Here is a 144,179-nt window from a genome sequence, read left to right as displayed (position 1 = left end):
ATACGATAGTGATTGTGGACACGACAAGTGCTTAGTACAGTCCTGTGTAAACAGTAGGCGCTCAATAAATGTGATTGAATGAATGATTTGGACAGCATCTTTGGGGATTAAGTGTGGGAGGCACGGTTGTTCAATATTTGTATAGCACTGTTGAACAATCAGTACAATTGGGCCAAATATATAAAGTCTCTGCCCTAAGGAGTTTGCAGTCTAAAGTCATCTTAGTGTTGTGGTTTTTTTCAACTAAATAAACAGTACACATAAATACATCACTATGTAATAATTTCAGTTTGGTCAGGACTTGTAACAGACTTCCACTGCCAAATGACAGCGAGAACGGCAACAAAGTGACCTGCAGAAATCAGGGCAGGGGTTGATCTAGTGAAGGTAGGTTGGTTGGGTTAAGGGGGAGATGGGTGGGGAGCCTAAGAAGCAGATTCAACAACCGCAAAAGTCACTGCGGCCGTGAAGGCATCGGGGAGGCAGAGCGCAATCTCTGCCCGCCGACGGGATGGGCTGGATCACCGGGCGGTCACTCACTGCTATTATTTCAGCTGGACGTGTCATCTTCACATGTGAAAGGCAGCTCCACGGGGCGGGATGGGAAATTCGGATTTGCTATTATCCCCTGCTCCGGTCTGCATCTTTTTCTGGTGGGACGTGGGGGTCTCTGGGCTCGTTGGCAATGCCCATCGACCCAAAAGGAGTCAAAAATTCAGGACGACACCGTTCTTCTCCAGTAACGAGACATTTCAACGCTGTGAAGTGTTCTCATCTGCCAGGAAACAGCCCTGGGGACGGGGAGGAGGGGAGGATCCAACCCCAGGCTTCGCAAGTGGACGTGATAAGATGGGACCGCGGAATCTCATCCGCTTACCCGGAGGTGCATATGGAGGGTCCGGTCACTGACTCAGCCGAGCTCTGCTCGGTTCAACCTTCCGGTGCGTCGAGGCTAAATAGAATAGACTTTGGCCATTTAGAAAGTAGGCGAGATTGGTGGGGGAGAGGGATCTAACAGCCTTCTTTCTCCTGCACTGGTATCTGAACATTCCCTGCTTGATCAATCAATCAATCCTATCTACTGAGCACTTTCTGTGAGCAGAGCACTGTATTAAGCACTTGGGAGAGTACAATATACCAGAGTTGGTAGGAACGCTCCCTGCCCGCAACGAACTTACAACCTAGAGGAGAAGACGGACACGATATATATAAGTGAATAAATTACAGATACCTACATAAGTACTGTGAGGCACCAGTGATTGTATGTTTTACAAATCTGGGTCAGTCAAGATACGGCTACCGGAAAAAGCATCAGATTCTGCTCCGTGGAAGCAAAGCATGCCACAGATAAAAATAGGCCGACGAGTAAATTGCCATTTGAGGAGGTCGGAAACGGAGTTGCTTTCGGTGCTGGATTTGTTGACGGGTGAAATGTAGGAAGGACACAGCACCTTTCTTCAGGAGAGGGGGAACTTAGTGGAGAGAGGCAGGAGGGACTACTACAGTGCACTCCTCCATTTACCACAGGCGCTCAATAAGTACCATTGAGCAAAACATTAAGGAATCTGACCTGCTACATTCCAAGAGGAAACGACGGAAGAAAAAAGGCCGGGGGCACGAAGAGACCTCTGAAGACTTTCATTATTATTCGATGGTTTCTAAGCTAGGGTGGGCTGACAAGTCGCAACTTGCTAGACATGGACTTTATATCAATTAGGGTACTAAAGGTATGTCGAGAATTTTAAGTTGTTGTCGGACATGACTCGGGGAACACCCGCCGTACAATGCGTTTAACTCTCGACTGACTCCATCTATTTTTCCAAACGCTGTACTTACAAAGAGAGTAAGCGAACGAAAGGAATAAGCTCTGAGTTACAGCTGCGGAGTAGATTATGGAGTCAAGTAAGTTTGGTGAGGATTTACAGCTGATCGGATCAGTATTTATAGCTGAAATCTTTCCAGAATCAAACTACTCTTGAGAAATATTATTTTAAGCCTCAAGGATATGCTCGGCAAACATCGTGGTTAATGATCTTTATCAATCTAAACAAATTCCAAGATATTCGATAATTAAATGAACCTCTCGGAATATTTTGACAGGGCCAGTTTTAGTTCCAATCAATTTTTTTTAATAGTATTTGTTAAGCGCTCACTCTGTGCTAAGCACCGCAGTAAGCTTGGGATCTGCCAGAACACGTTTCATCGTGAGAGAATTAGGAAAGCTTTTCTGACAATGTGAGCCCATCTGCGGTGTCAGAAGAAAAATCCTGAGCCCCTGCAAACGGCATTGGTGGGAATGGGTGAGTCCTCCAGGGCACGTTTTCTCTAACCTGAAGTTTTGGCAAAATGAATCCTTGAGAATAATAATAGTGGTATTTGTTAAGCAGTTACTATGTTCCAGACACTGTACTAAGAGCTGGGGTGGATACAAGAAAATCAGGTTGGACACAGACCCTGTCCCATGTAGGATTCGCAGTCTCAGCCCCTATTTTAAAGATGAGGTAACTGAGGCCCAGAGAAATGAAGTGACTTGCCCAAGGTCACACAGCAGACAAGTGGCAGATGGAACTACTAGTCACCTCCTCTGCTCCCAAGGTCACCCTGGGGGAAGGGCACGTCCTGGAGCCGAACCGAGGGGACACCCCATCCTGTGCCCCTCCGCCCAGGGCAACTGGCTCATCTGTCTCCCTCTACCCACTTCCCCTCCTCTGGTTTCAGCACGTCTCAGAGGTCCCAGGGGGTAGTGTAGGGCGCTAGGGGCCCCCACCGGGCGTTCCCGCACCCACTGAGGCAGAAGGGAAGGGGAGCTGCAGGTTTGCCAGCCCTGCCCTTCACAATGCCTTAATTGTTCGTGTCGGGCCAACTGGAATCGGGTACCGGTTGCCCCAGTCCTCAGCTGGGAAACTGAGGCGCACCTTGAAAAACTTCCGCGGGATCCCACGACCGACGGCGGAGAGCAAAAACGGAGAGCCGGATGGATCACTCCCGCACCTCTGTTTAACACCTCCGGGCCTCACTCCCCCTCTGTTGAACGTGGACTTTGGCTAAGTTCCTCGGACCAACTGTTTGGGACCTGAAAAATGGTGAATTAAGGAGGCATTACCTCACTGAGGAAGGTCTCATCCAGAGGTCCCCTGGGTGTACCTCTATCGTACACTGCTCTGAGATTACAGTGGTCAAGTTCAGCAGGTCAGCCTAGACCAGGCTTTATGGATCAGGCTTGACTTCGTTAAGGGGGGGTCACCGGGTCTGAAGGGCTGACAAGAGAAATCCTCTTAAGGAGATCAAAATCTAAATCTCATCTCTATTTTCATTCCTTCAATAGTATTTATCAAGTTCCTACCGTGTGCCCTTTTTCAGGGACACAAGATGCCTCATCTTGCAATTTCTTCCTTTTAACCCCGTCCTATTCCTTCTTTCAAACCATGGGGGTTCAGATATTTGGAGTCACAGAGCAACAGCGTAATATAAGAAATAGCATAGTGGTTCAGAATGCAGGACTCAGGCAGGAGGCGCCTGAAACTCTGTCCTCTAGCCACAGTACTCCGTCCTCCTTATTTATCATTATCATTTTTTATGGTATTTGTTAAGTGCTTACTATGTGCCAGTCGCTGTACTAAGCACTGGGGTAGATCCAAGCAAATCGGATTGGATACGGTCCGCGTCCCACACGGGGCTCGCGGTCTTAACCTCATTTTACAGATGAGGGAACCGAGGCCCAGAGAAGTCAAGTGACTTGCCCATGGTCACACATTAGACAGGTGGCCGAGTCGGGATTAGAACCCAGGTCCTCTGACTCCCAGACCCCGGCTCCTTCCACTAGGCCCGGCCGCCTCTCCGTCCGGGGAATAGTCCTCCGGTGGTTCCTACCAATTACCGTGGTAATTTGAATACTTGCCTATCGCAAGCTCATCTGAAATGATAAAAAAGAAACATAAATAAAGTGAAGAGTAAACGGCTCCGTAGCGGGGGTTTTGCATCTTTAAAATAATCGGCAGAACATCTAGTTTCACGCTGTTGCTTAACAAACAACACGATTCTCGGATGGAAATTTACTCCCCAGGTGTCAGCTGCCTGAACGGCTGCCTGCTCCACTACTCTCCAACTATTTCAAGCATGTTGTCAAGGGGATGTCAGAAGCGGCCAGTGGCCCCCTGCCCAGCCGAATTGCTCTGCCCAAGCAGCGTGGCCTCATGGAAAGAACCGGAGCCTGGGACTCAGGCAGACCTGGGTTCGAATTCCGGCGCCGCCACCTGTCTGCTGTGCGACTTCGGGCAAGTCACTTCACTTCTCTGGGCCTCGGCTACCTCTTCTGTGAAGAGAGGATTAAGATTCTGAGCCCCAAGTGGGGCGGGGACTGTGTCCAACTGGATTAGCTTCTGTCTTCCCCAGCGCTTGGCAGAGGGTCGGGGACATGGTAAGCGCGTAATAAATACCATTTAAAATAGTTTTTTAAAAAGGGCATCACAGCGTGCCGTGGCTCTCTGCAGGAAGAGGAGTCACAAGTGGAGGCAGGGAACACATACATTTCACATTTTCTCCCCCCGTTTCATTCCACATAGTAGTGGCTCAGTGGAAAGAACACGGGCTTACGAGTCAGAGGTCATGGGTTCTAATCCCGGCTCCGCCACCTGTCAGCTGTGTGACTTTGGACAAGCCACTTAACTTCTCGGTCCCTCAGTTCCCTCATCTGTAAAATGGGGATTAAGACTGTGAGTCTCACGTGGGGCAACCTGGTTACCCTGTATCTACCCCAGCTCTTAGAACAGTGCTAGACACATAGTAAGCGCTTGACAAATACCAACATTATTAGTAGTAGTAGTAGCACTAGTAGCATTAATTGATTGCCCACTGAATGGAACATTTCCATTATGCTATGCCTTTGAAAGGACAACACGAAGAAATAATAATAATGATGATGATGTTGGTATTATTACTATTAACTAACAAATGATTAGTTGATTTAGTCCAGTGCCTGGCACGTAGTAAGCTCTTAACAAATACCATTAAAGAAACAACTAACAGTTACCGAATCCTCATTTTGCAGATGAGGAAACTGAAGCACCGAAAAGTGAAGTGACTTACCCAAGGCCGCTTAGCAGATACGTGGTGGAGCTGGGATTAGAACCCAGGTCCTCTGACTGTCAGGCCCACGCTCTTTCAACTAGGCCAAGCTCCTTCTCTGAAGCTAAAACAAGTTAATTCGTGCACGGATGGTGCATTTCAGAGTGAGATTCACAGCATATAAGTAGTCCAAATGATAAATGGCAGTACGCTTCACCACGACTATGAATAGCCAAGCATTTCTTTTCTCCTCATTCAGGGCCATGGACTCTGTGGAAGCTTAAACCCTTGGCGATGAGGACGCTAAAGACGGCAAAGTTGTGGCGATTTAAAATTGAAGTGAACCTTGGTAAGGGGCTAACATAGGATAATTACAATTGAGTTTGCTTGGCACAATTGTATATTCCAAGCGCTAGTACAGTGCTCTGCACATAGTAAGTGCTCAATAAGTACTACTGAATGAATGAATTCATATTGGTCTCTTGGACTTTTCCCTACAGTATAAATGTTATGAAACAATAAAATCCTTTGAAATGACTGAACGTAAGTACTCTGGTTCTCCACGTTTCTCCTCCAAAAGTTGAAGCCTATCTGCATCAGAGAGAAACTGTGAGAACTAATGAGAAAACAGATGCTCAGCGTCACGGAAAGAAGTAGAGAGCACATAATAAGTGGTTTAATAAGTCCAATTATCATCATTTCATTTCTAGAAGACTCACAAAGCAAATTAGCTGTTATAACCTCCAGGTCGCACTCACTCTCCTAGTTTCACCTGGAATTCCATTCTAACTGACTCTCTCCTGAGACTATGTGTTCTGCTCTGTTGTTAGAATTTTCCTCCTTCCTCAAATCCCATCTCCCCTCCACCTCAGCTTCCTTTAAAGCTCTCTAAAAGCCAACCCCCTCTCAGGAAGCATTTCCTGATTAATGCCCCCACCTTGAACATCCTGCCAGCCTTTCCGCTCAATACTCACCCACATTGTTTATTGGTTTATCTGCTTGCATTTATTATTTACATCTTCTGTCAGGCTTTCCATATATATATATTATTATACCATATAGTTAAAAGACTATGACAGAAGATAGAAGTAAGAAAACCACAAGTGGATAGATAATCTCACCCCATATATGTATTATTCATTTAGGTCTGCTTGCCTTCCCCAGTAGATTGTAAGCTACTCGGGAGCTGGGATCGCATCTTATATTTCTGTTGGTCATCCCAGTCCCTGAGGGAAGCAGCGTGGCATAATAACTAGAGCCTGGGCCTGGGAGTCAGAAGGTCATGGGTTCTAATCCCTGGCTCTGCCACTTGTCTGCTGTGTGGCATTGAGCAAGTCATTTTACTTCCCTGTGCCTCAGTTACTTCGTTTACAAAATGGGGATTAATACCGTGAGCCCCACGTGTTCCAAACAATTTGCTTGTGTCTACCCCAGTGCTTAGTGCAGTGCCTGGCACATAGTAAGCACTTAATACCATAATTATTATGCTCCACAGAGGACTTACACAATACAAACAGAGTTGGTAGACACGTTCCCGGACCACAGTGAGCTTACAGTCTAGAGGATAACACAATCAATCGTTCAGTTGTGTTTACTGAGAGTCTCCTTAGAGTGCAGAGCCCTTGGGAGAGTACAAAAGAGAGAAAAGACAAGATCTTTGCCCTCGGGGAGCTTAGTTTTCCTGAATATTCTCCAACAAAACACAAAGGGATTTGATATTAATACTCTAGCCTGCAATTCAGATTGGTAGAGCTGAAGAAATATTACTTTGGGGAAACAGGGAACTTTGTGCATCCACTTGCATATTGAATTGGGCAAAACCATCATCCCTATTTACAGCTTCAGCCTGCTTCCCCACTTTCCTCCCTCCCTGGCCAGCCTTCCTGGATTCCTACAAGGCCATCCAAGGTGAGTGGAATAGGGCAATAAGGCTGGAGGGAGAAATGCAGCCTGCCAATCTAGGTATCACATCAAACCACGGGCCCTGGGAGCCAGAGAACCTTGGTTCTAATTCCGGCTCCACCGCCTGCCTGCTGTGTGACCTGTGGGCAAGTCTCTTCACTTCTCCGTGCCCATTTCCTCAATCTCAGAATGGGAATTGGATACCTGTCCTCCCTCCTACATAAACCGAGAGCCCCATATGAGACCGTGTCCAACCTGATTAACCTGTATCTACTCCAGGGCTTAGAAGAGTGTTTGCCACACAGCAAGCGCTTAACAAATACCATAAAAAAGTAAACCAGAGGAAGGATTAAAGGAACCCAGCTTCCCAACATTGGGCCACTCCAAATGACACAATCGCTGCACGTTTGTACAAAGCGGAGCTAAAATCCCACAACCCTCCTAAAATCCCACTTCCTCCAACAGGTTCATCCCCATTAATTCCTACCTCCCAAGTCACAGCAATCCGGCAACCTCCTCTAATTCTTATGCCTTTGTTATTTTCTCCATCCTTGTGTAAAGGTGTACGATCCTACGTGCCACCAATTTTTCACGCTGACTTCTCTGCTTAATATGTTTCTCCTGTTAGAGTGGAAGCTCCTCTGTCTGTTACGCTTTCCCAAGTGCCTAGGACAGTTCCACTTCAACCAACAGGCCCTCGATGAATACCAATTTCTACGTGAATTAAAACTACAGCTTTCTGCCGAAAGGGTTTCTTTTAAAAATGGGCTGATCCTTCACAGGGAAGACAGTGTTTTGGTCATCCCGAGCTCCCGTGCTGAAAATCAAAATTGTAAGTGCTCTGGAAGATTAACGAAGACGGTGATCTTTTCCACTGAACCACCACTCGTCTGGCTATTGCTTTACTTAAAATGGCAAAAATCCCATAGAACAACATTGTGGAGCAAGCAAAGGTGGGCTGGATGGGAATGTGACAGAGGTTGGGACAGGATAGAAGAGGTTCCAGTCTAGGAAATGGTAAGTAGTCACTTGGGTAAGTGGTGAGAAAATGAAAAGAAAAAGGCTCAGAATTCTATGGGAGACCCCAACCCCTCTCACCCCCTAGGTGAGTGCTCGGTTACTGTCTCGAGACGGCAAGAGAGTCAAAACCTGTATCTCCAACACAGAAGCAATGAGCTGACTTATCAGCTGTTTATCTGGCCCTACCCACATCATCGCACTTCAGACCAAAGACGTCATTTTACGAGGGGAATCTCAGGTCCCAGGCTCTCTCCCCTCCCTTCATCTTGGAAGGAGAAAGCTCCCTTTCAGCCTGTATCCAGACAAGTTTAACTGGCAAGATTAACTTCCAAGCACATAATGCGGTCAAGCAGAAGATCAATAACTACCATGGATGGATTTTTAGATTTAGAGATGTGAATGCTTCGAACTTGGGTTATCTGTGGAGAGGGCAGTCGTCAATTCAGTGGGTATTTACTGAGAGCTTACTGTGTGCGGAGCATTGCACTAAAAGCTTGGGGAGAGTACAACAGAAGAGAGTTGATAGACATGCTCCCTGCCCACAAAGAGCTTACAGTCTAGATGCTCTTCCCCACCAAAAAAAGGCATCAGGTAGTGATTTCTTGGCAAGACTTCCCCATTATCCTTCAAAAGAAGGAAAAGGGTATGGCTTGCAGATTTTTTAGGAAGTGGTAGCCACAGACTTTAATCGCTGTTGAACAAAGGTCTAACAATTTGAATGCCCTGCAAACAGAAACGAGCCATTTCCAATGACAGGTACAAATTAAACCAGAGGGCAACTACATACAGTTGGAATGCTCAAACTCTTGGTAAAAACTGTAAGAACCTGAACAGTCTATTGTCTTTTTCTTGAATAACATCAGAGTCATGATTTGTGGTATCCTTATTAAAGTAATTACGTTTTGGCAAGATCTCTTCTCAGAAGTTACTCTGCATGAGTGAAATGAAAACAACAATAATATATATATATATATATATGAGTTATGGCTTATTCCAGTTCTGAAGGATGTGGTTTATTTCATGGGGGCACTCAAACATCTGAACATTATGTATGGTCTTAATTAACTTTTTTCTTCATAACAACATTTACAATTTTACGACGACGCTACTTCGTACTATAAGATTTACACTGCAAAGGCAATCTTTTTGGGCCCAGCGTGGAATGGATTGAAGGTGTCATGTCAATCTTTTCAGCCCCTCCCACGTGAGAGGATAGGATTTCACACCAGCAGCATCTTCAGGCACTGAGGATACGCCAAGATACAAACCCAGGAACGGTTCTCGACAATGTGGCTGGATTACGGGATTCGTTTCCCCATGGATCTGCACGAAATTAGTCCAGGGAATATTCCCCGGGTCGGGCCCAGAGGAAGACATGATTTTCCCACAAGAGGCCCCAATATCCCACATTTTCTAGAGCGGTCTCTTCTTTCCGTGGATTGTTCATGTCCCAATGTATCCTCATTACCTTAGAGCTTGTCGTGGTCAGGGATCATGTCATCTATTCTACTCTCCCAAGCGCTCAGTACGGTGGTCTGGCTATTTCCGTGCGCTCAATAAATTCCACTGAATAACTACTGTCACCTGGGCATCCGAGCATCGGCTCCTGGCACCAGAGGCAGCAAGGTCTAACGCAGAGGGCTGCTGAAAGGTTGAAAAGCCTCTGGCCCAACCCAGCTCAACCCAATCAGAGCCATTTTCAGGGACTGTGACCACCAGGCTGGGCCTGGGCCCAGTCAGGCTCGGTTGGCAGAGGACCCAGGTCTCATTTCAAAGAATGTATTGCCAAAACAGAGCCCCAGCAGCCCACAGGAACATCTGTGCATTGAGTAATTGCCCTGCGTCCCTGGGGCTGGATCTTAGCCACCCTCAGATGCCCTTGGGATTCTGGCACCCTGGTTTTTCCTTTGAAAACTGTGGTCTGACAGGAAGAACACCCAACTGGGAGGCAGAAGACCTGGGTTTTAACCCCGGCTCTGTCACTTGCTTACTCTGAAATCGCGGGCAGGGCACGTAACTGCTCTGGGCCTCACCCCCCTCTGTAAAACGGGGATGGAATATTTCCCTCATCTGTATTTCCCTCATCTATGTGAACCAGGGACTTGTCTGACCTCAGTATTTCTGCATCTCCTGCGGTGCTCAGCAGATAAGAATGATCGTATTTATTAAGTGCCCAGTGCCGTCGTTATTATTCTGCACATAATGATCAAGAAAGTGTTTGTTGTGGATCTTGAAGGAGAGTGAAGGAATGTGAAACGTGGATGCTCAAGCTACCAGTCCACAGATATCTTCCTCTTGGGTAGTCCCAACAGGAATGCCATCCCATAACTAGGAAAGCCAACTCTGGCACCCACCGCTTCCGATGCCCGGCCCACAGTGTGACGTGACGACATCATATGGAACTTTCTGTGGAAACCCACAGAACCTAGAGAGTTTCTTCTGGGAGAATCACTCCTCCTCTCTCGGACCATTCATTTATTCCTTCAATCCTATTTATTGAGCGTTTACTGTGTGCAGAGCACTGTACTGAGCACTTGGGAAGGGTGCGATATAACAATAAATGGAAACATTTCCCGCTCACAGAGCATATTGTGCTCTCTTCCCAGGATGGGTCCTGAGAACACGGGCACAACTTCCGAGCCGGCCGTGGAGCTCTGTGGTAGGAGCTGAGGCCAAGGGATGCCAAATGTTTACATTAAAGATCCCGGGCACTGAAGTGAGAAGCAGCGTGGCTCAGTGGCAAGAGCACGGGCTTGGGAGTCAGAGGTCATGAGTTTGAATCCCAGCTCTGCCACTTGTCAGCTGTGTGACTGTGGGCAAGTCACTTCACTTCTCTGTGCCTCAGTTACCTCATCTGTCAAATGGGGATTAACTGTGAGCCTCACATGGGACAACCTGATTACCCTGTATCTACCCCAGCGCTTAGAACAGTGCTTTGCACACAGTAAGCGCTTAACAAATACCAACATTATTATTATTACCAGGTTAGGGGCTGACCGGCTGAAAACGGGGCTGCCTGGTACAAAACCAGTTGAATGGCCATTCTACTTGCAAGTAGCGGCAGAGACGAGGTGCCAGCTGATTAGACAGTTGTCCAGCTGATAAGAGGGGTGTGCGCTGATCCTCTCAGGGCCAAAGAGCTTGAAAAAAAGATCGGCCCTCAGGGGAAAGCACTATTTTAGCGAAGAATAAAGTGATCTTATTTTCCACCCACATTTTGGCTCTCCTCCTACCTTACACTTAAGACTATTGTTCCTTTAAATGGCAGTTTTCTGGCCCAGAAAAGCAATATTCCATCAAGTATTGGAAAGACTCTGGAAGCTAAAGTTAACTAAATAATGAACTGCTAGTCAGGGGCAAAAATGTGCCGTGAGATAGATGAGATGCCTTCATCAATAAATCTGATCGAATGATTTAAAAGTTCACATCAGCCAAGTTCGGAGGTGGAGACAGTCGACGTTCCCTGGCTATATAATATTCTAGTTGCTTCTGACTCGGTAATTTGGCAGTTCCAGCTCTTTTGACAACCAGCAAATGAGGAAAGGAACAAAAGAAAAATGGGACGAGGATTCTATTTACTCCATTATAGTCTCCCAAGCGCTTACTAGATATAGCCCGCACCCAAATAAATTACCATTGATGGCACTTGAATTTGGGTTTCTTAAAAATCTTTTCTTGAATGCAAAGAAAACAATTAAGTAACCTGAGTTTGAAGTGAAATGTCCTTTAATTTCCATATTTTCCTGAGGTATTGAAGTCACCCATTTGAAGCTATTAGGTAAATACAAACTGGCGGTAGGATTTCCCCTCCCTCCTCCCCATTTTTTTAAGTGCATTATTTATTCAAGCAATTAGAAGTACTTCAAAGACACCAACATGGCTTGTTAAGTAAATATATAATTAGGCACTTTGCACTTTGCAAAAGAATGTAACATTTATATAGTCTGGGAGGGGACATGATAATTAGAATATTGAATAAAATTGAAATGAACCATTTAAAAGGGGGAAAAAAGTGGAACATCTATGGAACATTCTAAATCTGCGGCACTTCACAGCTTCATAGATTTGAAATTATAAATGAATCCGTCCTGGATTAAAAGATGTTTTAATCTTTCCCTCAACTCATCTGCTAAATCCTGGTCATAGTCCTGTATCTTTCATTCATTCATTCATTCATTCATTCAATCAATCGTATTTATTGAGCGCTTACTGTGTGCAGAGCACTGGACTAGGCATTTGGAAAGTACAATTCAGCAACAGATAGAGACAATCCTTACCCAACAATGGACTCAGAGTCTATCCAATACAGCCATCAAAAACTTGAAGCAGAGTTGCTCTCCTTAAGAAGCAGCGTGGCTTAGTGGAAAGAGCATGGACTTGGGAGTCAGAGGACGTGGATTCTAATCCCGCCTCCTCCACTTGTCTGCTGTGTGACCTTGGGCAAGACACTTAACTTCTCTGTGCCTCAGTTATCTCATCTGGAAAATGGAGATTAAGACTATGAAGCCCCAATGGGACCACATGATAACCTTCTATCTACCCAGCGCTTAGAATAGTGCTTGGTACATAGTAAGCACTTAACAAATACCATCATTATTATTATTACCCTAGTATTTTACAATTAGCCCCACCAGTTCCTGAGATTCCATAAGCATTTCTAAATTTAAACCCCAAATTTGAAATTGAACTTGGGGTTCATATTAACCATCAAATACATTCAAAGAATGCTTTACTATTTTTATTAATATTATTAATTAATAATAGTATTTGGTTAGCACTTATTGTGGGTTAAGCACTGTTCTAAGCACCGGGTAGATACAAAGTAATCATGTTGGATGCAGTCCCTTTCCTTATGAGGCCCACAGTCTAAGTAATGAGGTAGAACAGTATTGAATCCCCATTTTACAGTTGAGAAAACCAAACACTGAGACATTCATTGACTTGCCTAAGGTCACACAGCAGGCAAGTGACAGAGGCAGGATTAGAACCCAGGTCCTCTGACTCCCAATCCCATGCTCTTTCCACTAGGCAACATTCTTTCTCAATCTATATAAGGGCTATTTATGCAGTATTCAGTAATTTTTCAAAACCTAATTATTTTCTTTCTCTCCTCGCACACCGCGTCCCACAGTTGAGCACCTTATTCCAAGTTTCAGTCAAGCGAAAATGGACTGGCCAAAGCAGTGAATGTTTCACACGCACAAACTTCGAGCTGCAACCTAAGTGAGGCGCGAAACACAGCAAAGTTAATGGCAGGCCATGAAAGTACTAAATAATATGTCTTTTTTATTGAAAACACAAACCCTCCTGTTATTGGGCTATTTTTTTCCACAGATCTAAGATGGTAATTAGTACTTTGAAGTTTTATGGCCTCCTCAGGAAAATCAATGTTTTTTTGTTATTTTATAGTAGGGAAAAGAGTGTGTGTGTGTATGTAACACAAACATTCACATTATATACACAACTTCCATAGGCAGAAATTCCCCTACGAGGCTGACTCAGTGACCTCTCAGTTCAAAGAAGGAACTTATTTGCAAGCTTCGAAAACCTCCACCACGCAAGCGTGCTAGACTTCAATGAAATGAATGCCGAGGAAGGGAGTCCCGGCTCTGACATCTCAAGGAGGATGGAAAAATATCAATTAAAAAAACAAAAACCTCAGTGAATCTGACTCCAGACATTCGCCTCGGGAAGCGAGGCCTCACATCCTCGCTATGTCATCAAGCAGAAATGATTCCAATGTTGTCATCGGGAGCTGCTCGGGACCCGGGCCCTCGAGGTGCAGAACGCCCGGTGAACGTGTCAGTGGGTTCTGGGCTCACGTACGGTGTTAAAGGACTAGAAGAACAGGTGTGGGGCAGATCCAGGTTAAGTTGCATCAGTGGCTGTGATGCAAATCATTCCCGCCGGTTTCCTTTGTTTCCAAGCGTGGTGTTGATTCACAATTTAAAGATGACCACAGGAAATACTTGGGAAACCCATGGTTTTCGGGCCTATATCATGCCCTCTAAAGCCACCGCTAAAGTGTTCACAGATTCGCGGATTTGAACCGTGCCAAATCAAGTTCCTGGGAATGACTGATATCTTCACAGCGAACACATACCTGAGGAAACTGCTTAATTGCCGAATTTCTTGCAGACGGAGATAAACGAAACACTTCGGAATGTGTCCTGACTGCTCACGGATACCGAGCCATTGAGCCAGAGCGAGGGTGTTGAGACACCTTCTCCTCTCGCCGGCTGTTTAAAGGGCTTCTCTGCGCTCCAACTTAAAATGTCCTCAGACACAGGGTCAAAGCAAAGTGGGTTTTACCAGGTCCATTTTTGGAAATCCGTTGCAATTACAGAAGAATGAGAATTTTATGTTTTGGAAAAAAAAATCGATCTTCTATTGTGATTTTAACTTCTTGCCTTTGGAACCAAAGTTTGAATTCTTGAAAGAGGGAGAGAGGGGAAGGCAAACTTAAGAATGGGTTTCTCCACAGGGTTCACTATTTTTACCAGTGAAGACTATTCTTCATAACCATCAAAGAGAAGCAAGTAGTCTAGTGGAAAGTTCATATACCTGGGAGTCAGAGGACTCGGGTTTTAATCTCAGCTCTGCCACTTGCCTGCTGTGTGACCTTGGGCAAGTCACTTGACTTTGCTGTGCCTCAGTTCCCTCATCTGTAAAATAGGGATTTAATACCTGTTTTCCCTCCTACTTAGGCTGTGAGCCCCAAGTGGGACCTGATGATTGTCTACTCCAGTGACAGTGCTTGGCACATAGTAAGTTCTTAACAAATACCCCCACTTTACCTCTCGGTGCCTCAGTTACCTCATTTGTCAAATGGAGATTAAATTCTACTCCCTATTTAGAATGGGATCCCTGTTTGGGAGACAGGGACAGTGTCCATCCTGATTATCCTCTAATCCAGTGCTTAGTATTGCACTTAATAAGTACCAAAAAAAAAAAATTATTCTGAGTAAGCAACCAAGAAGTCCATGGAGCAGCTGATTACTAACTTTTAATAGTAGATGTGGTCAAAACAGTAGCTTGTTTTACAGAGGAGCTGATTTTAGATGCACCAGCTTATTTAATGAAGAATATTAAACAACTCTTTTCAGCTGTAGCCTGAACTAGCTACCTACTTATTTCCAGGAGCTCCTGGAGGTTTCGATTTTAATCTACAAAACCACCTATGGCTTCATCCTGACAAATTTAAGACTCCCACCTCACCCCGAGAGTCCTTGGGAGGAATTAAATAGCAGTGTTTCGGGTGGGGCTGTGGAGTTTCTGTTAATGCCTGCCTCCCCTTCAAGACTGTAAGCTTGTTATGGGCAGGGAACGTGTCTGTTCATTCTGCTGCACTATACTCTACCAAATGCTTAGTACAGTGCTCTTCACATAGCACTCAATAAACAATTGTATTTAATTATGGCTTGTGTTAAACACTCACTATGTAAGCACTTACTCCAATGCTTTGCACATAGTAAGCATTCAATAAATAAAATTGACTGAATGTCAGGCACTGTTCTAAGCACTGGGGTAGATACAAGATGACCAGGTTGGACACAGACCCTTTTCCCAAATACGGCTCACAGCCTTAGTCCTCATTTTACAGATGAGGGAACCGAGACCCGGAGAGTAATGATAATAATAATAATGATGATGACATTTGTTAAGCGCTTACTATGTGCCAAGCACTGGAGAGAAGTGAAGTGACTTCCCCAAGGTCACACAGCCGTCAAGTCGCTGAGCCGGGATTAGAACAATGAATACCGCGGACTGACCGCTGATAGAGAGCCCTTGCTTCTAGAAATCCCCTAGCCTTTATTTTGACAGGGTTTACATCTGCTGGCCTTCATTAGCATCGGGGTCTTAGGGAACTGCTTTATCTTAAATGAAGAGTTCAAAAGGTTAAGTTTTGAGGGGGTGTGTGACAGATGCTACCATCCAATCTTTGGTGGTGGGTGCCTCTTTGAGAAGTTTAAACACCACCTCCCCCCTGACCTCTAACATATTCACTAATGTGATTTCCCCTGTGGCTTTCTTAACCCCAGACACTGACATCAGCAGGGCAGCCAGCTAACGGGGGGGATTTTTGCTCGATCCTTGTGGGGAGGGACGTGTCTACCCACTCTGTTGTATTGTCCTCTCCATAGGGCTCGGTACAGCGCTCTGCATAGAGTAAGCGCACAATACAGTCCACTGGCCGATTGGACGGTCTGTTTTTGCCCCCCGATGCCAAGTTCGGTTTTAGAGAAGACTCAGCCTTGTATTCCTCTTCAGCTAGTCTTTTTCCTCAAGCTGGAACCCGCCTCCAAAATCTCACTTGTCAAGCAGTTGTTCCTTGGGCTTGGACAGGCGTGGGCAGGCAAACCTCCGTTTGACCTGTGGTCTGGGAATGTATTCCTCTTCCCACTCTGTCCAGAGCCATTCAGTGCCTTCCATAGAATGCCCCCTCTCCCTCTCCAAATTGACTCCGACATTATTATTATTATTAACTTCTCTGTGCCTCAGTTACCTCATCTGTTAAATGGGGATTAACTGTGAGCCCCACATGGGAAAACCTAATTATTGTGTATCTACTCCAGTGCTTACAGCAGTGCTTGGCACATAGTAAACGCTTAATTAATACCATCATCATCATCATTATTATTACTATTACTCCCAAAAGCATCCAAGGTCCCTTGTAGGGAGGTTTGGGGGACAACCTTGGGGATAGGAATACAGGGATAGTTTCCCCATCTGGAAAATGGGGATAAAAAGTATCTGTTTTCCTTCCTCCTTAGACTGTGAGCCCCGTGTGATCCAGGGATTATGTCCGACTTACCTTGTACTCACCCCAGTGCTTAGAATGATGTTTGGCACTTAGTAAACACTTAACAATGATCACAATTAATTTTTTCCTTTAGGCACTTAAATGCTGGCTGATTTGTAAATGGAAAGCTTTTTTTAATGGTATTTGCTAAGCCTTTACTATGTGCCGGGCGCTGTACTAAACACTAGGGTAGACACAAGCCAATCAGGTTGGACCCAATCCATTTTCCACATGGGGCTGACAGTCTTAATGCCCATTTTTCAGATGAGAGAACTGAGGCACAAAGAAGTGAATCGCGATCATTGTGGGGAAGGACGTGTCTACCCACTCTGTTGTACTGTCCTCTCCCTAGGGCTCGGTACAGCGCTCTGCATATAGTAAGCACACGTTACAGTCCACTGGCTGATGCCAGTGGACATGCCCAAGTTCATGCAGTGGACAAGTGGCCGAGCCGGGAATAGAAACCCAGATCTGGCCTCTATCCACTAGGCCATGAAGCTTCTTCTGTAATTCAAAAACAAAAAGTACCCCTTGGGGTTGGGGGATCACTGCTCCTACCTTCCCCGCAATCTCCGGCAGAACAGTGAGCTCTCCAGTTTTCACTATGTCCCGGTGAATGACTGGAGCCCGTTCTTTGCTCTGAAAAAGGAGGACAACTAGACCATGTCACAGACCGGAGATGGAGCTTTCTGGCCGCCCATTTTCTCCAGGCTCGGACTTAGAACACTGCACTCAAATGACCTCTTTAACAAGAGTAGCCTCGATGAGCTCTGATTGCAAAAAAGCAACCAGCTCAATCAACCTCCCTCTAGACTGTAAGCCGGTCCCCCGTCTAGACTGCAAGCTTATTGCGGGCAAGTAACGTGTCTACCAACTACCTTGTATTCTCCCAAACACTCCGTACAGGCCTCTGCCCACAATAAACACTCAATAACTAGAATTGATTGCTTTTTACATTTTCACATCCGGTGATTCCTTAAAAGCAAGACCTAATTTACACCCTCAATAGGTCATCACAAAAATAAATACGATCTATTGATCCAAAGTATAAATTTAACCACCCAGCTTGAACTGGAAGCGCAAATACTTATTTATATTCTCTAAATATATTAAATTACCTCATTTAAATATTCCAGGTGGGTTATAATTCTAAACAACATAGGTCGTTCCTATTTCAGTTTCATTTTTCATTATACACGAGTCGCACACATCCCAACACGGATCTGAAGTAGAGCTTTTATTAAGGGTGAAATTCACGGTGGCCTTGCCTGTTCATAAATTTCACTAGCCGAAGAGTTCAACCAAATCCTTTACCACAAAGATTTGCAGGGTCTGATGCAGGACAGGAATTCTAAGTATGCATCAGAGAATTAAATGGTGTTAATTTCTGGTCAGACCAAAACATCAGCTCTACTCTACATACCCTCATCCTCCCAGAAGAAGAAGAAATTAGCCACAGAGCGAAGGGGAAGGTTTTTTCCCAGAATTACGGTCAAAATAGTTCATTGGCGAGACTGGTCTTGGCTATTCAAAAGTCAACGATCTTCAGTCCATCAAACATTATACTGCCAGAGTAACTGAGTACAGGAAGTCGTGTGGCCTAGGGGACAGAGCACGGGCCTGGGAGTCAGAAAGACCTGAGTTCTAATCCCAGTTCTTCCACCTGTCTGCTGGGTGACATTGAGTAAGTCACTTCACTTCTCTCTGCCTTGGTTGCCTTATCTGTAAAATGGGTATTAAGACTGTGAGCCCCATGTGGGACATGGACTGTGTCCAACCTGATAACTTGGTATCTACCCCAGCGCTTAGAACAGTGCCAGGTACACAGTAAATGCTTAACGAATACCATAAAAAAAAACACCATAAGAAATAAGAACCAATCAGAAGGCAGGAAAAAAAAGAACAAGATATGCTACAAATCCCCATCCACCCTTCCTTCCCAACTCCCGAACCTTATGTTTAAGGGAACGAGAGCGCATCTGGCCACTTTTCTACAGCTCGTAATCGCCTCTGTGGGAACCGTCTACTTGAAAGCATCTGATCGGAACTACTGAAACAGCGTTTAAAAAAAGAAAAAACAAAAAAAGAGGTTAACCTGGGAGCTCCTTACTCCAAACGGAATGATCCTACCTGGAAAAATGGAAGGTCTTTTCTTCGGGCGCCTCAGGTGAACAGGTTCCAGGTTCTTAATGCTTCTTTGAAGTCTCCCTCGAATGTCATTTCCCTGAAGCAGCTCCGGAGGCAGGCTGCTCCGTCTTGATGATTTATAATCACTCTCAGGGGAGCTCAGTTTGTCCTTCGTCCTGGAATACAAATCGCTGTCGTCAAGGGCCATCGCGCGTCACATCTGTGGACTCCCAACGGGTACAGTCCAAGGTGGTAGAAGCCACAGCAGCGCTCTGATGTCCTCATACTTTACCCTGCACTTGTTTGGGAAGTTGAGCAAGTTAAGAGGCGTGGGCTTAACAGGTGTAGAATTACTAAGTAGCCCCTCCTTGCAACAGTTAATAGCACCGAGGAGGAGATACTCAAAAATCATTAGGTTACCAGAACTTTCCTGGCAGTGGGGCATTTTAACACGCCTGAAAAGGTTGTATGAAGCTACAGTGGCTGTCTGTGGTGTTTGCTATTTCTCAGCCTCACGGTGCTGTATTCCACTAGAGGTAATCTCGAGATTTCAAAGCAAATGCTTTTTTTTTTCCCCTTTTCACCTCCCAAGGAACTTTGGTCCATTTCTGAATGACTCCTTAGCACTTCCTATTTGGTTTGGTGCCCGAAGAAGTTTATGTATAAATACTTACATGTAAATGTGAATAATCAAAAGCTCACTCCCTTACTTCAAACCTCTACTTAATGTCCCCCAGAAACCCACATCAAAGTCCAGAGGAATAAGAATGGCGAAAACCAGGATGAGTTTATAATTATCAGCGAGCAATCTTGGTGTCTAAATATGTCAAGCAGCAGGGACAACACACAACATTACTCTCCTTCCTACTTCCTGATTTTCCAACATGAACTGGATTCATGTAAAACAATCAGATTAGGAGTCTAACGAGCAAGTTTTAACCCTGGAAAGCGCTGGTTGCTTTCATCCTTCAAGGAACTGTCAACTTACAATGAGACACTCTCTTCCAGGGAGCACTGATGGAAGAGGTTAAGATTCTCTGAGAAGCAGAGCTTTTTTATTTTAAAATTTCCCATGGAACATCTTTTCATGCTCTTTCCCGTGGTATTTTCCCTTCTTGCCGGCTCTGTTCTCCACCTCTTCTTTTTCCCTATTCACATGCAGTCTTACTGGGCTCCTTTTGCCAGCACCACATCGACTTAATATTCCATTTCTATCCCTTCCTTCCCCCATTACCAGTGTTTATTAGCTCCCAGGTTTTGCCTAGTGGAGTGTCAGCACTCCAGACGCCCAGCAGGCCTCTCTTCCTTACCCCTTAAGTCAGCAATTAGAGGCCAAAGCTGGAACAGCTGTGCAAAGACGTGTCTTATGACTAAAGAGGGCAGTTTCTTGTATATATACACACATACAAACACACACACACACACACCCTGCTATGATAAGTATTTCACTTCTCCCACCTGCCTGCCTTCTTTTTCCCCAGACATTGCCTTACACAAAAGCACAAATACAGTGGCGTTTATCGGACCGTAACAGAAAATGGAGTTGCAAAGGTGTTTGCAGTTACGACTTATTATCTGGCAATTCAAAGGGGCCGTTGCAGAGTATTGTACTGCGTTCTGCTGCTGCTTGAGCTTCCTGGATATAAGCGGGTTTTACATGCAGATGATCCTCTCAAGGTTTTGGGGTTTTTTTTAATGATATTTGTTAAGCACTTACCATGGGCCACACACTGTACTAAGACCTGGGGTAGGTACAAACTAATTAGGTTGGACACAGTCCCTGTCCCACATGGGGCTCACAAACAAACCAATCAAATTGGACACAGTCCCAGGGCACACAGTCCTAATCCCATTTTACAGAGGTGGGAACTGAGGCAAAGAGAAGTGGAGTGACTTGCCCAAGGTCACACAGCAGACAAGTGCCGGGGCCGGGATTAGAACCCAAGTCCTCGGACTCCCAGTACCATGCCCCATCCACTAGGTCACACTGCTTCCTAAATTGCATTTCGTTCTCCAGGTAAGAACAACTGAAACCAAAATGTATTGCTTTCCCATCCCTACCACAACTTTAGCCAACTGGATTCTCAAAGTATTGCACTTTCTTAGCATAATGTAACCGTTTACTCCTTGTCAGATTTATCCAGATAGGTTTTAGGGTGAAATAACGATTGGAAGTCACCCCAGTTTTGACATTTAGCTCGTTCCTTTGTGGGTAGCCAGGGACATACCTCTCTTCCTCCCAAAGAAATAGGAAGATGGTTCACAGTCTTGGTTCACGTGACTTGCGTGTACCTTAAGGAAGTGTGGCTGAAAAAGCCACACTCCTCTAATAATCATACTAATAATTATGGTATTTGTTAAGCGCTTACTATGTGCCAAGCACCGTTCGAAGCACTGGGGTAGATAGGGAGTAATGAGGTTGTCCCATATGGGGGCTCACACTTTCAATCCCCATTTTACAGATGAGGTAACTGAGGCACAGAGAAGTTAAGTGACTTGCCCAAGGTCACACAGCAGACGAGCAGCGGAGCCAAGATTGGAACCCACGTCCTCTGACTCCCAAGCCCGTGAACTTTCCACTAAGCCACGCTGCTTCTCTAGGCGGTAAGCTCGTTGTGGACAGGGACTGTGGCTATTTATTGTTATATTCTACTCTCCCAAGTGCTTTGTACAGTGCTCTGCCCACTGTAAGTGCTCCAAGAAATATGAATGAATGAATGAAAGCACTGGGCAGAGTCGGCAAGCTTGAGTGCAAGTCTCTCCTCTGACTGGCTGCGTGACCTTTGACAAGTCACTTAACCTGTTTGACCTCAGTTTCCTCAACTGTGAAACAGGGATAATAATAACTACCCCATCCCAACTCCTAACAACACTGTGAGGCTAAACTAGATAGTGCACGGGAAGCACAATGAACCCCTTTGAAGAAAGGTATTATTATAATGCACTCCGTATACCCACATATGCCTAGCGAACACATATAATTTTGCCTTTGTTTAGAAGAGGTAGAATAGAAGAACATAGTGAAACACACATATATCTAGTCAGCCTACAGCACTTACTGAGTGCCCTGCCTGCAGAATGCTGTGGTTTCTGTGGGGAGATAAAAGGGAAGAAAATAGTCCCCGCTTTAGATGATTTGACGGTACGATCGGGGAGGCGTAGACTAAGCAAAATGCAAAAGGGCGGTAATACCGGAGAAATATATTCACATCAATAACCGAATCAGTACCAAGAGGTTTATTAAGTTAGGTAATTACTGTGTGCAGAGCATTAAGCTAAGTACCTGAAAAACAAATAAGTCAGAGACATGATTCCCACCCTCAAGGAACTGAACAACCTGATGTGGAAGATAGGGGATATAAATTGATGAATGTACCATAGTCAGTGAGGAAAATGGAGATCAATAAAAGACATGACTGAATAAATAAGGAGAGAATATATAAATATAATTCTCAGGCTTCTGTCCCTTTGCTCCCATCATTTCCCTGCTTATAACTCCCTTCTTCATATCTTCCAGACGAAAGCTCTCTTCCCCATCTTCAAAGCGCTTCTAAAACTCTCAAAAATGCTTTTTTTGAATAAAGCTCCACTGTTCCAAGCTACATCAACCCAACACCTAACTTTAGTTGTTTTGTATTTTCCCACAGCATTTAAGAATTTCAAGCCCTCTTAGCAATTATGCACCTATCCTAGCCTCAGCAATGGCAATATATATATTGATATTCCGACCGAGGGCATAATCTGAATGTACTCGTGACTCTACTGGATTGTCATATCCTTGAGGGCAGGCATTGTGTCTTTTGCTTCTGATGTGCCAATCATTGGCATTTACTGAGCACTTACTGCGTGCAGAGCACTGTACTAAGAACTTGGGAAAGTGAACTTCGACAGATCGGTGGAATGATCGCGGACCAAAAGGATCTTGCAGTCTGCAGGAGGACATAGGCATTAAAAATAGATGAGGGATGGGAAAATAGAATATACGAATACTTGTATGTGTTGTGGGGCTGGGGTGAGTATCAAAATGGTTAAGGGGTACAAATGCAGAGTTGACGTAGAGGGGAGGGTGGATAATGGAAATAAAAGGCTTAGTCTGGGAAGGCCTCTCGGAGGAGATGGGATTTTAGTAGGGGAAAGTGGTGAACAGGTGGAGGGAGGGAGTTCCAGGGCCAGATCTGAGGGAGAAGGTGGGCAAGCAAGATAGATGAGATCGAGGGACAGCGAGGCTGGTGTTAGAAGAGGGGATTGTGTGGGTTGGGTTGTAGTTGTGGAAGATAAGTGAGGCTAGATAGGAGGGAGAGAGCTGAACGGGTGCCTTTAAGCCGAAGGAAAGGAGTTTCTATTTGATACAGAAGTGGATGGGCAATCACTGGATGTGTCTGAAAAGAGGGGTGACATGCACAGAATGTTTTTTCAGAGCAATGAAGCGAGAAGGCTGATGCAATAGGCAAGGTGGCAAATGAGTGCTTGGATCAGCATGGCAGCAGTTTGGACTGGGGGTGCTGTGTACACAGTAGGTGTTCAACAAATACCATTAACTGACAGATCTATCCTGCACTTAAAGCCTTCTACTATCATTCCTCATCTTCACTGCTCTTTATCTTTCACCTCTGCCCTGCTTCCCACCTCCAAAAATAGCTCACTGCCAACTCAAATCTGGGGAAGAAGAAACTGAAGCCTGATAAAAGGATAGGCCCTCCATTTGGGGGAAAGTAGTTCCCATGATAGCCCAGTTAGGGTTGCTCTGTGAATTTGGCCAGCTTTAAAGAAAGATTATAATATCATAATATTATTATTAATAATAATGGTGATACTTGTTAAGGGCCAAGCACTGTTCTAAGCGCTGGAGTAGATGCAAGACAATGAGGTCAGACACACTCCTTCTTCTATATGGGGCTCACAGATTAAGTAGGAGGGAGTAGGATTCAATCCTCATTTGTAAAATGAGGAAATTGAGGCACAGAGTAGTCTAGTGACTTACCCGAGGTCACATAGCAGACAAGTAGCAGCCTCAGGACCAGAGCCCAGGTCCTCTGACTCCCAGGCCTGTGCCCTTTCCATTAGACCATGCTGCTTTTACTCTGCAAGTAAGCTGCTGTCTGAAAGGCCTGACTCGCTGTAAACAGTAGAGCATCCATCCCTAGCAATAATCAGACAACGTCTGCGGGGTCTACCAGGATTAGCCACACTGATTTCAGGGTCTCACCTTGACCACAAAATATTCCTCTTTGTGCTCCTCCCCTTTGGACTTCTCCAGGTTTATTTTCCTCAGTGCCGTCCCCCGAACCCTCAAGCTGACACAAAGACAGATTTGGTTATGCAACTTGGTCAGCTCTCCCCTCCACACTAGAGGCTTGCAGCTTTATAAATCAAATCAATAAATTTGGAGGAACTCTATGGAAGTCAGAAGGCACAGATTACGGTCATAAAAAAAGAGTCTACCTGACGATGGATGCCAGGACCTCACATTTTTTATCAAATTCACTTCCGGCTGACTTTGGTACAGTGAAAAATGGCTATACTCTATGAAAAAAATATATTTAACATCTCTCTGAATTCTAATATGTAAAATGGGAACCTCCTTCGCTTTCCTTGCCAAAGTCTTAGCAAATTAATTAATGATTAAACTAATCTGATTAGTACCAAAAATAAGACAATTACATGTTTAAAAGCTATAAAGATTATGCAGAGATCCGTCTTACTATAATAGGGGCTTTTATGTATTTCTTATTGCAAATCTTGCATTAGTGGCTAAAACCTTATTCTAAGACTCAAGAAATATGACACTGATATATTGCCTATGTCTACCCAGCACAAAATTAAGTGGTTGATCAACACATGAAACTGACCAATGCACTAAACTGTCCCCTCGTGGCTTAAAATCATCAACGCTCTCCCTCTGCATGCCTAATTTATTAACCCAGAATTATCCCAGACACTCAGATAATCCCTCTCAGCAAAGGCTATCCCATATAATTAGATATACTAAGTGCTAAATTCATACATATGAAGTTATTACTATCAGTGGTAAAGCAAAAACTCTCGATTAACCTTAGCCTCTCTTCTACCCAAAAACTGAAGACACTAGGCAGTCTAAATCCACTCATGTCCCCCTAGACTGTAAACTCATTGTGGGCAGGGAATGTGTCTGATATATTGTCATATTATATTCGCCCAAGCACTTAGTACAGTGCTCTGCACACAGTAAGTGCTCAATAAACAAAACAAATTAATTGATCGCCATCCTGTAGCTGTCAAAAGTTCATTTGCCTGTCAATTCAAAGTCAGAATTTACTATAAGAACTATTGTTTTTTTGGCAGAGGTGAGTGCTTCTTGGCTTATTGTTTTGCCTAAGCTCGTGTGGGCAGGGAATGCGTCTATCAACTCTGTTATATTGTACTCTCCCAAGTGCTTAGCATAGTACTATGCACCCAGTAAGCACTCAATAAATAGCATGGAATACATTGTTCTTAACTGTCTGTCTACTGATGCAATTGTCTTGAATTTCAACTACCTTTAATACCCTATTAACACTGAAGAAAGAAAAGTGTGTATGACAGAGAGTGTGTGTTTTTCCTTGGAATATTTTCCCAGGGCCTGTTAACTTGTAGGCAGTTTAAAGGGGGAGGGGGGGGGCGTTGACACCTTTATTTTTCCAAACTGCTGACAGTGCCCGTTGTAAATGTTTTGACTATTCACCCTTGGCTCATTCCTGAACACATACTTTCTGTTGTTCACACCAAATGCCCTAGACGTCAGTGGATTTCTGCCCAAAGAAAATCCTCCTGAAGAAAATCGGATCCCATTGTCTATGACTAGCCATTAAGAGTGGGGAGGTCCAGATATTTCCACTAATAAAGGAGAGAGTAGGCAGCTGCCTCTGGCCCAGCAGAGCAAATTCCAAGATAACCCTGTTTCAGCCACTGTCTGCATTCCAATTAGTCCCTCCCGAAATGAGCGATAGCTGTGAGCTGGTGTGTTCTGCCCGGACTGGGCTGCGAACTTGGCTATGTCGACTATGAACTTGGCTACGAACCCCTTAAGCACTTTGATACCTCAGCCCAACAATACTTCTGTAAATATTCTTATACTCTAACATTTCCTCTGCCTCTAATCTATTCTTATTGTCTCTCTTCCCGTCTAGACTGTGGATAAGGATCGTGTCTATCAACTCTGTTGTTGCATACTTTTCCAAGAGCCTAGTACAGTGATCTGCACGCAGTAAGTGCTCAATAGATACTACTGATTAATACCACTTCATATTGCCTTTTTAAAATACCCTTTCAGAGCTAATGTGCTTCCCTTTTTCTTCTTAACATGACAGTCTCCAAAAAGTCAACCGAGGGAGACTTTAAATTCTTTAGGTTCAGCCTAGAGTGGGATGAACGATTCTCCGATGAAGTGTACCTCAGGAAACGCCAGGCACACCTGCTTACCTGTCAGACTAATGAAAAGGATAATTGGTGGGGAACACAATTGGACTTTGGAGGGATGCAGGTGTATACAAAGTGCCCTCAAAGATGGACAGAGATAAAGTCCTTCACCATTTCCACAACCAACTCGTTTCCGGCAGGGAACGTGACAGCTAATTCTGTTGTATTGTGCTCTCCCAAGTGCTTAGTACAGTGCTCTGCACATAGTAAGTGCTCAATAAAGATCACTGATTGATCAGCAGAAGCATCCAAAACGAGGCCAGGCACACTAGCCTTAGTCCGGCCTTTGGGGCCGGGCAAAAGTTCTGCTTTCGCCCAGTGCGGGGACAAGAATTTGGTGAGTTGGCAGAAGCAATGGGCCAAGCAGAAGCTGTGGGGAGGATTGATTTACAGTTGCGGGTGAATGTAGCAATCACTAATCGGGCTTCTTAATCCCAATCCTGAACTGTGGCTTGAGCAAAGATTCAGTTGGACAATCCCCTGCCTTCTGCATGGCCATGGTTAATGAAAAGCCTGGAGAGATGGATCTGGATCACCCTCATCGACTGTCATCTCATCCCTCCAACGGCCCCAAACATTCGCCCTTCAAATTCCTTTTTATGTCAGATCAAGAACTCTGCATCTCTGAGTGTTGCAGATTGATGCCTCATGTCAGTATTTGATGTAGTATTTAACACCTTTTTATTCTGTCTTTTTAAGCAGGGGAAGACAGATCTTCCTTAAAGTTGGATGAAAAGAGTATAAAAGAATGTCCTTTGTTCAATCAGAGGGAAAGTAACAAATACCTCTGGGTCTCTGTTTCCTCCGTCTCCTCCCTCAAACACAGTCTCTCACGCTTTTAAAGTGGATTGTTGCATCTCGATTTTTTTCTGTTTCTAATAAGTGTACATAGAATGACTTGTATTAACAAGGCTTCATTTTTTTTTTCTTTTGGCTGGGCAGCAAAAAACAAGCTGAGCAATATAGCGTGTATGTTTCGGAGGGATAACTCAGGTTGATTGTGCTGTGCATGGGGAATTACTGGTGTGGAATCCTGGTGTCTGATTTATTTGGAATTAGAAAATATTGGAATTGTTTAGCATAATGACACATAGTCTTCTGAGCCAAACCACTGCTGCAGACCTCATTTTCCCTTAGAGCATAAAGAACAGGCCAAAGAGGAAGGAAAATATGTTTAACATTTTGCAGTATCAATCAATAGGATTTGGTGAGCTCTGACTGGGTGCAGAACATTGTGCTAAGCATTTAGGAAGGTACGATAATGTTAGTAGACATAATACCTGCCTGAAGAGCTTACAATCCCTGATAACCTTTTTAAAGGCTAAATGATGGGGAGGTTTGATTATCAATCATATTTGTTGAGGGCTTACTGTACGCAGAGCACTAGACTAAGCATTGGGGAGAGAACCATATAACAAAGTTGACAGATACGTTCCCTGTCCTCAACGAGCTGACAGTCTAGAGGGGGAGGCGGCCAATACTCTAAATAAATTATGGGTACGTACACAGGGCTGAGGGAGGGGTGAATAAAGGGTGAAAATCCAACTGCGAGGGTGACGTAGAAAGGAGTGGATGAAAAGGAAATGAGAGCTTAGTCAGGGCAGGCCCCTTGAAGGAGACGTGCTTTAAACACCTTATAATGGTTTAAATCAGCAGAGAGGCAAATGCGCCCAAGAACCACTGTCATTCGGAGAAGGGAAACTGATGGCCATGGGACGACAAAGGGTAGGGCAAATGGCTGGACCTTGCAGGATTCCTTGCCTTTGCTCGAACCATATTCTGAAACCTAAAACACCAGAGGAGAGGGTCAACACTAATTTTTGAAGCAAGTTCCAAGTTTAATATAGAACCAGGACTCACTGAAACTGCCAAAACCACCGGGTTCACACCAAACTCTGGTGGAGGGGGTGTGGGGCTTGACAAAGGTGACAAGGATATTTTTAGAAATACTGAACTTTTTACTCTGGTGTGAAACCATGGGGTGGGGGAAACACAGAATAGAAGGAATGTATGCTTGAGTCTGTGTGTTTCAGTAAAGCGTGCAAGGTTGTAATTTGCTGTTTCATCCAAGAAAACTGTATTTCCTTGTAGTTTATCTCCCCGCATCCCCCATTCTGGGTCTGGAGACTGGCCGAGCTTGAAATGAAGCTCAGATGTCTTCAGGGTTGCTCCAGTGCCATGGTAATGCTTAAAACATAATCCATCCCTAGGTTGTCCCCTTTTTCCTGAAAAGTAGAAGTCTTGAGGTAACTGTAAGAATGCTCAAATTCAGGTGGAAAGACGGGAATAATTGCACGAGGACATGTCCTTCTATCTCATCTTCACTATCTCCCAATTATTTCCAGTATACCAGCCAGTCTCCTGCTCTTCTGTGTCCTGAACACTTAAAGACAGACTAACTAAACACTTGAGCCTAGCCGGCCATACCATTTCTCAGGTCTCTTTGTTCCTTTATCGGGTCTAAATATAAAACTGCCTTTCCTCCTTGGTATAAGGCAAGAAAAAATGAACTCTCTTGTTGCACTTTCCACATTCTTCCTGCCTTTGTGAAAACTGCTGTTTAGGCTTAGACCACCACCTTCTGTCAAGTGTTTGGTGATAACATTGTCATGAGCGGGCCCAAACTAAAACAGATTGCACTCAATTTGAATACCAGATTTTTTTTCTAGTGGTTTACCCATGGCGTGGGCCACTTATCTCACCTTGGAAACACAATTCCATTTCTACAATCTCGAACCCTGTAAGGGCTTGGATGAACAGGCACGACAAAGCAGCACACGGCTGTCAGAAGTCCATTACAAAAGTGGAGAAATGCCGCACGCTACTTCAAGATGACGGGAATCCCGCCCTCATGAACTCCAATCCTACGCCACTATCAGAAGGAAATAGCTGAGTTTTGACAGCAAAGTTGAAAGACGCTATCAGAGCCAGACGCCGGCTGTAAAATATTCCTCTTGGCTGGCAAAAAAAGCAAAAAACCAATGCTTCCGCACACCAACCTCGGCTTACCTCTAACGGAGGCTTGCACTCCAAATCGTCTACCTACACAATGATGGGAATTTCTTTCAACAAAAAATCAATCGATCGATGGAATCCGTTGAGCGTTTACTATGTGCAGGTTGGACTATAACCAATCTGATTACGTTGTAGCTACCTAGTGCTTAATACAGTGCCTGGCCCATAATAAGCGCTTAACACCACACACAAAAAAGTAGGGTTTCCAAAGATTAGGAGAGCCACATCCAGCATTTTCCTGCCTACTGCTTTCCTCTTCCTTCCTCCCCACTCCATCGGGCAGAAAACCTGCTAAAAACATGTCTTTATTTAGCAAAACACTAGGCCTGTTTGAGTACTACCAGATGTACTAAAAGGAACCCACCCTACCAGAACTCAAATAAAATACCCAAAATAGCAAGGAGCACACACAAGAAAGCATTGGATGCTATTAAAGCTGCTGAAATTAGAGCCCCTGGCAGCTCTTTATAAGAAAATTGAAGGATTTATAGCAGAACGCATCAGCCCCCAATTTTGGAAAGAACCAGCAACTCGCTCGGGAGTACCCAGTCGGTGAAGAACTCTCACATCCAGATTCTGATGTGTTCTTATCAATGGCCAATGGGATTTACTGAGCGCTTACTACGTGTGGAGGATTGAACTAAGCCCCTGGAAGAATACGACAAAACTAGAGGACACATTCCCTGCCCATAATGAGCTTACAGTCTAGAGGCCCTATTATTGTGACCAAGGTCTCCTCAGTTTTTTTTTTATGGTATTTGTTAAGCACTTATGTGCCAGGCACTGTACTAAGCGCTGGGGGGAATACAAGCTAATTAGGGTGAACACAGTCCATGTGCCACATGGGGCTCACAGTCTCAATCCTCATTTTAAAGATGAGGAAACTGAGGCACAGAGTGCTATGTGACTTTCCCAAGGTCACACAGCGGGCAAGTGGCAGAGCCGGAATTAGAACCCATGTCCTCATTCCCAGACCTGTGCTCTATCCACTAGACCACCCTGCTTTTGGAAAAACAGACTACTGTTCTTCCTCTTCTCCCCATGTTTAGCATCAGTCCTCTGCTTTGTTCTGTTTATCAAGAGCAGAAATTCCAACAGAGAAATGCAGGGTGAAGAGAGTAGTTAATATTCAATATTAAAATCAATCGTCAACAGTATTTACTGATGATTACTATGTGCAGAGAACTTCAGAGAGTACAATATAACAGAATTGGTAGATGCTTTCCCTGGCCACAAGGAGCTAAATGCTTAGGAGAGTGTAATCGATGTAAAATTCACAACTATCACCAATGACTGATTCTATAAAAGATAGGACCCTGGGGCTTACCTGGAGAGGTGAATCACATTCTCGGCTCCACCTGGAGTCTTCTGATTTCCTGTATCACTTAATCTCTCTGTGATTCAACATCTGGAAAACGGGGATAAGCTCCTAACCTTTGATAATCATAATCAGCGTGGCTCAGTGGAAAGAGCCCGGGCTTTGGAGTCAGAGGTCATGAGTTCAAATCCCGGCTCTGCCACTTGCCAGCTGTGTGACTGTGGGCAAGTCGCTTCACTTCTCTATGCCTCAGTTACCTCATCTGTAAAATGGGGATGAAGTCTGTGAGCCCCACGTGGGACAACCTGATTCCCCTGTGTCTACCCCAGCGCTTAGAACAGTGCTCTGCACATAGTAAGCGCTTAACAAGTACCATCGTTATTATAATCTCGGATTACATCAGACGGTTACCTATTATCATTACACATATGGGGAAACAAGGGCAGAGATTTAACCAAAGTCACAGGTGGAGTCAGCAGCCGCAGAGGCAGGAAACATGCAAAATATTTAGTATTATTTTATTAATAATACTAATAATAGTGGTATTTGCCAGGCACTGTACAAAGCAATGGGGTGGGTACAAGGAAATTGGGTTCCATTTGAGATATGTATTTTACATATTCATAATTTATCTATATTAATGTCTATCTCCCCCTCTGGACTGTGAGCTCGTTGTGGGCAGGGAATGTGTCTGCTGTATTGTTATATCATATTTTCCCAAGTGCTTAGCACAGTGCTCTGCACACGGCAAGCACTCGATAAACACGACTGACTGACTAAAATGGGAACCTCCAGAACAAGTTCCTCGCTGACCCGTGCCAGACTTGTGCATCCAGGTCAAAGTAAAAAGGAAGGTCCTTTAGTTTATATTCTTCTACTTATGCACTTACTCATCTCTAAACACTTAACTACAGTGTATTTCTCTCAAATAATTTTCTGCTACTACTATTAACATATCCATTTTTCCATCCTCCTCTTATTTCAATGAAAAATGTTGTGTCTGCCTCACCTGTTAGACTGTAAAAGCTCCTCAGGAGTACAGATCATGTCTCCTAGCCCTTTAATCCTCTCTCATATGGTTACTACACTGCTCTACACATAGAAGGTGCTCAAAAGATAGGTGCTCAACAGATACTATTGATTAACTAACTGATTCTTCTGTTTTCCCCCATGAGTGAATTACTGGATTTTTTTCAAGCACTGTGACTTGGTTTAGTTAATTAAACTTCTTCACCCAGTCACCTTCCAACTACCTCAATTTATTATTCTGAAATCATAGGCTTACCCTTCCTGACAACTATAAATCCCTGGCCACTCCATCCCAACCATCCCCCACTGAAAACTTTACAATCCACGAATTTTTGGAGATGAGGTAATCCTCAGGTTGCAGATGCCAGGCAGGGAGTTCTGAACAGATGCTACATTAAGAAGTAAAAGGAATTGTGAAGAGGCTATAGAAAAACTGTCTGGCAATTGCAGATTAGACAAATTAAAGCTCATTTTGTGGTTTACATAGTTAATCCTGTTTCCCTATACTCTTTCAATAGCCTATGTGTTAATTGGATGGCAGAGGCAGATAGAAAGCCCAGGATGTGGCCAAATGTGATTGGAATGCTAATTAGAAATAGATGAGAAGCCTGAAAATGGGGATTCAGTGAGGATTCAGAAAACTCCCTCCATTTAGGACTGAAAAACTATTTGCTGTGATTTGTTCAAACTCCATCTTCTTCATCTACATGCCTTGGGCTCTCTGCCACCCCTTCCCATCCACATCACTTTCCACTGCTCTTCAGACCCATCTTCTTGTCCCCTTCCTCAGTCTTAAGCCTGCCCATTAGCCCCCTGGAATTCTGGCTTCCAATAACATGTTTTTCTCACTGGGAAACATACTCTGGTCCCCAAAATTAGGGTCAATTGCCAATATGTGCATGCCAGAGACCCAGTAGGTCCCACAGGGTGAGAGGAGAAAAGGTATGAATGCTGGTATATGGTCAAAATGGGGTATTCCCCACCTAGACCTTGGGCTAGTTGGGGAGTTTTGGGTCCCAAATTGGGGCAGGTCTGGTTGGGGGGGCAGAAAACCATCTTCATTCCGGCACGTCAACTCTGGAAGCAATTCTGCACATAGTAAGCACTCAATAAATAATGCTGATTGATTGATTTTGTGAAAAACATAATGCATTTTTCACTTGCTGTGAGTCTCTGCTCCGTATAGTGAAAGTACATGAATTTGAAATGTTATTTCAGTATGGCGCTCTGATTCAAGAACAAGATTGCTGTGAACACCTTTAACAGCATCTATGGAAGCGTTTCTTTGCTGATGCACTACATAAAAACATCCGCAATTAACCAAGCAATTAAGAACAGTCACTGCTCCAAAAAAAGATCATTTATAGATATGTTTAACAGAAAGATATTATTTATTCAATTTATTGACCAATTAAATGACTCATAATTCTTTTGAAATCTAATTTCTATAGACACAACGGATGGGGTCAATCTGAAACTGATTCTGCTATACCACCTCTCTTAAAATGTACATTTCTTCAATGAAGTATACTATTGTCACATTGTCAAGTTTGAAGCAGTAATGCCTAATAGAAAGAGTATGGGTCTGGGAGTAGAGGACCTGGGTTCTAATCCCAGGTCCGTCACGTATTGCTGTGTGACATAGGTCAAGTCACAACTTCTCTGTGCCTCAACGGCAAAACGGGGATTCAATCCTTGTTCTCCCTCCTATTTAGAATGTGAAACCCACGTGAGACCTGATTGTCTTGTACCTGTCCCAGTGCTTAGCTCGGTATTTTGCACATAATGAGCACTTATATGCCGCAATTATCGTGATTATTATTCTAAATGAAGATTAAAACACAATGGGATCTAGTGCTAATGTACAATTACAATCCTACTGTGCACATATCTGAAACTACAATTCATTTATTCAATTGTAATTTCAGCAGACCACCAATATATTTTAGCCTGACAGTCTTGCACAAATTCAAATCCAAGATATATGAACTTTAGAAAAAGAGCAGGAGGGTCCTTTAAGAAAGGGTTCCCTCACGTTGGAACTGCTCCAGGGAAGCAGTGTGGCTCAGTGGAAAGAGCCCGGGCTTGGGAGTCAGAGGTCATGGGTTCGAATCCTGACTCTGCCACTTGTCAGCAGCTGGGTGACTGTGGGCAAGTCACTTCCCTTCTCTGTGCCTCAGTTCCCTCATCTGTAAAATGGGGATCAAGACTGTGAGCCTCACGTGGGACAATCTGATTACCCAGTGTCTACCCCAGCGCTTAGAACAGTGCTCTGCACATAGTAAGTGCTTAACAAATGCCAACATTATTATTATTATTATTTAGAATGAAATAGAAAATGAGCTTGAGAAGTCATAAAATACAACCTTGAACCCCAAATGGCAGGATTTTTGCAAGCCTGAAGGGACGTTCTCTTTTATGGCAGGACACAAGGATGATCTGGAGAGTAAATCTGCAAAGGAGAAAGGAGATCCCGCAATCTCACATCACTCTAGCACCCTCTTGTGCCCTGTTTTTAGTGTGTTGCTTTTATTTTGTTGTGATGTCTCTGCTTATTCCTAGAGCCCTCTGCCCAACTGAACTTGAAACCATAAATGCATCTGCAGGAAAATTTATCTCTAAAGAAACCCAAGTACTACACCCAGTTTAAAGACGCAAGTAATCTAACTGCATTTCAATGCTGTGGTCTCATCCTTACCACCTAACTCTGGACTCAGAGCTGGCCCAAGCCTTGAGTCTTGCAGCAAAATTCATTCATCCATTCAATCGTATTTATTGGGCATTTACTGTGTGCAGAGCACTGCCTGAGAGAGTACGATATAACACTAAACAGACACAATCCAGGGACTGTCCACAATGAGCTTGCCGTGTAAAGGGCAAAATGATTTACTCAGACTTATGAAGGAGTTGCCTTCATGCTTAGTCTACACCTATTTTTCCAGGAAATTGTCCACAGAAATCAACCACCCAAAGCAGAACGAGGACATAAAATGGAATAAGAATCCTTCCGCATCCTTTACAATTGCATTAGGAAAAGAATGCTTCACAACAACAAAAAGTTTAGGTAGAATCGGTCTTTTAAGTTTTTTGAGAAGCCAAAAAAGCAATTGCCTGTTTTTCAATCTGCTTCAAGTGGTAACTGGTAGCTTCTTAAATTTTTTACCTTAAACATCAGGAACATTACAATATTAGGATTTTAATGGGCAGCTCACATTTACTGGAGGAGTTCCGGAAATAAAACTCTGAAAGGAGATGACATATTCGTGGTTTTCAGATAAGTATACGCAGATAGATAAAGAAATTTAAGATAAAGGGTGGGTCAGGAGAGAAATCCTTATTCTTATTCAGAGATCTTTATGGCTAGTGACAAAAAATCACACTGCCTTGGAAAAAGCCGGGCCTTTTCCTTTTTTCCATTCTTGATATTGGGATTCTAAATAACAAGCTTTGGAAGTTGTTTTCTCTAGGATTTAGCTGTCAGCACAGTTTCTGGCTATGGCTGCCTTGGCCTTTTCTTTCTTGCATTCAGCCCCTGACAGTATATGCGACATCATTCATCTGCTTAGCAACCGGGAGGGTGGGGTTCCAATCAGAGGAAAAAACTAACCCAGGAACATTCTGGCAGTTGTGAAATGAAAAAGGAAGTCTCGAATTGGTTGAAAGGCATACTGGATCACCATAAGGGAAGTTGTCCTCCTCAGAGTCAGTGATAAAAATGCTACTTTGCATCAAGAACTACTTTTTTTTTTAAATGGTATTAGTCAAGTGCTTACTATGCGCCAGACACTGTACTACATGCTGAAGTAGGTAATAATAATAATAATAATGTTGGTATTTGTTAAGTGCTATGTGCAGAGCACCGTTCTAAGTGCTGGGGTAGATACAGGGTAATCAGGTTTTCCCACATGGGGCTTACAGTCTTAATCCCCATTTTACAGATGAAGTAATTGGGGCACAGAGAAGTGAAGTGACTTGCCCACCGTCACACAGCTGACACAAGCTTATCAGATTGGACACAGTCCATGTCCCACATGGAGCTCACAGTCGTAAACCCCATTTTACAGAGAAGGTAACGGAGGCATGAGAAGTTAAGTGACTTGCCCAAGGTCCCACAGCAGACAAGTGGCAGAGCAGGGAGTAGAATCCGGGTCCTTCTGACTCCCAGGCCCATACTCTATCCACTAGGCCACACTACTTCTGTGTGGCCTTCTACTTCTGGAGGGAAATCTGTAGGAGGGTTTAGAGTTTCCTTTCAATAAAAATTTATCAGATACAGGTCTGAACTTGCTGGAGAGATGAGATAGCATAGACACAGCCCTAATGGTAAAAAAAAAATGCTCATATTCTAAAGTTGGTTCCATCTCCCATTTCCTCCAGAACCAAAAGTCCTTTCTTAGTAATATTCTATGGAACCCCTAGCACACACAGAGTACTTGAGCTTGGAATCGTGCAAAATAATTTGTAGACATTACCTCTGCCCTCAAGGAGCTTACAGTCTAGTCAGGGAGGCAAACATTAAATTAATTACAGATAGAAGGAAGAAAGAAAAAAGAATATATATGAGTTAGTGTTAAGCAATAGGATGTGAAATGCGTACAAAAACCAAAAGGAAGGTTGTGAGTAGTTAAGTGCTTAGGTTTGTAGGTTGTGAATCCCCAGAAGGACAGGATCCGCATAATTCCCACCTGTGTATTCTCTCCCAGTGCTCAGTATAGGGCTCTGCACACTGTGAGCGCTTAATAAATACTATTAGAGCTATCATCACAGGGAATATAAAAACAGGAGATGAGAAATTCATCGGGGGAGCAAAAAACGATCCAGATCAAAGACAGAGCCCTTCTCCGCAAGGAGTTTGTAATCTAAAAGTGGAGACGGAGTAAATTAACAAGAGGAGGAGAGGAAGAACCCAGCGATGGTTGGGTGACTACGTAAGTTCTTTATTAGAAGAGTATGTAAACTGAAAAATACTCTAAACTGGGAAATACTGAAAAAGTTCAACTTCCCTGAAATGTTTATCCATACTCTAACACTCTTCCATGACGATATGGTTGGCCATATTATAATCGGAGAGGCCTGGTGAGATGATTTTCCTGTCATCAGTCTCATAAAACAAGGCTGTGTCCTAGACCCCGTCCTGTCCAAGTTATTCTGCAACACAATACTCAAGGAAGCAACAAGAGATTTGGAAACTCCTCTCAGCATTTGACCATAATCCTCTAGGGAGTTTTTAAAAACTCAAAATAATAATAATGATAATGGTGTTTGTTAAGTGCTTCCTTTGTATCGAGCACTGTTCTAAGTGCTGGAGTAGATATGAGCTAGTCAAGTTGGACGCAGTCCTTGTCCCTCATGCGGCACACAGGCTTAATCTCCATATTACAGATGAGATAACTGAGGCCCAGAAAAGTTAAGTAGTGACTTGCCCAAGGTCACCCAGCAGACAAGCGGAGGACTGAATCACTCAGGCAGGAGCAGCTATTATTAACTGACGACTGTGCTTGGGAAACACGGATCACCCAGGTCACGTCACTGGGGTCAGTAGCAGCACCTCAGCATCCACACTGGCAAAGGTTAGTAGGAAAAACAGAATCAATGGGAAACTGAAGCCTCTTGACCATCACCCTGAGGAGTCCATCGGTACAGATGAACAGAGCTGATTTTGTCTTTGCCAGCATTTAAGAGGGGTCAGAGGTGACATCCTTTGAATGCTGTTGGACCTTCTAGATCTTCTTTCCGAGGAAATGGAGATCTGAAACGGGACTGGCAACTGAGGGTTATTTCGCCTAATATGGAGCCTTGGAAATGAAACATTCATTTGCTCAGAGAAAAACTGAAGAGTCTAGGCTTTTGAAGAGCTGAAGTGGTGCTGCCTTACAAAGAAATTACCCACAGAAAAAGGAGCACCATGGCGTAGTGGATAGAGCACCGGCCTGGATGTCAGAAGGTCGTGGGTTCTAATCCTGCTCCACCCCGCTTCTGCTGTATGACCTTGGCAAGCCATTCATTCATTCATTCATTCAATAGTATTTATTGAGCGCTTACTATGTGCAGAGCGCTGTACTAAGCGCTTGGAATGAACAAGTCGGCAACAGATAGAGACAGTCCCTGCCGTTTGACGGGCTTACAGTCTAATCGGGGGAGACAGACAGACGAGAACAATGGCAATAAACAGAGTCAAGGGGAAGAACATCTCGTAAAAACAATAGCAACTAAAGCCACTTCACTTCTCCGTGCATCAGTCACCTCATCTGTAAAATGGGGATTGAGACACTGAGCCCCACACAGCACAGGGGCTGTGTCCAACCCAGCACTTAACTATAGTACCTGGCACATAGTAAGTGCTTAGTAAATACCACAAAAAAGATCCAGAACTCCACTAAATTGAAAGGGACAATGATTTTGTTTTCTCTTAATACATCTTTTTACAGATTTTTTTTTTCATAAAATACAAATCTGTCTTAGTATGGCACTATTAACTATTGAGTGAGTTCATAGCCCTGGCTGTAAGTAAACCATGTTTTGGTTGGTTTTTTTCGACAGCTGCATGTTCTACTCTTTGGTGTGGCTTTCTTGAACTACCATACAAAGCCGCTCAAAGTCCGTGAAGATAATGAGCTCTGACACAACAAAAGAGCAATAAGTTAGGTTTATAAATACAGTATAGAATTTCTTCAAGCTGATTTCACCCAAAAGCTACAGGCAGTGCCGGTTGAGTCTTTAACGCGTCTTTGTTATTGCTCTCAATATCGCCTTCTTTAACCACCACAGAAAACCATTGTCATCATCATACTCTTAGTCGTGGGGATCATATCACTTGAGGATTAGGGCAAAACACACAGAACTGTTATTCTAAACAGACACTAAGGCAGTTTACCAGTGTCTGAAAAGCACCAGCAGAAAACGTCAGTTTCAAAACTTTCCAAACACCACCATCAGCAATTCCATAGATCAAGTACATATCCCCTTTTCCTTCTACCTATCTGCAATTTGCTTTAGTGCCTGACTCCCCCAATTGACCTTAAGTTCCTTGGATGCTCAAAACAGGGCTTCTGCACAGAGTAGGTAATCAATAAGGGTGATTAGGAGATTCTCGGAATTCAGTGCCATTGTTCTTCCTGTTCTTAACACTAAGTAGTCTGCCTTCTGGCATTTATATTTCAAATACAAAGGTTCTCTACTCTTTCGTAGACTGATTTAACATTTACTGCTACACAGACGAGCTGTGTGCCAATATCAAAATGTGAAATTCCCCCAAACCTTTCACCCCTCGCATCCTCCCGAGATAATCACCTGTCCCCACACTTTCAGCCATGGTTTGTAGCTCCAACATCTACCTCTCCAGCCCTTGTTTCCTCTCATTACGGGGTAGACGACACCTTCGAAATATTCGATGAGAGCGAGGTGAACAACTCGGGAGAACCCTGATTCCTGGAGGCCAGAGACCCAAAATCAAAAGCGCTTCCGGTTTCAAAGGTGGCTGCTTTGCTGTCAAGGAGTGGAGTGAATCCCTGGAAGCTGTTTTCAACATCCCAGAGTCTTGGGAGATGGGAGGAGTCCTTCTTTTAATGGTTTAATGGCTCTTCCTCCGCTCCTCTCTCAAAATTGGAAAGGGCAAAGGGGAAGGCCCAGAGGGATTGTGTACAAACAGAGAACGAAAAGCACAGAAGGAGAAAAGTAAACGTTGGCTCGCTAGTCACCTTAGTGAAAACTCCCACAAGACACGGACCATGACGTTATTTATTTTTTTGTGGTGATGTTGTCTGGGTTAAAAAAAGCAACAACACTTTTGCTCTATGATTTGCTGTCTCTCTGTTGACTGCTTTAGAATGAAATCTCCCCGAGATCAAAAACTGTATCTTCCTATGACTTAAAAACGAACGGCACAAGTGTACACTTAATGAATCCCATTTGGATTTGATATCGTCTACCCGGAACCTAGCAAGTTGCAGGCACTCGGTCATCACCAGCAAACAACATAGTTGAAAATAAATGCTCTATTTAAGTGATAATCCTGTGAAAATAAAGGGCGCCAATTTTGGAAACCTTAACATAGTACTGCGTGCTGAAAAATGAACTCAACTATACTAATGTAGAAACACATTCACTGTCCATACCTGTGCAAGACTGAGGCACATCCATCTTCTCAACTCAGGTATTTCAGGTCTGGATTGTTTACCTAACACACTATAAGACCCTGGGGGAAGGATTGTGTCCTTTCCTGAGCCTTTAGAGTAGTTGGCAGGGACTGTCTAAGCAGAGGGCAAACAAGTAGCAGAAAAAACCCTGGGCGACACAATCGTACTTTCCTGGAATCACAAAACGGGAGGAACCAAAATAGCTGGACTCGGATTTCATGTTTGCAGTCTGCCGCATTTTCTATTTAAATTATTAAAACACTGAATTGATACTTGAGCCCCTCAATGAAGTTGCGAAGACTTCTATGTCACAGGTCCGCTCTCTCTTATCGGATTCTTACTATTCAGTTTCTTCCACTTAATTTTCCCAGGCTGATTAGCATCATTCTTTTTCTATTCATGAATCTGAGGCTTGAAGTCTAAAATTATCCTTTTCTTTAAAGAGCCCGGCCCAGAGAAATGTCTTCTGTGGTTTTTAGCTGACACAAACCCCTTGGGTCTCCTCAGTTAGCCAATCTTGAAGGCTGCTTTATGTTTGAGGGTGGAGTCCCTATTTTGAGGGTGGAAAAAAAATCGGCCTCTCCTCTCATGGCTATTTAATGCTGCATTAGGTATTCCCTTTCTCCGGGTGCCAGAGCAGCGGTCTGAGATCCCACCCTATCCGAGGCAGCCAGTCTCCAGGGAACGTGACATTTAGAGACTCCATATGTGGGCATGGATTCTTGGCCACTGATGACAAACCCAACCCCCTCCGCCCTCTTCTTCTTTTCAACAGCATCTCCAGAAGTCTAAACAAGCAGTGTGGCCCAGTGGAAATGATAATAATAATAATAATAATGGTATTTGTTAAGTGCTTACTACGTGCCAGGCACTATCCTAAGCACTGGGGTAGATACAAGGTAATTGGGTTGGACACAGTTCCAGGGCTCACAGACTTAATCCCCATTTTACAGATGAGGCAACTGAGGCCCACATGACTTGCCCAAGGTAACACAGCTGACAAGTGGCAGAGCCAAGATTAGAACCCAGGACATTCTGATTCCTAGGTCTGTACTCTATCCACTAGGTCACGATGCTTCTCCAGAAGGAGTCAGAGGAAAGAGAAAGGTGAGGAGAGTTTTGCAATGTATTTCCCCTCAAACCTCGCTCACTGCCTCCCCTTGTCTGCAAATCTCTCTTCTGCTACACTTCACCTCGTGCTTTTTTGCTTTATTTTTATATTTGTTAAGTGCTTACTTTGGGCCAGGCACTGTATTAACAGCTGGGGTAAATTCAAGCTAATCACATTGGACGAAGTCCATGTCCCACATGGGGCTTTCAATCTTAATCCCCCTTTTGCTCTTCCCATATTAGTCTCCTACCTACACCTCGCTCTCTACTCCCCTACCTCTAACCCACTGCTTTTGCCTTTTCCCCTGCAAAGAATCCCACCCCCTGCCTCCTAAAGCTGCCAAACCTCATCCCCCCATACCTTCAAAACCTTCCACAAAAATACCTTTTCCAAGTGAATTCCCAGTTTAGTCTTTCATCTTCCTGGTCATCACATCCCATCCACAACACTTTGCATCTAACGGTTTAACTTCTTATTTCCATGTTTATCATCCGCAACACTGAAATTTGGCCACTGAATGCTTTGTGATGCATATCTGCCTGTGTCTACCATTAAAGTGTAAGCTCCTTGCAGGAAGAGATCTGGTCTTTTACATGTTTTCAGGGGCTCTACGTAGAGTCAATACTTGATTACTGATGATAAAATTACTGATGATACTAATGATAAATTTATCTCAAACATTTTTGAACTCAGTGCTTGCAGAACAAGTCCCATTCCTTCCAAAGCAGGAGACAATGTAATGCATTTAGTGGATTCTTACTGTGAAATTTCTTAATTGTATAGCTTCTATAAATGTCCTGACATGTTATTTCACTTCAGTCTTGCCTTATTGTGGCCCGTTTTTTTCTAGTCCCTCCTGAACTAAAATAGTCCCCCGAGTCTTAGTATTTAGTGAGCCGTCTTATACATTATGCATGAGCATCACTAGACACATTCTAACTACAGAACATGACTTGCTAATTATGGTTTTTGTAATCCGTCTTTGTTAGAATGTTGCACACCTTATTGGAAATCATCAAATATCTATTGTCATGGCCACAAAATGGAAGCTGCTCTGTCTACATTGGCAGGAGAGACTAAAATGTGGTATATTTATTACTTCCATACTTCATATAGTGCACCAATATGATGTGCCTATGCTTATTAAGCCTATTAGCATTTCAATTGCAATCTTTTTTTTTTGACAAGCTGGATGGTCTTTCTCCAAGAAGCAATATAGAGCTCTTTCAGGGAGACTTGTCTACTCTGAGATTTCTGATTAACAATACTGTTTGATAAAGCCATCTTGCTTTTGTTAACTTGACAACACCCAAAAAAAGGTTCGATCTGAATAGAGCAGTTTAATTCCACACAATTCTCCTGTGAGCCTAGACTCTAACAAAATCTATGAGAGGCCTTGTTTCCCACATGTGAACATCAAAAGCCCATCATGTAAAAGATTACACGTTCAATATTTCCCCTCTACCTTTAATCCAAAACTACTATAATCTGAAAATATAATTTTTAAATGAATCTGAAAGGAACGAAAAACAAACACACTTTGCCTCGTTTTCCCTTGCTCTGCAAACATGAGATGAAAAGTTCTTAAATCAACTTACGCCAAATCTCTGGTTGCCCATACCCCCTTCAGTCAAAGCCAAGTAGCTAATACCCAACCAAACTGTGAATTCATAATTGACACACAAAGACAGAAAGCAATTCCCAGATGCTAACTTCCCACCACCGAAAGAAAGTTTTGCTTAATTAAAACCCGTCCATTGTAAACGGTGGGGCATTTAAAGTTGGCAGTAGTTTATCATTTTCTCAGATGAAGACAAAGAACTGTAGTGTTGCCATAGTGAAACCTGTATGATAAAATAACAGAATTAGGTGAGTGAATAATTGATTCAGTCATTAAGTCGTATTTATGAGTGCTTACTGTGTGCAAAGCCTGCACTGAGAGCTTGGAAAGTGCAATTCGGCAATAAAGAGAGACAATCCCTGCCCACACCGGGCTTACAGTCTAGAAGAGGGGAGACGGATATCAAAACAAATAACTTCCTGTGATTAGAAAACTCACTGACAGGCTGTTCTTTGTGATATTCCTACAGCTACTCTAAAGTCTCATGCCTCTAAGAAAATGAACAAATTCCAAGTATAAGAGTGCATGCTGTCATTTAATAGGTATTAGTATGTTAGAATATACTCAGTGCAGAGAACTGCCGTGTACTCAACGACTAAGACAGCTAGCCCTTAAACTCCTTAAGGGTAAGAATACTATTCACATTCATTTCAATAGTATTTCTTGAGCACTTACTAAGTGCAGGGACAGTACAATACAACAATAAAAATAGATGCATTCCCTGCCCTCAACCAGCTTACAGTCTTGTTGACATCAATGCAACACTGAAACTGAAAGAAACAGGCCATCTAAGATTTAGTAGGTCCGAGACACCCTACTTGTTCTTTCAGATCCAAGATGGCGTGTACATCAAATGCCAGGCTTTCCCAGCCTCCGATAGAGGATCTGAATGCAGACTACCTCAAAAAAGCACTTCCCAAACACTAGAAGGAGGAAAGAAACTTGCAACCTTTCCTCCAACATCTTCCTCTATTTGTGTTCCTTTTGAACTTGAGTCTACTTTATTGATATGCATCTAAATTAATCAATCAATCAATAAATGCCAAACCCTTATTTGTCCTCTAAGGACACACAATCCAGAAGGTGTGGATAGGCACACCAAATGGAGTTTCCAAACTCCCTTAATTTTAGTTTTACAGAGACAAAGAGTCTGGGTTGGGGTTTTTTTCCCTGGCTTCTGTAGGGTGAATCCAATAGCTTCCCGCAAAAGTTTATTTCCTGAGAGGCTACCCCTCTCCGACGGGGCCTAATATCTACAGCAATGACAGTAATAGAAGCCATGGTATTTACTGAGCACTGATTGAGTGCAAAGCACTATATTAGGCACTTGGGAGAGTAGGACAGAAACACAACTCCTTCCCTGCCCACAAAACTCTTAGAGATGAATGGTGAAGATGGACATAAAAGTATTTACAAATAATGGAGGCAAAATGAATAATTGAACATACAACTGAACACGCACATAAATAAATGAATATCTTAGTGAGAAAGATGGAACAGAGAAAAAGCAAAATGATAGAATGGTGTTCAAGAGTTTGCATTAAAGCTTTGCAAACATAAATTCCAATACCGACTTCTTTCAGGAAAAAAAGAAACAAACCTCGGTGATGAGTCTTTTGCCAATCCAAGGCCTGAGAGACACCTTTTAAAACTTCAAAGTATATGAAACCCTTTCATATGTGCAACATCTGTGGTTTGTCTCCCCAGTGAGAAGTTAATATTTAATCGTGACAACTAAATATCTGAAAATGCCCGGTTGAAAATCCTGGCTAAGAAGATAAGCTCTGCATTTGATCCTAGCCTATATTACATGCCAATTTGAGCCGCATACCACTTAGGCACTTATATATCCTAAATGTTCATTATTAAACAGTATATCTATATTGTTCTAATATTCCACACACATCTAACCAAATATACCAGAACCAATTCTATCTCACTTTTAACACCCTTGAACACGACATTAAAGAACTCATTGCAACAGGACAAACTATTTTGTCTCTATTACTTCATATTCAACCCTCTGGGTTACTTTTTTTTTTTGAAAAGTAGAGTTTAAAATGATAGCTAGGAAGAACACTTTCCTTCATTTCTTTGAATATTTGCATATTTTGGACACTGTTCTAATAGGATGTCATCAATCTACGATTATGACAGAAAAAGGCTTTAAAAACCAACCTGACGCTTCTGACAGGTATTTAAATAGATAAATGACTGATAACATAATGTACATTTCAATACCTTGAGACAAAGTACCTTAAGGTAAGAACAAAACAGTCATACTAACTGGCCCACGTCCTATAAAAAGACAGCACTTTTCAATCGCTGTTATTTTCTCAGCAAACAAGATGTCCCAAAATAGTCAGATTCTAATCTGAGATGAGCAGCATACATTGCTAGTACAGGACTGGAAGATAGTTACTGCTTAACAAATACCACTTTTATTTTTACACACACTGTAGTGTGTAATATAGATTAAATTTCATCAAGCAGTCTGCTTTGACACAGATAAAACTGAAAGTCGAGGAATATCGAAAAAAAAAGGAAGGTAACAACACGTCACGTGGTAAAACAATTTCTTGAAACAGATGACCATAGCCTCATCACTGCCATTGAGGAGGGATTTGGGGGATTTCCTGAAGAAAATGCCTTCGAGCCTTTAATGCGCCCGGTCGCTGTTTTAGTAATTCAAATACCATCATCATCATCAATGGTATTTATTGAGAGCTTACTGTGTCCAGAGCACTGTACTGAGATACTGAGAGCTTGGGAGAGTTCAAAACAAGAGTAGATAAGTTCCCTGCCCGCAGTGGAGGATGAGTGGTTGTGCCAGAGAAACACGACTCTTAGATGGGGCAGTTTCTCCAATCTCTGGAATAGACGGCTCACATGGCCCAAATCTAATGCCACAATAATATAAAAGCACCAGATTTAACACTACAGATTCGACCACCTAGAATAATGACTGTAAGCTCGTCCCAGATACCGTTTTACACAAGCAGATCTAATTGCTTGACCGTGTCTTTCTCTCCATGAGAACCCTTGTCATCTCTAAACAAGACTCCCAGGCCCAAGGCCAAGAACCCAATCCCTTCGGAAGAATGGAGGGTGCCACACTTTGGAAAAGCTACACTATTTCCTTTGGAAATCTCCCTTACAGCAAAGCTGGAAGGAGAAGGAATATTTATTACACTAGCAGAAGCAAGAAGCAGCATGGCCTAGTGAATAGAACATGGGCCTGGGAGTCAGAAGGACCTGGGTTCTACTCCTGGCTTCCCCACTTGCCTGTTGTGTGACCTCTGGCAAGCTACTTCACTAGGCCTCAGTTACCTCAAGTGGAAAATGGGGATTTAAATTGTGAGCCCTCTGTGGGACAGGGACTGTGTCCGACCCAGTTACCTCGTATCTTCCCCAGCGCTTAGTAAGTGCTTGATAAATATCACATTTATTATTATATTATTAGCGCAGCAGCAAAGCTGGTGTCTTGGACACTCACACAGGTCAGGATCTTCAGGCCAACCAGAATACTTCCTGTTTCTATTCCCCAAGGATCTCTGAAAGGACAGGAGAGAGAGCTCACCCAGAGAAAGGAGAGCAGCAGCAAAGACCCAAGCAGAAGAAAGGAAATTTTTCCCCGGCTTTCCTGCCCTTCCTCCCCCAACCTTCGCTAGGTCATCTCCCCTCAGCCGATTGTCCTGTTTCTTACCACAGTTATCGTAATGACTTCCCCACTTTCATCATCCCTCCAACATTTGAAAGGGCCTTGAACCAGAGCCCATTTTTATATACAACTTGAACAGTGTCTGAGCTCCCATTAATCAATCAATCAATGGTATTTATTCAGCACTTACTGTGTGCAGAGCACTGTACTATGAGCTTGGGAGAGTATAACAGAGATGGAAGATGTTCCCTGCCCACAGAGAGCTTACAGTCTAGGTGGGGAGGAATACATTAATATGAATAAATAAGCTATGGATAAGTATCTAAGTGCTGTGGGGCTGAGAGTGGGCTGACCCAAGTGCAATCTCAAAACTTGACACTCCATTCAGGGGAAAGATACTTTTGGTTCAGTTTGCCACTTTGCTTTCCACGTATGCCTCAAGATGATAAAGTTGGGAAGAACAATTTTTAAATACTTGTCCTATATTACATTATCTAAGTACCACCACCCCCCTTAAGGTAAATGTAATCATTTTGCACAGACAAGCGATCGGGTCCAAACAAATAAATAAATAAGGGAAGGAGAGAGAGAAAGAATAATGTTTCAGGGCTGGCTATCGCCACATCAGCATCCCAGATTCCTCTACCACTTTAGTGGAAAGGAGATGAGAGTGCTCTTTATCTGAATTGGCTTCAGGTTCCTGGTTGTTTCAATTCCAGTGGTTATTCAATCTACAGCCAATTTAACTACACTTCAGCAGTGGCCTGGAATATTTAGAAATATATCTAGCCACCAGACACGGTCATGATTTGATGCATCTTACACCAAAACTACTGTGCCATAGGTTACTGCAAAACAGAATGGTTTAATTTACCCTGGAGAAGGGCCCCACAGGAAATGGGTTATCAACTTTGGAAATCTCAATGTCATTTAAAAAATTAGCCAACTAGTGCATTCCCCAAAGGAAAATAGTTGCAAGAAATAATTGAAACAAAATGGCTACTTATACACAGAGGTTTCTCAGACGGGGTACTCTGAATTAACTAAACAGCGCCTAGGCTTCTTTGATGTGACATATGTGGGATTCATTGCCTTTCCACTTTAAACACAGAGAGTTTTGTTGATTTATTTGTGCCACTGGCTAAATGTTGTGCCTGAGATTAAGCAATGAGACTAAAACTATTTTAAACTTGGGATGGGTCAAATCCCAAAATAGGATTTTTCCATTCAATCAACCAAGTCTCTACTGATTTCCCTACATGCAACAAGTGATAAACAAGATTATTGCAGAATTACTCGTTCAAACTTCCTGTGTTCTTATATCATCAGCAGTATTTGAGTACCTATTGTGAGTACTGTACTAGGTCCCTGGGAGAAGAAATTATAAAACTTACAGGCCTTGACCTATAGGAGTGTACAATCTAATGAGGGAAAGAAATTGCTAAGCGTACAAAGGGTAAAAGAGTCAGATACAAATGATAAAAACAAAACAAGCAATCAATCAATTAAAAACATAAATGAATAAAATATATACAAATGAATTGTTGCTGAGCTCCTAATGAACAAGACCATTAGAAGAGGTTTTACCAGCCTGACTTTAAAGAACAAAAGATTTGACAGATAAGTTTATCTGCAAGGGCCAATCCAACAATTCAAAAGAAATAAGCCACTTCTCATCAGGATGGAGAATAGCCTTGGTGCCCTAACGGAACAACAATTAGCCTTGCTGACTTGTTTCTTCTGTGAAATGCAAATATGCACTTATTACTTATATTCACAGAGACTCACTCAGGTTAAACAGTTTAAAAAAATCAGAAAAACAGGACGAAGCTGGCACTTTCCAAGTCAAAATAATTGCCAATATAAATCAAGATTAAATGTATCCAGGAGGATTAAAAAGAAAAGCAAGAAAGTGCAGAAAATACTAATATAAGACTTTTCAGATCCTTAGGTCCTGCACCGTCTCTAATTCTCACCGAAGCAGCATCTGACCTCAGTGGCTCTTGTTGTTCACTTTCTAGGGATCAAATCCAAATACCTTTTCTCCATCTTCATCCTTATTCAGTTGTCTTTGTATTTATCCAAAGTGTACGGCATTCCAACGCTTAACTACTTCCCTCCAGAAGTTAGTTGAGGTGGATAGCTCTTTTCAACCATTCACAAGGAGGTGGGAGGAGGAAGTAGGGAGGAAGAAGACAGCAAGCGGAGGAAGGTGTTACGAGACAGAAAACAAACAGATCATTGGTCTGCATTTGGATAAACTCCCAATCGGGTGACCTCGTTAGCGGGAGCACAATTCAGACCTCAAGTGAACCCCTGTGGTTCCGAGATCTCAGTGGGATTGCAAACGTGACAGGAGGCAGCGTGGACTAGAGGAAAGAGCCCAGGTCTGGCAGTCAGGAGACCTGGGTTCTAATTCCGGCTCTACCACCGACTACTGTATGACCTTGGTCAAGTCACCTAACTCCACAGTGCCTCCATCTCCTTATCTATAAATTGGCATTGTCCCTGCTCTCCCATCCCGAAAGCTCAACGCAGGATAAAAGCTGTGTTCAATTAACTGAATCTACCCCAGCATTTAACACCGTGCTTCGGCTCATACAAAGCCCTTCTCAAATGTTGCAGTGATTAACTAAAACTCACTTTTAATGTGAAGCTGCACCTTACCCTGGATGAAGATCAAGCACCCAGTTGAAAATCCCACTGGGAAATCGCTGGCTGGAAACCCAATCATTACCAAAGATGTTGATTTCCACTGTACTTCCCTCGGGAACATGAATCCAAAGAGAACCCTGGAGACTTGGTCTCATCTGCTCTTTGAGCTGAGTGTCTTGGGTCCTGCCCTTGACTTTGAGTTCTTCCTTTCCACACTTTCCCTGACTGCTTATGTTTCACTGTCAACTCTGCATTTGTGGTTTCTAAGTCTTGCAGTTCGCCAGAGGACATTTTACCCCGTCAAATTGCACCTCTCTGATTATCTCTACCTCAACTCCTCGATAACTCATCAGTAATTCATGGTAACATGACCAAGATTTGAGTAAATTGGAGACAATTACTCTCCCCCTTTCAAAGTGTTATTTGAAGGCAAATCTCCTCCAGGAGGACTTCCCTGACTGAGCTCTCATTTCCTCTTCTCCCATTCCCTTCTGCATCCCCCTGATTTGCTACCCTTTAGTCACCCCTCCCTCAGCCCCACAGCTGTACATACCCGCAATTTATTTTTATTTCTACTAATATAAATTTCCCCCACTAGATGTAAGCTCACTGTGGGCAGGGAATATGTCTACCAACTCTGTTATACTGTACTCTCCCAAGTGCTTAATATGTATCTTATCCCCATTTTCCCGATGAAGAAACTCAAGCCCAGAGAGGTTCAAGGACTCATCCTAGGTCACACAGCAGACCAGAGCAGAGCTGGACCTAAAACCCAGGACTCCAGCATCCCGACCACATGTTCTCTCCACTATGCCACACTGCACCTTTTCTTTATAAAGGAAATGCTTAAGAGAGCAGGGACTGTGTCTGTGTCTGTTACGATACGACGATTGATTGTTAAATACGACTGATTGATAGAGAGGGCTTTCTTATCGCTCCCTCCCATTTTACACCGCCACATCCTCAAGTGATTACGATCTTCTTGGTCTCCTGATCGCAACATGGAAACCTCTCTCCTCTGAAAAGCAAACAGCCTTCTCTTTTTTCCAGGGCTGGCTAGTCTCCCTCAGCTTCTGAGGTCAGTCGGAGCAGCCGATCAACATTTCCCAAAGGCCCAGCCCTGGGCAGAAAACCATACCAGGCACCTCACTTCAGGTGGCGAACACTAACCTTCCATTTTCTCCTACGGTCCCTGCCCAGTATTAGTACTAATAGTATGTATTAAAGCACTTATTATGTGCAGCGCACTGTACTAAGCACTGGGAAAGACTACAGTTGGGAATTAGACACGGTCCCTGACCCTCTAGGGGCCCAGAATTAGCTTTACTCTTCTGACGGGAATTCATAATAATAATAATTCCTATTATTTTTATGGTACTTGTTAAGTGCTTACTATGTGCCAAGCACTGATCTCAAGTTAACCAGGTTAGACACAGTCCCTGTCCCACATGGGGCTGACACTCTTAATCCCCATTTTACAGATAAGGGAACTGAGGCCCAGAGAAGTTAAGTGACTCGCCCAAGATCACACAGCAGACACATGGAGAAGCAGCGTGGCTCAGTGGAAAGAGCACGGGCTTTGGAGTCAGGGCTCATGAGTTCGAATCCCAGCTCTGCCACTTGTCGGCTGTGTGACTGTGGGCAAGTCACTTAACTTCTCTGTGCCTCAGTTCCCTCATCTGTAAAATGGGGATTAAGATTGTGAGCCCCCCGTGGGACAACCTGATTCCCCTATGTCTACCCCAGCGCTTAGAACAGTGCTCGGCACATAGTAAGCGCTTAACAAATACCAACATTATTATTATAGGAGCCGGGATTAGAATTTATGTCCTTATGACTTCCAGGCCTACGTTCTATCCACTACACACATTGCTTCTCTGCTTCTACCCCACGCACTTGTATCCCGTTATCAATTTCTTCTCTCTTCTACATCAAGTTCAGCCTCTTCCTCTTTATGTCCAAGGCTATCTCCATCTACAAGTCAGCTCACACTTTTGCCTACTCTCTTGATCACTTCTGAATCATCTCCCTAATCAAAACTCTACATTTCCTGGGGCAATCAGCTCTTTGGGGGAGATTTCTGGCTCAACCAATAGTATTTATTGAGGCCTGCTGTGTGCAAAGCACTGTATTGGGAACTTGGAGAGAACAAAAGAATCAATAGAAAGGATTCCTGGCCTTAAGGAACTTACACTTCATTTATTCTATTAAAATACTTATCACACTCCTGGCATTTCTTAAAGAACTACAGACTTGAATTCTTTGACACTCCTGTGTAAGAAAACAGGATTTGTCCCTTTAAATAACCAAACCACACTGCCTTTTCAAACAGAGCTACGATATGTTTTGAATTCATTTAACATCAACTGCCTGACAATGACTTTTGTAATAAAATTTTTGTTTAGAAAATAATATTTGTAATTAGTTAACTTACACTTAGAGGGGCAGTTTTAAATGTACCTCAACAGGAAGAAGCAAGAGAACGTTCAAACTGTAAAAACTGCATTTTGTAATGATTTTAGAAATGATTCGGCCACATCACTGTCAGGGCTGCAACAGAGATACTTTATCTGATGTGCTAACATTTCCTAAAATACACAACGATGTTACATGAAGGACATCTCAATAAATACTGAGACCATTACTATCACTGAAAAACCCTCCATACTCTAATACCAGCAGTTATCAGTCACACCCAGAAGAAATCGTAGACAGTAACATAAGCCAATCTATAAAACCCCTGGTCTCAAGTAGAGGAGAGAAACTCCAATTAAGAGTGTGAAGGGCCTATGCCATTCTTTTTTTTTAATGGTATTTATTAAGCACTCACTATGTTCCAGGCACTGTTCTAAGCGCTGGGGTAGATGTCCCATAAGTGGCTCACAGTCTTAATCCCCATTTGACAGATATGATAACTGAGGCACAGTGAAGTGACTGGTCCAAGGTCACCCAGCAGACGTGTCAGAGTTGGGATTAGAATCCTGGTCCTTCTGACTCCCGGGTCCATGCTCTAACCATTAGACCCCACTGCTTCTCCAGTTCTTCTAATGAAAACCAACCCTTCATGAATTATTCTCCAAAGTGCTAATAAAATCAAAGTTTTATAAAAATCAGTCCTTTATCCTGTTATAGCTGTCAGAGTGCCTGTTAAAACTGCAGAAACCTTCCAATAAAATGGTATGGCCTAATAAACAAGACAGCAGTCGATAAATCTCAATGTGACACAGATGAACCCACGGCTTAGTCACGCTGGTCACTGTCAGCATTACTTTAGAGTGAGGCAACTTTGAGGGACTCAGTCATAAACACCTACACAAGTCCAGTCCAAGCGCTCAATGAATATCATCGACTGATCGACGGAAGGAATCCGGGTGACTGAGCTCGGCCGGTCCACCCTTGGCCTGAATGTGATTCAGAAGAGGGCAGGAAGAGAGGACTGGGGACCAGGGCTATGGGAAGAGCTCTGGTTTTTCCTTAATTGGAGGGCAAGTCAGCAGGATATAAATCTAGGGCTGACCGAACAGACAGGAAGGAAAGGCTATTTGGAACCTCATTCTGATGACGGTTATTTTTTAAAGAATTAACTCCCATGACCTCTGCAGTGGGGTCACAATCCATGGTAGAGGGAATCCTCGAGGGGATGGCAGAATGCGGAGTTTGAAAATCGCAGGTCTAGACTATACATACCACTATCGGCTGACTGCTGTTCGGGGCTGGCTGGCGGGTAGTTTTCGAGGACTGCCAACTTGCTAGTTTCCCCCGGGGCCGGTACCATTTAACAATGTTTTCTCCATTCACCTCGATGAAGGAATTAAGATGACACCGTCCTGGGTGCGGTTGCTAAGGCCTTGAAAGAAAAGAATAGAATTAAATCTAAAAATATTAGCAAAGGAACCCTCCCCAACCGCATCTATTGAACAGATCCTGATGCTCTGCTGTTTCCCCTCTTTGTAACTGATTTTTAGTATCTGCCTCCCCACAGCTAGAATGGAAAGTCTTTGACAGCGGGGATCGTGTCTAACAACTCTGTTGCACTGTACTCTCCCAAGCGTTAGCTCAACGTTCTGCGCACGGTAAGCGTTCACTCAATACCCCTGAATGATGGATTATAAAAGTGAGAACAGTCACAGTGGTCGATGCCAAAAGGGGTGTTGGGGGTGATGGAGCCCATGGCTGTTTGGGCTGGATTCCCATCCTCGCTTCTTCCAAGTCTCTGCCAAAACCCGAGCGCTTCCCATCAGGGCTGGAAAATGGCCGCATGACTGCTCTTTGACACCTGTCCTTCTAGTCCCTATCCCTTTCCAAATCCCTGTTCTCCCTGTGCTCACAATGAGTGAGGAGTTGGCCCTATGAATACATATAGGGAGTGAAATCAACTTATAATAATAAGAATAATAAGAATAATAATAATAATTGTGTTATCTGTTAAATAGTTAAACAGTGCCTGACACTGTTCTAAGCACTGGGGTGGATACAAGATAATGGGATTGGACATAGTCCCTGTCCCACAGAGGGCTCACAGTCTTAATCCCCATTTTCCAGATGAGGGAACTGAGGCACGGAAAAGAGAAGTGACTTGCCCGAGGTCACAGAGCAGACAAGTGGGGAGTTGGGATTAGACTCCAGGTCCTTCTGACTCCCAGGCCCGGGTTCTCTCCACTAGGCAAAGCTGCTTCTCAGTTTATCCAGTTATAAAATGGGGACAGGGCTGGCCAAGCATCTCTATGGCGGAAAACACTTTGTGGTCTTCGTGGGTGCTGCTTATGAGTCAGCGAGCCAATGCTGTAATTTTAAAACGCTAATATGATCCTGGGATATATTCAGAGAAGCCCAAAATGGATGGAAGCAATCCTCCCTCCTTGGCCAGTCTTCTACAAGAATACTCGGTCCAACTTGGGCCCTCCCTGGAAAAACAGGAGAGGGCTCCATGAGGGGCAGTAAGCACGATGAAAAAGATGGAAGGGTTCAAGATGATGGGTTTGCCTGTTCTGAAAAAGAAGGGGGGGGGGAGGTGTTGAGATCATTTTCAAGTACCTAGAGAGAGTTTCAAGTTGTTCTCCAGCTCCTTAGAGGCGAGGACAAGAAGAAACAAGCTGGCGTGATTACTCCAAGCCACAGACCCTGGAGGAGAGTATCTCCACAAGCTCAGAGGCAGGGCTGCCAAGGGATAGGGAAGCACTACGGGAGATGCCGGGCTCTTCGCCTCATTCCTTCCTTCCTATTGTCTCCACTGTTTAGGTTGCAACAGCAGCAACGGGAACAGGAGAAAACCAGAGCCATATAGGCGTCTTCCCCACGGCCCCGGCTACCACCACTGATTTCGTCAAGGCTGACTTCTGAGACAGTCTCTGCCACGACTCCGGACTACTCTCTGGTGGGAACAGCAGGAGGGACAAAGGAATCTGAGGAACAGGGCCGCTGCCGAGGCAGAGGACTGAAGGAACAAACGACTGTTCCACGGCCCTGTTCTCCCTGCCATCACCAATAAATAATAGTATTTATTGAGCACTTACTATGTGCAGAGTGCTGTACTAAACACCCCCACCACGTCTAAAGCAGGACCTTCATGGGTCTCACTGGCCATAATTTGGGTGGCACGATGGTGGTTGGAATTTGGGAACCGTGCTGCATTAGGTTTGATTCTTCCGCGTTGGAAGTTCAGCTCGGAGCTTCCGGGCGACGAAGGGCATTATAAACTGAGTTGGGCGGCACTGGCTTCTCATAACTAAGCTTTCCCCGCCCAGCCCCTAACGCAAACTAAAAGCCTTCAAAACATGGAAAGATTCAGCTGCTAAGACCGACATCAATGCACGGGACCTAAAAGAGAAAACTGCAATTCAGAGAGTGGGCCAGGTCTTTAAAACCCTTCCTGTGAGGTTAAGAAATGGGAAGGCTTTGGTGGAATGACACAAGGTCTCGCAGCAAGTGAAAGACATCGAATTATTTCAACAGTCATTGCCTCAAAAAGGACGTTATCACACAAAGGGAGAGAAAGGTGATGTTCCGAAGTCCACAGTTTCCAGAAGGGCTGAAATTTATCCATTCACAACATTGAAGAATGATGCAGTTCACAAAACCGGGTGACAGAAAACAGGGGAACTGCGCCCTAGCCTCTATCAACTCAAACAAGTAGGAGGACTGTTTGGGGTATTTTTTAGTTAATATCACAACTAAGGGACTGCTAAAGTTGCAGTAGAGAGAAACTATTTCTAGAGGATGAGTAGAAAGTCAGGGCTCATGAAGTCACTGCCTTGACAGAAATAATTAGCCTGACAAGAAATCGTTCATGGCCTGCTCTTTTTTTAAAAAAAAAAAAAGTTTTAAAAATGATACCATTTTTTAAAGAAAATTTCACTTTGATTTCAAATATTGGATCCATTGCTTTTTTTTTTTTGTAAAAGGATGGTTCAGTACACTGTAATTTCATTTTAGTTGTCCCTTGTCCAAGTCTTTGATATACTTATTCTGTGATCTAGAGTATTTATTATTTTTATGTAACATGTAAATTAACACAATGCTACCCTGAATAGGCTAGACAGAGCTGGTCAGGCAAGTTTTTCCAAAATGGATGAGAATGTATTTACCCTGGCAAGAAAACCCAACCATGTAACATTTTTAAAGGTACATTTGCAAACAGGGATTAGTTATTTCTCCGATAATCTCGGCATGATGTTATGTCATGCTGCAGAATAATTCAAAACCATGTCCTGGTTTAACCATTTGGAATTAAGGGCATAAGAAAAGAAGTTATAGATGCATTCTCTGGGGTCTATGGAGAGTACCATAAAGAGCCTCTCTTCCTAGTACATTTACGACTTGACTTGGGGGAAAAAAAATCACCAAAAATTTGAGAAGCTGCATGGCCTAGTGGAAAGAACACAGGTCTTGGAGTCAGAGAATCTGGGTTCTAATCTTGGCTCCACCACATGCCTGCTGCGTGGCCTTGGGCAAGTCACTTCACTTCCCTGTGCCTCAGCTGGATTCTCTATAAAATGGGGATGAAGACTGTGAGCCCCACATGGGAGAGGGACCACATCCAACCTGATTATCCTATATCTACTCCAGCAGTTAGTACAGTGTCCGGCACATAGTAAGCTCTTAGATACTGGAAAAAAAAGAAGATTTAAGCAGCACACTGCGACTTAAAAACAGCTATACGAGAGGAGAACTGTTTGGAAGCAGAGCCCTTTCGTGCACAAGGGTAGCCATGGTTAAGACGTACAGCAATACAATTACAAATTAGTATCACTGTCCTGCATTATTTTAATCTGCTTTAAATGACTAAATCATGAGCTCTTTGGACAGAAATTGGGTTTTCCCCTATAGCCCGGTGTCAGACCTCCAGTGATTATTTAATGAGCATCCCAGTAAAAGTGAGGAGTTTGGAAAACTTCACTAATATCCAAGCAACACAAAAAAATCCCGGGAGTCAGCTCCTATGTTCAGATACGATTCAGTTAACAGAGACCGGCCCAACACAGCTCCTCGATCTAAATAATTCACAATTTTTGCAAAATAGATTACAGAACTGGCATCGACTGGTTATGAACACGAAATGTTAAATAGCCGAATGTGCCTCTCCTCAATATGATGTTGAAGGTGCTTCCTTTATCACCACTAAGGTGTTGTCGTCGACATCACCAAGCGCATTTGTTGGGTGCTCGTGGGCAGAGCACTTGTAGTAGGTGATGGGGGAAGCCACAGACGACATGATCCCCGCCTGCAAGAAGTTTACCATTTAATTGGGGACGACAGGCGATACCAACGGCCAAAGGAGCAATATGCTTCGTTCTTTCACTATACGTGTTCGATCAATCGTATTTAGGTGCAGAGCACCGTACTAAGCACTTGGAAGAGCACAATACAACAGAGTTGATAGACGTGTTCCCGGCCCACCACAAAATTTACAGTCTAGAGGGGGAGACAGACGTTAGTATAGATAACAAATTTGTACGCCCCGCAACAGAAGACAGTGGTTCAAATTGTCAAGAATTTCTCCCATCCCAGGAGACATCTCACGGCGGAAAATGGTGCCTGAGCTCCAGAAGGTCCCGAAACCGGTCCTGGTTCTCCTTTTAACTTTCTCTACCTGATTTCTCCTCTGTACTCGTTGGGTGTGCACTGACTCCTTGTAAACTCCTTACCACTGGCTTTAAAGTACTCAATCACGTTGCCCCTCCTATCTCCCCTCGCTGCTCTCCTACAGTTCAGCAAGCTCACTCACTCTTCTAATGTCGACCTACTTACTGTACGTTAATCTCACCGACTTGGCCGCCAACTCATCGCCCGCATCCTGCCTCTGATCTGGAACTCCCTCCCGCTTCATATCTGACAGACCACCACTCCCCTCACCATCAAAAGCTTTATTAAAATTATATCTCCTCCATGTGGGCTTCCCCCACTAAGCTCTCATTTCTCCTTACTCCCTTTCCTTCCCGTGTCATCTACGCACCTGGATCTGCACCCTTTAAAACACTTGATATTCACCCTACCCTCAGCCCCACAGCACATCTGTTCGTCTCCACAATTTATTTTAAAGTCTACCTCCCCCTCTGGATTTGAAGCTCCTTGCGGTCAGGGAACGCACCGACCAACTCCATTATATTGTACACCCCCAGGATCTTAGTACAGTGTTCTGCATACAGTAAATGCTCAATAAATACCAGCTATTGATTGATTCTGCTGGTTGATAGCATCAGGTGGTGGTTGTTTGTGAAAAAGGGCAGAAAGCACACCATCCTTTGAAAACAGAGAGGAGAGAATGTCTGGGATGAAAGTGTAGGCTGGCATGATGCCAGTTGCCTGTTCTTTGGTTGGTAGCATGGATTGAGTAATTCTACGCTGCCCATTTGAGAACCCCGAAATTTGTTAATTTGGTGTTGGAATGAATCCCAGGCAATCTTACTATCGCTGTTAGTGATTCAGACCCACTGGAGTGCCAATGTCTACATTTGTAAATATTTTTACGTCTGTCTCCCCCATCAGAGTGTAAGGCTCTTGTGAGCAGGGACAATCAATCAATCAATCATATTTACTGGGTACTTACTGCGTGCACAGCACTGTGCTAAGAGCTTGGGAGGGTAGAGACACATTTCCAGCCCACAACAATCTTCCTCACGGATTTCCTGTCACAACCCAACCCACACCCTTCATTCCTTTTAGACCAGTCTACTCCCTGTAACTCGATCTTATCTTTCTCACAGGCAACCTCTTGCCCATGTCCTCCCTCTGGCCTGGAACTCATATCCGATAGATCACCACTCTTCCCATCTTCAAAGTTCTACTAAAATCACATCTCTTCCAAGAGGCCTTCTGTGACTACTTGCCCTTCTCTTCCTCTATTTGCCCTCCCTTCAGTCTCATCTACGCCCTTGGATCTATAACCCTTAGGCAATCCATCAATGGCATTTACTGAGCACTGACTATTTGCCAAACACTGCACTAAGCACTTGAAAGAGTTCAATAGAACTGTTAGGCAAGTTCCCTGCCCCCAGTGAGCTTACGATCTACAGCGGGGGAGACAGACATTAACACAAATAAATTACAGACAGGTACGTAAATTCTGGGGGTCTCATTCTGATTTTCACCCCAGCTCACAGCACTTAAATTCATATCCGTCTGTAATTTAAACGTCTTTCTTCCTCATCTAAACTGGAACTGTGGACAGGCACCATGCAACTGAATTTTACTTTCCCAAGTGCTCGGGACAATGCTCTGCACACAATAAGTTATTGACTGATTTCTCACCTGTCAGGTGAGGCTTGCTCTAAAAAGTTACCTGCCTCAGAGCCATTGCCTAACAACTTTGCTGTCACTCCTCAAACTCCATTAGGGAGTTCCTACCCACCGTGACTAATCATCAAGGAAGAAAACATTTCATCATGAGGATTTCAACGGTGTGTCAGTCGCTCTGGCGAAATTTGGGGGAAAGTTCAGACCCACTGGGAATCTCCTTTCACTATTCTTTTCCAACGGGCTTTCTTAGCGGGGGTAGAACCTCTGAAATGGCACAGGCCTCCACTCTTACAGCTGCCTTCAAGTTACTGCTCTGTCCATTGGCTAACAGAGCTAACGCTCTTCCCTGACCTCTAGCCGTGGCTTGTGCTGGGACTTCTGTGAATGTTAGGCTCTGTGTGAGAAGAGTAAAACTCTGTTCCTCTAGCCTCAGTGCCCCATTTCTCTTGCATTTATCACGGTCCTTATCTTTCATAACGTCTTTCTATTTTAACTGGTTCATCTCTTCTTATCTGTCTGTCACCAACCCTCTCCCCACCCATATTCTTAGATTGGGAATCCCTTCGGAGCCTGGGATGTGTCTAATTCTTCCCCCGTGAATTTTTTCTCCCAGTTTTAGTACAGTGTTTTGCATCTGTAAAATGGGGGTTAAGACTGTGAGCCCCACGTGGGACAGGGACTTCGTCCAACCCGATTTGCTAGTAAGCACATAATAAATACTACTAAAAGAATGTACACTATACTAAGTGCTTGGGAAAATGCAAAACGAAGAAGTGGCTCGTTTCTCGCCCACAAGAAGCTTACGCTCTATCCTTCCTCCGGCTCGACCGTCCCATGAAATGACACGGTGAACTGCCCCTTGTAGAAGCACACAATTTCCCTTCCCCAGTTTAGTGGCCTTCACACTTTAAAAAAAAAAATGCCTTCCACTAGGAGCAGATAATTGGCTGGCTTTGACTTTGACTGCCGAATCTACCATGGGGAAGACCTGGGGAAGCTTCGTTGCTTCTTGAACAGATAAAATCTTGTTCTATGTGGATAGAAATCCTGAAATAAATGGTACACAGACAAATAGCAGCACCTTGGGCACCATGAACGTGAACCACAAAGAAGTGCTTTGAGGAGAATGACCCTCGACTATCAAAAAACTAAATTTTTAGCAGCCAAGACAGTCTTAGAATCCCTCCCTCAGAGCACAAGCGAAACCTTTATGGTATTGTATTCTGATAAGCCCATCAATTAGAGACGGATGTAGTGGCAGGAAGGAAATTTACCGACTACCTACTGAGTGTTCTGCATTGTTACTAAGCATTTGATTTGTAGTGAGAAAGCGAGGGGGAAAGGAAATAATGCTGAGCTGATCATCTGGCAACCTGAGAATTTGTAAACTGCTTCAAAATATTGGTATTAGCCTTCGATGCCCATTTGTAAAACAAGCGTGCTATCACACTGAGGGGAGATGAAAGGAATTTAGTACTTTCATAGTGCAAAAAAGCTGTCCATGGGCTATTTCTGCATCTCTCAAATGTCAGCCCAACACCCAGGGCCACGATGGTTGACACAACTCCACATTAGAAGACAAACTTGCTGGAACATCTAGTGGGAAGGGGAGATGCTGCTCAGATGATAAGGCAGCCAGTTCTCAGTCAAATCAACACTATTTATTGAGCCCTTACTGTGTGCAGAGCACTGTACTAAATGCTTGAGAAAGTAAGACAGAGTTGGCGGACACCGATCCCTGCCCGTGAGGAGCTTAGAGCCTAAAGGGGGTCTTTGCAGAATCCCACAGTAAGGAAAACTTTTGGCTGTAGTACTCGCCCCAGTTCCACCCTTGGGAAGCAGGTGCACAAACGTTCCTTCCGACATGACAGAGCGCTGTATCCAGACAGCGCATCCCATCTGGAAGAATGTTCCCTAGTTCTGCCATCACGTCCTATCCAACACAGGTACAGAAAACACAGGGCAGAGAAGAAGTGACCATCCGACTCTCTCCCTCTAGACCGTGAGCTCGTTGTGGGCGGGGAGTGCATCCACCAACTCTGAGTACAGCGCTCTGCACACAGTAAGTGCTCGATCAATATGATTGATTGACTTTAGTCTCAATATATCCGGAGGGCAACTGTAACCCTTCACAGTGTTAAAGGTACCACTAAAAGAACGATCAAAGCCAACTGAGGCAACTATTTGATGAGTGTTTGAAAAAACACAGAGGACTTACAGCATAATATGTATCTCACTGCTTTCCATCCCCTGAAAGATCTTTGAATTCTCTACTGACCAATGCAACCATGTTCTTTTTTCAGTGACCGTGGATGCCCATGAACTAGTAGATAGCGTTTTTATTTTGTTTTCTTTTTTGCAGCATGCCAGATACAGGAAGCTAGAATGGACCACGGACTCTAGCGTTCCCAATGACCTAATTAAAGTGCTTGATTCCATCAGCCAACCCAGGCTCTGGCAATTTCTCATGAGATTTAGTGGCTCGCTCCTTCAGCCCCGTGGTATTTAGCCACTTCCTGACTCCGCAGTGCTTTATGTCTTAGGATTTTCTTTGAACCATTCCAAATCATGGCAATTTCTCATGAGATTTAGTTGCTCACTCCTTCGGCCCATGGCATTTAGCCACTTCCTGCCTTCGCAGTGTTTTACGTCTTAAGTTTCTGGCCGATCCGTTCCAAATCAAGGATGGTGAGAAGAAGAAATGCATAAAATGCCAGTTTGTTCAAGCTGTCAATCGTCCGTATCGAGCGCTTTCTGTGTACATGCAGAACACTGTCCTGAGCGCTTGGGAGAATACAACTTCTCCTCCTCACAACAACTCTTCCACCTTGACAGGCTGCTAGCTTCTGAGACGGGAATTGCTTAATGGCTGGCATCACACGCCCAAGGGAACATGCATCACATTATAGATCCCTCTGCAAGGTCAGCATAATGCTACACATTTACAATCAATGAGGAGAAGGCCACAGTCATGTACCAACTTGCTTCAGGGAAACCCTGCCAGAAATCCGAATTGGCAACCTAAACCCACACTCTGATCCCTCTCCAGAATGCTGGTCAAGGAATGGCCCTAAGGACTTCAGAACTAAAACCACAGATCCAGAAATGAGCTCTTTAAGGTGGGGGTGAGAGTGGGCTGAGGTGAGCCTAGCGCCATTTCCATTCAGATTAAACACCGCAAATCACTGAGAATAAGGTACGTCTCCTAGAGTTGTGATTTCATGTTACCCGGGACGTTCGGTGTGGGAGACTGAGAGGCAGATCCGAGACATCGACAAGTACTTCAGGGAAAAATCTATTAGCAGCATTTACCCCCATGACGTGGAATGGGGGTGGTCAATCGTGCTCTAGTCTTCCCCACCTCACCCACACTCACGGGGAGGATTCAGTCAATTGCAATGTCTTTCAGTATGAACAACTACATATGTAGTGAATAAACTGTAAAGTGTGTCTACGATGTATTGTACTCTCCCAAGCGCTTAGTACAGTGCTCTGCACATAGTCAGCGCTCAATAAATACAACTGAATGACTATAGACCCTCTTTACTGCAAGCTGCTTGTGGGCAGGGAACTCTCCCAATGCTCTGCACATGATAAGTGCTCAATAAATACCAGGGATTGCCGGTACCTCACTCTCTCTCATAAATATATATCTGTGGATATATCTTATATATATATATATATATATATATATATAATATACATATTATATATATATATCACATATATCTTTCATGTATCATATATATCGCATATATACATATGAAAGCGCTACAGGCAATCAGTGACATTTACTGATGTAAGTATCGATACATCAGGGGTATTGGAAATAATGTAATATTTCATTATTTCCAATACGGTGCTAATTTGTGCAAGGAGCAATTTTACATCATTCATGACGCCATCTGATGTAACAATCACAGATGCCAAACTCTTATTTTAAGTGTCGGGATACCAAGGGAGAAGGTATTGGGACCGGGGGGTGGTGAGGGGATAGGAAGATTTTCAAGGGGGGTGGGGATTGAAAGAAGGCAGGATCCAAACAGTTGACAGTTCAGGAGGCCACCATCTTGAGCCAACCCTGACTGGAAACTCTCATGTCTTGTGAGCGAGGGCTGAGAGAACAGCTCAAAAAGCTGCAGAACCAATTGCCTCGTGCCCTCACCCACCAATGGAACATGGGAGGGCCCTCAGAGGCCATCAGTGGGAGGTTAGGCTTGAGGACTCACTTCTCGATGACTGAAATCAACTGCGACATGGGCAGGCTGAGCGTCAAGCCAAGAGGAGCAAACTGGGCCCATATTAACGAAGACATGTGACGGGAACTGGTGAGGAGTTGGTTTTGCCAACAAACCAGAACTTCATCCCCACGCCACTTATGTACATATCTGTACTTATTGATTGATATTTTTGCCTGCCTCCTCCTCTTGAGCAGGAAATGCATCTACCAAAGATGTTGAATTGTACTTTCCAACGTTTAGTACGATGCTCTGCACACAGAAAGCACTCAATAAATACGACTGATTGATGGGAGAAGGATTTACCTGGCAATGCAAGATAATCACTCATAATTGCCTGAATAATTGTACAGATAAAGTTTGAGTCATTAATTTGAAATCAGAGTCAATTAGCTAATTTAATGGACACCTAGCAGGGAAGAAAATAAGAATAGTAAAGTGCTCTCACACAGTAAGCGCTCAATAAATACGACTGAATTAATGAAATGAATGACTAGCCCCCTACACAAATGTTTTCCTAGAAAGAGAAATGCTAAAGCAAAAGACAATTTGATTGTACTCAAAGCTGCAAACACATTTGGCAAAATTCCTGCAACACTACTTTATCACGTTGCCATAAAAGGACACCCTTACTAATGAAAATGCGTTTGCGGGTATAAATCTGAGGACTTGGAAGTGTATAGGCTGTCAGGCCTCCTAAGGGAGTCACCGCCACCATCAAGCCAAAAGATATATGGGTTTGGAAATGGTTTTCATTCCGACCTCTGTGTGCACAAGGCAGGGCCTGCCGAGTTGGGGATTTTATATTCAAGAGATGACCCTTGCCCTCAGGGCAGGACAATGTTATGCGTTCAGCAGGTATTAAATGCATCCTTCTACTATCCCAGCCACTGTGCTGAGAGTTAATGGGTCTCAGCATAGTGGCTCATTCCTTTTCTTTACGGCCAATTCCTGCTGATTTCTACTTTCAGGAGCCAGACCAGCAGGAAAACTCAAGTCCACGATAACCCTGGGAGATAATCCCATTTCCCCTTAGCAGCTTCAAGCTCTTCCTTTCCCCAAAGGTTTACAAGAGTCACTCCCGATTTCCAGATCTGGCCAATTGGAGAGTTTCATTACCTTGCCCACCTTCTGGACACTTCTGGTGTTAGTAATGAGTTGGAGTTCAAGGCCAAAAAAAAAGAAAAAAGACCCCTTAGCCAGGCCCACGCTTCTCTCTAACATTAACGTTAATCTAATCTATTTTGCCACTGACACCTCACCCACATCCTGCCTCTGGCCTGGAACGCCCTCCCAAACAATGACTCTCCCTCCCTTCAAAGCCTTACTGAAGGCACATCTCCTCCAAGAACCTTTTCCTAAGCCCCCCACTCCCTTTTCTCTTCTCCCATTCCCTTTGGCATCACCCTGTCTTGCTCCCTTTTTTCAACCCTCTCTCCCAGCCCCACAGCACAGACATCTGAAATTTTATTTAATTATATTAATGTCTGTCTCTCCCCCCCCACCCCCCCCCCCACTGTAAACTCATTGTGGGCAGGGAATGTGTCTATTGTTATAGTGTACTCCCATGGGCTTAGTTCAGTGTTCTGCACACAGTAAGCACTTAATAAATACAAGTGAACGATTGAATGGTAGTAGCCTCAGGGACTGTGTCTGGTGTCAGGTGTGAGTGGGACGGCTTGAAAGGGATAAAGAGGAAAAGGACCAAAAGACCCTCTGTCTGCTTGGCAGCTGAGGATGTATCGCCCGGCCTTTTCTTCTCCCTGTCCAGGAAAGGGTTCTAGGTTGAAAATCCTTCCAGATTGTGCCCAATTCCCCATCCAGTAAAGGGTTCTAGGTCAGAAATCCTTCCAGATCGTGCCCAATTTAAACCCTAGGGACGGCAGGGTGGCAATCCGTCTGGCCACCCGATGCCCGTTGGTATGGTGTACGTGAATATGTGCCTTGACTTGGGTTTGCAATCATTCAGTCAATGGCATTACTGAACAAATTCCATTTGCACAACAATGAGCTGTGTGTGTGCAGGCATGTGTGAATGTCAACAACACCTCCTGCCAGGTAGGGGACTTGAATGTGAGGATTTGTTTCTGTGAAGTCACTACTATATCATACAAGAGGTGTGCAGAACAGCAGCACCCGGATCGACACCTATGATTCAGAATCAGTCAACAGGTGAGATGTCTTTGGGAAAGGCAGGAAGAAGTCGATCTGTGGATCGGGATAGGAGTGAGTAAAGAATAAAAGTCAGTGGTCCAGAGAGAGCCCTTCCAGGTGCTATTAGAGGAAATATTCGACAGATAATAGGATAGGTGCAGTAAGAGGCTGCAGGCACAGGAAAAGGACTTTGGCAAGGATTCAAATGAGGGAATGCATGCTGAGTTTGGCTTAGGCATTTCACAACTTTGGACAAATCCCTCCCCCACTTTTGGACTTGGGCAGCAGCCAGTTCTGATGGAGGTGCGGGGAAAGGGAAGGAGGGCAGGACCATTCCCTTATGCGGCAATTCCGTTCCTTAAATCCTACTGCTTCCCCTTCCCCCCTAAAATCCAGGGCCTCTTACTTCCGAGTCTCCAAACCATATTTTGCCCTGACTGGTGGTCGCTTCATTCATGCGTTCATTCGATCGTATTTATTGAGCGCTTACTGTGTGCAGAGCACTCTACTAAGCACTTGGAAAGTTCGGCAACGGAGACAATCCCTACACGACAATGGGCTCACAGTCTAGAAGGGGGAGAGAGACAACAAAACAAGCAGACAGGCATCAATAGCATCAAAATAAATAGAATTATAGATATATATGCATCATTAGTAATGTAAATAGAATACTAAATACACACATATATACAGAAGTGCTATGGGGCGGAGATGGGGGTGGAGCAGAGGGAGGGAGTCGGGGCGATGGGGGGGAGGAGGAGCAGAGGAAAAGGGGTGAGTTTTCAAATTAGGGAGCCCAGGTTGCTGCTTTTCCACCTGCCTCGGTGAGCCCAGCTGAGGATGATGCTTGTGGGCAAGCATACACAGGCCAGAATAAAGTGATTCTAATTGGTGTGACTAAGTCCGTCGGGTCAACGTACCCCAACGTGTGATTAAGACAGGTAATGGGGGATACAGAGAAGGATCCCTAGACTGCCCGCTGGTCAGCTGTAAAATTCACTTTGATGTTACTGTTCATAGCACAGACTGGTTCTTCAAGAGCTGAAAGTGGGAGTGCTCAGGGCACCGGCAGGTGCGGGGTTTTAGGGGCAGGGACTACGGGCGTGTGTCCCACGCGCTGCCAGGGGAGAGGCACCCGGGCACTGCGGCACGACTCACCGAGCGTGCTACCAACCGGTGAGGTGTGCGGTCAAGAATCCACGGTGCAAGCTGGCAGTGTCCACGCACGCATCCGTGTGTTTCTGCTCGCCTGGGTCGAAGAGTAGGTCACGCCAACTCTTGGCTCGTGTGCTCGGAGATGGCCGGATGGCGAGACGTACGCATCTGGGTCACGCTGCGTGATTCTGAATGGTGGGATGCGGGTCTGTGCCTACGCACGTGCCTGGGTATCTACGTGCAGCGTGGCAGAGTGGAGAGGGCACGGGCCCGGGAGTCATGGGTTCTAATCCCGGCTCCGCCACTTGTCTGCTGTGTGACCGTGGGTGAGTCACCTCACTTCTCTGGGCCTCGGTGACCTCATCTGTAAAATGGGGATTGAGACTGTGGGCCCCACGTGGGAGACAAAGACTGTGTCCATACCGATTTGCTTGTATCCATACCAGCGCTTAGAACAGGGCCTGGCATACAGTAAGCGCAAAATACCATGATTATTATTATTATTATTATTAAATAGTCACACAATAATAAACCTAATGAGCCTGCAAGCACCTGTTTCAGGATCGGGTAGACTGTTTGGAAGGATGAGAATACAATTATGCCCCTCTGGACCCAAATCTTGGAAAATTCAAAGCCATAGACAGAGAAGGTGTAAGATCCCATTTCAGGAGTCAAAAGTTCTTGTCTGTCTGTCTCCCCCGATTAGACTGTAAGCCTGTCAAACGGCAGGGACTGTCTCTATCTGTTGCCAACATGTTCATTCCAAGCGCTTAGTACAGTGCTCTGCACATAATAAGCGCTCAATAAATACTATTGAATGAATGAATGAAAGGGAAAAGACTCTTGCTTCTTGCCCTTAATGCTCGTTGTGAGCAGGGACTGTGCCTTTTTGTTGTTGTAGTGGACTCTCCCGGGCACTTAATACAGTCCTTTGCAAAAAGTAAATAATAATGATGGTATTTGTCATGCGCTTACTATGTGCAAAGCACCGTTCTAAGCACTGGGTGGCTACAAGGTGATCAGGTTGTCCCACGTGGGGCTCACAGTCTTAATCCCCATTTTACAGATGAGGGAACTGAGGCCAAGAGAAGTTAAGTGACTTGCCCAAAGTCACACAGCTGATGAGTGGCAGAGCCAGGATTCGAACCCATGATTTCTGACTCCCTAGCCCGGGCTCTTTCCACTTAGCCACGCTGCTTCTCTAAAAAGTAAGTGCTCAAAACTAATATCCGCCTCGTCTCCCCTACCTCACGGGGGTGTTGTGAGGGTTTGAAATGGACGAATTAATGTGAGAGCACTTTGGTACTAAAATCGCTGTAAGGAACCCAATTTTGAGAAGCTGCGAGGCTTCAAAGAACCCGGGCTTGGGTTCTAATTCCTGCTCCGCCGCTTGTCAGCTGGGTGACTTTGGACAACTCTCTTCACTTCTCTGGGCCTCAGTCACCTCATCTGTAAAATGGAGATGAAGCCTGTGAGCCCCACCTGATGACCCTATATCTCCCCCAGCGCTTAGAACAGAGCTTGGCACACGGAGAAAGCGCTGAACAAATACCATCGTTATTATGAGGATGAATTTCTCATTGAAGAATAAGGCGTGAGAGGATCTAGATGGAAGGCAGCAGATAATAATGATAACGGTATTTGTTAAGCCATTTGAGAAGCAGCGTGGCTTAGAGAAGTAGTGTGGCTTAGTGGAAAGAGCCCGGGCTTTGGAGTCAGAGGTCATGGGTTCGAATTCCGGCTCTGCCCCTTGTCAGCTGTGTGACTCTGGGCAAGTCACTTCACTTCTCGGTGCCTCAGTTACCTCATCTGTAAAATGGGGATTAACTGTGAGCCTCATGTGGGACAACCTGATTACCCTATATCTACCCCAGTGCTTAGAACAGTGCTCTGCACATAGTAAGCACTTAACAAATACCAACATTATTATTAAGCGCTTAGACTGTAAGCCTGTTGTAGGCAGGGACTGTCTCTATTGCTGAATTCATTCAGTTATATTTATTGAGCGCTTACTATGTGCAGAGCACTGTACTAAGCGCTGGGAAAGTACAAGTCCGCAACAGATGGAGACCATCCCTGCCCACACTGGGTTTACAGTCTAGAAAAGGGGCAGGGGGAAGAGTACAGTGCCAGTGCTCTGTACACAGTAAGCGCTCCATAAATACTAGCGAATGAATGGCCAGTGTGTGCCACGCACTGTTCTAAGCGCTGGAAGAACCCAGACATCCAAGGAGAAAGCCAGGGGGGCCGGGCATTTTCAGCTCTGGATGGTTGCCCAGGTTGCAAGGGGGTGAAGGGGGTGATGGGGTGACTGTGTCTATTGCTGAATTCAATCATTCAGTTGTATTTATTGAGCGCTTACTATGTGCAGAGCACTGTACTAAGCGCTGGGAAAGTACAAGTCAGCAACAGATGGAGACCATCCCTGCCTACACTGGGTTTACAGTCTAGAAAGGGGAGAGGAGGGGGAAGAATACAGTGCTCTGCACACAGTAAGCGCTCCATAAATACTACCGAATGAATGGACAGTGTGTGCCAAGCACTGTTCTAAGCGCTGGGAGAACCCAGACACCAAAGGAGCCGGGCATTTTCAGCTCTGGATGGTTGCCCAGGTTGCAAGGGGGTGAAGGGGGTGGCTGTACTGCTGAATTCAATCATTCAGTTGTAATTACTGAGCGCTCACTATGGGCAGAGCACTGTACTGAGCGCTGGGAAAGTCCAAGTCAGCAAGAGATAGGGACCATCCCTGTCCAGAGATGAGAAGCAGCGTGGCGCAGTGGAAAGAGCACGGGCTTTGGAGTCAGGGCTCATGAGTTTGAATCCCAGCTCTGCCACTTGTCAGCTGTGTGACTGTGGGCAAGTCACTTAACTTCTCTGTGCCTCAGTTCCCTCGTCTGTAAAATGAGGATTAAGACTGTGAGCCCCACGTGGGACAACCTGATTCCCCTGTGTTTACCCCAGCGCTTAGAACAGTGCTCTGCACATAGTAAGCGCTTAACAAATACCGACATCATCATCATCATCATCCAGACTGGGTGGGAGAAGAGTCCAGTGCTCTGCACACAGTAAGCGCTCCATAAATACTACCGAATGAATGGACAGTGTGTGCCAAGCACTGTTCTAAGCGCTGGGAGAACCCAGACACCAAAGGAGCCGGGCATTTTCAGCTCTGGATGGTTGCCCAGGTTGCAAGGGGGTGAAGGGGGTGACTGTATTGCTGAATTCAATCATTCAGCTGCTATTATTGAGCGCTCACTATGGGCAGACCACTGTACTGAGCGCTGGGAAAGTCCAAGTCAGCAACAGATAGGGACCATCCCCGCCCAGACTGGGTGGGAGAAGAGTCCAGTGCTCTGCACACAGTAAGCGCTCCATAAATACTACCGAATGAATGGACAGTGTGTGCCAAGCACTGTTCTAAGCGCTGGGAGAACCCAGACACCAAAGGAGCCGGGCATTTTCAGCTCTGGATGGTTGCCCAGGTTGCAAGGGGGTGAAGGGGGTGACTGTATTGCTGAATTCAATCATTCAGCTGCTATGATTGAGCGCTCACTATGGGCAGACCACTGTACTGAGCGCTGGGAAAGTCCAAGTCAGCAACAGATAGGGACCATCCCCTCCCAGACTGGGTGGGAGAAGAGTCCAGTGCTCTGCACACAGTAAGCGCTCCATAAATACTACCGAATGAATGGACAGTGTGTGCCAAGCACTGTTCTAAGCGCTGGGAGAACCCAGACACCAAAGGAGCCGGGCATTTTCAGCTCTGGATGGTTGCCCAGGTTGCAAGGGGGTGAAGGGGGTGACTGTATTGCTGAATTCAATCATTCAGCTGCTATGATTGAGCGCTCACTATGGGCAGACCACTGTACTGAGCGCTGGGAAAGTCCAAGTCAGCAACAGATAGGGACCATCCCCGCCCAGACTGGGTGGGAGAAGAGTCCAGTGCTCTGCACACAGTAAGCGCTCCATAAATGCTACCGAATGGCTGCACAGAGTGTGCCAAGCACTGTGCTAAGCGCTGGGAGCACCCATTTTCCTCTTACCCAGGTTGGAAAGGGATGGAGGGAGTCTGGTCCTGCCCGCTGGCCCGCTCTGGGGGCTCCAACTTTCCCGCCTCGGCCGTTTTCTTCCCGGGAGCCCAGCAGCTCTCCCCCCGCCGGGACCGCCCTCTTTTACCTTTCGGAAGGAAGAAGCCGCCGTCCGGTGGAGGGGGGGGGGGGCGGTGAGGCGGCCCGGCCAGCCTCGCGCGCGCGGCCACACTCCCCGGCTGGGATCCCTCCGCCGGCCCCGCCGGGCCTGTCAAGCGAAGCCCCGCCCCCCGGGCTCACGCCGGGCGCCGCGATTGGCTGGATCCGGGACGAGGCTCCGCCCCCTTCCCCCTCCCCCTCCCCGTCCACGAGGGCGCGCGCGCGCGAGGCCCGGCGGGCGCGAGGCCCCATTTGGCGCCCTTTTTTCCCCTCAGCGGGGAAACGGGGGCCCCGGCCTTATCGATAACCTCTCCTAGGCGGCCTTTATAATAATTAATGAAGGCACTTGGTAAGCGCTTGCTATGTGCCAAGCGCTGCCCTAAGCGCTGGGGGAGGCAATGAGATCGGCCCACGTGGGGCTCGCGCGCTTCAGCCCCATTTTGCGGAGGAGGTCACTGAGGCCCAGACAGCTCAAGTGGCTTAATCAGTTTGTCCCGCGTGGGGCTCACGGGCTTCGGCCCCATTTGACAGATGGAGGTCACTGAGGCCCAGAGAGCTCAAGTGACTTAATCAGTTTGTCCCGCGTGGGGCTCACGGGCTTCAGACCCATTTGACAGATGGAGGTCACTGAGATCCAGATAGGTCAAGTGACTTAATCAGTTTGTCCCGCGTGGGGCTCACGGGCTTCAGCCCCATTTTGCAGAGGAGGTCACTGAGGCCCAGAGAACTCAAGTGATTTAATCAGTTTGTCCCGCGTGGGGCTCACGGGCTTCAGACCCATTTGACAGATGGAAGTCACTGAGGCCTAGAAAAGTAAAGTGACTTGGGTTGTTCCACGTGGGGCTCACGGGCTTCGGCCCCATTTTGCAGAGGAGGTCACTGAGGTCCAGAGAACTCAAGTGATTTAATCAGTTTGTCCCACGTGGGGCTCATGGGCTTCGGCCCCATTTTGCAGAGGTCACTGAGGCCCAGAGAGCTCAAGTGGCTTAATCAGTTTGTCCCGCGTGGGGCTCACGGGCTTCGGCCCCATTTGACAGATGGAGGTCACTGAGATCCAGATAGGTCAAGTGACTTAATCAGTTTGTCCCGCATGGGGCTCACGGGCTTCAGACCCATTTGACAGATGGAAGTCACTGAGGCCTAGAAAAGTAAAGTGACTTGGGTTGTTCCACGTGGGGCTCACGGGCTTCGGCCCCATTTTGCAGAGGAGGTCACTGAGGCCCAGAGAACTCAAGTGATTTAATCAGTTTGTCCCACGTGGGGCTCATGGGCTTCGGCCCCATTTTGCAGAGGAGGTCACTGAGGCCCAGAGAGCTCAAGTGGCTTAATCAGTTTGTCCCGCGTGGGGCTCACGGGCTTCGGCCCCATTTGACAGATGGAGGTCACTGAGATCCAGATAGGTCAAGTGACTTAATCAGTTTGTCCCGCGTGGGGCTCACGGGCTTCAGACCCATTTGACAGATGGAAGTCACTGAGGCCTAGAAAAGTAAAGTGACTTGGGTTGTTCCACGTGGGGCTCATGGGCTTCAGACCCATTTTACAGATGGAGGTCACTGAGGCCCAGAGAACTCAAGTGACTTAATCGGTTTGTCCCACGTGGGGCTTACGGGCTTCGGCCCCATTTTACAGATGGAAATCACTGAGGCCCAGAGAAGTGAAGTGACTTAGTTTGTCCCGCGTGGGGCTCACAGGCTTCAGACCCATTTTACAGGTGGAAGTCACTGAGACCCAGAGAACTGAAGTGACTTAGTTTGACCCACTCGGGGCTCGGTCTTCATCCCCATTTAACAGATGGAGGTCACTGAGGCAAAGGGAAGTGAAGCGACTTAATCAGACTGTCCCACTCAGGGCTCACAGTCTTCATCAGAGTGGCTCAGTGGAAAGTTAACTTCTCTGTGCCTCAGTTCCCTCATCTGTAAAATGGGGATTAACTGTGAGCCTCACGTGGGACATCCTGATTACCCTGTCTCTCCCCCAGCGCTTAGAACAGTGCTCTGCACATAGTAAGCGCTTAACAAATACCAACATTAGAAAGAGCCTGGGCTTGGGAGTCAGAGGTCATGGGTTCTAATCCCAGCTCTGCCACTCGTCAGCTGTGTGACTGTGGGCAAGTCACTTCACTTCTCTGAGCCTCAGTGACCTCATCTGTAAAATGGGGATTAACTGTGAGCCTCACGTGGGACAACCTGATGACCCTGTATCTCCCCCAGTGCTTAGAACGGTGCTCTGCACATAGTAAGCGCTTAACAAAGACCAACTTTATTATTATTATTCATCCCCATTTGACAGATGGAGGTCACTGAGGCCCAGAGAATTGAAGTGACTTGCCCGAAGTCACACAGCTGACAAGCGGCGGAGACGGGATTAGAACTCGTGACCTCTGACTCCCAAGCCCGGGCTCTTTCCACCCAGCCACGCTGCTTCTCAAGGCACCTTTCATTTATTCAGTCATATTTATTGAGCGCTGACTCTGTGCAGAGCACTGTACTAAGTGCTTGGAAAGTACAATTCATTATTCAATCATATTTATTGAGCACTGAATGTGTGCAGAGCACTGTACTGAGCACCTGGAAAGTACAATTCATTCAGTCGTATTTATTGAGCCCCGCCTGCAGAGCACTGAACTAAGCGCTTGGAAAGTACATTCATTCAATCGTATTTATTGCGCGCTGACTCTGTGCAGAGCCCTGTACTAAGCGCTTGGAACATACATTTCATTCAAGCGTATTTATTGAGCACTGACTCTGTGCAGAGCACTGTACTAAGCGCTTGGATCATGCAATTCGGCAACAGAGAGAGACCATCCCTGCCCAACACTGGGGGAGACAGTCTAAAAGATAATAATGATGATGGTATCTGTTAAGCGCTTACTATGTGCCAAGCATTCATTCAATATATTTATTGAGCGCTGTGTGCACAGCCCTGTACTAAGCGCTTGGAATGTACAATTCGACAACAGATAGAGGCCATCCCTGTCCAACAAGGGGCTCACAATAATAACAATAATAACTGTGGTATGTGTTAAGCGCTTACTATGTGCCAAGCACTGTTCTAAGCACTGGAGTTGATGAGAAGCAGCATGGCTTAGTGGAAAGAGCCCGGACTTGGGAGTCGGCGAGATCACGGGTTCTAATCCCGGCTCCGTCGCTTGTCAGCTGTGGGACCTTGGGCAAGTCACTTCTCTGTGCCTCAGTTCCCTCGTCTGTAAAATGGAGATGAAGACTGTGAGCCCCACCTGATGACCTTGTATCTGCCCCAGCGCTTAGAACAGTGCTTGGCACATAGTAAGCGCTTAACAAATACCAACATTATCATTACCAGCTAATCAGGTTGGACACAGTCCCTGTCCCCCATAGGGCTCAGGGTCTTAATCCTATTTTACAGATGAGGGAACTGAGGCACGGAGAAGTAAAGTGATTTGCCCAACGGACCTGCTAGAGATCTTCCACTAGGTGAGTTAAATAAATATCATTTTCTAATGCTAATTCAAATGGGTTTTAATCCATCAGTGGTGGTGTTTACTGTGTACAGAGCAACGAACTAAATGCCTGAGAGATAATAGGGTCGGTAGGGATGTTTCCTGCCCACAAGGAGTTTACAACCTAGATGGGGAGACGTTAATCAATCTAATCAAGTCAGGGGGGGAAAGGCGGTGCTTAGGCCCAGGAAAACTTTGCAACATTATTCTGGAATGTGAGAGCACTGTACGGCGAGCATTAAAATTCAATAGCGTTATCGGGAAAGAGCCAAAGAGAAAAGACCCTTCCTTGTAATAATATAATAATGTTGGTATTTGTTAAGCGCTTACTACGTGCAGAGCACTGTTCTAAGCGCGGGGGTAGATACACGGGAATAAGGTTGTCCCACGTGAGGCTCACAGTCTTCATCCCCCTTTCACAGATGAGGGAACTGAGGCCCAGAGAAGTGAAGTGACTCGCCCACAGTCACACAGCTGAGAAGGGGCAGAGTCGGGATTCGAACCCATGACCGCTGACTCCCAAGCCCGGGCTCTCTCCACTGAGCCACGCTGCTTCTCTAGGGCTGGGGAAATTCCTAAGGAAATAAGGGAGGCAGAAGAGATGATTTTTGAGAAATCAGGCAGCTGGAGAATACACGTAACCGGTAAACGCAGGGGTTGCCGGTAGGACGTGTCTTGTTTCTGAGGGATGACCGTGGGGAGGTGGAGAGACGGAACCAAGCCGGAATCATGATTTGTTAGCAGGTTTAGGAAGAGCAAAACCCAGGCAAGAGTCATCCGTTATCCACCTTTTCTCCATGAATCTACACAACCCCCTCCCCGCTTAGACCAGCGGGTAATTTTCCTCTGTACAACTGGTTGTTCAAACCCCGAATTTTCCACAACTGCAATGGCCTTTCCTCCCCATCAAGAATGTGACCATATCCTGGTGCAAAGATCGTGGGACTGGGAGTCAGGAGACCCGAGTTCTAGTTCTGGCTCTGTTCCAGTCCGCTTTGCCATCTAGGGCGAACTGCTCAACCTCTCTGTGTCTCTCAGCTCTGCCTCACATAAGTTCCATGAGACAGGGAACAAAAGGAAAGCCCATGGCAAGTTGAATGTCCTTTTATGATAATAATAATAATAATGGTATTCATGGGAAGCATCTAGTGGTAAGAGCACAGGCTTGGGTGGCTGGGTGGCGGAGGTAGTGGGTTCTAATCCCGGCTCCGACACTTGTCTGCTGTGTTATCTTGGGTAAGTCACTTCCCTGGGCCTCAGTTACCTTATCTGCAAAGTGGGGCTCAAGACTGTGCGTCCCGTGTGGGACAGGGACTGTGACCAACCTGATTAATTTAATGTTGGTATTTGTTAAGCGCTTACTATGTGCCAAGCACCGTTCTAAGCGCTGGGGGAGTTACAGGGTAATCAGGTGCCACGCGGGGCTCACAGTCTTAATCCCCTTTTCCAGATGAGGTAACTGAGGCACAGAGAAGTTAAGTGACTTGCCCAAAGTCACACAGCTGACAAGCGGCGGAGCCGGGATTAGAACCCATGACCTCTGACTCCTAAGCCCGTGCTCTTTCCACTGAGCCAAGCTGATTAATTTGTATCTACCCCAATGCTTAGAAGAGTGCTTGGCACGTAGTAAATGCTTAACAAATACCATCATCGTTATTATTATTTGTCAAGCTGACAGTCTTAATCCCCATTTTTAGATGAGGGAACTGAGGCACAAAGTAGCGAAGTGACTTGCCCATGTTCTCACAGCAGATGAGACGGAGTTAGGATTAGAACCCAGGGCCTCTGACTCCCGGGCCCACTAGGCCATGCTACTTCTTTTTTCCCATTATACGTCTGAGCTGTGGCTGGTCTTGTCCTACACCAAATCTGGAGGGTGGGATCCAGGCTGACTGGGCAAAGAGGGCACGAGGGAATCTGTTCCCAGTGGCAGAAATCCAACCTGCCCCCACCCCTACCGGCCCCCACAAGGGCGTATGGATCGAGCCTCGATTAAAAATGCGGCCAAGGAATAGAAATAGTCATGTTAATCCATTCCCAAACCATTCGCTCCCGAACATAAACACACATGTGCAGGCAAAATGGGCAGGACTAACTCAGATCTCGCATGCTGCGTCTTTTTAAATTCTGCATTGATCTGGTAAAACAGTCCTCACAAATCAAAACAATCCCCGGGGTGATTCGTAGACGGGTATATTATCAGCGATACAGTAGATTGACTTTAGAGATGAGGATGTCTCGAAAACTCGTCTCACTCCTCAGAAAGCAATTCCTCATTTCTTTTGGTGGACAATAGAAATCCTTTCCGGACTGTACCTCTTTCAACTCTCTTCTCACATCTCTCGTCTCCCCGGTCTAACCGTCCAGATTGTATCTGACCAGTTTAACGTTACCAGGATTTGCTTTGCAAATATCCTGGTTCCGTCTGATGACCCTTTTGCCAAAATGTCCATCGCAAGGATGGAGGAAATGAAAATGGGGAGATCACCCCGTGCTCAGAGACTGACAGACGGTACCACCGAGGGATAGGATGTTGTCCAACTCGCTGGCGGAGCAGATGTCAAGCCTCCCAAAGGAGTTATTATTCGCTGGAAGAAATGAGATCATGAAAATCACAAGTTCCTTTGAAAAGGCTATCGGATATAATCCGCACCATCTGAGTAGACGACTGGATAGATGACAATTATTCTCTGACGAGAGAAAAAATAATTACCTGGTTAAAAAACGGATCAATGTACATTCTGGGAAACTAAAGTAACACAGATGATTTAGGGGATGAGAAGCAACATGCCCTAGTGTTGCAGCGAGGCTTAGTGGAAAGAGCCCGGGCTTGGGAGTAGGAGGACGCGGGTTCTAATTCCGCCTCTGCCACTTATGAGCTGTGTGACTTTGGGCAAGTCACTTAACTTCTCTGTGCCTCCGTTACCGCATCTGTAAAATGGGGATTAAGACTGCGAGCCCCACGTGGGACAACCTGATCACCTTGTATCTATCCCAGAGCTTAAAACAGTGCTCGGCGCATAGTAAGCGCTTAACAAATACCATCATTATTATTATTAGTGTAAAGAATCTGATCCTAGGGGTCAGGGAACCTGCGTTCTAATTATGGCTCCGCCACTTCCCTGCTGTGTGACTGTGGGCAAGTCACTTAACCTTCCTGTTCTTTAGTTTTCTCAACTTTAAAATGGGGATAACATCCTACTCCCTCCTACTTGGACTCTGAGCCCCATGTAAGACGGGGATTTATCCAAATTGATTAGCTTCTAATGACCCCGGCACTTAGCAGCTTGGCTCAGCGGAAAGAGCCTGGGCTTGGGAGTCAGAGGTCGTGGGTTCTAATCCCGGCTCTGCTTCTTGCCAGCTGCGTGACTTTGGGCAAGTCACTTAACTTCTCTGTGCCTCCATTACCTCATCTGTAAAATGGGGATTAAAAAAACTGTAAGCCCCGTGTGGGACTACCTGATCACCTTCTATCCCCCAGCAGTTAGAACAGTGCTTTGCACATAGTAAGCGCTTAACAAATACCACCATTTATTTAGAACAGTCCCTGACATAGAGTAAACGCTTAAATATAATAATACTACTAATAATGATGTAGGATTGTAAAATGGGGATTAACTGTGAGCCTCACGTGGGACAACTTGATTACCCTGTATCTACCTCAGCGCTTAGAATATTGCTCTGCACAAAGTAAGCGCTTAACAAATATCAGCATTATTATGGTCCAAGGATACAATTCAGCTCAGCCAAGAGGGCCGTGAAATCAAGAGGAAATCTAATAGTAGTGTCACCAAGTAGAAAGAGCAATGGGACTGAGAGCAAACCTGGATTCTAGTCCCAGCTCTACCGGTGGTCTGCTGTGTGACCTTTACAAGTCACTTAACCTCTCTGGACCTCTGGTTTCTCATCAGTAAAATGAAGATAAATCGCCTATGAGCCCTGTGGGGCACAAGGACTGTTTCTAATCTCATAATCTCCGGTGGTTAACATTTAGTAAGTGCCCGAATTATTATTTCCCATTTAAGAAGATGCTTAGATTTTTCCAGCCCAATAACTAGTCAGAGAGCCGGTTTGATCTATTTATTATAAAGGAGAGGTGGGTAAACTTCCAGGTCAGCCCTAAGCATTAATTCTTTCCACTGTGCTCAGTGTTTGGACAGATACAAAATGAGTAGATCTGACCCAGTTCCTGTTTAATAAAGGGCTCAAAATCTATGAAGTATTTGAGGCCCAGAGAGGTTAAGCGACTTGTTCAAGGTCACTCAGTGACCAGTGGCAGAGCTGGAATTAGAATCCAGTTCTCCCGGGTCCCAGTCTTCCCACTAGGCCCCACTGCCTCCTCCGTTGCTTGTCTTTCCTTAAAGAAAAAGAAACAGGGTGGTTTTGTTTGTTTTTATGATATTTGTGAAGTGTTTACTCTTTGTCAAACACGGTTCTAAGCTCTGGGGTAGGTATAGGTTAATTAGTTGGACACAATCCCTATCCCATATGGGGCTCACCGTCTAAATAGGTTGGGGTGAAGCGGTTAATACAGTACTCTGCACACAGTAAGTGCTCAATAAATGCCACTGATTGACTGGAGAGAGTAAAAGTAACCTTGGAAAATATAATAATAGTAATGATGTTGGTATTTGTTAAGCGCTTACTATGTGCCGAGCACTGTTCTAAGCACTGGGGTAGACACAGGGGAATCAGGTTGTCCCACATCGGGCTCACAGTCTTAATCCCCATTTTACAGATGAGGTAACTGAGGCACCGAGAAGTTAAGTGACTTGCCCAAAGTCACACAGCTGACAAGTGCCCGAGCCAGGATTTGAACCCATGACCTCTGACTCCAAAGCCTGTGCTCTTTCCACTGAGCCACGCTGCTTCTCTATGGGCAGGGCTATGGCAAACAGATCAATCGGTGGTGTGTACTGACTACTTACTGGGTGGAGAGCTCTGTACTAAGTGCTTGAGCATCATTCTCAGCTCTTGTAAGGCTAAGTAGTCTTTCCATGGATTTGTTTTGCTTGAAACCTCTCTATATACTGATTTTTTTTAGCAATTTCTGGGACCTTTCAGAAGGCTTAACCACTACTAAGATTTCTTTACATTATTAGAGGAGCTTTATGTTCCCTGGCATATGATTACGGTTTTCTGCTCCCAGGAGATAGAGGTTGAATTAATCAGGGATCATTCTGTCATCTTTTCTCACTCGGTAAAATTGATCTAATTTTCTAATTTGGAGCGCTCACGCCTCCACTGGGCCCATCTCCTCAGGGCTGGGGAAAAGAATGAAGTCTCAATGGGAATGAAAACAAAAACAAATGGATACCTTCCTCTTCTAGGAATCTCAGAGCAGATCGAAATTAAGTCGTGGTGATGTTATGTGAGCATTTGGGCCAGCCTGGCCATTTTTCCGGGAAGGAGAAAGGTCGAGAAGTGCATTCAGCCGTGGAACCCTGAACCTTAGTTTTTTATTGTTGTTTCTATGGCATTTCTTAAACGTTTACTACGTGCCAAGCAGTGGGGTAGATATAAGCTAATCAAGTTGGACACACTCCTCGTCTTATGTGGGGCTCGGTCTAATCCCCATTTTCCAAACTGGGGAACTGAGACACAGAGAAGCCAAGTGACTGGCCCCAAGTCACACAGGGGACAAGTGGCGGTTTCGTAACGTCACTCGGTTCCATGCTTCCACTGTCCGTTTTGGCCTGCGTGAAGTTATTCTGCAGGCGTCGGGGCCTTCGGAGTGGTCACTGAGCTGCGTTGGAAAGATGGATGCTATTAGGAGCCTCGAACAAATAGCCAGGAAAGGAGAGCAACCACAGAAGGAGGTAGGAGAGGAAATACTTGAAGGATGGGCTCAAGGGAGGACAAAAGAAGTTTCTTCGTATACTGTGCAAGTCTATCTGGTGGTCCCTCAGCCAAAATGGGGTCTCCCTCTGCTCGAATGAAAAGCACCTTCCCACTGGGGAGCTGAATGGGTTGGAGAAACAGCGTTTGGCCTTATCACAAGGGCCATGGTGGGGGTTGTAGGACCTTTTCCTTATGGGTAGAGCTGGGAAGAGCTAAGCATCAGCATAGAGTGCTCACCATTCCGCTGTTTAATTATTGAGCACCTCCTGCGTGCGGCGTACTAAGCGCTTGGGAGAGTACGGTCGAGTCGGTAGGTGTGATCCTTGGAAGAATTGGGTGAGGAAGGGGATAAGGGAGAGAATGCCCCTCCTGTGCACGTAGAGTACAGTGGGTAGCAAGGAGAGGGACAGAAGGAGAGAGGGGAGAACAGTGATCGTGGATTGTCATTCCAATTGGCAACCTCTCTCTGGCCCTCACTACTCAGAGGACAATGGGGTAGACACGTTACATCCTGCCTGCGGCAACTTGGAGGGGTTTTTGCAGTGAAATATTGTGCTGGCCAATCGTGTTTGTTCTCAAATGGATTTGTATTAATAAAAACACGATCTTTCACGGATCTCCAGAGAAGACCTATAATCCCGCTTCTTAGAGCTGTAAAATTTTCATCATTACGTTCATTTTCCTAAACTACATGGAAGGGTGGTGCCTCAACAATTGAATTATGAAATCTTAATGGAAAGAGCACAGCTTCCATCTTGCCTGGTTCTGCATCTATTTTTTCTTTGGAAATTAGACGTGCGCAAGTATAGGATGAGGTGGCCAAACCAGGCTTTTAGAATGCTTCCAGATATTGATTCTTTTCATCATGTTTCAGAAACCATTACAGTGGCTAATGCAGAAAAAAGTAAGCCTCTCGGTGGCATCTGGCACTGTCCATCTAACTGGAGAGGACTAATGCCCTTTCCATTTTAAAGTTCTCATTTGAATACCCCGGTCCTTCAGCGTTTGATACCCAGTCCCATTAAATGCTTGGTGATTTAAAATGCCAGCGTGAATAATTTATAAATACGCAGATATGTGTTCACTTCCCATACTGCATAATTTAAAACCTGGAGTACAGGGACTTGTTGGATTTTAGATAGTTCTCATCTTACTCATCCATGAGTGGCTAGTCTCAAACAAGGGGCTCCACTGATCAGTGAGAATATTATTTTAACCTGTCCATTAGCAACGCCTGTTAGACTGTAAGCTCGTCGTGGGCGGGGAATGTGTGTGCTAATTCTGCTGTGTGTCCTCTCCCAAGCACTCAGTACCTTGCTCTGCACACAGAAAGCGCTCAATCAATACGATTGTTCGATTATAGCAAATGGTTCGGTCACCTCTGAAATGGAGATTTCTTCAGATCGGGCTCCACTTTTACCGGAGACAGAAGAACTTGTTCTGAAAAAGGGAGACAGGCCTCAAAGAACAAGTTTTCTGGAATCATTTAGGCTCAATAGGAATGGGAACGAGAGCTCGACTAGAAAAGCTGGAGCAGAACCTGGGATAAAATTAGTGTCGTGCTCTATTTCCAGCCAAACCTGCCGAATTGTACATTCCAAGCTCTTAGTACTGTGCTCTGCACATAGTAAGTGCTCAATAAATACTATTGAATGAATGAATGGTTGAAATTACCCATCTTCCTCACCTCTTAGCTTCTCTCCTCCCAAAGACATGCTGAGAGCTGTAATAATCAGCCCAGAGACCTGGGAAGTAATAGCATCTTCCCACTGTATCATTTTTGCTCCAGATGAACAAGAACAAGAAGCTACGCTTCCTCTTGATTCTGGGCAGGGAATGGGTCTGTTTATTGTTGTATTCTCCCAAGCACTTATTACAGTGCTCTGCACACAGTAAGCACTCAGTACGTACAGTTGAATGAACGAATGAATGAACAGTAAGCGCTCAATAAATACAGTTGAGCCCACACCATGCTAAGTGCTGGTGGAGATATGAGTATCAGATAATAATAATGTTGGTATTTATTAAGGTATTTATTTATTACTATGGGCAGAGCACTGTTCTAAGCGCTGGAGTAGATACAGGGTAATCAGGTTGTCCCACATGAGGCTCACAGTTAATTCCCATTTTACAGATGAGGTAAATGAGGCACCGAGAAGTTAAGTGTCTTGCCCATAGTCACACAGCTGACAAGTGGCAGAGCTGGGATTCGAACCTATGACCTCTGACTCCAAAGCCCAGGCTCTTTCCACTAAGCCACGCTGATAAAACACAGGTGCAATTTTTTTTTTTACCTGATGTTCCTCCCCAGCTGATACTTTGAGTAATAAAAAAACCACCAAAAAACACCCCAACTCTTGGGCCTGTGGAAACATTTTCATTGTACAAACCAGGTGACCAGACTACCGCCTTTTTAATTTTTTTTTTTTAACAAGAAAAACCTTCAGGGAAAGCCAACTACTCACATGGGCAAACTCAAACCAAATTCTTCTCTAGTTCCATCAGAGTGTTCTATTTGTTCTACTGCGGAGGGCTTCCTGTAGCAGGGACACAGCCATGAAAGAACACAACTGGGAAGGAGGGTGAGGTTGGTTTTAGCGTTTGACATATGCCGCCCACGAATGGCCCGCTTTCCCCTACAAAACCCCTACAGTGCTCAGTTCTGCCGTGAGTCTAACCCGTCTGAGGCCTCTTTAATCTAGAGTGTTCTCTGGGGTTCGGGGGGGAGAGGGGGAACCCCAACCTCTTCCCTCCCCACCTTGCTCCAGAGCCCCTGCCAACACAGGCAACATTTCCTAGCTATGGAGCTCGGCTGGGTGCTTAAATAAAGACCCCGAAGATGCCCAGTGTCGCATCTCTACCGGACAGGCGACAAGCCCGCTGAAAGCCAAACCGTCGCTACGGTGTAAAGCTGGTCACGTAGTCCCCGCTGTTCTCCACATAGTTCAGCTCACAGTGAGAACCTGGCAGTCACCCCATGATGCTTCTCTAACCAAAAGCTACGCTGCCAAAAGACCAGGAAAGCAGTCAGAGTCCTCTCCGCGCTTTGTATCACCTCACCAGGCACGATCCGCCCCAACGCCCCTGGCGCTTTTGGCTTGTATCCTCACTCGTGACTCGACTTCATCCTGCTATCCCCAAGCGTCATTTTGCTCAAAAACCCAAGCTTCAGCAAAGAGGAATCATCTGTCCACGCAACGGAGGTTGACAAGCTTTTCCTTTCCCCTCTGGACACCGTCCTCCGTCGATGCTGACGGAGAAGCTGGTTCAGCTTGTCCTTAAAGAAACTGGTTGTGAGCGTGTAGAGGATTGGGTTCAGTGCACTGTTGATAGGCAGAACGAAGATCACGATCCAGGAAGTGATCGTGCCTAGAGAAGGAGAGGCAGGGTGGGAGAATGGGTGATGGGCCATTCACTTTTCAATCCAAGACATCAAAACATATATGAAAAGGAATCTCTTTCAGGAGGGACATTTATTGAAATCTGCAAACCTTAGGCGTCCCCTGACTAATCCCTCCTTTCCTCTTTTCCCACTCCCTTCTGCGTCGACCTACTTGCTCCTTTTATTTATCCCCCGCCCCCAGCCGTATAGCACTTACGTACATATCTGTAATTTATTTATATTAATGTCGGTCTCCCCTTCTAGACCGTAAGCTCCTTGAGGGCAGGGAATGTGTCCATTTATTGTTATATTTTACGCCCCCCAAGCACTTAGTAAAGTGCTCGGCACACAGTAAGTGCTCAATAAAAATGGTTGAATGAAACCTGAGCCATTTAGACCTCCTCTGTAAAATGGGGATGAAGACTGTGAGCCCCATGTGGGACAACTTGATTACCTGGTATCTCCCCCAGCACTTAGAACAGTGCTTGGCACATAGTAAGCGCTTAACAAATACCAACCAAAAAAAAAACATTGCACAACTTATGGAGGGGGGCGGGAAATGGAGAAACCATGAGAGACATACAGGAGTAAATGCTTAATAGACCCTATTATTATTACTACTGGTCCAAAATGCTTTCGGGAAAGAGCATGACGGAAAACATTCCTCTGGGCCCAAGAAGGGACTGACCTGGAATCTCCACCCGGAAGAGAGAGAGAATCTTGACCCCGAAGACCGGGATCCAGCAGATGGAATCGGAGAACACAATGAAAAAGAACCGGTTGGCCACCGCCACGTCCCGGTGAATGTGTCTCCTCACTTCTGACGTCTGCAGGGCTGTTTTCTTGATGGAACAAAACATGCTGATGTAGGAAAATACGATGATGATGAAAGCCAACAGGTTCACACCTGGGGGAGAAAGTTTATCACTTAACTTCTTGGTGTAAGCCAACGAAAGGAAAATTATTTACCTGCAGACTCTCCAAAGCGTCCTGGGAGAATAAAGCAAGTCAACTGATGGGGTTGGGAGCAAACTCACTCATAAGAAAGAATAATGGTAGTATTTGTTAAGCACTCACTATGTGTCAGGTACTGTACTAAGCACTGGGGTGGTGGCTTTGTGGAAAAGGCCCGGGCTTGGGAGTCAGAGGACGTGAGTTCTAATCTGGCTCTGCCACTTGTATGCTGACCTTGGACAAGCCACTTCACTTCTCTGTGCCTCAGTTACCTCATCTGTAAAATGGGGATTAAGACCGCGAGCTCCATGTGGGACAACCTGATTACCTTGTATCTACCCCGGCGATTAGAACAGCGCTTGGTACATAGTAGGCGCCATCATTATCATTACCATATGCCCGGTGTGGGGAGGGATTGTTTCTATTGCTGAATTGTACTTTCCAAGGGTTTAGTACAGTGCCCTGCAGGCAGTAAGCGCTCAATAAATGCGACTGAATGAAAGGGACCTGGCTGACACGAACCCAGGATACTAGTGGACCAGAACTTGTGACACAACTCTAAGGGCTGTGGTTTTTCTGGAGGTTTTCAATGCAACAGCTCTACCTGTGCCAGAAACTTGATAAGATGTGGCCTCTTTTCTCATTAGGCTGTAAACTAACAGGGAGATCATGTGAGCTTCTGAAATACAGTGATGGGGACAGAGGGGAGAGGAAAGCAGGAGGAAGAAGGAGAATAGGAGGAGGAAGGAGGTAGAAAGGGAGGAGAGAAGGGAGAAAGGGAGAAGGGGGAGAGGGAAATGGGGAGGAAAGGATTTATGACATTTCTGTTCAGCAAAATTTTAAAAAAATCTCTTCCATACCTAAGTCATTCTTTCTCATATAAGGCCTTTATTGGTAGTGTCACCTGGTACCTTACTGATCCTAGTACTTTGATAAATTTGCATACATAGGATCCTGAAGAAAGGAGGCTGGAGTTTAATAAACTAGCCTTATATCATGCTTTACCACTAAATCCATTCCCTCTGCAGAATAGGGGTGAATCAAATGCATTTTTCTTCCCTAACCACCCAGTTTAATTATTGGAGTATTACTTAGTATTTGGGAAAATGGATCCCAATAAAAATCCATCGTGTATTGAAGGATTTCTATGGTGGACACTGACAGAATTTACCTCCTGGCCAGGCATAAAAACTGTTTTTTATAAACCAGGTTTCCCCAAAGTTAAGTCTCATGCCAAAAAAAAAAAAAATCCAGGAACAGTTTACCTAGAAATATCCCAAGTGAATACCCCTTGCCTCCGATTTCTTCTGTTTGGTCACAATAAAGTGGGAAGCACACACCATTCTTTCCATAATAGTTTCCAAAAAAATCCTCATTCCAAAAGGGAATTATCGCTATTAGGAATCCAACGATCCAGATGCAGACAAGGATGACCAAGGTCTGGCGCTTTCCTGGGCGGATGTTGTTGAAAGGAAAGACAATCACCAAGTATTTCTCTAAAGTCAGGTACGTCAGCAGTAGGACAGAGACTTCGGTGGATAGCATTGCTAACAGCCCCATGAGACGACACTGCAAACTTTCCATCCACAGCAGAGCATACTTCTTGTACTGCCCTCGGTATTTTATATCAAAAAATCCAACAAAGAACAGATAGACTCCCATTAGGCAGTCGGCACCTGTGAGTGAGTTGAAGAAAACATTGTGGGTTATTCGTGATCTAAAAGTTATACAATATGAATGTACTTTAAACCCATGTGTATATAGTATACACATTATATATAGATTGTTTTTATTTTATCTATCTCCCTCACTAGAATGTAAGCGCTCCTTGTGGGCAGAGAATGTGTTATTTCTTTGTTTTGTTCTTCCCAAACACTTAATACTAGTAATTCTAATGCAACAGTCCCTCTTTAATTCCATCAGAATCCTGAATCCTTGTTTATATCCCACCAAGGACTTCTTCAGCACATCTGTATCACCTAAGCATTTAAATACTGAGAAGCTATTTGGCCTAGCGGATAGAGCATGGGCCTCGGAATCGGAAGGACCTGGCTTCTAATCCTGCTCTGTCACAGGTCTGCTGTGTGACCTTGGACAAGTCACTTCACTTCTCTGAGCCTCATTGACCTCATCTGTAAAATGGGGATTAAGACTGTGAGCCCCATGTGGGGCATGGGCTGTGTCCACCATGATTAGCTTCTATCTACCCCGGCGCTTAGTGCAGTGCTTGGCACATAGTAAGCACTTCAATACCATTTTTTTTAAATGCTCTCAGCTTTTCATATCATTTTCCTTTTTCCTCCTGTCTGTAATTTATTTGGGTGTCTGTTTCCCGTCCTGGGCCATAAGCTCCTTGAAGGCAGGGATCATGTCTAGTAAGTTTGTAGAACTCTCCCAAGCACCTAATATACAGTGCTCTCCACAGAGTAGATGCTCAATAAATACAATTGATTGATCGTGCAGACTCATCTGTAAAATGAAGATAAGGTACCTGTTCTCCCTCCTCTTTACTTAGTGAGCCCCACATGGGACAGGGCCTACGTCTGATCTGATTGATCTTAGCATAGTGCTTGGCACAAAGCAAACATTTAATAAATACTATCATTATTTGAGGAGCTAAAGAACTTTCTGTTACTTAGCCTGAAAGTTGCTAAAACACTCAGAGACACTGCAACAAGATTTAATCTTTAGATTCAAAAATCCTTATGAATTATCTGCACAGAGTAAGTGCTCAATAAATATCACCAATAATGATAATAACGTATTCTCGGGGAAGACTTTGTCTATGGGAACAACCCGGAAGGAATAATAATTCACATCCCTTGAGCATGACACATACTTACAACACAAGATTTTGATGGACATAGCATGGGTCTTATTTTCTGCTCGAATAAATGACCTCATGCCAATGACAAAAAGATTCCCAAAGCAAGTAATGAAAGCTATAACCCAGACAAACACCCTCAGAATGTTGTTGGCCAAGAGGTCTTCAAACGAAGAAATGCCATCAGTCAAGGGGGTACATATCCGCACGTGGGGCACGTAGGAGCAGTATCGGAAGTTTTTGAAATAGCTGAAAACAAAAGGAAGAAAAAGCCACTATTAAACCAGATGAAGGTCCAACTAGTGAGTGGTTCTAGAATGTCTAATCCCCTGAACCACGCCGCATTCACATCGCTAGTATAACCAAAAGAGAATATTTTTTAATAAGCTCCCAAACCTTAGCAAACTTGGCCAGGAATAACATTCTGTTCATTTTCAGGGATGCAACTTTTCCCCATGCATAATACAGTTCTTGGCACATTGTAGACACCTATAAATACTGCTACTTTGGAAATAAATTACTCCACGAATTCTCTCCTTCTCTCCCTCCCTTCCCCACTCCACAGTCCTATCATTGTGGTTGGCTAAATGGCTCAAAGACTGTTGCCGGTTGAACACAGTGAAGAGTACTCACTTTGAGGAAGCCATCATTTTCCTATTACTGACAAGGCAAAGAGTCAGATAGGAGTAGGAAAAGTCAGTCTCCCTGAAACTAGAAACAAGCAGCAACTTAAAATGCTGATTTGGGCTCAGTGCCACCAAGGACGTAAGCAATTTCTGTAGGGACGATGCAGTTTTTCTGAGGTTAACTGATGTTTGTTGCATTCCAAGAGCATGGAAGGTGGTGGTGTTTAGGCTAGGTGTATTTTGCCCGATCCCTGTTTTACCAAAAGTGATATAATTCTAGACTTCTTTAATAATCCTTCTACTCAGCACACCACTCTGGGGAGGGGCTGGGTTTAATAGGGAAGCAACGTGGCTTAGTGGAAAGAACACAGGCTTGGGAGTCAGAGGTTGTGAGTTCTAATCCCTGCTCCTCCACTTGTCAGCTGTGTGACTTTGGGCCGATCACTTAACTTCTCCACGCCTCAGTTACCTCATCTGGAAAATGGGGATTAAAGACTGTGACCCCCATGTGGGACAACCTGATCACCTTCTATCTACCTCAGCGCTTAGAAAGGGTGCTTGGCACATAGTACATGCTTAACAAATATCATCATTATTATTATCTGTTGCCAAATAGTACATTCCAACCGCTTAGTGCAGTGCTCTGCACATAGTAAGCGCTCAATAAATACTATTGAATGAATTATCCTCTAGACTGAGCTCGTTGTGGGCAGGGATTGTGTCTACCAACTCTGTTGTACCCAAGCACTTAGTACATGCTCTGCACATATTAAGTGCTCAATAAATACGACTGATTGATCCTCATTCAATCAGTCATGGCTTGTCTTGTCAGACATTCCAATATAATAATAATAATGTTGGTATTTAAGCGCTTACTATGTGCAGAGCACTGTTCTAAGCACTGGGGTAGATACAGGGTCATCAGGATATCCCACGTGAGGCTCACAGTTAATCCCCATTTTACAGATGAGGGAACTAAGGCCCAGAGAAGTGAAGTGACTTGCCCACAGTCACGCAGCTGACAAGTGGCAGAGGCGGGATTCAAACCCAAGACCTCTGACTCCCAAGCCCGGGTTCTTTCCACTGAGCCACGCTGCTTCTCTATCCCAATATCTAGGCGGTACTGCCTAGATCACCTTCACTAAGTTATGTGGACTGTCTGTATTACTCTGCCGATCATGCCTGTCCCTATGAGGCTATTTGGCTGCTCTTGTGGGATCTCAGGTCTTCCCCACCTTATTCAGATCCTTTCCTCTGCTTCCTTAGCCCTTTCTGGAAGAGGACTGTGGGAGAATTTGGGAGGTTGTTTAAAAATATTAATCCCAGTATTCATCAAGCTCTTACTGTGTACCAAACACTATCCTAAATCCTGGGGTAGGTAATCAGATCAGGCAAAATATCTGTCCTACTTGGGGTTCGCAATCTAAGATGTAGGGAGTGTGGGTTTTTATCTCCATTTTATAGATGAGGAAACTGAGGTCCTGAGAGGGTAAGTGACATATCCAGGGTCACATGGCAGGGGAGTGGCAGACCTGGGTTTAGAACTCAAGACTCCTGACCCCCCCCCTCCAGGTGCGTGCTTTTTCTAGTAGGTAACAGACAAGGAGGTGGAAAGGTGAATTACATAAAAGTGTGGGAACAAATCTGCATTAATAAAGCAATTCATAGTTATTAGGGCCTTCGTGACACTGAGGTCAATAGTTAATGTGGCTTCTCCATCTCTTTCCAGGGAGGCTGAGCTTCTCTAGTCTAAGAAAACCTCAAAATCTAGTCGCCAACAGAGGCACAGTAAAACTTTAAAAGACTATGGATGATGCACTGTCTTAATCCCCATTTTACAGATGAGGTAACTGAGGCATAGAGAAGTTAAGTTATTTGCCCACAGTCACACAGTTGACAAGTGGCAGAGCTGGAATTTGAGCCCAGGCTCTTTCCACAGAGCCTTGCTTACCATGACCATGGTAAGCCTCTTTCAGGTCTGAACGTGTAAAAAGCAGAGGAAAAAAAAAGAGTTGACTTCCCTTTGCAACTTTCTGTAGAATGTAATCACGGCAATATTTTAAAATCCCCCAAACAGCTGTGTAGAATAGAAACCCTTAGCACATATGAACTGGAACCAGAAACATCCCAAAACATGCATCACAAGTCTCCATCCATCTTTCGTCTGTGCACTATACATACATATGAGAGAGGTTCTTCAAGGGTTGAAAGGTTCTCTTGTTTATATTTGGAATTTCTATGTTTTCCAGGTCTCTAGAAAATAAAAATACTACATTTTCTGGGGCACGAGTTATTTCAGAATTCAAATGCTTTTAAGAAACGTGTCTACCAACTTTGTTATGCTGTACTCTCCCCAGTGCTTAGTTCAGAGCTCTGCACACAGTAAGCACTCAATATGATCGATCATTTTCAAGGTTATTTTAGTTATCCCGTCCTTACAACATTCTCAATAGAAATGGTTGAAATCTTTCCCGCTAGGCCATAAGCTACTATAAGTCTACAAACTCTACTGCACTCGCTCAAGCGCTTAGTACAGTGCTCTGCACACAGCAGGTGCTCAGTAAACATTAGTGATTAACTCATCTCCAAATCCTTCATATGGAAATGTACAATCAGTCACCTTAGTGAGATTGTTTGCACTGGATCTATTGTTGGCGGAGGCAATAGTTAAGAAGCAAAACTGCCTAAAATAGATCAGAAACTAAATGAATTTTTGTTAGCTTGACAACTTTGGCTGGATGAAGTAAGACAGACATGGTGTCAGCGGGGGACCCTGCGGTGAGTCCAGAGTCATGACTTAACCTGCCAAAGACCACGCAACTGGGTCTTGGAGAGGGAAAGTGTGTATACATTGAGGGAAGGACAATATGTAGTGTAAAACTTCAAGTCCCATCACACCCATCACTATTATGTTTATAGAAAGTCTTTAAAGGCTGATTTACAAAATCCATTCCTCTGCCGGTGCAAATATCACCCGTGGAGGCCCAGTGAGGAAAACCATACGCAACAGTATCTCTAGGAAAATTAAATTTCTTATTTCCAAGTAAGGAAACATATTTCAATAAAGATTCTTCTTACAGTTCTCCTAAGCCTTCCAATATAGAAAAGGTCTTCTCTGGAACAAAATCAATAGGAGTTCCAGGACACTCAGGAAATCTGAGTTTCCTGCAGCAGCCTTCAGAGAATATTTGTCTCTGGCCACCTCTTTTCAAACTGGGCTAACGTGGTCTTAGTAATCGATTTTAAGCTCTGGGAATCTAGGAAAATGTAAACTTGATACACGAGAAAATGAAAATTGCAATGGAAACATTTATCATTTGCATAGATTACTATGTCTTGCCTCCATTTGCATGTGGCAATATTTGAGAAAAAAATTGCCAACCTAGCACATACCTGCAAACAAATTACAGATTATTGCCCATCTCTTTTAGAACTTGGATTTTAAAGAGCTCTGTTTCATAAGCAGTGCTAAAGCCATGCAAAAAGGCAAAAAAACAATAACGGTTACGGAGCTAAATGCTGGCAAAGAAGTCTTTTACCAAGGCAGCGCACCGAACAATGATCCAACGATAGGAGAGGAATACAAAATCGAATTGAGAACATCAGATAGCCAGAGGAGATCACAAAAAATGAAGTCCGTCTCCCAACACTGAATCTAGGCTCACTTTAATACAGAGTGAGACATGAGAGGAAAATAAACAACAGTAGGATATTCTAAAAGCTGCTGATTGGTGAGATGAAATTAGGAAACCCATAAGCAGGGACAGAGGAACCATTTTAAGGATACAATAAAATGAAGCCTCAGCTAAAGAGAAGCAGCATGGCCTAGTGGATAGAGCACCGGCCTGGGATCAGAAGGACCTGGGTTCTATTCCCAGCTCCACCAGAACAGTGGCTGGCATATAGTATCTGCTTTTAACAAATACCATTAAAAAAATGCTGCATCTTAGCTGAAAAGTGGGAGTCAGCTGCCAAAGATAATAATGTTGGTATTTGTTAAGCGCTTACTACGTGCAGAGCACTGTTCTAAGCGCTGAGGGAGATACAGGGTAATCAGGTTGTCCCATGTGAGGCTCACAGTCTTCATCCCCATTTTCCAGATGAGGGAACTGAGGCGCAGAGAAGTGAAGTGACTTGTTCACAGTCACACAGCTGACAAGTGGCAGGGCTGGGAGTTGAACCCATGAACTCTGACTCCCAAGCCTGGGATCTTTCCCCTGAGCCACGCTGCTTCTCTTAGTACAGGGCAATGGTCTCCAGAAAGATTAGCTCTTTTTGCTCTTTTAACTTCATAAAGAGCATGAGACGAATAGGCTAAAGCACAGAAAGTCGCAGGTGCTGCAAACAATAAACATGACAGCACAAGCAGCAGAGTGTGAGTGGGTAGAGAGGACTGTGGGTCCCATATGGACTCTTTCAGTCACACAAACACACCTATAGGTGCATTTCACCCTCATTTATGTCTTCATAGGCGAGAGTGCATCTACGTGTCCACAAATATGACTACCAAAATACTGAAGTGAGAGGGGAGAGTCTGAAAAGTATAATGTAGAAGCTTTTCCCATGTCACTGTGGGATTCTCCGTCAGCAAATAGAACTTTTAAATCCTTGTGATCCCTTATGGGGAAGGAGAATTCAAAGTTCAAAGAAGGCACCATGGTAAGCCTCTTTCAGGTCTGAACGTGTAAAAAGCAGAGAATTCCTTTATTCCCTGTTTTCTTCTAGCTAAATTCCCAAGTCACTCCTCCAGCTAAAATGATCTCAGATATATTTTTAGACAACATACAGAGACTGAAGATATTTAAGACCATCAAACTGATCCTCATAGACGTTCAGCAGTGGATTGTGCGACAGATTCCTAAAATGGGGAAGGAACATTTTTTACTATTAATAGAAGAGAAAATCCAGTGTTACCAGTGTTTTAAAACGATACTGTTTAAATCCAAATCTGATGAGAAAACTGTGACTTACAGTTTTTGTAAAATCTTCAGATCTTTAAAAACATGGTGGGGTAGCTCCAAGATCCCGTTATTGGACAGATCTCTGGTGTTGGAACAGAAAAGCGTTGGAAGTTATATTAAGACATAGCCCACATATCCAAAACCTCATGCTTGTTCATGCCATGGTCTCATCTGCTATAACGTGCATTCTGAATCTGGCCCGTAACTCAAGTGGAGTTATTCCTGGACAAACAACTGGGAATTTATTATGAGGAAGACCAGCAGAATCATAATAATTAGTTAGATAATGCCACATCACAGCTGAAAACGAGGAATCAGTTGCTACACTCCACTCCCTTCTGCATCACCCTTGCAGTTGGATTCATTCCCTTTATTCACCTCTCCCTCGGCCCCTCCGCGCTTACATATCCATAATTTATTTATATTAATGTCTGTCTCCCCCTCGACTCCTTTTTCTTTACATGTAAAGGCCAGAGTTTTTATCATCATCAGCGTACCCTTTCCCTGGTTGCTAAAGGTAGTGGTGTAGATGAGACAGTAGTGGAAGGGAAGGCAAAGTACAAGGAAGAGAAAGCTGCTTAGCTACACAAGTGGCCCATCCGAAAGATGTAGCAGAGAAAATTAAATTTCTCCGTAGGACTCTTGTCTTGATTTCTACTTTCAGGTTCTAAGCACGCGAATGAATGTTTACAGTAAGTCTTTAAAGGCTGATTTACAAAATCCATTCCTCTGCCAGTGCAAATATCACCCGTGGGGGCCCAGTGAGGAAAACAGTACCCAACAGTATCTCTAGGAAAATTAAATTTCTTATTTCCATGTAAGGAAACATATTTCAGTAAAGATTCTTCTTACAGTTCTCCTAAGCCTTTCAATACAGAAAAGGTCTTCTCTGGAACAAAATCAATTTGATTTCCAGGCAGAACCCTGAAAGAGAATCAAGGACAACAGTATGTCAGTGTTGATTTTCAGCAGTGCGAGATATTTCCAGGGCAGGTTCCATTGACTGCTGCGTCTCTGAGGGCCCCCTCATCAATATATATGCACTTGTATGCTCAACTGTTTTGATATTTCTTTCTGACATTATCTGACAAAGAATCCTTATTCTTTCTGCTGCCCTCATTCTCTGTAAATAATTTTGCATGTCTTTCTTCCCCTTCAGATTGTAAGATCCATATGGGCAGGGAAACGCATTTTCCAAGTGCTCAGTACAATGTGCCACACTCGAAAAACACCCCCAAACTATTATTGCTATTACTACCACTTGCAAGGCAGGCCCCTCTAAAGTGTTAGGTTACATGAAGCATCTCACCTCTCCTCTACAGCCTGCCCTGACCAACTTATTCACTACTCTAGTACTGATGATCAGCCGCAAACTCAGTTTTGCGTCTGGAGACCATGCTGATGGCCTCTTCTTTTCCATGGTGTTTGTTCAGCGCTTCCTAATAATGATAATGACATTTGTTAAGCTCTTACTATATGCCAAGCACGGCTGTAAGCGCTGGGTGGGATACAAGGTAATCAGGTTGTCCCACATGGGGTTGACCGTCTTAATCCTCTTTACAGATAAATGAGGCACAGAGAAGTTAAGTGACTTGCCCAAAGTCACACAGCTGACAAGTGTCGGAGCCGGGATTAGAACACATGACCCCTGACTCCCAAGCCAGTGCTCTTTCCATTGACCTATGCGCTGCCAGGTAAGATTCTTTACCAGACAAGCAGTTTTAATACCCACCATCCAGTAGCCCACGGTGTCAGCAAGGAGGAGCGTTTTGGGGAGTATTAATGGGACCCATCAGCCTTGATATATTTCTGCTGCTTTGTCAAATTAAACTCTTTTTGGGCCCACAATGAAAAATGGAAATTCACTTACTGGGCAACTCTCTGCTCCACTATTTTGACGGTAGACTGGGGACGGCTTATTGATAGAAAATGTTACCAGGTCCAGGAATGAATCCACTCCCAGAATCCTTCTCCAGATCCCAGTCACCCACCCTGAGTGTGCATCTGTTCCCACTTCTGTTTTCTTGTCTTGATTCCCCTTAAAGGCAAGGGCCATGTGTAGCTTCAGAGAATAAGTAGTAGAGGTCCACCAACTCTTTGGACATTTGTTGCCTGATGGATTCCCCCAAACATTGTACAGACACATTCACAGCCCCACCAGCTTTCCCCCTACATCATCGATGGTATTTATTGAGCACCTGATGACCCTGTATCTACCCCAGCGCTTAGAACAGTGCTCTGCACATAGTAAGCGCTTAACAAATACCAACATTATTATATGCAGAGCACTGTACTGAGAGTTCAATATAACAGAGTTGGTTGACACGTTCCCTGCCCGCTTTGAGCTCTCCTTGGTTTTCTGCACAGTTTGAAGCCGCTGTTGAGCCAGCACAGATGGAAAGGGGTGGCGAGGTAGAGTGGAAAGAATGACAAAAAAAATCCAAGCACCATCACGTCTAGATAGGGGTGCTGTAGGGTTCTCTGTAGCACTCTCTCTTCACATACCCAGAGGAAGATTGCTGCAGAGCAGAAGCAAAAAATAGGAAGCAGAGTCCCCTCAGCTGCAGCGACAGAGATTTCTGTTCCCTGAAGTGGGCAAGTCACTTCACTTCTCTGTGCCCCAGTTCCCTCATCTGTAAAATGGGGATGAAGACTGTGAGCCTCACATGGGACAACCTCATTCCCCTGTATCTACCCCAGCACTTAGAACAGTGCTCTGCACGTAGTAAGCGCTTAACAAATACCAACATTATTATTATTATTGTTATTCCCTGATGAGGTTGGTGTCGGAAAGTGTAGGAAACCTTTACTGGTGTCTTCTCTGGCTATTGGAGAAAGGAGGAGCAGGAAGAGGAGGCGAAGCAGTGTGGTCTAGTGGATAGAACACAGGCCTGGGAGTCAGGACGATCTGGGTTCTAATCCTCATCTCCTCCAAGAAGTCTTCCCTACACCCTCATTTCCTTTTCTCTCACATCACCCTTGAACTTGGATTTGCTCCCTTTATTCACCCCTCTCTCAGCCTCCGATCACTTATGTACCTATCTGTAATTTATTTTTATTTCAATGAATACCTGTCTCTCCTTCAAGACTAAACTCACTGTGGGCAGGGAAAGTATCTATCAAATCTGTTATATTGTAATAGTATACTCTCGAAAGCATTTAGTATAGTGCTCTACACACAGTAAACACTCAATAAATACAACTGATTGAGTGGGTAACTACCAATCTTTCCCTTCCCACGCAACCAAATTCAAGTGCCTCTAGCTTCAGACATCACTTTCTGCTTCATTTTAGTCATTTATGTGTTAACCAATATTCCAGTTCTCTTTCCACGGAGCAAATCCCATTATGTACTTACAACACAGTGAGCGCATCACAGGCCAGAAAGGTGGAGTCGGTTAGGGATCTAATTTGATTTCCTTCAAAATCCCTTAAAAACAAAAAATGGGATTATTGGTATTTTTACCCATGAATTGCAGGGTTCTTGTTATCAAGGACAAAACCCTGAAATACCCTTTATTTTCTTTCCCTCCAGCCTCTCCTCCCAGGCTGATGATTCCATGCTTGCGTGATAGTCATTTTATCCCACCAAGCTTCCCGCTTTTACTCCATCAGCTCTTTAATGGGGTGTAGGGGAGATTGGATTTTCCACTCAGTTTCTCCTTTGAAAGGAACCCTTTGGGATTGACACTTTGGAGTTCTGAAGAGTCACTAAGAAATCATTTTTCCTCCCCATATCTCCAGTGCTTTTTCCTTTTGAAATGGTATTTATTAAGCGCTCGCTACGGGCCAAGCATTGTACTAAGAGCTGGGGCAGATACAAGATAATCCCTGTCCCACACGAGGCTCACACACACCCTAAGTAGGACTTAAACATTTCCTCTCCCTCAAAAATCTCAAATCCTACAGCCTTCTGGTCAGCCAAACCTTATAATACAATGAAACATCTTTATAATGCAATTTTTAAGAATCTAATTTGTGGAAGCTTTGATGTAGAGTAGTTTTTTTTAGAAGTCTTTTCATAAGGCACGTAGGCATTAAAGGACCAATGGAGGGCTTTTATTACATTGGGAGCTCCTTGAGGGCGGAGAATGTGTTTCTTCTACTTTACTCTCTCAAACATTTAATCAGTGTCTAGCACTCAGTAAGCCCTTATAAATATCACTGATTCATTTATTATTAGGGGTTTCAGGATGAAGAAGTTTGGGTTTTCATCAGTACAGTAGAAAGTACAGGAAAAAAATGTTTTTTATTGAACTTGAATTGGGTTTCAGTCACCCATCAGATTAATCATCCTCAATCTAAAAGGTCTCCAGCTTCAGCCTTCCTGACAAATTCTTTTCTGCATCCTCCTGGCTCCTGGTTATTCCTTCTCCCAGATCAAATGGAATTAGGAGGGGAGTTCTAGCAATCGGTGGGAAAGGGAGACTAAATAAGAGAAACGTTGGCCTCGTCAACCCATCCAATCAAGTCAGCCACATTTATTTAACACCTCCTGTACACAGAGCACTGACTAAGCACTTGTGAGAGCACAACAGGGTTTGAAGACATGATCCCTGCCCTCTGGGAGCTTCCAACCTAGTGGAGCATGTACAAACAAGAAGAGCTTTTGGTCACTGTACTTACGCCCAGTTCAAATGAGGCATTTGGGAACACAGCTTCTCGGGAAGGGCTTCTAAGGAGTTATTAGTCATAGACCTTCAGAAAAGGAAGATAGTGATCACAAAAGAAAGCCTCAGGTGCTCTTGTTCCTGTCCAATGTGAACATTTTTCTAATGGTGTCAATCGGTTACTCGAATGCTTAGATATAGTACACTATAAAAAAGAAACTTTTAAGCTCTGACTTTCATTAGGTAGCAACATTTTTTTAATGGATCTTTTAGAACAGAAACCAAAAATGCACAGACATGCTAACCAACCCGGAGTACATGTGTTTAATGTCCTGAGATGAAATTGGGAGAAAAAGGCAGGCAGTACAGCTTATGTTAAATGGTATTTAAATAGCCTGCAGGTGATTGTTTTCGCAAAAAGTATAAAGGTTGAGGGAATGTTCACTTCTAATATTTCAGGAGTTTCTCAGGAATAGTAGTTAATTAATACAGGGTGATGAAGGCTATTTGAATCCAGGTCACACAGACTGAGATGAATGAAAAAGACTGCAAGAATGTAATTGTTCCCAATAAACATGCTACAGTGAAAATTGGGCAATGGGTCTTAGAGAAAGGCACCATTTTGGTGGTCCAAGAGTGAAATACAGAGTTTGAATAAACTCTGAAAAATACAGTTTTTGGAGGGTTGAAGTCTCCCTCAACTCATTTCAGCAGAGTGATTTCCCAATTCCTTTCCCATAAAAAAAATGTATCAAGTCTGAAACCACCAGCTTTATGCACATATCAGGGTAATCAAACGCATTTATTGAGCATTTACTGGTGCATAGCACTGTACTAAGCACTTGGGAGAGTACAGTATAACAGGTGGTAGACAAAGCGTGGCTCAGTGGAAAGAGCCCGGGCTTGGGAGTCAGAGGTCATGGGTTCGAATCCAGCCTCTGCCACTTGTCAGCTGTGTGACTGTGGGCAAATCACTTAACTTATCTGTGCCTCAGTTACTCATCTGTAAAATGGGGATTAACTGTGAGCCTCACGTGGCATAACTTGATTACCCTTTATCTACCCCAGCGCTTAGAACAGTGCTCTGCACATAGTAAGCGCTTAACAAATACCAACATGATTATTATTATTATGTTCCCAACCCATAAGGATCTTATAGTCTAGAAGGGATTACAGACATTAATATAAATAATTTACAGATATGTATAAATGCTGTGGGGCTGAGGGAAAGGTGAATAAAGGGTGCAAATCCAACCGAAAAGGGCAAGACAGAAGGGAGTGGGAGGAGGGGAAATGAGGTAAATATGTAAGTTACTTTAGGAACCATGAAAAGAAGCATTTGGCCTGTGTACCCTAGGTCTAAAAGAAAAGAAGTGAGAAAAATTTCAAGGGAAATAAGGATATCAGGGAAGGAGATAGGCGCCCCTATAATTGTTGATGTTGAGAGACAGACACAATCCCTTTGGTTGGTGTTTCAACAATGCACCTCTATAATGGCCCCAGGAAAGATACTTACAGGAAAAACAAAGACTTCAATCCAGTAAACAGCTGCTGGGAAATTCTTGTTATTGGATTGTCATCCAGAATTCTAACAAGACATCATAGGAAGCTCATAAGTTAAGGATGTTAGCAAATGGAACAGGTAAAAAAAGTAGAATAAAAAATGCCTAGCCAAACGAAGAACTCAATGCCTCTCTGCTCAATTTGGTTGTCTTTGCATTTGGGCTGTATGTGCTGAGCCCAATTTCTACAAGCAACTCTATTCCCACAAGTAATTATAAAATACAGAGTGAAGTCTAGAACGTAAGAACTTCAGGCTTTCAATTATCTTCCATTGGAAAAGTCTTTTTTTTTTCCCTTGGAAGACTAATTGTAATTTTTTTTGTCACCCTCCCCCTTTAGAATGTCATCTTCTTGAAGGTGCAGAACATGCATCTCGCTTCTAAACTCTCTCATTACTACCACCAGATACTGAGGAGGTCAAAGTCGGCCTCACCCTGAGTGCCTGCTTGAGGAGTTCCTACCTGGAGTGTCCCTTTACCTCTGACAGAGGTCACTGTGGCAGAGAGAGTGGACACAAGTTGGAGTAATAGGTCAACCCACCGAGCCTCCTTTGTTTTGAACAATCAGTGGTATTTACTGAATGCTTCCCTGTGCTGAGTGCTTGGGAGAAACCATACAGTAAAGTTGGTAGATGTGATCTCTGTCCATTGGGAGCTCACAGACATTAAAGTTACAGTTAGGGGAAATAGTAAAATATAAGGTTATTTTACAAGTGCTGTCCGAGCGTGTCTAAATGTTTAAGAAGAAGATAGTCAAGTACATAGGGGGTACAGGGGAGGCGGGCACATAGGGCTTAGTTAGTGAAAGTGTCTTGGAGGAGATGGGATTTTAGGAGGGTTTTAAAGTTGGGGAGAGTTGTGGACTGTCAGATATGAAGAGGAAGGGAAGCTAGAATGTCACTTTTCCTTGAAAAAGTGGCTGCAAAGGGAGAGCCAAGGAAGGGGGTCTTGTTTCCACCAGAGCCCCTGGTTTGCAGAAGGGCAGTGGGGAGGCTAGACAAGCACACTCAGTTCTGCCAGAGCATGGGTTTTCACTGTACGCTTTGGCTGGGGTGCTTTTAGGGAACTAGGGAGTGAGGACCCAACGGCATAAGCCTGAATGGGGTCAGAAGAAGTTTGTGCGCAAACGTGCCATGCTGAAATGGGTAACGCACCTACAGAAGTTAAAATAATTTCGATAAAATGCTTGAGTTTTATGCTAACAGGGCCATAAAGCAACAGGTGACCATACGGTTCCACCAGATGAAATACTCTAAATCAGGACTAGGGGACATACTTACAACCACGTTAATGCCTGTAAGTCTCTAAAGACTCCAGGCCTGAGGCTGGTGATGCAGTTGTGGCTGAGGTACCTACAAACAAGAGAGCCGATTAGATCTTTTGGGTGTCGACATTCCGAGGTGGAATCCCACCCGGATCAAATGGAAGAACCACCGGTCAGACCCAGGTAACCTTATAGGTCGGCGAGCACTTGAGGGCAAGTCCTAGGGCCTAGTCTAGCCTAATGCCCACCTGGTCTCAGAAACAGCCCAAGCTGAGCCTCAGGACCGTGGCGAACCCCTAACCTCCCTGAGGGTAACAATCACCACACTTTCAGAACCACTCCCCATTTTCCACCCCGAATAGGCAGAAGCAGCCACAGAGGGGGCATGTGGATTGGTCTGAGACCAGTTTCCATCACTGTGTGGCCTAGATGGACCCTGGTCCACCCTGGGGAGGGCTTTAAGATCTCTGGCCTGTGAATGAGACAAGCTAACTCAATATGGGGCTGGGAGTTAGGAGACCTGGGTTCTAATCCTAGTTCCACCTCTTGCCGGATGTGTGATCTGGGGCAGGTCGTAACTTCTCTGAACCTGTTTCCTCATCTGTCGAATGGGGATAAGATACTTGATCTCCTTCCCTCGTAGATTTGGAGCCTTGTGAGGGGCAGGGCCTGTGTATGTTCTGATTATCTTGCTTTGTACAGTTCATGGCATATGTGCGTAAATACTCTAAGTAAACTATTAATTAACATACAAAAATTCTCTACAACTGAGTAAAATTTGTAAAACCCTAAAAACCCATTTCCCAGAACACCTAGGAAGCCACAATTAAAGGTGAAAATAATTCCAGCGCACTACTTACAGTGTCCGAAGCTTGAACAATCCATAAAATGCTTTTCTGGAAATAGCTCTAATACAGTTATGTTGTAGGAATCTAGCAGGGACAAAGATAAGAGAGTAGTGAGACTGAGTTTCATATCCTTTGACTAGTTCAAGTCAATGAGTTAATAGTATTTATTGAGCATCTACTGTGTACAGGGCACTGTACTAAGCGCTTAAGAGAGTAAAGTAGAATTTGTAAATGGGATCCCTGCCCTCATGGAGTTAACAATGTAGTGGACAAGACAGACCAAGAAATTACAGATGGGGAAGTCACAGAGTATATGAAAAATGCACATCAGGGCTTGTGAGTCCTTAAGTATTTAGATGGTATAGGGTGGTTGAAGTGGCATTTGGGGGATATAAATTGAGGGGATAGAGAGATTAAATTGGGAAAATTTCTCTTTCTCTTCCCACTCCCTCCGGCACAATTTATGAAAAGAAATTTTCTATGGAAAATTTAGTTTGGGCCAGACTAAATCAGCACCCATCATTCGCATCCAACGTGCATTATCAAAATTTGGGCATTCACATTTTCAAGGGCCCCTACTGCTAATCCTACATCTGAGCTTGCTTCAGGAGCCCATTATTGACATGCTGCCTGATGGATATGCTATATTCCCACTTTTCCAGCCACCTGCCTCAGCCCTGGACAGCCTCCATCCCCTGCCTCTGGGCAGACTCCAGAATCCAAGCAGACTGGTGATTGGGTGGTGGGGGCAGGACTCTACCAATTAGGTGGACTTCTGGGCCAATAAGAAGGAAGTAATCTCATCCGGATGATCCCAGACTATTGCTTTTTAGCCTGACTATGCTGAACTTTCATTAAAAATGCACCAGTAGCCAATTTTACTAATTTTAGCAAACAAGACCAAATGAACTGAACACCATTAAGGAACAGGGAATTTCAAGAAATACTTTCAATCCTTTTAGGTTTGCTTTCTGCAGAGCTGCCCAGTGTCAGTCCAAGGCTTACACACACACACCTGGCCATGTCCAAAGTTGAAGCTACTGGCCATGAGATCTATTTAAGGTGAATGGTGCGGCTGGAAAGGTCCGTGTGTCAGCAAATTAACCCTCAAAAGAGCAATAGCAACTTCCAAGTTAACAACTTCCTTCGAGATCTCGCTTACTGAAAGTTGCTACACAGCTTCAGATTTATGTTTATAATAACGGTGAAAGGCAGTATAGGGAAAATAGCCTCATGCACTGCAGTACTCCTTTGAGACCGAGTACCTTGAGCTAATTGGAACTTGTTCAATCTGAGAATGCAAAGTGTCCGGTTTTACTAGCTACGATCTTCCTAAAACTTTATGATGTTCCAGCACAGGAGCCTCACCTGGACCAAGGAAGATTTGGAAACCTGACCATTTTAATAACATATTCCTTCAAATCAGAGCCAAGTCAGGAACTCACTTGCTGCATTCTATACTAAAACAGTTTACTAAGAATAACTTACTGGTTCATGAATTCCTGCAGTTTCAGCTGTCAGGCCATTTTCAAGCAGAAACGCCAGGAATTTATGTACCTGAAAGCAAATAAATGCTGTAATGACATTCAAGTTTATCATCTCACTCTTTTTACTGCACATGTGGAATCCCAAACTACCCAAACTGCTTGAACTAGATTTCCCCTCTAGAGTGAAAAAAATCTCACTGTATTTTGCCTGAGTTTTTCCATCAGTATCAAGGCCCCTGTTAAACCGATGAACAGAGCGATTGTCTAGTTTCCGTGGTGACAGTCAATCAGTATTACACTCGCTTCCATAAATCTTATTCCCCTTTATGTGAAGGTTCAGTAAGACTTTACTTATAAAATACATAAAGAGGCCTAAAGGGTGGACACATTCTTGCATCACCCATAGGCTGGATATTTATTTTGTTCTAATTACAACAACCACCTCTTCCTGTGTGTATTTTGGTAGCCCTGATCCCAGGAAAAGCAAACATTATAAAGCAGTCTTTACACCTATCAATGCTGTTCGTTTCATCACTCAAGGATCAGCATATTTGCTTAGTGAAATCAAATGATAGCCTCTTTCCTCAGAGGACCTGAAAGCACCCAATGATACAAAGCCCTACCAAAGTCACATGTCCTGGAGGCCTTCCCTGACTAGGCTGTCATTTTCCTTGCCCTCCCTTCTACTCACTTGCATCTGTACCCTTTAAGCACTTGACTCTTACCCCCACCCTCTCAGCACTTACATACATACCCTGATACTCTGCTATTTCCCCTATCTGTAATTTATCATAACACCTGTCTCCCCCTCTAGACTGTAAGCTCCTTGTAGGGACGGATCCCATCTACCCACTCTATCAGTATAGAGTTGTATAATTTAGTATAATGCTCTTGCACACAGTAGCGCTCAAATACCATTGACTATGTTTTGCACTTGGGTATTTTTCATCATCAGCCAGAAAAGGAAGAAATTCCTCCAATGGAGGAAATCCAGAGTCTCCAACATTTTTCTGCCCAAGGTTCCGTGTCAGCCTGGTGGAAATCTCTTTCTAGGTGACTCCTTGTTGGGAGCAAGGAACGTGTCTACCAACTCGATATAGGGTATTCTCCCAAGTGGTTAGTTTAGTGCTCTGCATACAGAAAATGTTCAATAAACACCATTGATTGATTGTGACTGCTGTTTGGGTCCCCTGACTGGCAGCTCCCTTCGAGCCACCACGGCCACTGGGGTCTCTGTGGCCATTATTGAGCAGTGCCTAGGGAGAGACTGGCCCCAACTCTAGCACTTGTAGTATGATTATCTGCTTCTTGCACTCATGCATATGCTCATATCCATCATCAACACCTGCACATATTCAATTGCATTTGCAACTTATTCTGATTCCATTGCTTGTAAATATGTCTACGGGTCGTGGTCAGGTGTCACGCCCTGGGCTTCGGTTGTACTTCTCTAGTGCTTAGATATTGACCTCAATAAATATCGTGACTGTTATTACAACCCTAGCAATTGAGCTAATGCAGAATGAGGTCATCTGGATCCACATCCAGTTACCTAGTGGATCTGGATGAGATTGTTAACGCTACATGAAAGGAATTGTGTCCAAATCCACTGAAGCACTTCATAGCATTTATGGAACGCTTACTGCACGCACAGCACTGTAATAAGCACTTGGGAGAGTACAATATAATGGAACAGTCGGTAGACAAATTCCCTGCCCACAGTGAGCTTAGAGTCTAGATGGGGAGACAGACAATATAAATAAATAAATGACCGTATGGACATAAGTGCTGTGGGGCTGAGGAAGGGATGAATAAAGGGAACAAATCAGGGTGATTCAGAAGGAAGTGAGAGAAGTGGAAATTAAAGATTAGGCAGGGCAGGCCTCTTGGAGGAGATGGGCCTTCGATAAGGCTTCAAAGGCGCGGATTGTCTGTCGGATATGAAGAGTGAGGGTGTTCCAGGCCAGAAGCAGGACATGGGCGAGAGGTCGGCAGTGAGATAAATGAGATTGAGGTAGAGAGAGCAGGTTGGTATCAGAGGAGCATGGTGTGCGGGCTGGGTTGCAGTAGGAGAATAGTGAAGCGAGGTAGGAGATGATTGAGTGCTTTAAAGCCCATTGGTAGGACATTTGTTTGATGAGGAGGTGGTTGGGCAACCCTGGAGTTCTTGAGTGGGGAAACATAGGCTGAATGTTTTTTGTTGAAAACTTGGGCCAATGCAAGTGCATATGTGTTAAATTATTTCCTAAATGGCAATAGTAAAAGATGTGACCCCTTTCAGCTCTACTTTCAGATAGAACATTGATAATACCCATATGTGTAGTGTTCATTAAATAGGTACATGTTGTTTTGCACATAGAAAGTGGTGCGGTATTACTGGTGAAGGTGGTATAGATGTAGGTACATGTTTGTCAGCTGAATTGAGTGTATAAATGCACCTTAGTGACAGTTTGTACTTTTATTACTTTCTTTTAAGGCTGAAATTTTGCTTAAGCATGTCCCAAAAGTAACCTACAGAATTAGTTATAACATAGCATGTACTTTTACTTGTTTCCATGGCAGCAAGTTACTCAAAAGGAGGAGGATCAAAATATTCAAATGATCCAAGAATAGTGACTGGGAAAAATATAGCACTGGACATATTGAAAAAAAATAGTGTTTTTTATAAAAACTGAAGTAATATAGCTCCATAAAGAAAAATAATAGAGAAAACCATTGGAGTTTCTATTTTGGCAGGCTTTTGAATAGTCCTGTTCTGAACAACAAAATCGAAAAGAAGCCTTTTTGCACGTGGAATGATTTTCAGTAAGATATAATACTTACATTTTCTTCACTTCCCTGTACTTGATGAAAACTTCATCTGGAAGAATGCGGATCTGGTTTCTTTTGAGAGACCTAAAATAATACAGGAGGGAAGCTTACTAGGGTTGCATAGTCACCATGAACCTTTAGATGAGAGCAGAATTGTCTTGCTCTTCCCCTGGTTTCACCATTCATGGCGGTTTTTTTCAGAACAGAAAAAGGTTGAGAAACCCTAACATCAGTGCCTGCTGAGAATCAGGAGAATTGGGTTCTGGTCCCTGCATAGCCACTGGCCTACTCTGTGACCTAGGGTAAGTCACTTAACCTCTCTGAACCTCAATTTCCTCATTGTAAAAAGGGGATGATATCCTTTTGCCGGCCTCTTTTCAGACGGTGAGCCTCCTGTGGGATAAGGATTGTGTTCTATCTGATTTCCCCAGGGTTTAATATGCTGGTGCTGTTACCTTTCCATGACTGACTCATCCTCACTCTTCTACTTGTGAAGGATTTTGAGAGTCTTTGGCTTTCTGCAACTTAACAGTATCAAATATGGTCAAACAATAAAATGAATGTAAAATGTTCCGCTAGCAGCAATTTGCATTAGCCACACTGGGAGCTTTGAAACACCTACTCCCAAACCATTAACTTTCAATGAATCAATGCTTACTAAAATGCAGTTTTCCTGTATTAAGAAGGCCTTTGAGGAGGAAAAAAAAATCCCACCACGTTAGAGAAGTCCTGGATATATTTCTGTTTATCCACATTTTAAGTTCTACTTACAACAGTGTTACGTTGCTTGAAACAAACGGCACAGACTTCATATTATTAGCTACACATTCCAGTTCAGTTTCTATGCAGTCACAGCCCTGAGGATAGTGGAGTAAAACTAGAAGAAAAATACACAAATTATTTGTTTTAGTTAGAAAAAATAACCTGACTTCCATGACATGACTTTCCTTTCACTACATGGGCAGAGGATAACACCAAAAACCTGTTTACTTGTTTTGATGTGTATATACAAATATATATATATATATATGTATATATATATACTTTCCAAGCACTTTACAGCGCTCTTCACACAGTAAGTGCTCAATAAATACAATTTAATGAATATATATATATCTAATTCTATTTATATCTATTGATGCCTGTTTACTTGTTTTGCTGTCTCCCCGCTTCTAGACTGTAAACCCGGTGTGGGCTGGGATTGTCTCTCTTTACTGCTGAATTGTACTTTCCAAGCGTTTAGTACAGGGCTCCGCACAGAGTAAGTGCTCAATAAATACTATTGGATGAATGAAAAAATCCAGGATGTGTTTGTGAAGAAGCTCAATCAAAAACAGCAGAGTCAATCAAAAACTAGATATAATAGCATCAATTAGGGCACCTCGATTTTTCCAAAGATCTTTCGCTTAAATTATCTCATTTTCTCCTTCCAAGAGCAGTAGCCAGGCAGGGAAAGGGAATTATCACTGTTACCTCCATTTTGCAGGTGAGGTAACTGAAGTCCAGAGAAGAAACACAGCTTGCTTAAAGAAATAGCAGCTGAATGGAAAAGCAGGGACTAAAACCAGTGTCTGGGCACTTCCAGTTTACCCTGCCCCTCTTTTTTTTTAAAAAAAAAAAAGCCAACCAAGTTAGTCCCACAAGAAACCATCCCTCAGTATTAATATGCCACCACCTTCTCCCTGAGAAGGCCATTTATCTAATCAGTTAGCAGAGCATTGCAACCCACTAGAAGATATCAGCTGGAGCTCAATTAATTGAAGAGGACTGAAGCACGGGTGTGTCTATGCCTATATATGTAGACATGTGGGTGTGTAAGCAGAGTGTTTCAGTGAGCAGGTAAAAGCTCCTGGGACAGAAGCATTCACAGGGAGCAACTTGAACCCCCTGATTTCTGGACTGCAGCTGCCCCTTTTTCCTGGAAGCAGTCCACCCCTGGGGGAACCCTGCCTTCATGGGAAACAGCTAAGTGGTCTTATGCTGTCTTTAAGGGGGAACTGGGTGAAGGACATGTATAAACTGCATTGGGTTGTGTATTTTTTTCCAGGAACTGTTGTGTGGCTTTGGATCAGTTATTGTTGCTGTTTTTGTGTAATCTTTATTCCCTAATGCTCAGGGTTGTTCCAGATCCTACAGTGATTTTTTTCTGTAACCAAGTCAAAGCCTTTGAATTTATTTAACAAACAGGGGTGGCTGTGTGTATAATAATGATGGGTTGAGTTAATAATAATGAGGGTATTTGTTAAGCACTTCCTATGTGCCCAGCACTGTTCTAAACACAGGGGTAGACACAAGGTTATCAGGTTGTCCCACGTGGGGCTCACAGTCTCAGTCTCCATTTTACAGATGAGGCAACTGAGGCACAGAGAAGTTAGGTGTTTTGCCCAAAGCGGCAGAACTGGAATTCAAACCCACGGCCTCCGACTCTCAAACCCATGCTCTTTCCACTAAGCCATGCTCCCCACACGAATGGAAGTATGTGTGTGTGTTTTGGGGGGGTGGGGGGGTCATATTATAAGGTAAGAGGCATTTCCTCAACCCCAGTGTGGGGAGGTCCAGTTAGTGGAACCTCCTGAATATATTGCATCTTTGGGGAGGGGGAAGTGAGGCTGAGTGTAAGAAAATGCAGGAGGAGGGCAGATATTGGCCTAGTGCCAGTTGGAATTATGGCCTTTAGTCACCCCTCCCTCAGCCCCACAGCACTTATGTACATAGCTATAATTTATATTAAATATAGATTGTAAGCTTACTGTGGGCAGGGAAGGGAACATGTCTATCAACTGTTGTATCAATTGAAGCGCTTAGTATTCATTCGTTCAATAGTATTTATTGAGCACTTATGTGCAGGGCACTGTACTAAGCGCTTGGAATGGACAATTGGGCAACGGATAGAGACAATCTTTGCCCAAAGACGGGCTAACAATCTAAAAGGGGGAGACAGACAGCAAAGCAAAACAGAACAAAACAAAGAAAGAAGCAGCGTGGCTCAGTGGAAAGAGCCCGGGCTTGGGAGTCAGAGGTCATGGCTTCGACTTTGGGCAAGAGACTTAACTTCTCTGTGCCTCAGTGACCTCATCTGTAAAATGGGGATTAAGACTGTGAGCCCCACGTGGGGCAACCTGATCACCTTCTATCCCCCAGCGCTTAGAACAGTGCTTTGCACATAGTAAGCGCTTAACAAATACCACCATTATTATTATCAAGCAGTCTGGCTTAGTACAGCGCTCTGCTCAAAGTAAATACAATTGATTTGTGTGGGCGAGGCCGAGGAGACGCTATCTCGGGCGATTGTGAAGGGAGTGTGTTTAGGGTGGCTAATCTTGGCATAGGGCAGGTGAAACAGTCTGGGAAGGGGGGGTGGGAGTCACTCTCAAAGCTCCCCAGCTGTGGCCACGTGGAGAGGCGGGATAGATGGCCTCTTTCCACGTGGATTTGGCTTCTATTGTTCTCTCCCAAACACAACCCTTTCTCTGCCCAAGATGGCTTAGTATTCACATGCCTGGAGGCGGGGCCCTTTTATTTTTTTTATGGTGTGTGTTAAGCCCTTAATATGTGCCAGGCATTGTCTCTAAGAGCTGGGGTCGAGGCAGGTTAATCAAGTTGGACACAGTCCCTATCCCACATGGGGCTCACAGTCTTAATCCCCATTTTGCGGATGAGGTAACCGAGGCCCAGAGAAGTGACTTGCCCAAGGTCACCCGGCAGATGAGTGATGGAGCCAGCGTGAGAACCCAGGTCCTTCTGACTTCCAGGCCTGTGTCACTATTCACTAATAATGATGGTATTTGTTAAGTGCTTACTATGTGCAAAGCACTGTTCTAAGTGCTGGGGGGGCGGGGGGAAAAGGTGACTAGGTTGTCCCACGTGGGGCTCAGTCTTAATCCCCATTTTACAGATGAGGGAACTGAGAAGTTAATACACAATTACAATACACAAAAGTTAATAATAATGTTGGTATCTGTTAAGCGCTTACTATGTGCAGAGCATTGTTCTAAGTGCTGTGGTAGATACAGGGTAATCAGGTTGTCCCACGTGAGGCTCACAAGCTTCATCCCCATTTTACAGATGAGGGAACTGAGGCACAGAGAAGTGAATTGACTTGCCCACAGTCACATAGCTGACAAGTGGCAGAGCAGGAATTCGAACCCATAACCTGACTCCCAAGCCCGGGCTCTTTCCACTGAGCTATGCTGCTTCTCTAAGGACATTTGGGGTTGGGGGGGGGCCTCTCTTCTCCCCCCACTGCGGGATCGGGATTTGAGCAGTTTGTAATTTAGGCCCACTGAATTCAGTCGCATTTCATTTCTATGTACTGAGCGCTTACTGTGTGCAAAGTATTCTGAAAGACAAGCCATCTCCAGATTACCCTGTAAAAAACACCACTTCTGTAAAATCTGTCCACATACCTTTGGCTCATCATTTTAGATATGCAGAAAAAGGGATTCAAATGTGCATCGAGATGGCGTGGAACTAAATTAGGAGCCCTGAAATTTCTCCCCGACCGGAATCATTAGTTTCATTTGCTTCGATTGTAGCATCTGGCATTGGGTCCCGAAGGGCAGTTAAATGGGGCATTTTGGCAGGCTCTGTCCTATCTGATGATCTGAATTAGAACCCATCCTGAGCTATGCTTTTCTGTTTGGTTTGGTCTGGTTATGCCTCTCTTCAAGGCCTCCCTCAGTGTTGGGGACCCCCCCACACACACACACTCCCACCCCCACTTTTGTGAGTTGATAGGAAAGCTGTGACTTCAGCAATGGACCCAATCTGTAAGCTCCTTGTGAGTAGGCGTCATGTCCACTAACTCTAATCTTTTGTACTCTCTCTCGAGCCTTTAGTGTGGTGGTCTGCACACAGGTAAGCACTCGAACACCATTAAATATGTACAATCCAATGGTGTTGTCCAAAGACAGTGTGGTCTATTAATAACTGTGGCATTTGTTAAGCATTTACTATGAGCCAGGCACTCTCCACCCCAGCCCTTAGTATACAAGCAAATCGGGTTGGACGCAGTCCCTCTCCCACATGGGGCTCACAATCTTAATCCCATTTTACAGATGAGGTAGCTGAAGCACAGAGAAGTGAAGGGACCTGCCTAAAGTCACACAGCAGATGAGTAGTCAAGCTAGGATTAGAACCTGGATCCTTCTGACTCCCAGGCCTGTGCTCTATCCACTAGACCAGTGGGAGGTTCATGGGAGTAAAGAGTCAGGTTTTAGTCCCAGCTCTGCTTCTTTCCTGCTGTGACCTTGAACAAATCATGTAATCTCTCCATGCCTCAGTTTCATCTGTAATATAGGGGTTAAAAACCTGCTCTTCTTCCGTTTTTAGACTGTGAACCCCACATTGGATGGGGCCTATTATCCCAAAAGACTATAGAGTATCTCCCCCAGCATTTAGCCTGCATGCTAAAGGCTAGTGATGCTCAGCAAAACACAGATGGACCAAGTAATGTTACCTTGGATCCAATACTACTTACAGCACTCCTGGGTGAATTCCTGGTCATTAGGCTTTCCATGAAGCGTGTCAAAGATATTGGCCCATCCACTGTTGTCACCTATGAAATAGAGTAGGACGTTTACGGTACGGGGATGACTGATGATGATTGAGGTGTCTCCCAAAGGAGGAATGACGATTGAGTGTCAGTCTGGAGATTTTAGTCATACAAATGGTGTCCGAGAACCTGCTGGGTGCAACGCTGTGTATTAAATGCTTGGATGTGGGGGGTTGGGGTGGGGATGGCTCATGGTAGTTAATTGCTTACTATGTGCTAGGCACGGTGCTAAACACTGTGGTAGAAGATAACCAGGTTGGATACAGTCCATTTCCCACATGGGATTCAGTCATAATCCCCAATTTACAGATGAGGTAACTGAGACACAGTGAAGTGATTTGCCCAAGGTCACAGAGCAGACAAGTGGTGAGGTTGGGATTAGAACCCAGTTTCTCTGACTCCCGAAGAGTATTAGAGAAATGATAGTGACAGTGGTTTGCACAGTGTCACTGTCTTCTCAGTGATGGACCCAAGATCAGCACGGATCCAAGGAGGGCAATATCTTATCCCCATTTTACAGATGAGGAACCCGAGAGCCAAAGAGGTGAAGGACTTTTTAAACAAGGTCACACAGCAGGCCAGTGGCCAAGCTGAGACCAGAACCCAGGCTTCCTGGCTCCAACTCCCATGCTCTTTCCCCTAGATATTGATCTGAAGATTTTAAAGCCTCTTCTCAAATACCAAACCTGATTTTTCTCTTTTTTAATCCAAGAGTGGAAGGCTGAGAAGAGTTGCTTTGCCTCCACCATCTCCTCTCTCTTCCTATTCCTGGTTCCCAATCACCTGAAACCCCTCAATGTAAAAATAAATTAGTAAACGCTCATTGCCGAAAATACCACAATTTTCTTCATCAGCCCCATTTCCACAATCGTCCACACCATCGCAGTGAAAGCCTCGGGGTAGGCATGTTGTGAGGTTTCCACATGGAAAATACCCTTTTCGGCATCCAGAACCAACTGAGTCACGTTCAGACGGTGTAGACTCTAGGGACACAAGGGGAAGTCGGGGATTAATATTCGAAGTCTACGTTGATGATTCACAGACATTTCGGGAACTCTGAGCCGGTCCGAGATGATTTGGGGCTCTGGAGAAAGGCAAACTGAAAAATGTAAACCAAACCTAGATTTTTAACTCTAATTTCTTTGCCAATGAGGAATAAACTACCTAAACGTTGGACAACCGATTTGGATGGTTAAATTAGGATTCCCTAATATCGGAGTCTGGGCAATCACCCTTCTGCTCCTGCCTTTGTCACTTCTAACCTGGATCATTAGTCCTGTGACCCTGCCTATTGCCAAGGAAACCATCACAACCTTATTTACTTTCACTTCAGTCAGTGGCATGTACTGAGTGCTAACTTTTATGCAGAGCATTGTACAAAGTGTGTGGGACATACAATACAAGAGAGTTGGCAGACACATTTTGTTCCCATAAGGGGCTTACAAACCAGAGCGGGAGAAATTGTGACTACACAAGTCAAAGTAGACCACTGTGTTCTTAAAAGATGCAATTGCTCAAAACTATTGGTTTTAGCTACGTGAGAATTTGCTAGCTCTTGTGGATACCTTGGAAATAAGTTAATGCAACAGATCCATAAACTGTATTTGTTTTGGGTTTTATTCATCAGAGGCAAAGTTAGATTTTTACATGTGGATAGCGGAGGAAGTCGGGAGACCAGGACTCGAACCCCTAGGTCTTCAAATATCTTAATGACTTAGTTCCGTGCCAATTCTGATACAGACGAGCATCTTTTCCAGCAGTGTTGCTAGTTTGTTCTCTCCATTATACCAACACTGTGGCAAAATAGCTTTTCATAACTACTGGCAACCTGGAAGTTGCTGGGTGAGACTAAAATAATTTGCTTTGTCTCCATCTCCTCTCTCTCCCCGTTCTGGATTCCCAATCACCTGAAGCCCCTCGATGTAAAAAGAAATAAATTAGTAAATTAAAATTGGAACACTGAGCCCAGCATCAAAAATGACTGTTTTTTCATTTGGCTACCCTTTGATAGCTCTACAAAACCGAGCCTTTCTTTGAGCCATTGGAGGGCAGTAGAATACTACTTCTGAATGTGGACTCTTTAATGCCGTTTTCTCTAGAGAAACAAAGTATTCAAAATCCAGTAGTGATTGTAACCCAAATCAGCTTGCTATGATTTGGAAGTTTTCCATAGACACCCTGTCTAGTTGTTGTTGTTTTTTTCTGGTTATACCTATAGTCCTACTTAAATAATTGTTCCACTTAATAAGATGCCATGGTGACTTGGGAATCTTGTGATCAAGGTAAAAAAAGTGCTACCCCAGAGTCAGCAGGAGTTCCAAGAGATTCTGTTAATATTAGTAGTCTGTGTTGGTGATTTTACAGACATTCTGGGGGGCCAGTCCAAGATGTCTTGGAGAAAGGCAAGGACAGTTTCAACCAAACCCAGAATATTAGCTCTAAAATAGAGCAAATCATGGCCAACCCCTCACTTCACTTTGTGGTGTGAAGACCTGAATTTAAAATCAAACACAAACTCTCCCCAGAGTAGTTGGAGCTGCGATTTTCCAGCAGGACCATTAAATACAATTTCTGCATGGTGGAGAATAGTCTTAAACTAAAAACAGCTACTCGTGCAATACGCAAGAAGTCACTTGTTCCTTCAGACTTATCGGAGAGTCTCTGAAATGACAAGTATGCAAGGTAGTTTGCGGGGGGTTTTGGGGGGGATGGTTCCTTAAATTTCCGTGGAAAATTAAAATTTCCCATAAGGATTTTTAAAACACAAACTATTTAAATATTCTGGAATTTTCACACAGCAAAGAAACACAAACTAAAATGTTGCTTTTTGGTTAAAATCTATTTTGCAATTGTAAAAAAACTAACTTCCCGTAGAGACTACATAAAATTAAATCCCATCATTGTGTCATTTTTGTTAACCTTTAGCAAATTAAATGTACAATCCCGGGTCTGAGGTGATATTACTGATAAAGATAATCAATCCTTTATTATACTCTTTTTATCTGTTCTTGACTAAATAGACTGCTTAATGGAATTCTTATATATGAATATTAAATATTTAAGAATATAAACTTTTGCAGTAAAACTCAGGTGTAAAAAATTGTACTCCTCCTGCCTTTTTGTTTGGAGGAATTAAAAAAGATGCAACTTCACATTCTCTCTAGGCAAGGCGCTTCTTCATAAAAATCAAACAAGAAAACTTCCTCAGGTATATTGTTAAAGCTAAAATACATTAACAGTGCAGTTTACTAATAAGGTTTTCAAAACAGGAATGTAAAAACATTTCAAGATAAAAGTATTTGGCATTAGTGAAATGTGAGACTATTCTTCAACACAAAACACTTGATAACAATTTTTCAGAAAATCTTTTTCCTGTATTCAGAAGTTTGTCCCCCAAAACTCTGCTTTATCAAACTCCTCTAATCAGCAATGTCCATTACATCTGTGGATCCCCTGAAAAGTGGAATTAAATAATCTGTGACTTTTTTGTCTACAATTCCCAAAAAGGTTATTTACCTAGCTAGCGTCAGTCTCCAAAAGGAAAAAAAAAAATTCACTTGTCTCTCAGGAAATCTTTCAGGAAAGATTTCTATGCCTCCATTTGGAAATTTGCAATGTCTGATTTTTGTTATGATGGAAAAACGGAAATTGTGTATGAATAGTAAAAACAAAAGCTAAAGAAAGACAAGTAGGTGTTTCTGTTTTCAAATACAGTATTTAATTTAGGTTAACCAATAAAGACAAATTACATTTCTGGGGTCCTGACACCTTTTTAGTTCTGTGTTTTTCATTAAATATAATGAAAAAATATGTAGAATAAAGACAATAATATACACTTTTGTTAGACAAAATGTCAAGTCCATTTCATGATGAAGAAACTGATTTATCCAAATACCCCTTTAACAAGATGATTTTATTTAAAATTTCCTACCATAAGAAATACCAATTTGAAATAGCCCTGCAGGCTTAGGTAAGAAAATGATATTAATCACACAAGCATGCTTTCTTTTCCAATCGACAGAGGCCGTCCTGTCCATTTTAAAACCTAAAATCGAAAAGCGTAGAAAATGCTTTGGTGTGTTCTATTTCTTTTCATTTCTGCATTAAGTAGGTCTTACCTCTGACCTCGAACAAAGTGACCAAATGAAGCAGAAGCAGCATTGCAGAATCCAAGGCTGGTGAGCGCTATAGAGAGTGATGTTCACGGCAAGTGAGTTAAACTACGAGATAGTTTAGATGCTACTCTGAAATAGTAAAGTGTCTGCCTGGCCATCGCTTCTGAGCATGCTCATGGCCAGCAAGGCCCCAGCGCTGACAGAGATGCTGTCTTGTCACAGATCAATTTGCTCCCCTTACTCAAGCCGCAATTTGGGCCATTAGCTTCTTGGTGACTGTTTGAAGAGCAACAGGATGGTGTGTTGGAGCAAGGGAGAAGCGAGTTCACCCTCCCCAAAATCTTTGCGCGGTAATTCAAATTCAAAAGCCTGGAGTCCCGTTGGCTCTCATCTGGAGTCCAAACCTGCAGTCTGAAGCTTTAATTGAGATATGGATTCCTAACTATGTAGTAAATTAACACTGGCTAGCTTTGACAAGGGATTGGAGTACATTTTACTGATTTAAAATGTTCAAAATAAAAAGGCAATCGCTGAATTAAACTCAGTTCTCACGTAAATATTCTCGGATACCTTTTTGTGGACTTGAAGAGCAGAAAGTACATACCGTACCGCACTATTATCCTACCTGTTTAGTAGCAGTCTTTATCTGTATCCATTCCTTGTGGGCAAACTTTTATGGAATGTTTTAAACTGGTTTTACGTGACTACTTCAGTAAATGTCTGGACTTTGGAAAGAAGGATAATTTTTATCTCTGTTTCCAGTTGGTGCAAGTAAATCTGAACATTTGAAAAATCACTTAGTTTTCACAACTTAAATACAGCTCAAGATGTTCACTGGATAACATCTGTGGAGAATCGAAAGGATCATTTTTAAATCCTTTTGGTTTGTTGATGGAGACCAAATACTTGGGTCTGTAGGAAGCCCCACAGAACTTTGGTATGAGGTTGAGTGAGATTTTCTTCAATGACTGTGCGATGAAAAACATACTCTCTCAACTTGGACTGGTACAGGGTACGGCCTTATGGATAGAGCACCGGCCTAGGAGTCAGGTCATGGGTTCTAATTCCAGATCCATCGCATGTCTGCTGTGGGACGTTGGGCAAGTCACTTCTTCTCTGTGCCTCAATTACCTTATCTGTAAACTGGGGGTTGAGACCGTGAGCACCATGTTAGGACAGGGACCATGTCCAACCTGATTTTCCTGTATCCACCCCCGGGTAAAGTACGGTGCCTATCACATAGTAAACACTTAACAAATAAAAAACAGATATAATAATATTAATAATAATTTAGATCCTAATAAAGAGCTTGCAAGCCCCCATATTTTTTTCTCTGCTGCATTGTTGCACCATTTCAATCATATTTATTGAGTGCTCAGTGTGTACAGAGCAGTTATCAACTCTGTCATAACAATGTTAGGTAGAAAAGAATGGATAAACTGCAGAGGCACGCCTGAAGTGAAAATACGTCTAATCGTCTCTTCACACAACACACACACACACACACCTACTACAAGAGTTGTGCTCCAGTGAGCCCCCTCATTTTATTTTGCTTTTCACATTTCAGTAATATGTGGGTCCCAGATTGATTTGAATCAGCAAAAACTTTATCCAGAATTTAGTGTACTAGTGTGATTTCCTTACATAGAAATAGCAAAGTGTTCATGAAATATTTTACAACAATCTCCAATCCACAGGCACCTTATTTAAAAACTAGAGATTTATCTCCTTTTCCTACATTTTTAACCCCTTTCTTGTATCTCTGACAGCATGGAGATTTATTTTTGGCAAAGGGTGTTGTTTTTAATACTTCTGAGGACTTTTTTTCTCTCTTTCCTCAACAGTGTATCTTCGATCTTTATTGCTCTTCAGTTTTTATGTTCAAGTTCTCCCAAGGAGCTCTTAAAAATTTATACTCAATTGTTCTGTCATCAAAATAGTGGGTATGGTTTTCAGACATCAAAATAAGTAATTTCAAATGTAGTTGAGAAACCTCCTGCTCAGTATTTAGTTTGTAATTTAAATGCATTGGCTCAGAAAGGTAAAATTTCAAATTGCTCAGTACAGATTTATTTTAGAAGGATTCTAAAATATTTTACAGCTATCCCAAGGTGTAGACTGCCACATCATTTTCCATGTCTGCTAGTATTTTCAGTATCCCAGATCCGGACTCTCTTTAAAACAATTAATAAAATACCTAAAAAGTATGATTGTTCAAATCTGGTTCTAGAGGATGAATACATGTTTCCATGGAACCACATATTTTGTATTTTCAAAAGTCAAAATTTTTCCCTTCAGGGATTCAATTTGGCAGTGATACTGTGCACTTAGGCTCATGTCCTATGACTTGAATCATTCGGATTTATTGAGCACTTACTGTGTGCAAAGCGCTCTAAGCTCTTGGGAAAGTGCACTGTAACAGAGTTGGTAGACTCGTTCTCCAATCGATGTTCTTGAGAATATTATTTTTTATAATAGAATAATTAGAATAATGATGGCACTTATTAAGATACAGTTTAATCAGGAGGAATGCAGTCCCTGTCCCACATGGAGCTCACACCATTGCTCAATTTGCAGATGAGGTAACTGAGGCCCAGAGGAAGCAAAGTGACTTGCCCAGGGTCACCCAGCAGACATGCGGCAGATCCGGGATTAGAACCCAGACCCTTCTTGACTTCCAGGCCTGGACTTTATCCACTAAGCCATATCAAGTGTTTACTTGGTGCCGAACACTGTACTAAGCACTTTAGCACTCCTTTAGGGGAGCTCATATCTACTCACTGTACTGTACTCTCCTAACTGTATTGTACTCTCCTATTGTCCAGGTAACTAAAATAGACAAGCTATTGTACTTAAGAGAAGAATGCTTAATATTATACGAATGACTGTGGGCAGAACAGTGTTTACTAAGTGCTTAGGAGAGATCAATAAAGCAGTGATGATAATCCCTGCCCTCAAGGAATTTTCAGTGTACATGGACGGTGAGATTCGGATATAATTTACAGGTAGGAGGAAGAAGTGGATTGGTACGCGAGTTAGTTCTTAAATTGTGATGGTGAGTACACAAGTGCATAACTGGTGCAAAAGTGCTGAAATGGCCATTTGGGGGTTGTAACCTTGAGGAAAGAGAAATTAGTCAGGGAAGACTTCCTAGAGGAGGTGTTCTTTCAGAAGGGTTTTGAAGATGGGGGAGAGCAGAAGTGAATAGATCAGCATGAGAAGAACAAAGTGAAAGCTGAGGTGTAATGAGAGAGGAAAATGATAGAGAGAGAGATGAAGAAGGGCCTTTAAAGAAAATACCTAAAGATGGAAGTCATGGTAGACATTAGAATTAATTGACCAGTGGACTTTGGAAGAAAGGTTAAAAAATCCAGTGGTCTAAACTTGAACAACCTTTGCTCAGTGAAGGAGTCTGCCTGAGTTTTTTATATATAAAATCACCAAGGAGAAAAATTAGTTCAGCCTAAAACATGGGAGTATAATTAGGAGTAAAGTGATGGAATAAAATGTCAGTGATCATTTGAGCATTCACACAGAAATAATATACAACCAAAGGCCAGAAACACTTTTTTGCTCCTTGATGAAGCAAAGTCAAGATAAAAAGTGTCATTTCGAAGAAAAGGCAAAATGGATTGCAATTTTCTTTCATCACAAGTGACAGTGTTATTTCAATACTCTCCTTTTGAGAGAGAAGCAGCTTGGTGATTCATTTGACTGAACCCACATCAATGAGTAAGATACTTAGTTAATTGGGACAATTTGGCAAGTTCCAAATTGGATGGGTTCTTTGTAATAAGGTTGCAAAGCAATAGGGACGGGTTTTGCTGTGGGTAGCCAGAACTTCGAGACTATTTGTTCAAAATAAAATTGAGTTCCTTATACCACTTCTGTGATCTTTCTCAACTTCTATTTCAATACTTCATCATCAATAGTATCATTGAGCGGTTTCTATGTGCAGATCACTTTACTAAGCACTTAGGGGAGTACAATACGACAGAGTTGGTGGACCCATTCCTTGCCCAAATGAGGTTATTCATTCAATAGTATTTATTGAGCGCTTACTATGTGCAGAGCACTGTACTAAGTGCTTGGAATGTACAAATCAGTGACAGAGACAATCCCTGCCCTTTGGGCTTACAGTCTAATCGGGGGAGATGGACAGACAAGAACAATAGCAATAAATAGAATCAAGGTTACAGTCTAGAGGGGGAGACAGACATTAAATAAATGATTTATAGATACGTACATAGTTGCTGTGGGGTTGAGGAGGGGACAAATATCAAATACCCAAAGGTCACAGATCCAAGTTCATGGATGATGCAGAAGGGAGAGGGAGCTGGGGGAAAGAAGGCTTAATCTAGACCCTGTTTAGAGGGGGAGAATTAAATAAGGACCCTGCCTTCTAGAAAGCATCTAGATTAAGCCTTCTAGATTAAGATGACTTCTTGAACGCTTTCGCATATTGCCTAGTACGGCTGTTTAGGAGCTGACCACCCAGTGCCCCCAAAGCCAGAAGGAGTTAACAGAAGCTCTAGGATGATGTGTTTTTAAGATGAAAAACCACCCCCAAAACATACTCCCTTAGGGAGCTGTGTGACATAGTAGGAAACACGGGGAACCAAACCCCGAATTTTTTTTGGAAATAAAAATCTCAGCCTCAACTCATTTTCCATCATTTGTATTGAAGCTTGGCCAAGGCGGGCATCTGGTCAGTTAGCAATGCTCTTTGGAAATGTTAGCACTTCCAGAACAGATGGCTTTAGAGGCATTACATGGATATCAAAAAATGGAAACAATCTCCCAAACTGTACCCCATAAGAGCCTATTTCAGTTTGAAGTACAGATATTAAAGTGCTCTATTTAAATCTGTTTCCTAATAAAGGAGTAATGGGAAAATGGCTTTATCGTGAAATCCCTCATCCTACCTTCTCCACCCTCCCTTATACCAACTCCAGAATTATTTCCAGAATAAAGTTCACCTTCTGATGCCAACCTTCTTACTGTACCTCGATCTCGTCTCTCTCGCCGCCCAACCCCTTGCCCGCATCCTGCCTCTGGCCTGGAATGTCCTCCCTCCTCATATCCGACAGACAATTACCCCTCCCACCCCCCGCCGCCCCCTTCAAAGCCTTATTGATGGCACATCTCCTCCAAGGGGCCTTCCTGACTAAGCCCTCCTTTCCTTTTGTCCCACTTCCTTCTGCAACACTCTAATTTGCTCCCTTTATTCATCTCCCTTCCTAGACCCACAGCACTTATGCCCATATCTGTAATTGTATTTATATTAGTGTCTGTCTCCCGCTGTAGACTGTAAGCTCACCGTGGGCAGAGAATATGTCTGTTGTACACTCCCAAGTGCTCTGTGTCCAGGTGCTGAGTAAATACTAGTGCTTGAAATTGTAGCATGGCTGCCGGGAGCTGTTTAATTTCACCTGGGGGATTCTATCATGAGATGGAAGGGAATTTGAAACACCCAATTTAAGGGCCGTTCACAGCCCGGGGAAACTACCCGAGGAGGAGGACATGCAGCAGTGAATACGAACTAGTGTTGACTGAGATCTAGAAATGTTTCTCTGAAGTTCAGCTGAAAGGGTGTTTGCCTTTTGAAATTCACTGTAATTTCTCCCAGGTGGAATTTTTAACTTCTGCTAAAGAACTCACGATGGAGAGGGAAGATGGATGAACACAGAGATCCCTAGCATTTGATGATCAGAGAGTAGATAAGAGTTTAAGCATTCAGTGTTTTTCTTTTTAGTGTGAGGGCCAATTTAGGTTTACATCAACATGAATAACTAGGATATAAATAAACCAGATTTGCACTTTGCCAAAAATATAAAAATTCACTATTGGCCTTATAATTATGAAAAAGAGAAAGGAAGCATATGGTCCTGATTTCCCAGCCCATTCCTTCATTTTTAGTTTTTTTAAGACTTCAAATACAATTACATCTTGCAATATTTCTTCTTCTTGCAGAAATGTGACAAATGTTGGGAATACAAATCAGACTATGAAGTATAAACCAGACCAGGTTTCCACCCACAGGGCATCTAGCTTCTTTTAGCACTGGCTCGCACATTCTTCCTGTCACTAAAATGAAGGCTCTAAAATATATTAATTTTCAATATTAAAAATGAGGGCTTTTGGTACGGAACAAAGTCGCTCAGCGTGCCTATTCCAAATCGTTAAAACACTATCAGTATTTCACATCAAGGAGCCAATCCCTCTCTGGCTGTAATGAGAAGCAGCGTGGCTCAGTGGAAAGAGCCCGGGCTTAGGAGTCGGAGGTCATGGGTTCTAATCCCAGCTCTGCCTCTTGCCAGCTCTGTGACTTTGGGCAAGTCACTTCACTTCTCTGGCCCTCAGTTCCCTCATCTGTAAAATGGGGATTAAAACTGTGATCCCCACGTGGGACAACCTGATCACCTCGTATCCCCACCCCCAGCGCTTACTCATAGTAAGTGCTTAACCAATACCACTATTATTATTAATGCTAAATTTCAGGAGAAGAGACCCATTGTGACATTTGAGGATAGCAATCTACCTCAGCAAACCTTAATTGGATCTGTCTTGTACCCCAGCTCTTCATTTTTGCGATCTATCGGTTGAAAGTCCAGGAAAAGGGAAGCTAAATTTACTATATTCTGTCCACAATCAAATCAATCAATCGTATTTATGGAGCAGTTACTACGTGCAGAGCACTCAGCTTTAAAGAGTAAAACTGAATAAGCAGGCACATCGCTGCCCATAAAGTGCTTACCCCTCCGCCCCCACTTAAATGAACACTGCCATCTCCAAAAATTTCCAAACCACCCAAAATGAGATATTGACCCACTGTGAAAAAAATATCATCAGATATACGGTCAAAGTCAGCTGCTCATTTCTATCTCTGTTCTTGCCAGAACAAAACTAAATGCTTCTCTGTCAGCTTCCTCGCCTCCAAAATCACCGTAGGAGGGATTGAATGTAAATCAGCTTTTTTGGATTCAGTTTCTATTTTGTAGATTGCAGGTTTTATAGAGTGCCACTATCCAGTCAATTATAATTACTGAGTACTTACTGTGTGCAGAACACTGTACTAAGCTCTTGAGAGAGTACAGTGTAAGACTAAACTGACTCGTTTCCCAACCACAGGGAGTTTACCGTCTAGATGGGGAGACAGGCATTAACATAAATAGATAAATTAGAGATATGTACACAAGTGCTGTGGGGCTGGGAAGGAGGAATGAATAAAGGGAGCAAGTCAGGGTGACACAGAAGGGAGGGAGAAGAAGAATAATAATGTTGGTATTTAAGTGCTTACTATGTGCAGAGCACTGTTCTAAGCCCTGGGGTAGATACAGGGGAATCAGGTTGTACCACGGGAGGCTCACAGTTAATCCCCATTTTCCAGATGAGGTAACTGAGGCACAGAGAGGTTAAGTGACTTGCCCACAGTCACACAGCTGACAAGTGGCAGGGCTGGGAGTCGAACCCATGACCTCTGACTCTGAAGCCCAGGCTCTTTCCACTGAACCACGCTGCTTCCCAGCCACGCAGCTTCCCGAAGGAAGGCTTAGTCAGGGAAGACCTCTTGGAGGAGATAGGTGACTTTATTGTACTTTCCCAAGCGTTTAGTACAGTGCTCTGCACACAGTAAGCACTCAATAAATACAATTGAATGAATGAATGCCTTCCATAACACTACTATATTTACCACCCCAAGTTCTTAATTCAGAGCTCTGCACACTGATTTATTTATACTGATTTGTCTCCCTTTCTTCTCCTCCTCCTCCCCTTTCCTTCCCATCCCTTCTCCTTTCCCAGCCCAGTCATTTAGGAACTCCACCTCTGTGCTGCCTTGTGGCTAAGATACTGGTAGGTGAAGGAAAGACCAGTGAAACCTTTTCATTAAATAGGAGGCAGAAACAGAAAACAGATCAGCCAGTGTCGGGTGATCACTAACGTCCAGTTTCTTTAAGTAGAGGCTTTGGGAAGATCGACCCAAGGACAGAAACGTAGAAAGAACCAGGCCAAGGCAACGGTGCAGCCAGGATAATTCTTAGAGTGCACGATGCGATCAAACGCTGTTCTTACCAGCCCCGCTCATGTGCACCGATGAGAAACTTGTCATCCGTAGCATCATCTTTGTGCCTGAAAGATTTTTTTATGGGAAGGACGGTTGGAGTAGTTGATGGAATTTGCCCTGCAGCCACTGATCTCAACCCTGGTGCTTAGTACAGTTCTTGGCACATGGTAAGTACTCAGGAAATACTGTAATTTATGATCATCAGAGAAGCAGCGTGACTCAGGGGAAAGAGGCCGGGCTTGGGAGTCGGAGGTCATGGGTTCGAATCCTGGCTCTGCCACTTGTCAGCTGGGTGACTGTGGGCAAGACACTTCACTTCTCTGGGCCTCAGTTCCCTCATCTGGAAAATGGGGACTAACTATGAGCCTCACGTGGGACAACCTGATTACCCTGTCTCTACCCCAGCCCTTAGAACAGTGCTCTGCACATAGTAAGCGCTTAACAAATACCAACATTATTATTAACTTCTCTGGGCCTCAGTTCCCTCATCTGGAACATGGGGATTAACCGGGAGCCTCACGTGGGACAACCTGATTACCCTGCCTCTACCCCAGTGCTCAGAACAGTGCTCTGCACAGAGTAAGCGCTTAACAAATACCAACATTATTATTACGATGATGATTAGGATTGCATTTGGATGGAGTAGCAACCACTTGCCTTGTCCTCGGGTCACTAGATGGCAGTGCTGCACGTCGACAGGGCCGTCCAATATTAAATAAACTGAGAAAATAGAGAAATGCAATGCGTTCCCATTTTTACTCCCCAACAGCGCATCATTTTATGGGCAGATGGCCTTACCCGCTGGGCAAAATGGACGAAACCAAAGAGCTCTGTCAACAGGGATAAAGTGGCCAGATTTCTCTACACCTCTAAGTGGGACAGAGGGTGAGGCTTCCTTCGGGTGGAGGTGAGGAAATTGGAGGCCACGGAAAGCAGAGGCCAACAGAGCAGCAAAGAGGAAAAGGCAGAAAAACACACACCTATTTACACACGCAAACATGTGTATGTGTACATACATAGCCGTAATTTTATTTCTTTGTATTGATGTCTTGGTGGAAAGAGCCCGGGCTTGGGAGTCAGAGGTCATGGGTTCTAATCCCCGCTCTGCCACTTGCCAGCTGTGTGACTTTGGGCAAGTCACTTCACTTCTCGGGGCCTCAGTTACCTATTTGGTTAGACTGTAAGCCCGTCAATGGGTATGAACTGTCTCTATCTGTTGCCGAACTGTACATTCCAAGTGCTTAGTACAGTGCTCTGCACATACTCTCCCTAAGCACTTGGGAGAATATACTATAATAATGTTGGTATTTATTAAGCGCTTACTATGTGCCGAGCACTGTTCTAAGCGCTGGGGTAGACATAGGGGAATCAGGTTGTCCCACATGGGGCTCACAATCTTAATCCCCATTTTACAGTTGAGGGAACTGAGGCACAGAGAAGTTAAGTGACTTGCCCACAGTCACACAGCCGACAAGTGGCAGAGCTGGGATTCGAACTCATGAGCCCTGACTCCAAAGCCCGTGCTCTTTCCACTGAGCCACGATACTATGGCAATAAACAGTCAGATCCCCTGCCAACAAGGGTCTTACAGTGTAAAGTGGGGGGACAGACATAATAATCATAATAATGGTGGTATTTGTTAAGCGCTTATTCTGAGCCACGCTGCCCTCAGCCTCCACTACTGCTCAGCTTCACCGTGGGCTCCCCCTACATTTTCGTTCTCCGCGTTCCTGCCATCCATCCATGGGGACAGGCCTGCTGGTGCCCTGCCATCGGGTGTGAAGTGAAGATTTCTGATCGATGATCTTCCTCCAAGGGCGTTCTTCGAGATGGACGGGCCCAGCAAAAATCCTGACAAACAGCTGGCTAACAGGAAGCAACGTGGCTCAGTGGAAAGAGCACGGGCTGGGGAGTCAGAAGGTCGTGAGTTCTAATTCCGGCTGTGCCCTTTATCAGCTGTGTGACTTTGGGCAAGTCACTTAACTTCTCTCCGTCTGTTTCCTCATCTGTAAAATGGGGATGAAGACTCTGAGCCCCATGCGGGACAGGGTCTGTGTCCAACCCAATTTGCATGTATTCACCCCAGCATTTAGTACAACTTACTTAGCATATAGTCAGCGCTTAATAAATTCCGCTATTGGTATTATTATTGGTGGCAAAGATCAGAGCAGCTCCCAAGGATGACCGCCCGCCAGTTCAATGTAGGCCGATCACCTTGGCCACCGATGGTCCTGCACATCAAAAGGCGGGAATAGTATTAATCATATTTATTGAGCACTTACTCTGAGCAGAGCACTGTAGTAAGCACTCGGGAGAGCACAATACATCAGAGGTGGTAGACACCTTCGCTGCCCACAATAAGCTAACTCTGTGCAGAACCCTGCTCCAAGCCCTGGGAAAGAATACTCAGGTGAGAACTTGACATGATCTCTGTGCATGCACTTTGCGGTGTTCAGCACTTCCCGCTGGCTACGTGTATTTTTTATTTCTAAAGGATAATTTAGGTGAGAGACTCGGTGCTTAGGAAGGGGAATTGGAGAGCCTGAACGTAAGGTAGAGGATAAAAGCATCAGCTCGGCCAAGTAACGGTGGCGTCTTCATAATCAATCAGCGCTATTTATCGAGCACTTTACTGAGTGCGCAGCGCTGTACTAAGCACTTGGGAGAGTACAATATAACGGAGTTGGTAGACACAGCCCCTGCCCACAATCAGCTTGCAGTCTAGATGGGGAGACAGACATTAATATAATGAATAAATTTCTTATAAATAAGTTAGTACCGCTCAGCTCCCTCCCCGATGAGGAGAAAAGCTTAGTCTTCTCTGTGGTAAATATCTTTGGTGTTGGAGCATCCAAAGGCTCTCCCTAAAGATTTAACATCCGCCGGAGACGAGGCCTGTGTCAAAACAGACAAACAGAAAACAAGCCCGTAACCTCAAGCTGTTGGAAAACTTGTGCATTGCCAACATCAGGCTTTAAATCCTGCCAACCCAGCTGCTGAGGACCGGAACTAATGCTCTTCCAGCCCACCTTGTGTCTATTCGGTGCCTTTTTTTATGGTATTTATGCACTATGTGCCAGGCACAGTACTAAGTTAGGTTGGACACAGTCCCTATCCCGCATAAGGCTCTTGGTCCTAATCCCCATTTTACAGATCAGGTAACTGAGGCCCAGTGAAGTGACTTGCCCAGCAGGCAAGTGACAGAGCCTGGATTAGAACCCAGGTCCTTCTCACTTCCAGACCCCTGCTGTATCCACTAGGCCACACTGCCTCAGGGGCCTCTGATGGTCTCTTTGTGTCAAGCGCTAACTTGAACACGGGGTTTGGACTTCCAGGCTGGAATTCAGAACTGAGAATGGCAGTCAAAATTAAAACCTCTCTGACACAGATTAGCTTCTGGTGATTTGAAAATCACAACACTGATAAAGATGCGTGTTCATTTCTTATTTTCTCCAGCCAGTTTCCTTCCAAAACTAGATTTCGAAGCCAATGTTGTAAAACAACGTCACTAGAACCGCTCAGCACACAGTATAAGGGCTACCCCCTTTCTTTATAATTTTCTGTACCGATACCTCCTGTCCCCTCGTTATACTTCCCCCACTTTTAATTCCCACTTGCTCGGCTTTCACTTTTCTTCTCCCCCTCACACACTTGTAAAACCACACTAGAAGAAAGTGAGTTTCTAGAATGATTTAAGGAAATGCAATTCTGAAGAACCATTTATGGACCATGAGTCAGAACGATTCTTCGGAAAGGACAAAATATCTAGAAACGGCTTGAAAACATTCCACCGAATAGGAAAAATCTGGGAAAGGTTGTTTTGTAAAGATCTTAAGAGGAGAGAGCCAGCTGCTACAGAAAAACCCTATGTTACTTCCTGCTCTGTGTAAGTGTCCTTGAGCTGAAAATAAGTGGGAAATCCTGTGCATTGAATTTTCAAAAAAGGTCAAACCAGTAAAAGTGAGATTTTCAATCGGAGAGTAAGAATGAAGAGAACAGCACCTGGATATGAGGAGACAAAAGCCATTTCAGTCCTTGGAGAGCCAACATCACTAAGCCTTTCCAAAGTGGAAAATAAGGTGTAGAAAAGAGAATGTGTCACTCGGTCCGGGAGCCCAGTGGAAAAAACTCTCAGTACTCAACACTATACCTTAGTTCTTGTACTGAGTTTTATTTTAAGTATGTAGCTGTTAATCGACAATCAGTCAACGGTATGTCTGAGCACCTAGTTGGGGCAAGCACATCAGAGGGAAAAGATGAGGAGAAGGGCAAGGGCAGTCATGGCTGCTTGAAACAGGAGCAGAGTCACCCCACTGGTTCCCTCTGCTAATCTATTTCTCGTCACGGTGAAGAGGAGTCCGGGAAATGGGTCAATCGCTGGCTTTTGTTGAGCTTTAACCGTGTGCCAAGCACTGTACTAAGCTCTGGGATCCTAGGAGAGTGCGTTTGATTTGGTAGACAAGATATCTGCCCTCAAGGACGGACTAAGGAGACGGACGGGCCCTTAGAGAAGCACTCAGAGAAGCAGCGTGGCTTAGTGGAAAGAGCCCAGGCTCAGGAGTCAGAGGTCATGGGTTCTAATCCCGGCTCCGCCACCTGTCAGCTGTGTGACTTTGGACAAGTGGCTTAACTTCTCGGTGCCTCAGTTTCCTCCTTTGTAAAATTAGATTAGACTGTAATTAGATTAGATTAAATTAAAATTAGATTAGACCGATTAGACTGTAAGCCCGTCAAACGGCAGGGACTGTCTCTATCTGTTGCCGACTTGTTCATCCCAAGTGCTTAGTACAGTGCTCTGCACATAGTAAGCGCTCAATAAATACTATTGAATGAATGAATAAAATGGGGATGAAGCTGGTGAGCCTCGTGTGGGACAACCTGATGATCCTGTATCTCCCCCAGCGCTTAAAACAGTGCTCATCACATAGTAAGCGCTTAACAGATTCCAACATTATTATTATTAGTAGTAGTGGATTTGAAGTTATTGGAGCCCGGGCTAGCTCAGAGGTAAGGCTGCACTTTATTATTTTTAAATGCAAATGACCACGAGATGTCACTCTCTTTAAATTATTATTGATGTGAGAAGGCGGCAGATTTCTGGCTGTTCACGTCTTCAGCGTTTAATAAGTAGTAGGAACTGTATTAAGCACCTCTTCAGTGCCACGTCCTGGAAAGGTGAGAAGTAGACCCAGTCCCTGGTGCCTAAGGGACGCAGAATCTAAGAATAAAGGGGGAGGTGGGATGAGCGGTAAATGAGCCGAACGCCCTCCCTCCTCACATCCGCCAAACTAACCCTCTTCGAAGCCCTCCTTTCATTCAATTCATTCAATAGTATTTATTGAGCGCTTACTATGAGCAGAGCACTATACTAAGCGCTTGGAATGGACAAATCGGTAACAGATAGAGACGGTGCCTGCCCTTCGACGGGCTTACAGTCTAAGCTCACCTCCTCCAGGAGGCCTTCCCAGACTGAGCCCTCCCTTTCCCTCTGCTCCTCCTCCCCTCCCCATTCCCCCTGTTCCCTCCCTCTGCTCTGCCCCCTTCCCCTCAGCACTTGTGCATATTTGTGTATATTATTTATCACTCTCTTTTGTTAATGATGTGTATATATTTAGGATTCTATTTATCTTGATGCTATTGACGCCAAACTACTTGGTTTGGTTTGTTTTGTTGTCTGTCTGCCCTGTTTGGACTGGGAGCCCATTATCGGGCAGGGATTGTCTCTATCTGTTGCCGAATTGTACATTCCAAGCGCTTAGTACGGTGCTCTGCGCCTAGTAAGCGCTCAATAAATCCAAATGAATGATTGAATACAAGCTGAGCAGATTGGGCACATTCCCTGTCCCATATGGGACTCACAGTCATAATCCCCATTTTACAGATGAGGTAACTGAGGTACAGAGATGTTAAGTGACTTGCCCAAGGTCACCCAGCAGATGGACGGCGGAGCCAGGATTGGAACCCGGCTCCTTCTGACTCCCAGGCCTGAGTTCGATCCACCAGGCCAAGGTTGAGGAGGCTGGCTGGTCTCTCACCCGTCGAGGGCTGGACCAAGGGCTGATGGAAAGTCCCTGAGGGCCCGGGAGCTGAGCAGCAGGCCTCTCTGGAGATCAAATCAATCCGTGGTATTTATTGAGCGCTTACTGTGAGCAAAGCCCTGTACTAAGCCATTTGGGGACTACAATACAATAGAGCTGCTCTTATTGTGTTTACAGTCTAGCCGGGGAGACTAGAACTGAATATCCGTGACTCCTGGTCTTTCCACTTGGCCATCCTAGAAAGAGTTAATGCAGTATCCCAAAGTGCTTAAGGAGAGCACAGCTCAGTTTGGAATTTATTTGAGAAGATTCTTGGCTGGAGCAAAGAATAATAAAAAATGAACAAATCACAGGAAAGTCTGTTAAGAATTTATGTATGAGGATTGAATTGGCCCCAAAGTGTTGCTTATTACTGGTAGAATTAGATTTAATTTATTGAGGACATGATTTACCCGGGAAAGACTAAATGGGAAAATTTCACCACATCTCCCGGTTGTGATCTCACAGGGGTTTTGCCAGAGATCCAAATTGATGCCAGAGTTTTAATTTCTATCTGAAGGACATACCTCCCCTCACTGACAACGCTTCTTCCCTGGATTAGTCCGTTAATTCTGGTATTTCCCAATTTGGGGCAGGCTTTTTGGAAGGTATACTTGTGGGGCCAGGAGGGGGGATGTAATAATTTTTTTAATGAGTTCATAATTGTGATTTTAAAATATTTGTTGTAAGGATTTGAAATTTTGCACTTACCTGAACGCTGATGAGCTTTGAGCCGGTGGGCAGCACAGTGATGAATTTGTTCTGACGAGGTGGACAGTTGGCTAGATATTGGTCCCTTCAGTCACCTATCAGTGAGTAGATTTCACCATCAATGTCAGTATTTTTGAAAACAAAGGTCATCTCTCATTTTTCCCCCTCTTCTCTCCCCACATCTTGCCCCTTCTCCCTCCCTCACTTTCCACTTTTCTCTCCATCTCTTTTCTCTTTCCTCTTTTTTTAAAATGGCATTTGTAAACCTTTCTATATGCCAGGTACTGTACTAAGACCTCAAGTAGATACGAGTTAATCAAGGTGGGACACAATCCATGTCCCCCGTGGGACTCACAGTCTTAATCCCCATTTTGCAGATGAAGTAGCTGAGCCACAGAGAAGTTGACTTACCCAAGGTCACACAGCAGACGAGCAAAGGAGATGGGATTAGAACCCAGGTCCCTGTCCCACAGGGTGCTCACAGTCCAAGGGGGTGGGAGAACAAATGAGGAAACTGAGGCATAGAGAACTGAAGTGATTTGCTCAAGGTCACAAAGCAGGCAAGTGGCAGAGCCAGGATTAGGATCCAAATCCTCTGAACCCCAGACCTGTGGTCTTTCCAATAAGCCATGCTGCTTCCCTCCTTCTGTGTTCTCTGTCTCTTGCTAGGAGTTCTGAAAAAGCAGAAAAGAAATGCTTTATAATTAACTCATAGAGATTTATATGCTTCCAATAAGCAACTTAATTTAAATGGAAAGCCCCTCTCGATTTTCAGTGCATGCAAATAATCAAAGAAGCAAGGGGGTGTGCTAACTGAAACCATTTGACTTATCACCTGTCTGACTATATTTCTAATAAAACAGGATTTGAATAAGGAATAATTTGAGCAGTAGAGTTCTATTCCCAAATGATTTAATTTGGTTTTTAGTTCTGTGACACTGAAAAGAAGCTTAAAGGATGTGCCCTACTCATTGAATTATTTAGTTTTACATTCCGTGAACATATAGTGAAAGATTTTTGCCCTTTCAAGACTCATTTAATGTGCTTTTTGTCCACTTAATTGTTTGCCAAATCCTTGAACGTTCTATAGCCTATTAGCATTGCAGGAAATTATAGGGGGAATTTAAAAAAAAAAGAAGAAAGGCGAGAAGAACACATTCAGGTTGGATGGAGTTAAATCCCCCAAAGTCATTGCTGTTTCCCGTAGGGAAAGGAGACTCTATTCTGATTGAAACTGGGCAAAAGGAGAGTGACCGTCTCTAATGAGAGAAAGAGGGATGCACAATCAGTCTGGAGACCTGGGTTCTGATCCGGGCTCTGCCATTTACCTGCTGTGTGACTTTGGGCAACTGACAACCTCTCTGTGCCACAATTTTCTCATCTGAAAATGGGGATTCAGTACCTGTTCTCCCTCCCCTTCAGACTGAGAGCCTCACAGGGGGCAAAGACCATGTCAGGACTGTACTGTATCTTCCCCAGGGCTTAGTACAGTGCTTGGCACACAGCACATGACAAATACCACGATTAGGTTGGCATCCCATGGGATGCATTGGGCATGCAGCTCATTGTGACACCCTCATACTTGCGCCATTTTGGGATAGTAGGTCCCAGATCACCTGACCTGGAGCGTCTCTCAGGGGTGACTCCTGACATCCCCCTCACGCTTGCTCCACAGCCAGTGTATCCCAGGAACCCGGGTGTCGCTTCTGAGCCCCCAGACCTGAACACCGGGAGCGGAGGGCAGAGGACGGCTGGGTTCTAATCTAATGGATAGAGCCCAGGCCTGGGAATCGGAGGACGTGGGTTCTGATCCCGGCTCCGCCCCTTGTCTGCTGCGTGACCTTGGGCGAGTCACTTAACTTCTCTGGTCCTCAGTTACCTCATCTGTAAAAATGGGGATCAAGAGTGTGAGCCCCAAGTGGGACAGGGATCGTGTCCAACCTGACTTGCAACTCCTCCACTGCTTAGAACAGTGCTTGGCACATAGAAAGCACTTAACAAGCCCTACGATAATTACTATTATCATTATTCCCCTTCTTTCCACGGTGTCTTTGTGTCCACTTCCTTCCCGTGTGCTTGTGAGTCTGTCTTTCCCCTTCTTCAAGCTTTGTCTACGTGTCCACATCCCTCGTGGGAGTGAGTATGTGTGTGTATGTATGGGGGGGGGGGTCTGCCTTTCCTCTTGCCCACGCTCTGTTTCTATGTCCATTTTCCTCCACCGGCTGCCCACGGTGGCCATATGAGCCATGTGGAAAGAACCGATGGATAGAATTGATAAAGGAGGGGCCCAACCAGGGCGCAAGTAACCCGTTATGATTTGCGTGTTGAAATTATCCACAAAGGCTTCCAGATGTCCAAAGGAGTTGCCGCAGAGAGATTTGTCATTTAGGGATTCGGGGGGAACAAAGTCACTCTTAATTGACTTAATGTCCGCAAGCCGTTAAGTCCAGCCCTTGATCCCAGCTCCGCCGCTTGTCAGCTGTGTGACTTTGGGCAAGTCACTTCACTTCTCTGGGCCTCCGTTCCCTCATCTGTAAAATGGGGATTAAGACTGTGAGACCCACGTGGAACAACCCGATCACCTTGTAGCCCCCCAGCGCTTAGAACAGTGCTTTGCACATAGTAAGCGCTTACCAAATACCATCATCATCGTTTTGGCCCCAGATCCTATTCTCGGAACCTCAAACCTTCAGCAGTACCTCGGTTTCACTGGCACCCGAGTGACACCTTAATCATTCAAACACGGGCTATCATTGAGAAAACAGATGTTGTAATAGCCAACCAGCTTGCATAGGGGAAATGGTTGAATAAATCATGTCACTGAGGAATCCGAAACACTCAAAGATGTAATTCAGTAACAGAGCAATCCTATGACGATGTCAAAAAGTCATCAGGGCATGAAAATGGATTTATCTTTTTTAGAGGCAAAGCGTAAGTCAAAAGGTGTAACGGAAACAAAGGCTGAATCCAGGCGCCTGACGGGTAATTTGAAAATCAGATACACCGTTTGTACCTCTGGCAGATTTCAAGGCCGAGACCCAGGCCTCACTGTAGGAAAAGCATCAAAATGGAATCTCCCATTGGGAGTGACAGATAAGTCTCAGTCCGGTTACTGAGACTTTAGGACTGTGCAGAGGAGTTGATGATCATGCCGGGGGTTTGTGCTGAACTTTGTACATAAGTCTCTTTATGAACAGTTTCCGTCGGATGGCCAAAATGATGACATTTTGGGAGGTGTTGACACTTTTCAGGATCCCTGCTGGGCCCATCCAGATGAGGGCGGGCATCTGAATCGAAGGGGTGACCGGCCTTCGGGTGGTGACTGCAGCTGCTACGAGTGGCTCCTGAAACTAATTTTCAGTATTTTCTCAGCTCGTGGCCAGTGTGAATCCCCTGCCCTTGCCCCATTACGTACTTTGAAAGAACAGCATTGCCGATGCTGCAGAACTTGTTACTAAAGGGCAAATTCTGAAGCACCGCTTTTGTGCCGTGCAAAAGAATCAGGGCAGTGCAGATTGACAACCAAATCAAATTTAAAAAATTAATTTGCGTTGTCCTTAGAGAAAGATCTTGAGTAATAGTATTTATTGAGTACTCACTATGGGAACGCTATACTAAGCACTCGGGAGCTACAAATCAAAGGAGTGACACGTTCCCTTCCCACTAGGTGCTTACAGTCTAATGGGGGAGCAGACCTGAAAATGGGTACAAATAGAATAATCCAAGTAAGCAGTCGAATATATAAAATTGAATAAGGGTTTTCAAAATTATTGAAGTTGAGTCATACAACAGTCAGTGGATTATGGTCAGACCTTCACTGACACCCCCTCCACTCCGCCCCATTTCCAAAGACATCGCCATTTATCCTCGACGGAAAAAAGATGACTCTCTGGAAAGTCACTATTTCAAAATGACGTTTAGGAGACGTTCCCCTGGCTCACACGTGGGAAATGCAAACCCATTTGGCACTAAGTAGTTAAACAGAAAACCTGAATGTATTTCTCCTTCAGGGAAAAAAAGCATAGCTTCCAGTCTCCTCCTTAGGGGCCGTAATTCACACAGTCCTTTTCACATAGCCTGAAAATGTGAAAGACCACTTTTGTGTTTTATTGATTTAAGACATTGAAAGTGGATATGAATCTATTAGTCTTTCCAGGACAATATTTTATCCATTTAATATTTGCAAAGACCAAGTGGTTTTAAAGCTAATCTTTTAAGCCAGATAGTATTAATCGTGGAAAAGTTGTATTTATTTTTAATCAAGACCGATTATAAAATGCCATTTATCACCTTGAATTCTACCCATCCGCTGATCTTGCCTCAAAGAAAACAGCTTGATAAAATGAAGAAATTGTGTTTCCCTTTGATGTTCTTTTCCGTGTAAAATTTGGAAGGACTCCTCCAGGAAAATCACTGTGTGTCTTCTAGGGACCCTTAATTTGACTGTTGCTAAGTGCTAGGTTTTAATACATTAAATTCTGCCAACCTGGGATTGCAGCTTCTACATAGAGCATAGGTGGAGGTCATAAGGAGAAAGCTCATCTCCAAAATGGCATTTCCTGGTACAAAATGAAAACCGTGCATTAGACACTCCACTGTGCTAGTAGAACTCTGGGGCAGGATGCCAGAGGTTGGTGTTTGTTCCAGAAATCACCTGGGCAGAGCCAATAGCAATAACTTGTCATCCTGTAAACGGGTCTCTGACCACATATGATTCGCAAGCCGCAGGTGTGTTCCTTTAACGTAAAAATCATTCTTCATCAGAGCGCGTATTATGTTCTTTTTGGATGAGAAGGTTTATTAAGCCCTTCATCACATAAGGCCATTTCATTTTTAACGTTGCCAAAGATGAGAGGCCAAATGAAAATAGACCCAGAAATAGTCAATATCATCAACACTTAGGGTGAGCAAATCATCTAAGTAGGTTTCGCCAAGGAGTGAGTGCCTTTATGTCTCACCTCCCCTATTACAGATTCACATGCAGACATATATCTACATGGATGTGGATATTACTGTTCTGATATTTATTAAGCGCTTACTGTGTGCCAGGCCCTCTTCTGAGCACTAGGGCAGATAGGAGATAATCAGGTCGGACACGGTCCCTCTCTCACAGGGCGCTCACAGTCCAACGGGGAGGGAGAATAGATTTTAATTTAATCCTCATTTTACAGATGAGGAACCTGAGGCACAGAGAAGTTTTAGGGGGGTCTTCCTTCCGGCTTGTTCCCTCACTCCTTTTTTGGGCTTCCCCACCCCCTCTGTGGGGGCTTGTAATTACTCACTTTGAAGTGCCACAGTGCTAGCTGCAGGAAGTGAGAGGAGCAATCTTCAGCACAGCTTGAGGCAGAGAGAGAGAGAGGTGTGGATGGATGAAAGGGAGATGGGAGGTGCTCAGTTCTAAGGGTGAAAGGGCATTTTATAAAAAGCCTAGTTCCAACAGATCTGTATTTGTTAATCTCCTAGTAGTCAGGGGCAAGTGCCGCCCCTTCTGTTTCCAAAAAAGTCTTTCTCTTTTCACTTATTAGCAGCGGGAAGGGCAGTTTTGAAAGGGCCAAGCTAGGAGAGCAGCTGTTTTTTCTCCTGCCTGCCACTTCTCGACCTCCTTTGGCCTCTCTCGGGGACCAATTACAAAACTCAGGGCGGCAGGAGAGGAGACCAGAGCAGAGAGTAGCAGCAAAGAAATCAAAGCCAATTCACCCTCAGTGCTAAAGAGCCCGGATGGGATTATTAAGGAATGTTTGGTGAACTTCAGCTCCTATCAATAAAATATGATGGTCAGGACTGGTCTCTTTGCAGCGTAAGAGACACCTGGCTGCCTCAGGCCAGGGTCGGGGGAAGAGACCTGCAGAACTCAGTCACTAATAATACCTTTTGTCTGTGGAAGACTCTGATTTTGCCAAACCCCTTTTACATCTATCATTTTATCCTCAAGATAGCTTGATGAGGTAATTGAGGAAACTGAGGCATGGTGGTTTGTCTCTTGACTCCTGGTCCCGTGCTCTACGAGGCCATGCTGTGTCCCAGTAGTTAAGAAGCGACAGTGTGGCCTAGTGGAAAAAGCACAGGCCTAGGAATCAGAGGACCTGACTTCTCAAACCGGCTCTGCCCCATACCTGCTGTGTGACCTTGGACAAGTCACTTAACTTCTCTTTGCCTCAGTTCCCTCATCACGAGAAACCGCTCCAATTTGCTTGTCTCCACCCCAACGCTCAGTACAGTGCCTGGCACAGAGTGAGGGCCTAACAAATACCATAATTACCATCATTATTATTGTTACTCCCTCCCCCCGGCCATCAGAATGGTAGCCTGCTCCGTCTCCACGTGGCACATTCAGCCGTAAACTCGTCCGCCTCTCTCGTCCGCCTCTCACGCGGTTTTTCCACTAGAGAGAGATCGAAAACAAGATTGCAGAACTGGAAGCAAGGAGCCGGCTATAAATTTGAGCGAGCTCACGCTGTTCTTTGGTCTCTTTCCAAACAACCATTGCCAAGTAGCTGAATAATGAATGTGCCATGGGATCCCCAAACACAATAAAATGTTTACTTCCCAGACCCAAGCTTGTCGCTTCAAGTTAGGTAAGCAACGTTCCCACAGATGAAGACTGCCCCTCGGAAAAAGAGCCTTGCTTCCTGCTTTAAGCCCACTCGTCGTCTGGTTTTAGTTCCTGTGGTCTTTTCGGCGGGGTCTGAGCAACGACGGGACAGTACGCGTAAAAATGGACACCTCCTCTGTGCAAACCAAGAAATACATTTCCAGGAAGGATTTCCAGCCCCTTTTTCCATTCAGTTTGGCCGGGGTTCAGGGTTTGGCCCGAAGAGGAGATCCGACTGAGTGACGGCTCTGAACGTTCAACAGGTTGTCTCTGCTGTGTCATTGGATAGCTGACCACCTTGGGTCTTAGAGAAGTTACAGTCATACCGAATGACTGCCCCCGCTTCAAAACTCATAAAAATAAGGGGCAGGCCATCGGGCTTTGGTTCCCCTTCTAGTTGTTCCCTCCTGTCCTTCCAGCTCCCCCTTACTTTGTGCGATTGCCTGCCTCTGGGCCATCCTCCAGGTTTCACAGAGAGTTTGCCAGGGATTGAGGCCACGGGGAGCCCGTGGGCTCTTTACTCAGGGCTCTGCACTGGCTCTAGCTTCCTCGCTTGGGTCTCACCTTGGCTAGTGGTTAGAGCAGGGGCCTGGGAGTCAGAAGGACCCGGGTTTTAATCCCGGCCCGACCACTTGTCTGCTGTGTGACCTTTGGGGAAATCACCTAACTTCTCTGAACTCCGATTAACTCATCTGTAAAATGGGAATTAAGACCGTGAGCCCTGTGTGGGACAACCCCATTATCCTGTATCTACCCCAGTGCATAGAACAGTGCCTGACACATAGTAAGTGTGTAACAAATATCATTATTATCATTACTGTGTGCAGAACAGCGTACTGACTGCCTGGGAGAGTCCAATAGAGTAGGTCGACATGATTCCTGCCCTCAAGTTGCTTAGCTTTTCCCTCTACCTAGAAAGCTGTCTCTTAGTCTGTGTGTCCCCTGTGGGATGGGGACTGAATCCCACCTGATAACAGTGCTTGGCACATAGTAACAAATACCATTATTATTATTATTATCTGGCATCTTCCCTAGTGGTTGGCACGAAGAGCTGGTTATGGACAGGGAATGTGTTGGCTAATTCTGTTGCATTGTAGTCTCCCAAGCGCTTAGCACAGTGCCCTGCACGTAGTAAGCCCTCAATAAATACTATTGATTGACCGATTAATCGATACCATTCATCGTTAACTCCTAGAGCCCTGCTGTCCATCGGTTCTTTGCCAGATGCTTAGATCGTAGTCCCTCCTGCTTCATTTTGGGGTCTGCGTTTTACTCTTTCAATTTCTGGGGTTTCAGATAACTTTTACGTTTGAATACATGCATGTTCGACGCTTTATTCCAGTATCGTGTCCTGGTGCACTTCTACTTTCTGTCGTGGCCTTCTTCTTCTTTCTCTTCCCACTCTTGGTGAATTTTTTTTTGTCCGACCGTCTCCCGCTTCAGATGATAAGCTCCTTGATGGCAGGAAATGAATGTCTGGCTTCAGTAGCGCCCAAACACCTGGGTAGCTGCTCAATAAATACAATTAATTGGTTAGTATTTGAGTGTCCACGGAGTGGGTTGGGGAAAGTACACTGGGAGTAAAAGACAGGATCCTTGCCCTCAAGGAGTTTGCCAAACGATGGGGAAACAGGCAGAACAAACGAGTCACAAATAGGAGGAGCAGTGGGAAGATGGAGAACCTCAGCTGATAAAGGCCAGAGCACTGAGACAAATAACTGAATAACCAAGTGAATAAATAAATGGAATGTGTGAAGCCCTATGTCCAACTCCGGGAGTGCGTTGGGATTAGCATGCCCTGGAGTGGTGGGATTGGTTCCCATACCCTAGATTGGAAGCTCCTTGAAGGGAGGGACTGTATCCGATTCTTCTTTCTTCGGAACTCTCCATCCCGTTCAGGGCTTTCTGCTCCCAGTGGGAACAGATGGTCTCTGTCAGCTGCCAGTTGACATTCACTTCTTTACCATCTGATCCTGCCGGGCTTTCCCACTGACAGGGGGAATTCTAGGAGCCAGTTATCCTTGTTGGTGCAGGAGAGATCTCTGGGGCATTAAATAATTATAATAATAATAATGATGAAGGTATTTGTTAAGCGCTTACTATGGGCCGGGCACTGTACTAAGCGCTGGAGTGGTTATAAGCTAATCAGGTGGGACGCAGTCCGTGTCCCACACAGGGCTCACAGTCTTAACTCCCATTTTACAGATGAGGTAATTAAGGCATAGAGAAGTTAAGTCACCTGCCCAAGGTCACACAGCAGGCAAGTGGCGGAGCTGGGACTAGAACCTAGGTCCTTCTGTCTCCCAGGTTTCTGCTCTATCCACTGAGCCATGCTACTTCTATGTTATTTGACATTCACATTTGGCATTATTTTGGCTAATTGCATATATATGTTCATTCGATTATTCATTATTTTATCCCGATTGCTCTAATTATACAAATTTGAATATCTACCTTCCCCGTTAGCATTTACGTTTTGAATGGGGAGAGAACAAGTCTTTTCTATGAAGCACTTAGTACAGTCCTAGACACTATGCTAGCAGGGATTGAGCTTAGTAGCTCTATTGAACTCTCCCAAGTGCTTTGTATGGTGCTCTGCACAGAGTAGGTGCTCCGTCAACACGACTGATGGCATTTCCCCCATTCAAATAGTGTCCTATTTGGACACTGCACAATTACTCTCATTTTCTTTCTTTAGTTAAACGCTCGCCAGCCACACTAAAAATGCACTCAACTGACACAGAGTTTGGTGAATTTATGATAGACAAAACTGAACATTAATTAGATTTTGCTTGACTTATATTCTCTCTAGGCTACAGTGAAGGGAACTGGGCTAGAGGTGGAGAAATAATTGGCCTCAGCAGGGTTTTGGGGATGGGAGAGGAGAAGATCTGGAGCTGAACTTTCCTTTAAGTATTTCCAAGTGAAAACCCAAGATCTACAGTCGCTTTTATTTAGTGTTTATTGGCCTTCCCTTTTTTGGAAATGATTCAACCTCAGAATAGCTAAGGGGACCATAATATGTTCTATAGAGTTGACCCACTGCACTCGGAAAGGAAGAGGGGATTATTTAACCCCCATTTTATAGAAGAGAAAACTGAAGCACACAGAGGTTAAGGGGGGTGCTTAGGCGCTTGCTCAAGTGTGAGTAGATTTTTGAGGGAAAGGAGATGAGGCATCATGAGAAGCATCCTGGCCTAGTGCAAAGACCACCGCCCACCCCCGGGCCTGGGAGTCAGAGGAGCTGGATTCTAATCCCGGTTCCACCACTTGGCTGCTGTGTGACCTTGGGTAAGTCACTTCACTTCTCAGTTACCTCATCTGTAAAATGGGGATTGACTGTGAGCCCTTTGCGGGACGGGGACTGCATTCAACCTGATTATCTCGTTTCTACCCCAGAAGTCAGTACAGTGTCTGGCACAGAATAAGTGCTTAACAAAAACCATTAAAAAAAAAAAAGCTCTAGATGAAGTGTTTACTTTGCCATCACATTTCAGTTCTTCATATTTAGCATTTAAATATCCGTCCCCCTTCTCAGGCATGTATAATCAGTGACTTATTCAGTTATTTCATCCTGACATAATTGTGCTTTTACCTACCTGCTCTATTTATCGTTGCTCTTCTTTCTCCTCCTTCAGTTTGCGGAGTTCAATTAAATTAACAAAGTCCACTAAATTATAGGCTCCATGAGGACAGGGATTGCCTCTATTATACTCTACCAAGCACTCAGGAAAGTGTTCTCCAACACGGCAGGCACTCAATAAATAAAAATTGACTGAGCCCTTCCCTAAAGGAACCGAAAGTATAATACAAATAATAGCAATAATAATTGTGGCATTTAAGAACTTTCTATGTCTCAAGCACTGTGTGCTAAGCACTGGGGTAGATACAAGATAATCAAGTCCAACGTGGGGCTCACAGTCTTAGTGGGAGATGAGATGTTGAATCCCCATTTTTGCAGATGAGAGAACTGAGGGACAGAGAAGCTAAGTGACTTGTCCAAGGTCAGCGAGTGGCGGATCCTGGATTTGAACCTGGGTCCTCTGATTCCCAGGCCCGGCCTTTCTCTACGAGCCCATGCCGCTTTCCTACATGGTTGGCGCAAAAGTGTGGAGATAGGGTTTGGTGTGCGCTGCAGCCCAGGGAGAAGGAAAATGTACTTACCTGTGGCGGGGTTGGGGGGCTCCACAGTGACACCACCACACCGGTCCCCCTCCGATCACAGAAAATGGTTGAAATTTGTTAAAATGAGAGGCAACAGTCTCGGGAGTTGAACGTGGTGACATTCAAGCGATGGACATAGAGGAGAGATACATCACTGAAGGGGAAATTGCTTTCGTGTTGGCTGGTGGTCACGTGACGCTCCGCCCTCCAACACAGCCGGTGCGCGCTCCGCCTTGGTCAACACGGCCGCACACCCCCGTTCTTGCAACAGGCTGTCGTAACGGCTCTGCTCCTTCGAGGGTTAGGGCCTCGTAATAATAATAATTTTAATAATGATTATGGTCCCCGTTAAGCACTTACTATGGGCCAAGCACCCATCTAGGTGCTGGGGAAAACTCAAGTTGATCAGCCTGGATGCGCTCCCTGTCCCACGTGAGGCTCAAGGTCTAAATGGGGGGAATAAAAATAATAGTAATAAACGTGGTTTCTGTTAAGTGCTTACTATGTGCCAGGAACTGTACTAAGTGCTGGAGTGGGTCCAAGCAAATCAGATTGGACACAGCCCCATGTGGGGCTCACAGTCTCAATCCCCATTTTACAGATGAGGTAACTGAGGCACAGAGAAGTGAAGTGAGGGGTCCAACGTCACACAGCAGACAGGTGGCAGAGCCGGGATGAGAACCCAGGTCCTTCGGACTCCCAGGCCCGAGCTCTATCCGCTACACCATGCCTCTTCTCGCTAGGATGTAACCCCCATTTTACAGATGAGGTAACTGGGGCACAGAGCAGTGAAGTGACTTGCCCAAGGTCACATAGCAGGGACATGGCAGACCCAAGTTTAGAACCCAGGACCTCTGCCTTCCAGGCCCGTGCTCTGTCCATTAGATCAGCATCTTATGATGGCACACTTAAGTAGGACACGGGCCTGCTTGGTACTTGTAAGCGGAATTAACCGACTTTAGTTTCGAGGTTAAAAAAGCATGCAGCTGCAGCCCTTTATCTGGCCTGGGTTCACTAGGCAGCGGTAGCGTCTTCCAGATGTTATTGTCAGCTGTTCCTCGGCTGGGGGAGGCAGGCCGAGATGGTCTCCGCCATTAATAGGGTCAAATGATGGCCTGTGTTTATGGAGGACCTCTCTCCCCGAGAGGTCCCGGCGGGTTCCAGGCCGACCCACACGTGTCCCCATTGAAACCTTGCCCTTCCTTAACCGGGGTCCAAACCAAGACGAATTGTCGACGGTGACAGGGAGAAGTCTCCGGTCTTAGAAACGCCCCTTTGCCTCCTGGCTGGGAGGAAATGGACATCCGGTCCAGCAGAGCTCAGGTGTCACCTGGGAGACCCGGAATGTAACCTGGGCCTCCGCCACTCCGGGACTCCTCTTCCGCCCGTCGCCATCGGCCCCGGCAGCTCTGCTGACTTCGCTTGGTGTTTATTACTAGGTGCCAGGCGCTGGGGTAGCCACGAGATAATCGAATCGGACCCTGACCCGCACAGAAGTCACAGTCTGAGAGGTACAGCGTGCAGGGATCCTGTCCCCATTTCTCAATGAGAAAACAGGGGCCTGGAAAGGCAAAGTGATTTTCCCATGGTCAACCCGCAGGCTAGAAGCAGAGCCGGGACTAAAACCTTGGTCTCCCGACTCCCTGTCCCGTGCTCTTTTGACTAGTCCACTTTGCCCCTGGCCTACCCCTTCTGTCCCTTCTTTATCAATCAGTCAGGCAATATTTACATTCCACGGGCAGACCACTGATCTGAGCACGTAGAAAAGTCCAATACAACAGAATTGGTAGATATTATCCCTGCCCACGAGGAGCTTACAGCTTCGAGCCTACAGGAGATCTACTGGCCTTATTTTAGTCTTTTGTGTGGATTAACTACGCATCATTATGGAGAGCCTTGAAAGCCAACTGAGAACCCCTGAACTATGTTAGCATAACTCTCTAACATATTCAATGGACAAAGGAATTTATTTACACTTGCTACCGTTACCTGCTTCACGTCAGACCGACAGACCAGGCCAAAGGGGAGGCAGTGCGGCTTAGCGGGAAGACCACGGACCTGGGAGTCAGAGGACCTGGGTTCTCACCCAGTTTCCGCCACTTACCTGCCGCGTGACCTTGGGTAAGTCACTTAACTTCCATGGTCCTCAATTTCCTCATCTGTAAAATGGGGATTCAAAACCCGTTCTCCCTCCCATTTAGTCTGTGCCTCCCTCTCCCTCGTCCTCTAAAATCACCACCTTCTGTAAGTCATATAGATTTTTTTTCTCGATCCTCATCGGTCATTGTTTCCTGAGCACCAATGGACCGGTGTTTATATGCCAAAATGGTTTAGCTACAGCCGTTATACTTCACGGGACTCTGAAAAGTCAGTAGGTTATGGCAACTAGGTTATGGCCACATCTTAAAATAAATGTTCAGTTCCGGTTGGAGTTCAACCAAACTCCAACCCAGTAACGGTACCAACGAAAACGGTCCGGTCGTACTGTTTTTCCACAGAGTGTCATCGTTTCGATCTCGGGCTTCCCAAGCCGATGCAGTTTCCCATGCCGAACGTCCAATGATCATAAAATCGGGGACGTTAAAGGCCTTCGAGATCTAATATAGTTCCACGGAGGTGTCCCCGAAGGCCTAATTTAATTAAATTCATGGCGGGAAGCGGTTAATCCTGGGGGCCGGGTTTACAATTGCATCCTCTGCTCGGGGACGCTGGGGAATCCCGATAGGAAAATGGATTTGGAAATATCTTCCATCTGGATCACGGTGCCGAGTTCTCCCTCCCAATCCTCCGTCAGCTGTTGATTATCTCTTTTGTTCTGTTGAGGAGGAGGTGACTTGGGGTTGATCTCGAAAAAATAGCGGTCTGGGGGCTGTGGTCTGGATGGGGAGACTTTTTAGGGAGGCTTTAGGGAGGGGAGAGAAAGGGATGGACTGAAGGACGGCTTAAGAAACTCAATCCTGCTAGAAATAGCTACAATCAATCAACCAGGTGCAGCGCACCGAGCTAAGCACTTGGGAAAATACGAAAGAGTCTGTAGACCTGACGTAGGCCCGAAGCTGCCCCAATCCGCAGGTAATTCCCCCAATTTATTTTAGCATTAATTTCAATGCTAAAATACCAGTTTTCTACCAAACGCATCTACCAGAGCTTCCGAAAAGTAAGCACGTGACCTCTGTCCCTTCTCCCCCTCCGGTAAATGTATTCGGGCCAGAGGAATATTAAATCGTCCGAATCGACCTGCGCCGAGTCGATCAACGATCCCCAAACAGTAACGTCTGCACACCGCTAAACGTTAACAAACCCCGATCCACTTGGGAACTAGAATCAATGGAAAAATCAAGTCGACATTTTACCCTACTTAAAACTCACCTCCTCCAAGAGGCCTTCCCAGACCGAGCTCCTCTTCTCCCTCTACTCCCTCTGCCACCCCCCCTTTACCTCTCCGCAGCTAAACCCTCTTTTTCCCCTTTTCCCTCTGCTCCTCCACCTCTCCCTTCCCATCCCCACGGCACTGTACTCGTCCGCTCAACTGTATATATTTCCATTACCCTATTTATTTTGTTAATGAATTATACATCGCCTCGATTCTATTTAGTTGCCATTGTTTTTACGAGATGTTCTTCCCCTCGACTCTATTTATCGCCATCGTTCTCGTCCGTCCGTCTCCCCCGATTAGACCGTAAGCCCGTCAAACGGCAGGGACCGTCTCTATCTGTTGCCGACTTGTTCATCCCAAGCGCTTAGTACAGTGCTCTGCACATAGTAAGCGCTCAATAAATACTACTGAATGAATGACATAGGGTGATCAGTGGTATCCACCGAGTTGTGCTCGTGGTACTTATTGAGCGCCGAGTGGGTACAGTGTTCTGTACTGAGTACCTGGCTTTCA

General features: G+C 44.5%; 2 protein-coding genes across 2 annotated transcripts in view; both read right to left on the bottom strand.

Annotated features, from left to right (window-relative positions):
* The window catches only part of FRY (FRY microtubule binding protein), a 262,289-nt gene extending 195,849 nt beyond the window's left edge, over window positions 1-66,440 (bottom strand). Inside the window, exons 1-3 of the mRNA XM_007668511.4 lie at window positions 66,181-66,440; window positions 52,583-52,742; window positions 18,920-19,092 (exon numbers count right to left, since the gene is read on the bottom strand). The gene's annotated coding sequence lies outside the window, so the exon portion shown is untranslated. The remainder of the gene's footprint in view (window positions 1-18,919; window positions 19,093-52,582; window positions 52,743-66,180) is intronic.
* A 15,673-nt stretch (window positions 66,441-82,113) lies between these two features.
* RXFP2 (relaxin family peptide receptor 2) lies at window positions 82,114-131,125 on the bottom strand. Its single transcript, XM_039915010.1, has 19 exons — window positions 131,117-131,125; window positions 113,083-113,227; window positions 111,403-111,549; window positions 110,492-110,569; window positions 105,784-105,889; window positions 105,025-105,096; window positions 100,727-100,798; window positions 99,883-99,954; window positions 98,557-98,628; window positions 97,057-97,128; window positions 95,789-95,860; window positions 93,283-93,354; window positions 92,441-92,512; window positions 92,256-92,327; window positions 89,651-89,722; window positions 86,863-87,092; window positions 85,285-85,695; window positions 83,754-83,972; window positions 82,114-83,052 (listed from the first exon to the last, which is right to left on the bottom strand). The coding sequence occupies exons 1-19, from the start codon at window positions 131,123-131,125 to the stop codon at window positions 82,790-82,792; spliced, it is 2,328 nt and encodes a 775-aa protein (XP_039770944.1). The 3' UTR covers window positions 82,114-82,789.
* Window positions 131,126-144,179: the final 13,054 nt, after the last annotated feature.

Source organism: Ornithorhynchus anatinus, chromosome 20, assembly GCF_004115215.2.
Source record: "Ornithorhynchus anatinus isolate Pmale09 chromosome 20, mOrnAna1.pri.v4, whole genome shotgun sequence".
Classification (NCBI taxonomy): Eukaryota; Metazoa; Chordata; class Mammalia; order Monotremata; family Ornithorhynchidae; genus Ornithorhynchus; species Ornithorhynchus anatinus.
The sequence above is the reverse complement of the archived record's forward strand: the minus strand, read 5'-3'. Positions and strand labels throughout refer to the sequence as shown.

Bases quoted from the DNA above. Each gene is read 5' to 3' on its own strand.
- RXFP2 (XM_039915010.1), bottom strand. The intron at 99,955-100,726 runs GTAAGTAGTGCG...TCTTGTTTGTAG, and splicing joins TTGTTCAAGCTTCGGACACT to GTACCTCAGCCACAACTGCA. The intron at 92,328-92,440 runs GTAAGTCACAGT...TCCCCATTTTAG, and splicing joins CTGAAGATTTTACAAAAACT to GAATCTGTCGCACAATCCAC.